At 38.5% G+C, this 119502-nt stretch overlaps 2 protein-coding genes across 5 annotated transcripts; one reads left to right on the forward strand and one right to left on the reverse strand.

Moving 5' to 3' along the window:
- Positions 1–8324: 8324 nt before the first annotated feature.
- On the reverse strand, positions 8325–54820 carry rho-5 (rhomboid-5). 3 transcript variants are annotated; one of them, XM_089234168.1, is made up of 19 exons: positions 54237–54820; positions 36389–36461; positions 35568–35868; positions 35212–35332; positions 33435–33692; positions 32929–33057; positions 30548–30705; positions 29868–29952; positions 29329–29468; positions 28845–28956; positions 27129–27203; positions 24754–24915; positions 24268–24291; positions 22590–22732; positions 22208–22271; positions 16880–17050; positions 15367–15467; positions 12437–12590; positions 8325–9260 (listed from the first exon to the last, which is right to left on the reverse strand). In XM_089234168.1, exons 1-19 carry the CDS (start codon positions 54297–54299, stop codon positions 8832–8834), a joined length of 2763 nt encoding a protein of 920 aa, XP_089090294.1. In that variant the 5' UTR covers positions 54300–54820; the 3' UTR covers positions 8325–8831. The 3 variants fall into 3 exon arrangements, with proteins under 3 accessions (XP_089090294.1, XP_089090296.1, XP_089090295.1); XM_089234170.1 differs by lacking the exon at positions 54237–54820 and adding an exon at positions 53939–54025; XM_089234169.1 differs by lacking the exon at positions 24268–24291.
- Positions 54821–67110: 12290 nt separating this feature from the next.
- mge (translocase of outer mitochondrial membrane 22 homolog mge) lies at positions 67111–75665 on the forward strand. 2 transcript variants are annotated; one of them, XM_089234171.1, is made up of 4 exons: positions 67111–67243; positions 69411–69561; positions 71137–71379; positions 75414–75665. In XM_089234171.1, exons 1-4 carry the CDS (start codon positions 67206–67208, stop codon positions 75516–75518), a joined length of 537 nt encoding a protein of 178 aa, XP_089090297.1. In that variant the 5' UTR covers positions 67111–67205; the 3' UTR covers positions 75519–75665. The 2 variants fall into 2 exon arrangements, with proteins under 2 accessions (XP_089090297.1, XP_089090298.1); XM_089234172.1 differs by having other exon boundaries at positions 67118–67248.
- The last annotated feature ends 43837 nt before the right edge of the window (positions 75666–119502 follow it).

Raw genomic sequence — 119502 nt, forward strand, 5'->3', positions numbered from 1 at the left:
TTTCGTTTACCCCTGCTGGAAATTTTGTGGGGAGACGCAATTTCTTTCTCTTTCGTTGTGCAGTAAAAAATAAAAATAATGGAGGAATCACCCTTGTGGTCACAAACTCACCCGAGCCTGGCGGGATCGTCTTCAAATTTTCTTTAGTATACATGTAAATTCATAGGCAGACCATTTTTAGTCAGGTAGGACCTCAGAAAAATCTTGGCCAGACATCCACCCGCGTCTCAGGTATGTAGCTGTTTAAGATCTGAAGTTCTCTTACATAGCCAGAAATTTTTTCTGCGGGGAGAGAGAAATCTACCCCCTTTCAATGACCTTGCTTTGACTACACCCAGCATAATGTTAATTCTTGAAGTGGTTTCCAATTGGGCTGTTGAACAGCACTCTTGGGTGCTAGCAAGCAATAGGCGAGATGAGTTTTAAATCACTAATCTATAGGGAGAAAAAAAAGGCATCTCGTTACAGCCTTCGCTCCTCTGGACCATTTCATTACCCCCTCAGAAGTTATTGGTTGACAAGGAGGAAAAAATTTAAAGTTTGGGAAACTGGGCTGATCACTTCTCCATGGTGTCAGGAGTGTTTGAATCATGTGGGTGATTGTCTTGAGCTTCACATAGGAAATTCTTTTATTTCTGAATCGATTCTGGAATTATTTATTCTAATAATTCAGGATTCTCATCAATTTTGGAATTATCTCTATCATTAATTCTGAATTTTCGATTAGTTTTAGAATAATTTCTTGACTAAATTTTAGATTTCTTTCATTCATTCCTAGAATTATTTCCTTCATTTATTTTAAAACTATTTCCTTCATTCATTCCAGAATTATTTCTTTTATAAATTCCGAAAAATTACAGTATTTATTTCTTCTTGCATAAATTCTGAAATTAATTTTTTCATTGATTTCGAATTTATTTCAATTAATTCTCTGGAATAAATCGTTTTTCAATGTTTTCAACTATTCTCAGAAAATGATCAGTGGGCCACACGTTTAAGACCCCTGGTATAACGGAAAAGCTATACAGTGTATTTACCATAGCGGTCTCTTTGTTTGTCGCATCCTTTACTCTAAAAACAACGGCTTTTCTCTCCTCGTCATTTCTGATTAACTTGCGGAGAAACCATGGCAATTTTTGACAGTACAACAAATTTGAGAGTATGTACTTCATTTCCCCTCTGAAATATTTTCAGAAACTTCAGTTGGCAACAGCATAGCAGTATTTACTTACCACCACTGAGCTATAAGGAAAGTTTACTTCTAGCTCAGTGCATTACACTAAGACGCCTTCATATTGGGCGGTATTAGGGGGGGGGGGGGTTCTACATTACACTGGTATAACCCTTGCGTCATCTGAGAGATATAAAATAAACTACGTATCGTGATATGTAGTTAATCTTGTCTCATAGATCGCAGCAGAGGTTCTAGTGATGAGATAAGTATAGGGTGGTCATAAAATAACTTTATTGAGTTGAAACACCACCACCTGAAGATAGAGGTGCTGGTTGAAATCGCCCTGATGGCAGAGCTCGGCATAAAATTTCTCGCATTCCGCGTAACTTCACTGATATGCGAACCATAGGAATTTTCTCAAGGGGGGGGGGGGGGGCGTGCCAAATTCTCTCTCTCTCTCTCTTTAACTGCTTCTTCTACATTACACGGGGACGCCAAAATGCGTGCTTGACCCGGGTGACAAAGTATCTAGTTGTCAGTGAGCAATCAAAAGAGTGGCCTAGAGCGTACAAGCATGGGAGTGACTAAAAAAATTTGCGAGCATGGGAGTGACCTAAAGAGTGATTTAGAAATATAGGTGTACTTGCAGGAGAGGAGGGAGTTCAAGCAATATCACACTAAATATTCTAATGTAGTATTGGTTCAAGCGGTTTATAGCACAGGGTTTCGAATTCGAAGGAGTACCTAGTCAAAAAAATTAGACTGGAATGAGAGAAGGGCGGCAAAATTCGTGTAGCCCATGGACGGAAAAATCATAAATGGGCCTCTGGGGCCGCCGGGGGGGGGGCGGTCATGCACGCAGGGCCGTAGTGTGCCTATTTGGGGGTTCCGGGGTAGACTTTTCCTTGGGGCCGTTCTTGAAAGGGTTATTCTTATGCAAAATAAGTGTAAACGTTTTCGGGGCTCTGGGGCAGTGCCCTGGTTGCTCCAGCCTAGTTACGGCCATGGAGTCACGGTAGAAAAAACACAACACAATAAATACCTTGGTTGACCATATTTCCTTCATAAAAATACAGGAAAAAGAAAATCGTGATTCATATGGGGGTATCACAAATTATCGCCAAAAAATTGTCAAATGGCAGTTAAGCTGATAATTGTAGCCAAAATAAATTCAATGTTAAGTAAAGTTGGCATTACAGCCAAAGAAATTGTTAAACGCAAACATAGCGGATAGACTTGAAATTCTGGGGGGGGGGGGGCACGGTCCCACTTGCTGGTTGAGGGAGGTCATTGCTGGGGGCATGATGATGATGCCGTGAATTAATATATACATATATACATTAGATCAGTCGACTCCACCTTTGACGCTGAGGGACCGACCCCCCCCCCCGTATCTTTGCCCATGGCCCCGACTGACTTTAATCCGCCACTGAATTCACCATATCTTCACAAATATGTGAGATGAATATATGACTATAAAATTAATGATGTTAATTATATATACAGTCGAATCCCGTTTTAACGAATACCGTTATATAGAAAATCTCGTTTTAACGAACATTTTTCGAATCCCCCAGATAAGTTTACATAGGAACAACGCAAAAAACTTGGAATTCCTTTACAACGAAACTTCGTTATAGCGAAGTGGTTTCTCTGGTCTCTTGGAGTTCGTACTAACAGGGTTTGGCTGTATATATATTGAAAATGAGAAAACGGGAAATTTTATTTAAGAAAAAGTTAGGCCGTCCAAAATCACGGAAATGTGCCGTAAAATACGTCATATGGTTCCACTATACATAGGCCTTCAAGTTTCTGGCATACAAGCGACAGCAATACCTCATATCTGGCCCTTGGACTGAAAAGTTTGCGTACTCCTGTACTAAGTGATCGGCGCGGTGAAAATTCATCAATGGCGTTTGAATGATACCTGTAGCATGATAAACGCCGGCGTTAGACGAAGAAACACGTGGGAATGACCAATGCAGATCCCAATGCTCCACAGGAAGTGCTCCCACACCGAGGGGTTAGCGCATCAACCCCTAGGTGAGATCTTTGTCTGCGTCCTACCCAGACGTTTATGCTGTTACACTGCGCCGATCACTTAGCAATAATTGCTTAAAAGTTAGTGTTGAAATCCAGATTTTTTTTTGTTGTTGTTGTTTCTGTGGCCATAATCGCGAGAGCTTGGTTTTGGTTTTTACTCTGTATTCACACACACGAGCGCATACCTTGAAAAACCTATATCTCGAACTGGATTCGCTGATTTTGCGGCGAGGCTCGTATATCCGCAGTTACTTTATGACCGCTTTGTACATGCTATATTCGATAAACTTTACAATACACCGCTTTTGGATAGCGGAGAGATGAGTAATTCACTAGTTTTGTGTGTTATATTCAGCAATGTTTCGGTCAAGACGTTTTTCAGTGGTAGTTGCCCCCCCCCCCATCCCCCGTACTACAATAATGAGAGATAAGTACATAGACATTTTCGACATCCGCGTTACTTCTGATGATTGTCTTTACTAAGATGACAATGCATTGTACAGAAATCAATTTATGAAGTGTTTGGAAGATGGGCTTGAAACGATTGTTGTGGCCCTGGCATGGCCCCCACAAGGGCGGGGCTGATGGCGCAAGCCCTGGGGAACGGGACAATAATCATATTTTTTTGTTTTTTGCACGTTATGAATTAACTGTAGAAGGGCCCGTGAAAAGTCTGACCGGGAGGGGGTCCCCGCAAAAGACCCTAGCCTAACGGCCAGGGCCGGATTAAGACGTTTGGAGGCCCTAAGCACGGGTGATTTTGGTGGCCTTCCCCTATCATAGGTATATATTAGTAAGAATATATATTTCACTCAATATTGGAGCTATCAATGAATAAAACCATGAAATATTTTTTTCCCAAAGTAATCAACATCTGAGACAAAATTTGTAATATGAATATTTCTAAATACGCACTATATGTTCATTGAAATATGTTTTCTTCTACTTTTCCTTGGCGCAAAATCCTTGATAAAGTCTTCGAAACCAATGCTCCGCAACACGCATCTGATTCTATACACAGTAAAGATAGAGCATCGAGCATACCTTGTTGCATAATTGTTCTGTTAAGGTTTTTTCATATGCTTTAATTGAGAAAATTAACGCTCAGCAGAGCAATTCGAAATCATCAATGTTAAAAATGTCGGAAAAGCTCACTCAAAGTTGTCTTCTACAATTATTTTAAATAGTTCCGATGTGTGAGTGAATTTTGTTTTTACAGTATTTGTTCCACTGAATTTATGCCGCACATAAGAATGGAACTAGTGTAGCTCAGCTGCTAAGTTATCGTTCAAGTCCTGTAGATAAGCATCAATCAGTTTTGATTTTCACATACAAAAATTTGTATGAAAATTAATCAAAAAACCATTTTAAACAAAGCGCAAATGATTAGTTCAAACAGTCAACGTCAGTCGAAAATGGGTTAACCCTTTATATCGGACATTATGAAAAGTGGAATGAGAAGCAAATTGTAATAAATTAAAATAAAAGTGACTAATTACAGACAACAAAACAATGTGTTTTTGAGACAATTAATTAGTTCAAAACAAATAATCGAACGTGATATTTTAAAGTATCGTCTTTATGTAAAGGGTTAAATTATGTTTCTGTACATATTATTTAAGATAAGTGACCACATGTTGAAAATTATTTTAACCAATATTTTGATACAATTTTTCATCTTGGGGGAATGAATACAAATCGATTGAACAGAAACAGATGATGAAATTTTCAAATCGGGAATCATTGAATCATTTTCAAATTGAGTCTGGTGGGCGTTTAGAAGAGAAGCCCGAAATTTACTACCTCCACGGTGAAAAGCAGTTTCCGCGTGTTCGGGAAATTCCCAGTAGGTCATCCAAACCCTTTTTTTTTTAGACAATTCCCTACAATTTGTAAAGGAAACAAGCAACACCATGGAAAGATTGAAAAAGTAGTTTCGGAATCATAACTAACAACCGATAAACTACGGTTAAAAAGAACTACAAGATCCAAGGGTTCATTCAAGTATTACGTCAGCATCGGGGGGGGGGGGGGGTTTGAAGGTTGCTTACGTCATCAACCACTTTTTTTGAAGATATGAAATATTCTAAGCAGCTGACGGGGGGGGGGGGGGTCAAAAATGGCTAAAAATCTGCTTATGTAATACTTGAATGGCCCCCAAGTGAATAATGATAATATGACGATGTCAATTTGTATGAATGCATTTACATTAGATCAGCCGGTTCCGTCATTGAAGCTGGAAGGTGGGGGGGGGGGGGTGTATCTCCACCCATAGATTTGACAAATTTGTTCAGCATATCAAATTTCTCTTTTAATGAGCGGCAAAAGAGTCGACTTCTTAATACTTAATCTATTCCTATATTTGTTTGTATACAGCTATGCAACGTGAAATGGATAAAATATTTCTTATAGCATCAATTAATATTACAAAGTTACAAATACTTAGTTTGTTACGAATGGTTAGAATTTCAAAACATTCCATTAAACATTTCTGATTAACTAGTCAAAAATGTTGATTTAACGTGTGTAATGTACATAGGAATGCGATGAACTGACATCATCATCATCGTGCCCCCCCCCCCCCCCCCTCCAGAGTTTCTACTTTATCTCTGCCAATGTTCATAGAGGATTCAACTGAGTTGTGGGTGAATGTCTCCTGAATATGAAAAATCAAGTATCCACTCTCAATGGTTTCAGTGAGCTCTATGATACCCCCCCCCCCCCCCACACACACTCATACAATGGTAGCATGGGCCCGGGACAAATATTATTGGTTTTTTTTTTTTACACTATAAGTTCGCCCACCAAAGTACTCGGTCTAAGGCGACATGACTCCAGGATGATGGGGGAGGGGCGCCATTCGTGATCATCGAGACGCTCTCGCAGAGAAAAGAAAAATTTTATTCTTACATGAAATGTGCTTTATCCCCCAGATGGGAAGAGGCTTGACACATTTTAATTTTTACACCTGCGCAGACTTGTTATTTCTTTGCGCACAGAATTTCGCTATCAATACTGAACGACAAAATAACACGCTACCTTATGCAATATAGGGAATTTTTAGAGTGGGGACCACAGACAGCCAGTGCCGTCTTAACGCATGGGCCCACCCGGGGGCCTCACAAAAATGAGCACAGGTTAAAATTTTCGAGAATTTGCCTGGTAGGGCCTCAGAAAAATCACTTGGCTAGGGGGCCCATGATGCTTTTAAGACGGCCCTGCAGACAGCACCTCCTAAAGATAGAAGGCCTCCGCACGCTGCTTGTGACGTCAGTAAGTAGTCCATTTTCCCTCAGAATATTCAGGGGAAACAATTCCCTGCTCGTGCCAGTATCATCGATGTGAGGAAATGAAATGATCGGGCTAAGAATTGGCGATTTCTATGCCACACATTCAATCACTATGCGGTATTTGTGAGCCAATCAGGAATATTCTACGCAAAAATAAAAAGAAACGAAATAGGATGCTGTGTTTCAAAATGTGGCAAACTTGCTGGGGGGGGGGGGGGGGTCATTCAAGTATTACCTCAGCATCGAGGGAGAAAGGGGGTTTCGGATTTGCTGACTTTTGATGACAAGGGGAGGGAAGGGGTTTGAAGGGTGCTTATACGTCATCAACCACCCCTTTTTGATATGAAATATTCTAAGCTGCTGACGGGGGTGGGTCAGTGTTTTGCTGTCTTTTGCTGACAGTGGGGGGGGGGGGGTCAAAAATGCCTTAAAATCTGCTTACGTAATAGTTGAATGGACCCTAGGTAGTCTGAATGACGTTTATATCGGCCCGTGCGGAGGCCTTCTATCTCTAGGAGGTGCTGGACCAGAGCAGTGAATGACCAAAACATTGATCTTGAAAGTTCGTAAGCATAGGAATGACCAGGTCAGTGAACGACCAAAAGATTGACCAAAAAAGTGTGGAAGCGAGTGAGTAGCCTACCAGGAGCCGCTAGTAGTCCTTCAAGCAAATTTACGTAAACATAAATTATGCGCATAAAAGATATTTAATTCAAGGAATGGGAAGGGGAAAGGAGTCCCAAAAATAATTTTCTTGCTTCCACATTAAACGACCCTGAACAGGGACGAAATTTGAAAATTTTCTGGTAATTAATTGAAAAATATAAATATATATGAGAACAGTACTTCGCAAACACTTGAGTGGTGAACCGGAGCAGGTGCCCCAAAAATTTCCTGAGGGCCCCACTTAAATAAGTTAAAAAAAAACTTGTGTTTATTAATTCAATAATTTTGGTGGCATTTGTTTGGTCCAGGCCCCATTATAGGAGACCTTGGCACGATACTACTGACTCCCGAGTTTCAGGGATTATAAAAATATATAAAAATGAGACAGTTGCGGAGGGGGCACATGATTTTTTTCTTGTTTCGATAATGTTTAGTTGTATCACACGAAATCAAATAGTGGAAATTCTTATTTCACCTGTCATCTGCTTCATTTCTAAGTTCTTTGATTTTGACGGCTCCTTACACTCCGAAGAAAAAACTGAACTTGCCATTCAGTTCAGTTTGTTTCTTTGCTCTTAAAGCTGGGTTTTCCTAGGAGAAGAATTTCTGCGCCGTGTGCAGCGTGAAAACTCTGATTGGTCAAAAAACCTGAATTTCAAGTTTTTAACCAAACAGCGTTTTCACGCTACACACTGTAGAAACCTGCTTCTAGGAAAATCTGGCTTAAGCCGGGTTTTCCTAGGAATACGTTTTTTGCGCAGCGTGAACCGAATTAGACCATTTCGCGCCCGCAGAAATGTGTTACATAATTAAGCCGGGTTTTTCTTGGAAAAGGTTTTCTACGGTGCGCTCAGCGTGAAATCGCTGATTGGTTAAAAATCTGAAATTCACGTTGTTCAACCAATCAGCGTTTTCACGCTGCAGGCAACCTGCTCCTAGGAAAACCCGGCTTTAAGCCAGATTTTCCTAGAAGCAGGTTTCTACAGTGCGTGCAGCTACCCTAGACAGAGTGAGGGCCGTATTCACTCTCTGGAGTTTTTCAACTTAATAGTAAATGTCCAGATTGTCCAGTAATGTCCTGGTCTAGACTTTGGACTGTAACATACATACACTGTATAACGAATGTGAAACAAACAACCCGAACACCTGGAACAAGTTTTTAACTAGCTTTTTATTAAAATATTACAATTGTGATTCTCGAAAATCAAGTATAAATAGACAAAATCGTCATTTTAAACACCTCTTGAGGTTTACATCACAGCTGTTAAAAAAGCTTTCGCCCCCTTTTTAGGAGGCTTATAGCTTTCGAGTCTGCATGCACAAGTTGCGGAAAAATTACAAAAACTTAGGAGCACTTGCACAACAAACACCATCTTGGCCACATGGAAGGGAAATCGCCTCCAGCAAAGACATCCACAAATTGTAACAGGTTTTTTTTTTTTTTTTTTTTTCTTTTTTTTTAAATTTGTTTCTCGTGCACTTTGCAACTTTATATATGTATAATATATATATTTATGTATTTTTTATATATAACCATTTTTTTGCATACAGCGAAAGAACAAAGCACACGTACAGATCGGAACATACATGCATACAGATATACACACACACATACTAACAGTTTCTGAGCGACAATATTGCAGTCGCTGTCACCAACATCAGAACTCTTGCCTTTTGAGACTGATGTCGTGGTTCTCGCAAAAGTCCCTCGTCAATGGTATGCAGTTCAGATATTTACAAAATGAACATTCGTAAATGGGGTGAACATAGAAGAATAACAGGAGTGCGACGAGTAACACAGTCACGATTATAAGACAGACCCAAATTAAGATTACTTTCGTAGCTCTGTCGTAGCTACCGAACGACACAAAAGGCAGTAGAGCGTAAGAAAATAAGAATCCGAACAAAAACCCAAATATGTGAGCGTAATTGTCAATCCAAGGCAAAAGGCCTACAAGGAATAAAACTAACGCTACACCACCAAGCCGAAGAAGTGCCATTCCCGGATGTTTCAACATCTTCCAGCAGTGGATGACCTCGACGAACAGACACGCTAGAAGCCCGAACTGCGACCCTGCAGGACCCACCTGCAATACACAAACAAAAATCACTAGGAATGAATGGAGAAGGAAATAAATTATATATATATATAGGACATAATTATAACACACATATTTTCTTGGCATAAATAATGCAAAATACAACAAACACTAAAAATCATAGATATAGATTTTTTGTGCTAAAAATTTAAAGTTTTAAATTGCTTTCTTTGCAGACACAGTAGAACCCCCTCTAAGACCGCCACTCAGCGTACCAGGAAAAAGTCAGAGGCGTTGACGGCCGAAAAGAGGTTGTATGACAGGAAAAACATGTTTTTGAGAGGGGGGGGGGGCATGTCAAAATAACCTTTTTCGATGTCACAGTAAAGTTTTACGATCAATTTATTTATGATGCCTCCCCCAAAAAACACACATATACAGTGAAACCCTCTACAATGGTATTTCTTCAAATCTTGTTTGGAATCAATGTAAAATGTAATGTTTAACTCCTCTCAATACAGCAATACCCTTTATTATGATAAACTCCTCTATAACGATATTCTTTGAGAAAGATTTTGAAACTGCTACAATGTTATTTTTTATTCCTTTTTCACTAGAAATATCCTTCAATATACTTTTAAACTCGTCAAATTTCAGTTCTTCCGAGAGCATCTAATAATATTGATTTGGCATCACATAATCACTGAAAGTGTGTGCTTGGCATTGGTTCTTTTTGTGTGATACACCAAAATATATTAAGATAGACCCCATTACAGGGGCAGTACATCTAACCATATTTCTTTTATCAGCTAATCAATTAAAATATTTTGCTGTGAAATGTGCTCAAAAGCACATTTTTTTTGGTGGTAATAACAACGTCAATTTAGAAAGGATGCCGACAGCAGCATAAATTTGATGGCACGTGATAATATTGCCACTTGATATAATGATAATTCCTCTACAACATTTTTTCTCGGTTCGATATCATTATGTGTATCAAGGTTTCACTGTACCTTATGCAGAACTTGAAACACCAGATCATCTGATCATATAGCAAGTACTGCTTACACATTTCTTTTACTGCCGCTCTCACTATTGTTCTACTGAATCTATGGGTGCTAAAAAGTGAAGAAAGTATCCGCGAAGCCAAAGCGTTCACCTATTCAGTAAAGATCATAGGTTATTTGTCTTGCTTATCCTGTCACTCCGAGAGAAAATTTTTAAATTGCCTTATCACCTATGAGTAACCTCATAGCATTATCCTTTTTCATCGTATTTACAAATTTTTTCCCATATGAACAAAAAATCTGATTGATCCGAAAAGGTATTTATGCTGATGTGTACACTCATGTTCAAAAGTTAATCATAGTTAAAAAAAAATGCAAAAAAAAAAAAAAAATTGAATTAAATATGGATTCAGTGATTCAAAATACTTGTGAAGAATCATGGGATATAGTTAAAACAGTTCTGTCAACGTTGACATGCGCAAAACATTGGTGCACGTCGAAATGAGCATAAAATGGCCTCGAGCGGCATAGCTGAATTTGGCAGAAATTTTGTAATCGCTGTGGTATGGAGCATTGTTAACAATCAATAAGGATAGAAAATACCACAAAGACACCAATTGAACATGTTTGTGAAGAGATGAATAATTGGAATGCTGAAATCTGGCGATTCCAAACAAAGCATCTCGAATTCTGAATGTGTCTCAGTGTGTGATCTCCAGACCATGGCAGAAGTTTCAAACCACAGGAAATGTTACCCGATGACCAGGTTGGCCAAGGATAACAACTGTTTGGCGAAAGCGATGTTTGGTGATAACTGCATCAGAGGAACTGTTCTGCCAGACAACTGTGCTCAACCCTGATAGCAGCCCCAGGAATCATAGCTTCAAGATAAACTGTTTACAGGAGGCTTAGGCACGTTGGTGTCTATGTGAGATGACCAACCATTTGAATCCCCTGACTTCTGCGCAGAACCGTGCATTTTTACAGTGGAGTTAGGACCATCGGCAGTGGAGTCAACAACAGTTGGGAAATGTCATGTGGACTGACGTCCAGATTTGCTCTGCGCAACAATTCTCATCATACCACAATCTGGAGAGAATGTGTAACAAGCTTTCACCTAGGTAACATCACGGAAAGACAGTTTTCCTGAAGGAGTACAGTTCTGGGAAGGCTTCACGTAGGACAGTCACACAAAACTCCACAGCCTTGACACCAGATCTGTTACTGGTCAAAGATATGAAAACAAAGTCTTTGAGCCTACCGTGTGCCTGTTTCCAGGTTCTGTCTGCCTTGGTTTTACGGATGGCAATGCACCTCATCAATATACAACCCTGATTGATGCTGTCCGTCAAAGTGAAGATATTCAGCGCATTAAGAGTCCTGCCAACTCTTCTGATCTGAATCCTATAGAGCAGGTGTTGCATATGTTTGAGAGAGATATTGTGCAGCCCCCCCCCCCCAAGCTCTGGAATCGAAAATTACTGTCCATGAGGCTTGAACCTCTGAGTGCACAACACATCAATAGCCTCATTGAAAGTATGGCAAATCATTGTGTAGCATGAGTGGCTACTGGGGGTTCCTACACACTACATTAAACTTTAGCATCACATCAATTTAATCATTCTGTTTCACTAAAGTTGGCTCTCATATTGGGAACCCTTTCTTTGGATAATAAAAGTCATTATTATCCTCGTTTTGCATTTTATTCTCTTTCTATAACCTTATTACACCAACATACCGTGTTTCCTTCCTTTCTGATTTAGACCTCCTGAAATATTCACAAAAAGAGCAATTATGCTTAACTTTTGGACATGAGTATATAAAGATTATAAGGTCGTATAAAGTAAACTAGCAGCGCTGAATGCATTGAAAAGGGGAAAAAAAACACAATTTTTTTTTTCCAATTCTTATTTGTAAAGAAGTGGTCACGGACGAATTGGCTGCTGACTGTATTCAGAGGTGGCAGTAGAATGGGGATGATTTTTGTATTATGTCTATGGAATGCATTGTCTTTTTCAAGAAAAACTGACCATGGAATGGATGTGCCCACTTATGGATCTTTTGGTGAAAAAAAATTAATCACAACTGGAAACAGAGTTTGCTAATAACATTGATGTCAGATGATAATAATTTTAGTTTGAAAAAAAAGACATTAATTTCGTCATTATTTTAGGAAATACCATAATTTACATATTATATCTGGCAAGTTTCACTAACCTCTGCTCTATATGGTACAAATATGGCACTTGCTAGGTTGCCACCAACACCAGACATGATGTAGATGATAGCTATCCTCACTGGACCCACCAATTTTTCTAAGTCGGCCATTATGAAGTACTGAATTATCACAGAGATGAGCAGGTGTAGGATGCTGTCATTGAAAAAATAAAAAAAATCAATGCACATAATAACAAAACAAGATCAGAAAATGATCATTCTCGAGTCATTTACAAATGTACTTTTTTATATAGTGTAAGAGCCCAATCATCCAAGCTGATGTGGACCGAGGCCTAAGTTGGATAACCAAAACCTCTGATAATATGAATGTTACAGAAATTTAGGATTAAACAACATTATAAAACAACAAATGGTAAAGATTACATTAAAAGTTATTTTTTAACCACAGTACAATGCTCGTGGAACAAATGCTCGCTTAAGAAGATCAAATGTTATGAAGTAGGTCTATTGCAACATATTTCAATTTACAGCATTTTGAACATCGCTTTTACATACAGTGTTTTAAAAATAGTGTTTCAATGTGTTCTGTCATCAAGCACTCTCTAGAGCTTCGGGGATCCCCATGGTGATCGCACAAGCAGCAGGTTTAAGATGTCGATCTCGCCCAGTCTTTATGTTGATCTTGTTGTCCAGTGAGACAAACTTATTTGTCTAAGTGTCCCTAATTTGAAAAAAAATCCTATTCCCCCCCCCCCATCATGTGCTAAGCATACATAGCCCACATAGGATATCATGTTGTATATGTATTTCTTACTGAATCTCTCCCTTGTCTAACAAAGTGCCCATTTTTTGAAAAACTAGCATAAATGTTTGGTAAATCAGTTGTCGCAATGCAAAGCATTATGCAAGTTATTTCACGCAACTTAATTTTTTAATCAATTGATGAGAAGTAGCTCAGATAACTTTAAACTCCGCCAATCAGATGGAGGTTAATCCTCCGATTTAGATAATCAGGGTCTTATTATATTTAACATATTTAACAGCTCACTTCAATTGCGGTTGAACCCTGATTTAATGAAATGGGTGAGATAAAAAGTTTTACTCATATAAAATTTTTATTTTACAAGCTTTTGCTAATACGGCAGACTATCGACTATCTGATCTCAGTAGTATCCAGCCTAGTTGAAAATTAATACAGCCAATGCTCGTTTTTATGAACCCATACAGATTTGATGATTAGTTCATAAAATCAAGAGTTTGTAAATGGGAGACGATGAAAAAGTACAGGAAATAAAAAATGAGTTAGTTTTCCACATTCATTGATGACTTAAAAAAAACCACTTATTTTTGTTCGCTTTATCATAAAATTTTAGTAAATAGAAGATTCCATAGAATTGATGTAAGATAAAATTTCGAGTGAATTTCGCTTCTCTGAAATATTTTTGGGATAGTGAAACGCTGCCGGAATCACTTGCAGCACTTTTTTTGCCAATTTCTGTCTTTGCAAGAGAGAGTTTGCACAATAATTTCTCTTTCAAAATATATTTTTTTCATCTAAAGTCAAGCACAATCTTTTCTATTTTGTTGGCATAGAGATTTGTGGAGAGGAAAGTAGACAAACACAGCAGTTGGGCAAAAAAGAGTTCGATCAACTCAGAAATGAGCTTATCAGCAAGCCTAATGCAACGATTCTCAAACTTTTTTGACTCGCAGAGTAACTTTCAGTCTATAATTTCTATGGCTAATTCCTGCAGGCCACTTTTTTAAAATTTACACATCAAATTTATTGATTTATTTTAACTTTCCTGGAGCGTCCATGGAGCCCCCAGGAAGGGTACACATATCCCTTAGAGCACTGTGGAGAAAAGGTTGAAGCCAGAAGTAATCTATCATACCATTTTCCAAACCACCAGTTCAACCAATCATAATGCAAGAACAGTGAATTACGTTGTCAACACATCTTCATTTCATCATGGTCACTCCCCCGCCAACAATCAAACCCTCTTCCTGGCACGTGTTTGCAAAACACCTGCATTTTGCTCATGGCAAATTAGTGAACACTTCTTTCTAACCCCCTTCTCTTCCTCTATTTTCTCTTAAAACATGTATAATGTCTGAATTGAAGTTTACTCTTTAGCACAACAAATTTAGAGGAGGCTAGAAGAATAAAATAACTTGAAATAAAATAGCAGGAAAAAAACAAAGTTTGTAAAATAGAGAGTTAATACAAATGAGAGTTCGTAAAATGGAGCAAATATTAACATTAGCTCTGGCATGCTGTTCAGAACGGAGAATTAGTTCATAAAAAAGCGTGTTCATAAAGTGGAGGTTCATAAAATTGATCGGCAACTGTATATAATAATTCTCTGTGATTCCAAGCTGCAAAAGACCAGTTGTAGGGCATGGATATGCAAAATTGACCCTTGAAATCGTCAGCGCTGTGCTCGCCACACCTCAAAACCGTACTGGTTTTTATGTGGGTTAGAGCCTAAGTGGAGGGACATTGCATTGCAGAAGAGGGCTAAAAGGGGAAGAAACCCTCATTCATCTACATCAAAGGAATTTTCGCACGTGCGCTCAGAGTTCAGCACACAACAAACATTTATTAAGTACTGGCCTGTACTTAGGGGTAAAAAAATATAAATAGGAACAGGTTTTGATATACAAAGATTTTTGATGGTGTTGGAGTATTTATAGTGAGTGAGTATTTATAGAACTCCGGCCTATCCAGCTTTTCTGTTATCCATCACACCCTTTCACCACATTAGGTTGGATAGTCCAGAGTCTACTGTATATTTATTTGGACCATGACAAAAATGTGTAGTTGCATGAGAAAGCTGCTTTGAAAGAAACACAGCATGGTATTATCAATCCTCATTCTTTCTTATTAAGTTCCGGTAAACTTTTTGAAGGTACTGGTATAAATTCATAAAAAAATTTTTTATACAAAATCCAATCAAATAACTCACCCTGCATGTAGGAAAAGGGAAGTCCAGAGTCTGTAGAACTGGTCAGGCACCTCAGGATTGTGAAAGGGGATCATACCACAGACATCATCCAAACATGACACCTAGAGGAGAGGAAACAAAGTTGTTTTAGCACCAAAATCTGATCAACATATAATAACCACATAGGCACACATGTGAGGAAATCATATGGCTCACACAAAATTTCAAAAGGAGATTCTCTCAGAATGCAAAACGACTTCTGAAATACTATGCTTCATGATAATCATTCGTTAACATTGTTTCTCTTAAACTGTGCAATACATTCACTCATTTAATAATATATTTCCATAGTCACTGAAGAGAATCTGTTTCTCTTAAAGAAATTGGTAAAAGGGAAAAGTGGAATACTAAAAGGGAGTACCAAAAAGTAACCGGAATTTCCTTTTTACACTTTGTTCATTCAATTGTTTCACAAACTCTTCAATTCCCTTGAAAGTACTCTTTATTAGAGCTAATACACTCGTCGAGTCTTTTCTTCCATTGTTGAAAATATTTTTGAAATTTATCTGTTGTGATGCCGGACAGCACCTTCAACGTTTCTGTCTGCACCTCATCTGTGTTGGCAAAATGCTTTCATTTCAGGTCCCTCTTCATCTGTAGGAATAAAGAAAAGTCACACGAAGCTAACAGGTGAATAGTCCAGGTGGAGAGCAGGAGTCATTACTGTTTCTTGTTAACAATTGCTGCACTGTGAAAGATGTGTGAAATGAAGCATTTTGCTGTGATGCAAAAATTAGCAGCCGATCTATCACAAATCAGGTAATTTCTTTGCACACTGTTGTGCAATTTTCTTAGCAACTAGTTTGTAAAAAGCATCCGTATACTTGAGTTTTACTATAGCAGCATTCCCGTAAGGTGTTTCTAACATCCCAACAGTTTCTGCTGGTTTTTTTTTTTCCAAGTAGGAAGCAAAACTCCACAGCTTCACACTATTCACGTAAGTCTGCCGTGACCAAAAACGAAGAACAAGTTAAACAGCTTCCACAGAAAAAATTCACGGATGACAAGCACAACCTTCTCAAGAAACGCCACTTGGCACATTAACTAAGGAGAAGTAGTTTTATGCTCCGCTTACTATAAGGAAATTCCGATTACTTTTGGATACCAACTCATAAATGCTCAAAGCTGCATTTAAGGTAGATACAATAAGAGATACTGTGATTCCCTGTGTATATAACCATGCTTCCGAAATGGGTCCGGAAGGAAAACTCAATTTATTTATATAAATTTTACTCGGTTCATTTACCTACAGCAAATCAGTGATAAATGCCACTTGGATATATAACTCAGTGAAATGGATGACACCAACTAATGCTGTGAATGTCATTTTCTACTTTGAAATATTCAAACTTTAGAAACACCCAATGTAATCTTTTAGAAGTTTTTTTTTGTATGTAAATGTGTAATATTTTATTTGATTTAATTTATATATTTTCATGTTCAGATTTTATGACACAAATAAAAGAAATGTTACCTGTGAGCAAAGAGCAGCTTCTTCATGGAAGAACCCTTTCACAAAATCACAGTATTCTCTGGTGGTGATTTGACACTGCCCATGAACACCTATACAGCAAGGCCTACCAATTATTTCACAGGCCATGTGTGGTTCAGCTGCTTTGTGGTCAGGGACCACTGCTTTACACACCTTTTTAAAGGAAAAAGAAAAGACATTTTTTTTTTTAAATCCACAGAATTCATGGAGCAACATGTTAAATTTCACAACTCTAATAATGTATGAGTGTATTCACTATATAGCACTGATTTTAATTTTCATGCATAACAAGTGCCAAAGAGACTAGAACTTGCAGTTTTTACAGCATGCAGTTATTTCTCAAGAAGATATGAGAATGATTAGAGATGGAAAGTGATCCAATGCAATGTAGATGCAACAATGCATAAGGCATAAAAATGCTTCTCTTGTTTAATCTATTGAAAGGCATGGGCGAGGTGTGCAGGTTTAAAGTAAACCTTATTGAAGACAGGTAAAATCACTACACGATAATAACACACCTATGGGGGGGGGGGGGAGAAGAGACAGAGATGGCACTGATTAACACATAAAATAACATTACAAAGAATGCTTAACAGAGTGCCATATATAGGCCATTATTTACTCAAACAAAAATGTTCCAAGAAGCTACTTGTTTGCATGTTTGCTTAAGGTGTTGGTGAGTGTTGTTTAATCACTAGGCCAGTCTTAAAAATGTATCAAAAAGAATTTGCTAAGCTTCAGAGGAAAAATGCTAAATTTTCCGAGAAGGCAAGACTATTAGAATAAGCAAAGCTGCCCCTGTATGAGACCTGCGTAGCTAATTTATTTCCCATTTATAGAACATGCATGGAACCATTCAGGATGCCAACTTGGACACCTTACCAGTTTTGCATGCTCCAGAGGTCCAGTTACACTGGTGAAATAAATTAAGAGAATTTGCATATTTCATCGAATTTAATGAAAAGAACTGAACTGAATGTAAAACCACTGCTTCTAGACAAAAATGCAAATCGTGTCAAATACATAAGCGTACACGTGTGTGCAGGCGGAGCCAGTAGAAAAACAGGCTTTATAAGCGTGCGTAAGTTAAGACGCATTTCGTTCACAAGCACACCTCTGTGAATTTCTTGGTGTTATTTTGCAGCAATCGGTTAATTTCAAATTGTAACAGTAAAAATGAGTAACCACCAACGTTTAGATGATGGAATGAGGTGGCGAATTGTGGGGAGGCTAGAAGCAGGCTAATCTCATGTCCAGATTTGTAGAGAGTTCAATTTAACGCCCAGCGTCGTGTGTAACTTATAGTAACAGTTCCAGGATACCGGATCCATCGAGAGAAAGCCCGGGCAAGGTCGTCCAAGAGCCACGACGGCCAGAGAAGATCGCCATTTGTCGATTATAGCAAGGCGTAACAGGAGTGCTACAGCTTCTCAGCTCTCTTGTGACTTGTATGCAGCCACAGGAACCCGTGTATCCAGGGTGACTGTTTCCAAAAGACTTCATGAGAGAGGGTTGTTTGAAAGAAGACCTACTGTTTGCATCCCGCTCACTTCTACGGACAGGAGAATCCTTTTATCATGGTGCAGAGAGCATAGAGATTGGAGTATGGATTAATGGGCGACCGTTCTCTTCACTGATGAGTCTCGGTTCAGCCTAAGCACCGACTCTCACCGTACGTTCATATGGAGAGAACCAGGGACCCCCTCCAATGTCAGCGAAATCGACCATTATGGCGGAGGAGGTTTAACGGTCTGGGCAGGCATCATGTTGGATGGCCGCACACCTCTCCATGTCTTTGAAAGAGGGACTGTGACTGGTGTGAGGTATAGGGATGAGGTCTTGGGGCCCTATGTTTGCCTTTTCAGGGGTGCAGTTGGCCCTGAGTTCATTTTAAGGGATGATAACGCGAGGCCACATAGAGCTCTTCTGCTCGACCATTTTCTAGAGAGTGAGGATATTCGCTGGATGGATTGGCCAGCCAGATCTCCAGACCTTAACCCTATAGAGCATGTCTGGGACGCTCTGGGGAGGGCAATGGCAACTCGCAACCCTCCTCCGGGAACCATCCAGGGAATGAAAACAGCGTTGCTGAACGAGTGGGACCAATTGCCACAGGAAATGATAAACTGCCTTATTTCAAGTATGAAATCATGCTGCGAGACCTGTATATTTGTAAGAGGGGACCATACCACCCTATTAACCCATCTATTAACAGATTTTTTTGTTTATTCTGCAACCGCTGTTTCATACCTTCCGACTCCAACGAGTGTTATGCACGATCATGCATGTGTATTACAATTATTGAATGGTTATTTGTTTTGTATTGTATCAATGTATGTACATATCAAATTTCATTAAAATTGGTACAGTAGTACTAGATATAATCGGCCAAGTCTGCAAATTCTCTTAATTTCTTACACCAGCGTAGAATATCATGTGGACAGATATTGCTGCAGTCAGTATACCATTACAAGCTCTGTGTGATTTGTTGGGCAAGATCTAACACAAACTGGAAAATCTGTGCAGTTTCACACAATCTGATATCCTTCAGCTCTGATACAGCAAGGTGTAGCTGGTAAGTAGGGCGAATCCCTCTTTTTTTTTAGGTGTAATCGATGGAGGGAAGGGGGGAAGGGATTCCAATTTGCTGACTTTTGATGATGACGGCGGGGGGGGGGGGGGGGTGAATGATGCTTACGTCATCAACCACCCTTTATGAAAATATGAAATATTCTTAATGGCATCTTACTCGGTGTGCCAAAAACGAGAAAAACTTTTCACTAGTTTGTGTGTGTGTGTGTGGTCTTTCTCTCTCTCATCTAAACTAAGATTCTCCCTATAATTCCTCTACAGAGCCACTTGAGTGATCTCTAAATGTTCTGTGACTCCTTCAAGTGATCTGGAAATATGTCCAGGTCACTCAAGTGCTCTAGAAATGTGTTGCGGGCTGCCTAAGTGCTCTGGAACTGTGCAGCGCATTACTCAAGTGATCTATAATTATGCTTCAGATCACTTAAGTAATTTAGGAATGTGCAGCAGCCAATTGAGTGATGTAGAACTGCACCGGGGGAACCACTTAAGCGCTCTAAAACTGTGCCACATATCACTCAAGGGATCTGTGAATGTGCCACGGGCTGCTTAAATGCTCGAGCATTGTGCCACAGGTCACTCAAACAATCTGTAAATATGCTGCTTAGTTTTAATTTACAAAAAAATTAGGTTTGAGGTGACAAGCTACATTTAGTCCAGGGATCATGGGGTTTAGCTTATATGGCTTAGAGCAGGCATCTTCAACCCAGTGCTCCCTGAACCACCCAGAGTGCTCAATGCTCGTAGCACTTGATAAACAATTGCAATTAAGCAACTTGTACTCATTGCATTCAAGGACTGAAATCATCATAATTTCATGCATTCATATGTAAAACTTGCTATAAAAGTGCTCTTCTTTTGATGATGAGTACAGACAGTGCTCATGACTCGAAAAAGGTTGAAGACCTCTGGTTTAGAAGATGGGTCGCGGTAAATTTCTTAAAAATAAATTTTGAGTTATAAGCATTCAAATAGCATTGAAATTAACAGAAATTGATTATAATAACATATATAAAGGTATTTTTTTTCTGAAATTTTAAAATTTTGATATTACTATTTTGCATCAAAAAAATAAATTTTTCATCATGGGGGGGGGGGGGGGTGTTATGTCTTTGATATGCGTTAGGAAATAGGGGAGAGGGCACACATTCTTCCTGGAATTCCTTCATTCTGGAATTTCTAATGAATCAGCACATGCCGGAATGCGTGTTCTGAGTGTATGCTTGGCCCTAATGTATTTATGTTGTCGAGTTGAGTTTGTTTCATGTTCATACTGCCATCTGGCTTCTATTTTCTGAAGTAAAGATGGAAATGCTTGAATTTTCATGTTTTGTCAGTATTGTGATGTAGGCCTGCCTGCTCTAATGGAGAGACTTTTTCAAATGGAAGACCGGCTCACACACATTCATGCCTCGAAGCTGAAAAACTGCAGAAAACCAACTTCAGTCAACCACCACTGTGCCGTCAACTGGGTTTGAACCTCGATCCTCAGCACGAGAGTCCAGCACAATGCCCACACAGCGGCAGTAATGATTGACTATTACTATTGAACCAAACATGCACCTCGTTAGTATTCCTCTGCAGAACTAACGAATTGGTGCATGTTGGAATGTGTGTGTATGCGTAGTGGACCTGACCTGAAGTTTGTTTCTGTGTAATACGTGTTGTGTGTAGTGCTTCCATCTACACACAACAAGCATTACACAGAAAAGTGGCATCATTATCTGCAGCATTAATTACATTGCAGCATGAATCCATTTGTTGCTGTTTTTGTTTGTTGCTTAGGTGATGAAGTAGAACGATTGCATTTTTCACCCAAATCCTCGATCACAGTGGTTCAAACAATATCATGCAGAAGGTTCAATTCTTCCCCCATAATTCAGATGGACAAATGATAATCTCGTAACAATAACCGCACAATTCTGTCAACATTTGTCACCATTCTGCTCATCACCAGCCCCCCACAACAATGCTCATTTTTGACGCTTTCAAGACCTTCACAGAAGCATGTGAACCACCGAAATATTGCCTTGCAAGATACAGTTTCATCTCCATATACATTTGGTAACATTTCGTGGGGTTTCCATTGCAATTTTACACAGTTTGAAACAAAATTTCATATTCATTCTCATCTATTACTCAATGCACTAAAACTCTTACATTACCGCTAACGCATGAACAAACACCCACAGAGAAATATCGAAAAACAAGCGCAGATGTTAGGTAACATATGGAGGAACGTAATGCTCATGTGCAGCATGTAATGCAGCACGTAATGCAGCATGTCGGGATGTTCACATTTTCAAAAGAAAGGGTAACTCACCCTACTTACCGTTGCACCTTGCATGAAACCCAAATAGGGTATTTTAGTATCAGTAGAAATGATTCTATAACACCCTAAAACTATCTAAATTTTGTGGGCACATGCATAAATTCTGTTCGATTCTGATAACTCTAAATTTTTTTTTAAAGTGCAATTGTGTATGTATGCATGTAATCTGTACACATGCTTGTAAACAATATGCAGACAAAACAGCAAAAAAAAAAAAAAAAAAAAAAGTGATTAAGAGATTTTTTTGAGCCTTTAAATATGTCAAAACCGTTTGGATATACTTAAAAAGCAATTTGAATGAATGAATTCATGTTGGGGATGGTCGCTATCAATGTAAAGTTATAAAATAAAAAACAGAAGATGAAAGTGGGTAAAAGAGCATAACTTACAGGCCATTTTGTTATGTCATCAGGCCACTCATAGGGATATACTGATGCAGGCTCATGGCAGTACCTGAGACATCAAAAGAATAAAGTTGTATGAACATGAAATGTTACTCAAAAGGCAAGCGTTAATGTAGCAAAATGCTGTAACAGTTTTCATCATTTTAGTTCGAAGGAAAGACATGAGAAATATAAAAGTTAGAAAAGCGAAACAGAGTGGTTACAGAGATTGGAAACCTCAAAGAGGTATTCATTCAAAGCCATTGTCAGAAAATAAATTACCTAAAATATGCCAATTTTTGGAAAAAAAATATTCTTAAATTTCCTATCCAATAAGTTAAAATAAAATACATGTCTGCATCGCAAACAAGAGGAAAAACAAAATCACCTTGGATCCTGACCACACACAGATCCTGAAAGTCTTCTATGGGTCCCTGATCGATGATCATTAACAATACGGTTGGGATCTGACATCCATCGAGGAGGACCTGGTTGCATAACGTCCCACTTCTTCCACGATGAGATGAGTTTCTGAAGAAGAAAGCAATAATGAAAAGTTAGAAGAATTCATACAAGATACGGTCATACATAGCTCAAAATTTATCACAAGAAGTAATTTCGAAGTCCTACAAAGAACATGTTTTGCAAAATGTTTGATCTTAATCATAATATATATAATACATGCAACATCAAGTAAATGCAATGACTTTACAACTAAAATTAGTTTTGTGTAATCTCTTAGTACAAAAATACATTTCTAATGGTTGCAGCATGTTTCATTTTAAGAATTTTGAAAACTATACTTGATTTGCAACATAAAGCTACATATGATGAACTCAACATATAGAGATCAAATATCAATATGTGCACTGAAGTATTAGTACATTTATAAGTGTGAGAGATAGAGTTGCAATGATATCTCTGAACTCTCATGAGATTTTTTCTGGAATTCATAATAAAATTGAAAAGTACAGAGAGAGAGAGAGAGAGAGAGAGCAAATATTTTTATATTATATATATACAGCTGATGCTTGTTACAACGACCACAGGGTTATAGCAGAACTTGACAAAACTCAGGTGTCAAGTTGCCATGGCGGCTAAAAAATTGGCATTGCCACCCAAAATTTATGTGTGTGATTATCAAATTGTGGTTTTAGGACAACAATTTTTTTTTTGAAATCATGTCAGTGTGTCTCCCAACACCTGTCTTTCAAACCGAGCACAGGGTCTCGGTCAGGTCTATCGCCATGGGAAATTTACTACCCAGTGAGTTGTGCCAAAAGTGCGAGCGTGTGTGCCTATCAACAGTCTGAGTGTGTATTTAGTGTTGTGTCTGATTTTTTTTAGTGCTGCCATCTATATTTCAGAAGTGAAGTGAGTGTAAAAATTGGATATTTGTACCGTTTGTAGGCCTGTTGCTCTCCGTGTGAAACTTTTTAACAGGGAGATCAGCTCACATTCATGCCTCGAAGTTGAGTTGTCTTCCAACACTGAAAATGGTTACCAAATCCCAGAAAAGTGAAGCAAAAATCATTAATTATACCATTTTTCTCAAAAACAAAAAATTTTAGCTCCAGAGAAATTCAGGGGATGCCTAAATTCTTTCCAGATTTGTCAAGCCCTAAATTATAACAACAGTTTCATCATGACAACAGGTACGAAAAGTCCCAAATGTTTTCATATGACTGTATCCTACACATTTTTCTCTTAATGTAATGTTCATTTTCGACGAAACTATGAGGGCTGTTATAATGAGGGTCAACTGTATAAAGAATAATGGAGTTAAGAAAGACCTGAACAGAAATTTTTGGCAATGACAACCAAAACTAATTCTACTTATTGAAATGCAACAAGTTCCGAAACAGTTGAGTATTGACGTATGACTAATTTTATACATACCTCTTAAAAGTAAAAAAAAAATTTTCTACCTCTGTTATCGCATTCAATCATGCAGAAATAATTTTAGTAGCAAGGATGTTAGTTAATGAATGAATACATTAATGAAAGAAAAAAGTGTGTTTATAAATATACATATGCATGCAAATAAGATTGGACATATATCCTACCCCTGCTTGAAGTCCTTGTGCCAACTTATTAGAGGAAAGAAAAGAAAATTAAACACACATGAAATTCTTATAACACAAAAATATTGAACTTCTTAACAAACAAACTCATTAACAGGACAGGGAAAAAAATTTAGAAACAATAATACACTTATACATAATCTCAACATTTTTATAGCATTTTGGCATCAGTAATGCTATTCGAGCAACTACCAAAATGTATACTTGAACAAATATGTCCATATTTGAGCCAGCACTGAAAACCAGTTCTATTTATGTTTAAGAATGGCAATCATTTTTTTTTATCTTGCAGCCAAATGACATGCTCTCAAGTCAATCTTATTGACAAGTTGCTTTTTTTATTGCATATCATGCTCATGATATTAATTATTTCCAAAGAAAAATATTTTACATATTTAGACTCATTTACAAAAATAATAAATAAACAAAAAATAATAATAGCTTTACTCAAACAAATTAATTACTTACGGAGCATTTGTCACGCGTTGTCTGAACACACCCAGACTGGTCATTGCGGACACAACATGCTGTATCCCTTTCTCTATTTCTATCTTTTTTAATTGAATCAAAAATATTTTTATCTTTACGCATGCATGGTGTAAATTTGGCCCCTAGGTGCACCAGATCAGCCTAAAAGTTTAGAAATAAAAATATACCAGTTAGGTAAATGTGAAAAGCCAAAATTCATTGTTCAAACATCAGGAATGAGAAAGGAGTTATAAATGTGCGAAAAAGTCTGCATCAAGAGTCATTCCTCAAACTGAAAATGTGTATATTGTTTCTTCTCATGTTTCTTTTAAACAAAAGTTTCACTTTGAAATTAAACGGTCACAAAACTGTTTATTAAAATGTGTACAAGGTGTGAATGAATGGTTGAGCAGTAGTCATAAAACTCATTTTGATATTTTCTGTGTTCGTTTTTATACCCAAAAAGCTACATATTAATACGGAAATCATCAGAAAGTTGATTTATGATTCACAAAGGAGTGAGTGAAGCTGATTTTGAACAATCTGATTTTATGGTTCCATGCTATTTAATTGTTGGTTTTAGTCCCAGTATAAGAATTAATTACAGTGGCAACCTAAATTTTGTCACAAGCTACCAGAGGGAACCACTATACAGCCAAAAGGCTGTCCCCACTTAGAAGTTTAGATATTTTCTCAAATTTCTAGAAAAATACTAAATGAATCACTTCGAAATTTTGGTCATATATACTCTATGTTGGTACTCACCATTTAGCAACAAATGCATTTAGGGGACTGTTAAAGACTGTTAAATAAAAAAAATAAATTTTCTACCAAAATCCAGAGAAATTTTAATAAATTTGGAGAGCAGGAGGAAAGATGAAAAATCCGGAGAGTTGTGTGTGTGTGTGGCAGGTCTGTAAAACATTTTTATTATGTAATTTTTATCTCCTGAATACACTAATGACTAAATTTTCATTGAAAATATTGAGTACCAACACAGGATATATATGACCAAAATTTCTAAATGATTCGTTCAATATTTTTCTGGAAATTTGAGAAAATACCCAAACTCAATCCTCAATATTTAAACTAAAGTGGGCACAGACTTTTGGTTATATAGTGTATATGTTACTGCCAAAGCTAGACAGGGCCGGCCACTGTGCAAATTGGCCAAGAGTTTTGGCAAAAGTCTGAATTGCAAAAATGATTCAGACTTTGGCTGGCCATTTTGCGAAGTGGCTGGAGATCCCAGACTAAAGCTTGATGTCCTGATGTAAAACAACCTGGAAGGAGCCAAATCAATTTTTTTAATTGCCAACATGTTATAAATGTCTCTGTATAGCAGCTGTTTAGCTCCATGTGACGAGGGAAAAAAATTTGAAATTTGAGAGGAAAACTATAAAAATAATTATATACACACAGTTTTCCCACCAAATTTTGGAGAAAAAAAAGATTACCGCAACATGACTGCGGTTTGATGGGTTGCCAAAATTAACATGGACATAATTATCACGGAAAAATACACTAGCTTGATGATGATCCAGAATCATGTCTTTTGCTATCAGATTTTGGCCAGAGATCACTGGCCACTTCACAAACTGGCCGGTCAATATTTAACAAAATTGGCCAATTTCGGGCTTTGGCCGTAACATATACAGTCGAACCCCAGTATAAAGAACCCCAAGAGACAGGAGAAATCACTTCGTTAAAACGAAAAATTTCGTTATAAAGGAATTCCAGATATTTGCATTGTTTCTATGCAAACTTATCTGGGGGATTAGAAAAGTGTTCATTAAAACAAGATTTTCGCTATAAAGATATTCGTTAAAACGGGATTCGACTGTATACATATTTCCTAACGGAAAGCCAATTCAACTAAACAGAGGAGTACACAATCTTTGGAAGAAGCACACTGGGTTTGAAAAAGGAGAGGGTGCACAATGAATTTTTTCCAGAGAATTTTCAGTTACTAACCTTCCAAAAAGCTTTTTCAATTGACAGAAATTAATTGAATTCGATTTGGAAAAGCACATATTGTTTTTTTTCTCAATATTTATTTTATGAAAATATTCATAAATATTTTTAATTCTCTTGGAGAGGGGGAGAAACATGACCCCAGTACCTCTCCCTACGTACGCCTCTGGCACTAAGTGTTACTTTATATGAAGTAGCTACATAGAAAATGATTAAAATTCCACCAAAATGTAATAATATATTTAATGAATAAATACTGAAAAATTTTGATACACAATACAAAGCTGATCTACTTATTCATTGCAATGCTACTTCTGCATAAAAAAATTAAGTATACAGTTAAATATATGAAATTAATTTATATCATGAATTAAAGTACATATAGAAAAAGCGATACTTACTGGTCTTGGACCAAACCAAAAATTATCTGGTTCTAAGTAATCAACTTCTTGTAGATGAAGGCTTGTCACCATTACCTGGAATTAGAGATGACAAATGGTTTTTAAAAAAGGGATTTCACTCCTTTAGCTTCCCTTATGGGGGAGGAACAAAAATCAATAAATAAACAGAAAAAACAATAAATATTTCTAAAATTATCTGTAACAACATAGAAAAAAAGAGCAAAATCTACCAACATTTTGCAGTTGTTAGATCGAAAGCATCCTCTTTAGACACAGAGCAATATTTAGTTTGTAAATATAAGTGCGCCATAAGAATGAAAAACATGAAACATCTTCAAGCCATTCACAAGCAAATGAGTTTTTTTTTGGGAGAGTGGGGGGGGGGGGGGGGGGAGCAAAGTAGTATAAGTTTATTGTCTTTACAGCATTTCCCCAATGTTAGTGATAAGTATCATCTCAGTACCTATTCTATGGATCAGAAGTCTTTAACTACTTAAGGGGGTTTCTGACTGGCCTTCAAAACATCTCAGCACCCAACTCATGTAGTGGTTATATATAATTTTAATTTAATAAAATATAGTCTCCATATTATTTTTTAGTTGCCTCAGCCATCAGCTGGTCTGCAAACTATCGATTCTAAAATGATAATAGATGTAGTAACAACATAAATACTGTTGAACTTAAAATTTTAATACAAAAAAGTGAAAAAGTCTAAAATTTGCTATTAGTTTTTACAAAACTCATTAAATCTGTGTAAATTATTAAGCAACATCATGTAAGTTGGAAACACATATTGAATGCAAGTATCAATTGTGCAAGAAACAATCTTGTCAATAGAATATGTTTGAAATATATGCAGAACCAGCACCATATGTGATAATGAGTCTCCATCAGGGATTTACTTTAAAAAAAGGAGGGGAGCTCCCTATGAATACACTCTACAAGAAAATCCATAAAGTTAATTCGGGCTCACTCACCTTTCACATTACATAAACACAGATTTTCGGTGTTTATATTTCTTGTTTGCATATGGTTTCTTATTGTTCTGTTGTTAGTTTATTCATTAATGCTGAATTAAATTCAGATTAGGTGAAAAAATATGCATTCTTGATGTGTAACAAGATTTTTTTTGAATTGATAAGCAGTCGGTTAATTTAAAAAAAAGAAAGCTGATTTAAATATTAAAAAAAACCACATGATCTTTTCATATCCTGTACTTAATATAAATGGGGTTTGGTCTTTTCAATGTATCATGATCCGCATACCGGACCAGACAACAACAGTGAAAAAGCTGGTGCCCTATTCCCCCAATTTTCTCAGTATGCTGTCTAATGCAAGGGGAATAAAGTATATACAAACTAACAAACCATTCTACAACTTGCATTAGAGGAAGAAAAACCTCATTATTCTTGATACAAATTAATCACCATAACTTACTCCTAATCTGCAAAAGCATAAGGAAGTGGAGAGAAAATACTATTACAAGAATTAAACACAAGTTATAGTGATAAAAGTTGAGTGAACTGAAATCTTTGTATCATTCTAGAGATTGAGCTTCATAAAAATAACTCAAAGCATGGAAACTAAAAATTAAAAATCATCCGGTTCTTTTCTCAAACATTTACAAAACCAAATGCATCAAAAGCACACTAAAGTGAAGTAAATTATAGGGAAAAAAATAGTCCCTACCACAGAAAAAAAGGCTTATTGCTTTACCTGTCCAGACCTCTGCGTTCTTCTGATGCCAACTGGACCAAAACCGTAGACTGCAAGGCATATTACAGTCACTAGAATTTGCACAGTTGTCACCCAATATGTAAAGAAAGGCCTGAAATAATGTACATAAAACTTATTTATTAACTATATAGTTAAAATTTTTTTTATATAATGGAAAAAACAGTGCATAGTGTTTGAAATGGAACTAAAGATCAAGTTCATTTGTACAATATAATCGCATACCATGATGGACCTGAAACAAAGAGCCCGACTCTTTGACTACAATTCCAGACCCCGCCCCACCTCCATCAAATTTACAATTCTAATGACATTATTTATCTCAGATAAGTTGAATTTATTTGAAATTAAATTTTTTTAAAGATGAAACATTTGTGACTGGGATTGTGCAACAACTTTTAGAGTTTCTGGGTCATCACAGGAGTTCAGTGTGGTGAACAATTTTTGAATGTGACTCAGAGCTTACCTATGATCATCAAGGTCATCAAGCTGCTGCTTCACGTCGGAAGTGATACGATCTTGTTTCATCTTCCTCTGAAAAAGCCTGCCAAGGACTCCCACACCATACTGTCTCCGATTAAAGTTACTAAATCCGTGATCTGGATACTGAAATGAAACATAAAAAAATATGAAACAAAAAGCCCCACCCCAAGCAGCAATGCATGTGTGTGGGTATTTCAACTAATGGAGAATATTATCTAAATGTGAAAGAAATCTTGAAATTGGATGATATGAAGTGAAAATATTACATATTAATATGGTTTTTAAGCTAAATTAAGAAAGGCTGTACAAAACATGGAAAAGTATTAAAAAAAATTGATAAAATAAATTATTGTAAATTACTCAAAAATGTTCTTACAAGAAAATAATTAAATTCTTGTTTTTATCTGAAAAAATAATTGTTTGATTAGCAGGTGTTTAGATATATGCAGATGAATAATCTAAAATTATTATTCATGCACCATATGACAAATATTATAATAACAACCACCAATAAAAACTCACCTTGTCCCATATCCTCTTCAAGCCGACATCAGAGCTAGGAAGTTCCCCTTGGGAGGGTGGACGGTGCCAAGCAGTACTTCCAGGTCTAATGGAAAAAATGATGAAATTCATATAAAAAAAATAAAGATATTCATTTCAAAAATTTTAACTTAACATTTAAGTTTAACCTCTGAATGTTCATGCCAGAGTGTTATACAGGGTGTACTTTAAAATTTTGTGCTGCTGTGCTCCGTAGATTGCTAAATTTATGTAAAAAATTGTCTAGACTTATGCTCATGAACAGATACTTCTGTTTCATAAATACTCTGTTCAGTCATTTAAAAATATTGCTGAAAACATGAGAAAGGGGAAAATACAGAAACATGATAAAATTTTTATGCATCAAAATTTATTACTAGAAGGCTCATATCTTTGTTATGATACACATTGAAAGTTTTTTATTCACCTTCAACCTTTATTATTATTTTGTATGAAAGAAAGCAGCTTCATTGAATGAAAACCTGGTTCTAAATGAAGACCATATAGAGTTATTGCTTTCAGAAAAAAGAAAGACTTTGAGGAGTTAACAATAGAATTTTTAACACAAATGTGATGTCTTTTGTATAAATATTTATTTTTAACAGTATTACAATAGTTTCATAAATTTTAGTACTACAATTATTATTTTATTTAAGATTTACCTAGATGAATCAGCAGCATCTGCAGCACCTTGAGATGTTGGCAGATACAATCGAGCTGCAGCTAAGAGCTTTTCGTTCTTTGTTACGTTCTCCGATGATGTGGTGGAAAATGACGAGTCAAAAAATACATCATCCACTATTTGGTTGGCATCTGGTAACTGAGATATGCGAAAAAATGGATAATATAAATTTCAAAATGGGCAAAGTACATGGACCGGGAATTAAATTCACATACACAAACTGCACATACTGTTTCTGAAAAACAACAAATTTTTGTCCGCTGGATACTATAGCAAGGTAACTCAATTCTAGACATTTTGCATAAAAATGTGTTTAAACATTGAACAAGAGTGCGTACATATCATCATCTACTATTGAAATAAAAATAAATCTGTTCAGACTTATGTTATAGCTCAGACTTATATATGCTCAACTGCGGCATATTGAAAATGTTTCATTTTTTGCAATTACCTAAAAAAATCACTAATTTTCGAGTTACCGAGTTGTAGTATTCACCCAATCATATGCAGTGACATAAAAAAGAGAGAAGGGAGAATGCTAGCTGCTGCTGGAGGTCTTGATGTACTCCCATCATTGGAATAAGCAAGACTGAGATTTATGTTCCTGATAATCTCCCATGACATGGTCCACACCCCATAAAGGTTTTTGGAATCAATGGTCAATGGCTGAAATTGCTTTTTTGTGATAGAGACTGGGTCACACACAGTTTGTTCTGTATAGGCCAACATTAATCAATATATATGTATGAATTTTCATGGGATTCATATGTGTTGTACCATTATTTGTACATCTTTGGTTACAAAATTTCAATATACCTATGCAATAAGAAGTAATCTTCACCGAACACCAAACTCCAGTCATCTATATCGCCATACGACAATTTCCAACTGGTGGAAAATGAAGGTACCACCTATTGGTGGTTGCTCCAGGTTCGGCAGGTAAAGAACTCGTTTATGATGTTCTTAGGCCAAATTTGAACCATGGACCTCGACAGTAACCTTCATAGTGGAAGACGAGCATCTTACCACTGTGCCACTCGGATGCTAATATACCTATGCTGTTGCCTATCACAATTTTTTTACATAGATGTAAAAATATTTTTCAATTTGTTTAACTAAATTCAGCTGCCTAAAATTATATTCAATCATACTTGAAAAAAAAAAGAAAAAGAAATTGTAAAAAAAAAAAAAAAAAAAAAAAAAATTGAATTTGTCCACAAATGAAGCAAATGTGTTTCTTTAAGGGCATATTTGTAATTGTAACAATTATTCATTTCTTTGAAGTTGGAAACAAACCACAAAATATTGCAAAACTATTCATATTTAATGTTTGTAAAAAAACTAAAATAGCAAAAATGAAGAAATTGTTAGAAGTCTTTATTTTTATTTTCAGGAAATCTATAAATTAAATTTTTAATTAGACAACCATAAATACATTATAGGCATTGTATAGTATATTATCATGTGTATATATTGTTTATAATTTTTGTGATTGTGTTTTTAATTGGGTTGCTGTATTTTTGAAATACAGTCAAACCTTGTTAATGAGTCACTCTTGGGAGAGCAAAAATATGACTTAGTAAGCGGAGTGACTTGTTAAACTGAGTTGGCCATAGCTGTGCCAATTCCTGCCTGAGGACAATTGGGACTTCCAGAAAGTGACCCGGTAACCGGGTGACGCACTAACGAGGTTTGACTGTATATGACATCCATATTTGTTATGGGCATCTTTTTCTCAGCCACCTCGTTGGGCATTTTGCCTGTTGTGGCATTGTATTTGTATTTGTATAAATTTTTAAACCAAATACAATTCAATATTTTTCTTTGATAAATAAAAATCTTGCAAAGTTGAAAGGAAAAAAAAATATAAACTAAAATTTTTTTTTCAACATTATTCACGTAAAAAAAAGCAATAGAAAGCCAAACAACTCATTGTAGCAGCAGATTTAATTTTAATGGTGAAAATTTGAATTTTCACTGAATGTACAGTAACCCCCCCCCCCCCGATGCTGTTACTCCTCTTTTATGGCCAAATAATGATTTTCCTTGCATAATAAAAGTATGCATTTCAAACCCCTAATTAACCGTCAGCTCTTTCACAGACAATTTTTTTTTGTCTCACTGGTGTCTGAAAAAGAGGGATTTTACTCTATACTATATAAATATGTAAAATTCCACAGGCTAACACATACAAACACAAAAAATTATGAGGTATAAAATATACTTTTTCACACACAAAAGCTCATAATATAATACCATTGAACTTACTTGATTCAAAGTTCTAAAACTTTGAACTACCCTTTACAATTCTGTCAAATATTTTTGTTTAATTTTGTGGAAATACAAAAGCTTATAACTCACTTGCATTGATGGAAGCCCAGTGTCACCTTCATCATGAAAGACACTATCATTTTCGGATGCATAGTTGTCGGATCTCTCACTAGATCGAAGCGGCCAAAAATTACGAGTAGAACATCGTCTGATAACAGTCTGTATTTAAAGAAAAAAAAGTAACGATTCAAGTATAGCAGAAAATTACAACTTACACAGTGTGTAAGTTCTTTGCTTGAACAACACTCAGGATGGACCAGAATGGCAGATCACACATGTAAAAATGTCAAATGGCAAGACACTGAACAATGTGAAAGATAACAGAATTTACACTTTATCACTGAATATGGGTGACAAAAGAATGTATTAAAACTATCAGCACTTTTAAGTGATGTTGGCTAGATAAAAGAGCAATGTATATGATGAAAAATTTAAACTCAGAGAAAGAAGCATTTGCCAACGCTACTCGTGCTAAAAATTCATACATTAAATTCAAACAAACATGCATCATAAATTTATAAAACCCAATGACTCACTGTAGTGATAAGGCCAACACTATCAACCATAATTCTATATACAGAGTCTTTTCTCCTATGCCTTTGGAACAAAGGAGCATTTTCAACTGATGATGTCGATACTGGTCGAGTACTACTGTCAACAGCATCTGATGATGCCACAACTGGTGGTTGCAACAAAGGCGACTGCATCTGAACGCTCGGAATGCCTCGTGCACTGGGTTGCACTGGTGGTGGAATGCTTATGGCAGCTTGCAAAGGCTGCTGATCTGTTTCTTCCTGCGAGAAAAAGAGGTAAAAAAACATATATTAATGAATTTCAATTTTTATATTATGTATTTATATTGAAAAGAAAAGAATACTCATTCCTTTCTAATATTTCCACAGCATTAAAAAAATCCTATTAATTTGAAGTACTGAATCAGCAGATAGCAAAAATCAGTCGATCAAGGCAAAAAAAAACTTGTTCATTCAAGTCGTGCACCTCGTGAAGTTGCCTCTTTCTATTTTGTCTCGCTCCTCGAGTATATGCTGTGTAGAACAAAACACTACAATTGTTTTTGTCTCCAATCTCTATTATATGTTCTTGTACCTTCTTCGTCCCCCCCCCCCACTATATGTGCAGCTGTAAAGCCCACCCATAATTGTATATACACTTTTTCTGGAAGTTTAAATTCTTTCTTGTGATAAAAAATTGTATCAAACAGACTGAGCCGATGTCAGCCTTCATGGTGGTCACATAGGCCCAGTGCGAATATCCTTGTTTCATGTTAGTGTATAATTGGGATTGTTGCTTGTGCAGTCAAAATGTCTCATAATTTAACTTATGATCAAGGAACCTGGCCCTTGCTAAAATATTAAATTCTGCATGATTATTAGGAAAAAATTATTTTAGTGCAAAACATTTACCTTACACAATCATATCAATTGAAAAAAAAAAAAAAAACGACAAAGAGCAATTGACAAATATTTTCATTGGATTTTACATAAGATTTCAATTTAATTTTAATCTTTTATTCTAAATATTTTAGTTTAACCTTTATTTATTTTAAGAATGCTTACATTATTGAAAAATGATTATAGTGTATGTAAATTATGCTTCATTTTCAAAACCGGTACAGATATAACGAAGTTTGCGTATAACAAATAATTTCACTGTTTTTTCCGACTTTGTTATACGCAGATCCAACTGTATTATATACAGTATAGTACCTATAGTGTATTTAAAATCTGCCATCTCTATAAATTCTATTGCAGCTCCAGCCTCGATCTCAATGTTCTTTGGAGAGATAAGGGAATCATGGTGATCCTTCTCATCACTGGTGTGGATGAGAAATTAAATTTTTTGAAGAGAGGAGGATAAAAACAAGTAATGGCATAATCGAAAGTGGTTTTGAAATCTGTGCGATTAACCTAAAATAACCAATTTAAAAAAAAGACAAGATCAAAGTGAAGACATTCTAGGATTTGACAAAGTATGTTAATCCTTAATTTAGCATATTAAATTTCTTCAAATGAGCAGCCTTAATTTCTTAATGTATTCCTATATTTGTTTACAATTGGCAAATAGATGCATTAAATGAATAAAATGTGTTCTTATACAATCAATCAATGGTTTTGAAAAATATATGATCAAAATTTGATTAGTCACTCAATGAATGCACTGAAAATTTTTCTTTAACCATTTAAAAATTGTAAAAGGTTCCCAGCTTCAGTGTTTACCGAACATCAAATACACAATTGAATTAATACACACAACAGAAACTTTTGAATCAATAGGAAAAATCAATCTACAAACCTTCAATTCTCCCCATCTTTTGCTTAATAATCTTCGTCTTCTTTCAGTCCACCTTTGATAACTACTATGTTCGGTCTCGTTATCAATACCAAAAAATGAAGCAGTGTTTTTGGCAATATATCTAGCATGAAAGAAAAGGATTTTTTTATTGGATAAATTTGCATTTGTAAGGTGTTACATACATAGAGAGGGTACTTTGCAATAATAATTCAATCCGAACAATTAAAAAGAATTATTAATGTAAAAACATCATAATGTTAAACTAATGTAAACAACCGCAGTCATGAAATACTTAACTTGAATTAGAAAATATTAAAACTGGAGAGTGGCAGAATAAAAAACACAAAGATACTAACTCTTTGACTGTTTTTGATCGTCGGAGACCGCTCTGAATTATACTCCGCCTCTGGCTGCCAGTGTTTTCCGACATTTCTCTCGATGCAGGGAATGAATGGCGGGCAGTCTGAACATTTCTCTCACTGCTGCGATCGAAAAGTGGATTTTCAATGACACCAAGAGGTTGAGATGATGATGGTATTGTTGTTGTCGATGATGATGATGATGTTGCTGTTGCTGCAGTATTTTCTGAAGAGTTCCCACTGTTTTTTGGCTTACGGAGACTAGTGGACTCCGTTTGCATTCTTACAATGGGAGTACCTGCATTAAAAAAAATAAAAAATTCACTATGCAGCAAATAGGAACAAACAGTTATCAGGCAGAAAAAAAAAATTAACAGTTGTGTCAATGACTTAAAAACTTTTTTTTAAAGACAAAACTGAGTTCGACTAACAACTGATTTGATAAATAAATTGAAATGCAATGAAAGGAAAATTTGTGCGCTATACATTTCAGTCATCTTATTTTTCCCAATTGAAATATGAGTACGCCCGAGTAGCGTGATGGTAAGATGCTTGTCTACCACCGTGAAGGTTTCTGTCACGGTCCCGGGTTTGAACCCAAGGAAAGATATAGATAAGACATCTTCCCTAACGAACTTGAGGCGACTACCGATAGACAGCGCCTTCATTTCCAACCCATCTCATTAATGGCAGTAAATTGCAATATGGCCAGAGTTGGTGTTTGGTGAAGTAGTAGTTGAGATATGAAAAAAGAAACCAACCTTTGCAAACAAGAAAGAAAACTCATATTCAGAAATCAGAGAACGTTAGTCACTTACATAAAGAATTAGGTGGGTCCACAGGGTTCCTTTGCATAAGATTTACATTGAATGCAGCGTATGCAGCTTCCACCTGAAAGTATAAAATTATAATATTAATTTTAAGCCAAGAAATAATTTTCATTTGAAGCAGGGTTGGGTCTTTGCCGAGACCGTGGAAAAAACCAGGTAAAAGTATTCTTTTTACTCAAGACATACCAAGCTTCGTTTTAAAAAAATTATGATTATTTATTTCTAGAATTCAAAGCAGATAAATCCTATTTTCAAATTCTATGAATTTTTGCCGCTGGCAAAAATGTGGCAAAAACTATTTTTGCCAGGGAGGTTTTTACTATGGTTTCTTCCACTGCAACAATAACTTGCCAACCCTGATTTGAGGGAACACATAGAGTGATTTATAAAGAAGTATACCATTGGCAGATACTATAAAATAGGTACTAGAGATGGGCAAATATTTGGTTACTATTTGGTATTCGGACCTTCAGTCAAATATTGGGTTCAGCTAAATTTTGCTAAGGTATTCGGCAAACAGTTGTGAAAATCTAAGTACAGTTGGCCCTCTGTATTCGCAATCTATTTCCCAGTATTTTTGGAAAACATTGTTGAGGTAATAATACTTTATCGGAACAAAATATGTCTTATGTGTTGAATAAACGTTTAAAAAATTCTTCCTCTTAAAGGTTTTTCTGGTGCTTCAGAAAATATTTAGTTAAACGTTCCTAAAGTCGAAAACCTTGAAAAGAAAATTCACAATATTTACAAAGGTTAGCTTCATTGCTGCTGGTTTTTCGTTATTAAGGCATCTAAGTGTACAGTCAAATATATCAAGAAATAAGAACATAAAATTTGATCAGCCATTGCTGTAGCTACACCCACTACTATATAGCCCTGGATCCACATGTCTCTCATGTAGAGAGTGCTGTTTTTCTGTGGGTGTGATAAGAAAAAGGTATGCAAGTTATGTATTGCATAACTTGGACACTATAGCCGTCATTATTTATGAATAATGGAAACCCCTATATTTTGTTCCTCAATGCCCTAATATTGATGTCAGGGTTGGCAGGTTTTTAATGTATGACAGTTCTTGACAGTTTAAACCATCAAAAACCCTCCACCACAAACCTCAAATATTGCTTTTCAATATAAAAATTCCTATTGAAAATACACATTGATTGTATGTAATGTTTAAAGCGATTACGTTAAAGGAAAAAATAAATACTTAATATGACTGTAAAATAAATTTCTACTCTTTACAGAATTAATTTTGACAACATATATGTTGTAGCATCATGAGAAGTTATCAGGGAAAAAAGAAGTTCTAATAGAGAAAATATCTATCTCATCCGTTGAGAGTAGTGTTACCGCAGACAATATTGTTGTGATGTTGTCGTCTGCTTTTTGTCAGTGTACAGTATTGCCGCCTGTTTTTCGTCAGTGTCAGTGTGAGAGCGCGACGAGATAGAGATAGACGTGTCTCGAGGAGTGTTAGTCCATAGTTTTTTTTCTTCAATGTTTTGTTTGTTAAAGTATGTATTGTTTTTTTGTAAAATATACAATTTGAATAGAGCATAGCATAAAAGCCAAAGGAAAAACTATGGAATGAATTGATATTCTTCAATTCAAGATGATTCTTAATCTTCCGAAATTTCTTTAACTGCTTATACAGGGTGCATAGCTAATATCTGGCACCACAAATTATTGGCAAACCATTGATCCTAGAAGTATACCTTCAGTTAGAAAAAGTATCTAAATAGCATGTAAACCTGACACAGCATTCATATTGCAAAGGGTTGTACAGTTATTGAAATAAAAAATTGACTTTTCATATAGACACCCTGTACTCAAGAACCCAATTACAACGTTTTTGCAAGTCTCTCCTGATGCCAATAAAAATATTATAATAATCCCCCATTTCTAAGTGTAACATTTGATGAGATATCTGATTTCAAAAACCCAAGAGAAGAGTTGGGATGAAAATCCAATTCATATCACTCGTACTCACAAATCTTTTGTTGCACCCTTGGTCACAAAGATACAACAAAGTTGAAGTTAGTTCTTCATCTATGTCTGGTCATGTCAAAACCACCATTTTGCTTTCTCTCGGTTGCATCAGTTCAGTAGACCTACACATTTTGATTGTGAGCATAGAGATGTTTTTCATAAATTTCAAAGCGAAAGTTGAAAGTTTTCGATTTAAAAAAGGAAAAGAATAAATTATCGACAAAATGGGAAAAAATCCAAATCTCAAGAAGAGTTTGTAGCTCAGCTTAGCTTCAGCATTGCGGAACTAGTCATCTTATCAATCTCTTGGGATTGATCAGAATTATTGTAGGATCCCCTTTGCTCTCTTCATGTTCTTCTCTTTTAAATTATACTTTACTAGCAAGGAATCTTAGTACAAGGAGTAGATCTAGGTATTTTTCCTAATAAGAGTCTAATTGTCAAAATTGTTTTACCAAAAAACATTTATTGCCCACAATCACTTTTTTTTATAGACTTGCATGTTAGAAGTGGTGCTAAATGAATTCCAGAACTCGGCCACCAGACTTACCCCTTTGCAGAAACCCCTTCCAGCCTGGCTTGGTGGCAGATTGGTAGTGGTGCTGTGCAGAAGATACCTTTGTAAATGCCCAAGAATGAAAAATTATGCATTGCTTTTCAAAAACTGAAGCTATGTGTTAACACAATGTGAAATATCAAAGAAATTTGGTATCCTGCAGAGAGTTCATTTGCTTTGTGAAGGGAAAAAGAAACCCTGTGAGATAAGTACATCACTACATTTAGATGTGTGATGCAATCCTTATTCATGAATTTGCTTAAGATAGAGCATCAGAATGTAGCCAAAGGTTAGAAAATGTGGTAAGAATGAGAAATTTTGGCTTCTGTATATAACTTTAAATAACTAAGATATTTCATATGAAAAAAATATATATATTCAGGCCACTTTTATGAGACTTTTGAAAAAAAAAACAAAAAAACCACTTATACCATTTTATGCCATTTAAAGATATACCATCAGAATGCACCCCGAGAATATAAAATGTGGTAAAAATAAAAAATATTATATTTAGGCCACTTTTATTTGATTTTTTGAAAAAAACCACTTGGTTTAAACCAAACAACACTAGTGGCAACTCAATATCTCACATATGGAGCAGATATCTCAATTCACTCAATGTACAACCAAAGGGCCATTCAGCATCAACTAAATAGAACAACTCTATTTTGACAAGATTGTTTTTTGCAGAATTAATGGATGTGCTTCCAACTTGCATGATGTTGCTTAATTGTTTACACATTTTTATTCTTTCATAGATTTAATGATTTTTGGTTAAAAAAAAGAGCAAACTAAAAATTTTAATACAAAAAGTAAAGTTGAAAGCCCAATGATATTTATTGGCACATCACATCTATTATTATTTTGAATCATCAATTAGAACATAGAATTCAAGGCTTTATGCATAAAATTATTCCTATGGTTTTTAAACAAATAACCACATTGTAATGCATTGAAAATATTTAGTGCAATTTAGTTTAGTTCAATTCCCTATATTTTTCTGTAATTTTTTACACACGCAAAATCCAGAAATAGAGCAGTTTTCTTTCTGCACTGTATTGAGGGATTAGGTTCAAGTCTATATTTGCCCTTATGTAAAGAAAAAACAAAATTTAATTTTTTTTTGATTTAAATCAATAATTAAAAAAAATTCAAGTGATTTTAATCAGGTGTACCCTGAACAGGGTTTAAGCTATGGCCGCATTTTTTGCAAAATGCGAAAGAAAATCTTAGAATGCGAAAGAAGTGGTAGCCACTTTCACAAAAATGCATACAGGAGGTACAGAACGAGTAGACATCCAACCATCAATGATTACATTAGCATTGTAGCATTTTGCTAAAGCTTTTCTCCCCATTTTCGCTTTTTTGCGAAAGGAATTTTTTATCTAGCTTAAACCCTGACCCTGAATGGTCCAATAAATAAGGGTCCAAAAATAAAAGCCAAAAGGGATTATACTCAGCTCATGACTGCACAAATCTATTGTTTGACATGCCCGGACAAAAAAGTTAGTCTGGCTGTGTTTTTTCCTACCCACATACTCAATGCTAGCAAATAAAATATTGATACGGCATGTATTACTTTTAGTCAATTAAAAAAATAATGTGATCAGCACGTATTCCCAAGAGATCTTTACGATCTGTCCAGGGAATTTGTTAGTGTTAGTAGACATCCATGCCTGAACCGGGATTCGAACCCAGACCTGCGCAGTCAGAAGCTAGTTCCCTAACCACTGGACTACCAGGCAGCTAAATTTTTAAACATTTATATACTGTCGAATCCTGTTATAACGAACTCCAAGAGACCGGAGAAATCACTTCGTTATAACAAAATTTTGTTATAAAGGAATTCCAGATTTTTGCATAGTTCCTGAGTGAACTTATATGGAGAATTGGGGATGAAAAAAGTGTTTGTTGAAACGAGATTTTTGCTATAATGGTATTTGCTAAAATGGGACTCGACTTTACATATCCTGTGCTGTTCTCAAATTAATAATGATTATAGTGGATCCCATCATGCATAACGTTTTTTGAAAAAACTTTGTAAGCAGGAAAATGCTTTACAACAGAGAACCTCAATGAATAGGATATCAATAAGAATTGTGACCATAAAGATAGCAATACAGTCGATGCTTGTTATAATGACAATACGTTATAGCAGGGCTTAACAAATCCCAAGTGCCAGGTTGCTACAGCGACTAAAAAATTAGCATATGCTGCTAAAATGAGCAATGTATGATAAGTAAATTGAAGTGCAACACACAGCCCAGATTTTTCAGAAATTACGTCAGCATAACAGCTAATATAAGAAGGGGGGGTCACTAAGTCCCCGCCAAGTTGAAAGAAAACATTATTTAGACTGTTCTTTCGTGGGAAGGGAGAATGCTTGGCTCTCATAAAACTTTGCTGGTGCCTAAGTTTTTTCTTTGATTTGTCAAGCCCTGGTGCTAAGCAGGAAAACACTCTAAATGGGAATGTTATAGACAGGATCCACGTATGCAAGAAAAACCTCAGTAGGACATAATATCTGCATGGACAAGTGCAGGAACTGACAAAGTCCAAGAACTAGATTGCCATGGAAGAAGACTTGAAAAAATCTGTATTACTGCCTTAAATTTTTTGTACAGGCCATTCTTATGAAATTGGACAAAAAATGAAAAAATAATAATAATCTATACATATAAAATTGATTTTTTTTTGTTTGTGTATGTTCTCCATACAAATCTACAATTTTAGATCGATCGTCGCTGGATTTTGCATATAGTCGGCCCCCCGTATTCGTGGGGGTTACGTTCCAGGGGTGACCGCGAATACAGGAAATCTGCGAATAACCGAAACCATACTTTTTTCTTGTATATCTCGTTTATTGAACAGCATGAGAAGAGCAGGGTAACGCAGAGGTGTAAGGGAATGTAAAAGAGGGTGCAGAAATTGTTGGCGACACAAAGAACATTGTGATTTCTATTTGCAGTTTCTTCTTCATATCATCAAGTATGTTGGGATATGATGACAAGGCTTCCTCTACCAATTTTTCTACATGTGAAGAGTGTACCATAGAGGGATCTATGCCATGAAAACAATCTATTGCTGATTTGAGCGTGCGAAGCACTTCCGCTATGTTACTCATGGTGAACTTGTCTTCTACTTTTTATATTGATCTTCTTCATCTGATACCGCTTAAGTTTCAGGAGCAGTCAACTGCATTAATTGTTCTTCGATCAATACCTCTGAACTGCTATTAATTAGCTGTTCGAGACTTCTATATCTATATCATTGAACCATTCTCTACCCACTTGTTTCACTAACGTGAAATGTCTCTTTAAGTTGGCTCTGTAGAATTGGTTGTGTCCTTTAGCGCACATTATGGCCAAAGGGGTTAATCCAACCCGAGGTGACCGTTTCTCTCTTGGGAGTTGCCACGGTTCTAGTGATGACAGTAATGCCATTAGCAAGCCATTCTTAACATGCACAACTCAAGTTTTGTAAACAAAACACATCAATGACGATTTCTGAGTGTTGCAAAAAAAATTTCCAGAAAGGAAAAAACCCCACAAATACGGAAACCGCGAATATGGAAACTGCGAATACGGGGGGGGGGGGGGCTGACTGTATACCAAACAGGGCCTGGATTGAACGATAGGCTACTTTCAGAGCAGGACAGATGCCCAAAATGGGCAAAAAACCGTAGGGCAACAATGGTTTCTCAGTCTCAACAATCACTAGAATGTTTACTTTGGTTACCTACCAATGTGTTTAAGACATGTACAATGAATTTACTAATGTATGCCTTTACAATGGTTTGCCACTTCTTTAATCCTGTCAGTATATGTATAATAGTTTATTCATTTATAATGGTTTGTCACTTTTTCAATCCTCCCAGTAATTGAAGAAAACCTGGGCAGCGCAGGGTATATAGCTAGTCAAAAATAAATGTCAAAAAAAAATCCAAAAAAAAAAAAATCTTAGGGACACTTCTTTACCTGCTAAAAAATTAAATATAGTCAGCAGTGAATTTTGTTCAAAATTTATGGTGAAAAAAATTCATTTAAGTTTAACCATGTTAAGAGATTGGCAAATCAAAAGAGGTATTTTGCCCATTTCAGCACTTAACTTAATATATACGCTTGACACTTACAACATATTCCATCTATTTCGGCAGCTAATTTTGAACTTGGACAAGCACTAATACTCTGAATAATTTTTTTTTGTCAATTGCATTTTTATTTGTTTTTTTCATTTGTGTTTCTCGCTCCTTTTTTGCGCCAATTTTTATGGAGAGAACAAATTTCTAATTTATGTTGATCTTGCTGCAGCACAAGAGGCATTCTTAAAGCAGTCTTTGGATGAAACATTACTGCAGCTTGATGTTGCAACCAAGAAATTTAGATTTATTTTATTTTTTCTCCCCCTTAACTTATGATCAAACCTTCCTTCTGGTTACTTAACGCCAGGAGAAAGACCCTTTTACATGTTTTTCCAACACCGATTAAAAACTAAGCATGTTGAAAACATGTGCTTTTCAGAAATAATAGAAGTCTCTAAATTCTCTCTCATGAGGTAAATTGAAAATAATTTTCTAATTACGCTATATATCTCACAAAAAAAGAAGACAGAAGGATATTTAATATAAAAACGCTGGCCTCTTTTTTTCCCTAAATAAACCTAATTTGTGAAGTAATTCACAATTCTAATTGATTTGAAACTAGGTTCAAGTGATGGTTACTTTCTTCTTAACCTTTTGAACATAAAATCTGATTTATTTCAGGGGGGGGGGGGCTAAACAAAGTGATAGAACGATAGATTTGGCCATCTTTTTCTGTCATTTTCTTACATTTCACAGGGAGGCACCAGACCTCCCAAACCCCCCCCCCCTCTACGGCCTTGCTTGAACCAGTGTTTCCCAAAAAAGCTGGGGAATTTTTTTTCATTTTTGGCTATAAACTATCGACATGGTACTCTTTGAAAATGAAAAAAAAATTCAAGGACTATTCAAGCACTTTTCCAGGCAAAATTTAAAAATTCAAGGACATTCATATTGCAACTAGCTATAATACCCAGCGTTGCCCAGGTTTTCTTCAATCAGGCTTCTTTGGATCGCGTGATATCTCCCTCTTTCTTTGAGGGATATGCAAACCGTGTCTAAGTTCACCAATATGGAGACTTCCTGCGTGACTCATGAAAGAAACAAATCTAGATTTAAAGAAACGTAAATAAATAAATAAATAAATATATATATATATATATATATATTTTAAAGGGTGCTTAGGTATTTTGATCCCCCCCCCCCTTTTGAACTTCAAGTTATTGATCTGCCTCTTTCAGCTTCCAAAAATGCTTAATAAAAGCTGTGGAATTTTTTCGATGTACTTTTTACGGGCCCATAATTCATTTTAAAACAACCTAAACTATATGAATTTATGCAGTTGAATATTAAAAGCCAATACGGAGACATTAATTTTCATGATTGAGAAGATATAAATAAAAAGTTGAAATCAATGTTATTGCATGGATATCCAACTCAAAAGTAGGTCCGGCAATTACTTCATATTTAATCTCTTGGGCTTCGTATTTCTCTCAGCGAACTCAATATTTCAAAAATCAAGTTTTAATACAATTTTTACAATTATTGATGCGACAGAAAACCCCACCAAATTTCCGCATTTCTACATTAAAATCGGCAATTTTAAGACTGATTTCTATGAGAATCACCCTTTTCCTGACCATCAAAGCGATGCTGATGATGATTACAACGTCATTCAAAAAACCTCATTACTGGGAGTATTGAAAATGTGGCCAACCATTATAAAGGCATAAATATTATACATATACTGACAGCATTGAAGAAATGACAAACCATTGTAAAGGCATATACACGTCTTAAACGCATTGCTGGGAACCACGGTAACCAAAGTAAGCGTTCGGAAAGTGATTGTTGAGGCCCAAAAACCATTTTTGCCCGACAGTTTTTTGCCCATTTGGGCCATTTGCCCTACTCTGACGAAATTTTAAAGTAGCCTATCGTTCAAGTCGGGTCCCATTTGGTATTTATGCAAAATTTTGCGACGATCGATCTAAAATTGTAGATTTGTATAGAGAACACACACACGCGCACACGTTTTACACAGACAGAAAATCAATTTTATATATATATATATGGATTGATAAGAATCCAGATTTTTTAATCAGGATTATTATCAATTAAAATGAAATTAATTTGATTTTTTTAAATTTATGTTACACATTTACTCATTTTAATTGTTAGTTTGAAATTCTAATTTATTAGAGATAAGTAATAGATAATAAGATAAGTAAATTAAAGATAAGTAATTTTTAAAAATATTAGGCCTATAGTTCTAATTTCAGCTTGTAGACAATATTAAGTTCTAAAGGTCATGCTTTAAAAAAAAATATAAAAAAATTGCAGTTGTATCAAAAGACATTCAGCAAAAATCATTTTGTTTGAAACGGTATTAAAATGTGTTTTTGTTAAAAATATCAGAAAGCACTCTTAGTCATATTATGTAGGGTGATCACATGAACCACATATCCCAGGACATATCCGTATTTCCATGTAAAAAAGTTCCATCCGGACTTTTTTCATAAAAATGTATAGTTTTTTCCCGAATTATCAACACAAAGCCATTTAAATTTTTATTTTTTTACTCAAATTAAGTATAACAATTATTTCTCCAACTTTATAAATTATATTATGATAATTATGACTTTAAAGCTGTATTTTCATTTCACACATTTGTCACGTTAACGCTATTTTTCCCCCCATAGAATTCATTTAAATCTATACTGCTTCAATGAAATGGTGCTTTATTTTCTGCCAACTTTGGCATCATTTTTGGTGGCAATTGGCGGTTTTGCCATATTTCTATCAAGGAAATACAATCAGCTTACATTTAAGCAACAGAAATTCATTAATATATTTTAATTCAATAGTTCAAAATATTTTGAAGCAATATCTTAAGCGCAGCGTTTTGCAGCCAGATTTCATGCAACATCTTTTTAAGCACAGAAATACCTCAGGTATACGTGACTATATTGTGCTGTCTTAAACATTGTCTTGTAACTCATCGTTGTTGCTCCACTCATTTTCATACCAGTGGAATATGGTTGGGGGGGGGGGGGGGGGGAGAAACAAAAACTGATGGAGGAATTTCAGGCAAAAAATATTTTCAAGCACTTATAAACACTTGAAAATGGTTATTATTTTTTTCAAGGGCTGTAGCGATTTTTTAAGGACTTTTAAAAGACTTGAAAATTAACTTTATTTGTTTCAAGGATTTTCAAGGACTGTACGAACCCTGATAGATAAAAAATATTTAAAATTATAAAAAAGATGAAATATGAAAGTATACTGGTCTTAAAAATATATATTATTGAAAAAAAATGTATTTTTGTTTTAAGGTAAGAAAGTTGTTTTAAAATTTGAAAAATGAAATTGGTACAGCCATAACAAGGATATTTCCTTAAGAAAATTAAAATTTGTTCGAGTAAATTCAAAAAAAATCTATTGCTGAATTATAGAGTGGCAACTTGTCAGAAACTGGAAGACAAATAAAAAGTGCTGAAAAATTTCTATGGCAAACATATTAAACGTAAATTGCAGTGGGACATGATTTAGGCTGATTTTTGAGTCACCCATATATACAACTAGCTGTAATAACCGGCGCTGCCCGGTTTTTCTTCAGTTACTGAAAGGATCGAAAAAGTGACAAAACATTATAAATGAAAAAAAATATTATACATAATACTGGCAGCATTAAAGAAGTGACAAACCATTTGAAAGGCATGTACATGTCTGAAACACATTGTTAGGGAACCACGGTAACCAAAGTAAACATTTCAAAAGTGATTGTTGAGGCAGAGAAACCATTGTTCCTCAACAGTTCTTTTGCCCATTTCGTGCATTTGCCCAGCTCTGACAAACTTTTAAAGTAGCCTATCAGTCAAGCCGGGTCCCGTTTGGTATATATATGCAAAATTTAGAGACGATCGATCTAAAATTGTAGATTTGTATAGAGAACACACACACAGAAAATCAATTTTATATATATAGATGTTGACAATTTTAGGTACTTAAAGTAATATTCTTACTGGAAATAACATTGCAACCAAATATAAATTGAAGGCCTCAGCAACATGAAAAATGATATGGCTCTGAATTGGGCAGCATAACAAAAGTAGCGAATAGATGGCTTTTTCTCAGCCCAAGATATCAAGAAAAAATATTTTCTGGATATTATGCCGAGGTGAACTCGGAAAGAAAAGTCATCTTGTCTCCGCCGGGACTTGAACTCTTTTTTTATTTCATGCAGTGTGGTGTGAGGCGCTGAAATAGAGACACATTAGTAGCCTCTCTTAACTTCAGGAAATGCCCCCCAGGTGGGACTCTTCCAGAGCTCATCTCAGCATAATATCTAGAAAATATTTGTTTCTTTGATATCTTGAGCTGAGAAAAAGCCACCTATCTCTCTTTCTAAACCGTCCCACCTGGTGGCCATTTCCTGAAGTTGAGAGAGGCTACTAATGTCTCTACTCAAGTGCCTCATGTCACAGTGCATGAAATAAGAAAGGCAGGTCGTATCTCAAGTGGTGTAGATGGTAGGATGCTTGCTCAGTATGCAAGAGGGTCTGGGTTTGAGTTCCGCCAGAGACAAGATTATTTCTCTTTCCAAGTTCACCGCAGCATAATATCCAGAAAATATGTGTTTCCCCAAAATTAGCAAATGCTCATTATCAGTGCTGATTGGATATGAAAGCTGATGAAACTAGTTTCCCCCATCACTCCTTAAGGCTCATTTACATGCGTTAAATATGATTAAATAGTTAACTAAATTTCAAGTTGTCAAGTACTTCCCAACGTATGCAGATGATAAGGGCTGTTTATATGGGTTTAGTTAATAAGTGATTTAGTGGTTAAGTAGAATAGTCTGATATTTTTTTTGATTAAGTAGACGTGATGCACATGCACTAGTGGCTATGGTCTAGTATTATTTAATGAGCATTTACCAGGACTGGGTTTTTGCCGGAAAAATTGAATTTTTGCCAGAACAGTGGCAAAAAGTGGAAAAAACGGGAAAAAAATTGGTAAAAATGGAGAAACTGCAAAAATAGAAGAAAAGTGAAAACAGAAATTTAAACCATAAATATAATGGATGTTATGTAATTATCGTTGGAACTACAATTTTTATGGATACAGTTTTCCACTATTTGTATTTTCTTCCATATCTCTATCAATATTGTTGAAGTCAATAATATTAATAGTATCAATTGGGGAACTTTTTTGTGTAAGTGGTGTGTATTTCGAGCAAAACTGTTTGAACATGGTTTTAACAACAATAATGGAAATTAGTATTAACCCCCCCTTAACAATAATGGAAAAATGCTCTACACGCCAAAAAAAACCAACTTCGATTTTCATTTTCAGTTGTCCTTTTAGAGCGCTTTTACATGCTTTCACCCTGGCTGTAATAGCTTCCTTACCTTGCATATAGCAAAATTTTCAACATTTTGCCACCTCTTTTTATATAATTCTTGGAAATAGTTTTTACATAATCTAATATTAATATAGCAAGCTATTGTAACGTTTGCTTTTTAATTTAAGAGATGTCAAACGGGAAAAAAAGTTTTTGACAAAAATCTTAGCATGATAGTTGAAAATTAAAATACAGTGGGCTTTGCCGAACGATGGTGACCTATTACCAATTTAATACTTCAGAATGCAACTTAATAGCACTAACTACACTGACCCTTATCAAAACTAATGAAATGAAAAGGAATTTTCTACACTCTGACTTCCGTGTTACAATTCATGTTTGGTTTCATCAGGAAAAGACATGGGCTTTATTAAGAACTTCTTTTCCTTGGCAAAAACATGTCTTTCATTCTTATTTATCGCCAATATTTTCGTCTATTTGAAAGGAAAACAGCTGATTACAGAAGTAAAAAAAAAGTTCAAATTTTGAATTGTTTTAATTTTTTGCTACTGGAAAAAATATGGAAAAAAAAACCTATTTTTGCTATGATTTTTACAGCGATTTTTTTCACTGGCAAAAACTTGCCAACCCTGGCATTTACTAAATCACTTAAACATGAGGACACTTTTTTTGAGCACTTAAAAACTTACTACTTAATCACTTAACTCGTGTAAATGGGCCTTATGTGCAACAATGTCTAATACTATGATTCAGGCCATTTTATGAGAAATTCAAACTGGTGGGCCATAGCCTACGAGTGAATATTTTTCCTCTTCAATGGTGGGCCAAAAACCTCAACAGTTAACGTGTTAAAAAAATGGCTTGGTATGATTTAGTAGACAGGAATTAATAAATGCAATTAATTTTGCATTCACCTTCAATCGAGGGAGTGTTTTCAAACTTTGGATTTATACTAAGATATATTGCGAGTGTGAATAAATGAGTAAAATTACTTATACAGTTGAACCTCGCTATAGTAAACCCGGGATATAGTGAACTTTTTCAGTGGTCTGAACAGAACATCTATTTAAATAATATTATTTTAAACACTTATGCAAGGAAGAGACAGAATTGCAGACCACGAAGATGAAAACCTACCAATCGCTATATGGCTGGAAAAGCATGGTGTAAATCTTTTTCTTAGAGATGAAATCGAACACTTCGAATCTTGTGATAATGAGGTGTGTACTTCAGATATTCCTACCGATGATGACATCGTATCCAAAGTAAAGTAAAAGAATGATGCTGATGAAGAAGATTCCTTTCCCTCAGAAGAAGAAAGTGCATCTTCAATCTCTGAAGTAAAAGCGGCTGTAAGCATTCTGAATACATTTCTACGGAAAATGTGGACATGTAGGGTGCCACTGTGGTGGTCGAGTGGTTATAGTGACGGACTCGCGATGCGAGGATCCGGGTTCGAACCCCACAGTGGTGGTCGGCTGAAGTTGGTTTTCTGTGGTTTCCAACTTCAAGGCGCAAATGCGAGCCGATCTCCCCGTTAAAAAGTCTCGCCACAGAGAGCAACAGTCCTACAACGATAAATCATTCAATCATAACACTTCACTCATAGTTAGAAAAAAAAAAACTGGTGGCAGATGGCAGCACGACACATAACAAGCATTACACAGGAACAAACTTCACGTCAGGTTTCACTACACGTACACACACATTCCCGCATGTACCGATTCGTTGGGGGGTTCCGCGGGGGGTTGTGGGCGGGGTGCATGTGTGGTGTAGCAGTAGTAGGTAGGGCTCGTAGGTAGGGTAAAAAAGGGCTCGGGGATCCATGATGTTCTTAAGTCAGCCACCTCGTTGGGCAATTTGCCTGTTGTGGCGTTGTATTTGTATTTGTATTTGTATAAAAAACTTTGGACTCTTCTGTAATCATTCATAAGAAAATTGATGAACTTTGCTTAAAATTGAAATGTCAATTGGAAATAACAAATTTTTTCCATAGGATGTAAAAATAAAAGTAATACTACTTCAAAATTTTTCCTTTCTAATATGTCTATTTAAGTGATTAATAATTTATTAGTAAATTGTGTGTTATCGCAGTGAATGTTTCCAACAAAATCACCATCAAATGCTAAGAAATATCAATGTTTAAACAAGTTTGGATACAGTGAACTTTAAATTTGGTCAGCAAACAGTTCACTATAACAGGATTCGACTGTATATTGCTCTTATGAGATGCTAAGCAGTAATTTAGTTTTTCTACAGAATAAAATCTTCTGCAAACAAAAAAAAAATTAGAATACAAAAATTAATATTTTGTTCTTAATAATTATAATAAACTAATATTTCAAACTGCAGTCTGTATAAAAAAATGTTTATGGTTGTTCAACATTTCTACTCGACAAAAAAAATTATTTTAACACATTGATCATAGGTTTTTGATGGTTTGAGCCAGTTTTTGACACTTGTCACAGTCCTGGTTCCCAGCAAAATCAACTCGATCATTTCCCTTACCAAAACTCGGGAAGCCAGAAATATAATACAAAATCTTTACATTCAATCAAAATTTTTAATTTTTTTTAACGTCCACAAAACATTTCCCTGACCATTTTTCATTTCCTTGACTTTCTAGGTAGAAGGGAACCTTGTTTTATTATTTTGCCAGGAGGCAAAAGAGTCTTGGAGCAAAGATGTTTTCTTTCTCTACCCTCAGTTTTTTTTTTCTTTCAGGAGCATTCATTGCAAACAATTAAAATGGAGACCCAAAATGGAATAAACAATCAATAACAATGGAGCAAACAATTCCTAAAATAGATGTTGCTCTTTTTTTCTTCCAGAACGGTTTTTCAGACTGTCTTTTTCTATCTTCCCTGATTGGAGGCAAATTGGGTTTTGATATTCTGGGAATTTCAACATAGATTTGTCAAAGAGCTTAAATGTGTGAAAGAAAAAAAAAAGACACAAACGTCTTATATCCATGTTTCACAGTGAAAAAAATTTTCCCAGAAAAAAAATAAAAATAATTCCAGAAACCTGAAAAGGAGGACAAATGGGTGAATTTTCAAAAATAAAGGAGGACTCTTGAAATGACATTAAAAAAAAAAAGAGGATGACTGGTAACCTTATCCATGACCCTTGCTGCAAGGCCCCCACCTCAAAGTTTGACCCTGCATCTCAGCACCAATTAATGAGGAATAAATAGGCCTATGATCATATTTTTTCCCATGATTTTGGCAGCCAAAAGAAATTTAAACAAAAACAGTGAAACCGTGCTACAACCCCCAAAGCAGAATGTGACAAAATCTGTGACGTACGTTGCAGAACAATTAGCGCTACTGCAGAACAATTCGGAAGAATTTTAAGAAAAAGTGCAAAAAACATTATTACATGTATGGGGATTTTTACCGCAGAACATTTCCAGTCAGCCGAGGGCTCGTCGCAGAACAGTGCTAAACATTCTGCTTTGGGGGCTACAACGATACTCAATATAATGATAAATCCCTTTACAACAATATTTTTTCAAATCGTTTTGTTTGGATTTGCCAGTCTGGTTTTCCTGGCCAGTCAACTTTTTGGATGTTACAGTCTAATGTTAAACTCCTCTCGATGCAATGATATTCTTTACTCACCCCCCTTCCCCTATAACAATATTATTTACATTTCACTCAAAATCACCTTAGATATGTTTTTAAAAATTCCTCCTCAGTGTTTGTTTTTCGAGGGTGTTTAACCACTTAACAGTTTCGTTTTTTGACATATTGTCAAAAAATAAGCACATTTTTGATAAACAATTTTGTATTTAAATCGATTGCATAACTTTAAATCCTTAGTTAAAGCTGTTCCAAATATTGTATTTATTAATTTATGCTAATTTTTAATTACAGCAAAAAAATACAGCATTTTTACTTAAAGTTGGCTCTTTTCTGACATAAATTTACAGAAATTTATGTCAGAAAAGAGCATGAATTTTTTAATACTTGCATTTATATTTCATTTAAAAACTCGGCTTTTGTATAGTAAATTTTAAAATATAGAGATAAGTAGAGTCCTATATCACAATCGGGACAAAAATATCTGGTTTACACTAGTTTTACGATCCAAACTTTATGACTATAGCCATCTATTAGAGAAATATAATCTATTATCTAAAAAAGACAAAACAGGATTGGCGTAGAAAAATATGCTGCCCGAGTGGTGTACAGGCAAATCAGAAAAAGATTCTTTCGCAGCACCCAAAGGTGTTCGGGCAAAACTGTTAAGTGGTTAATAACATCAGTATCTTATACCATCTACTGTCTGAAAGTGCTAATGGAGTTTATCATGAAACTACTTTCGGTGCAGTACAAAAAAGTGCTGTGCAATAAACAGCTCTACAGTGTGGAACAACTAACTGAATTTCATTAACCCTAGACTGTACAGGTCAGGGTTAAGTAATCTTGAACTTCATTAACTGTTACCTGCATGTCTAAGAGACAGTTTTGTTTAGGTATCACAAGCTTAGATTTTCTTTTAGGTATAATTCTAGGGTTAATCAATTACAACTTTTTTGTTGTGAATAAATGTTTACAAATGCATTTTATGGTGGGTGCCAATAATGCCAATTTAGAAGAGATGCCAACAACAGCATAAATTTGGCGAGGACTAATGATAATGCTACCCCCTCAATATAACGATAACCTCTCTATACCAATACTTTTTCTTGGACAGCAGGGTGTCATTATATTCACAGACTAATCAATCTTTGACTGTAGTCGTAATTTCCCTCCCCACCTAATTCATGCTTTGTCTAGAGGTCTCTCGTGCCCAAGTCAGGATAGTGACGGATTAATGTAATTTTGTGCGTGGGCAGGGATGGTTGATTGGAAGATGCCACAAACTGGGAGCGGGTCCTGGGGGTATGGGACACCCCCCATGACCCCCACAAAGGTGGAACTGGCAGGGCTCTAGTCCTGTGGCCTGGGATGAACCTCGTCATTTCTGTTTTTCACACTATAAATTAACTATACAGGGGACCGTAAAAAGTCTGATCAGAAGCCCACCAGAGGATCTGATCTAGGGGCCCCACTCTAGGATATGGGGGCCATACCCCCCCCCCCAGAGAACATTTTATTATTTTTACTCTCAGGAGAGGGTTTTAATGTCAATGAATCAGGACGAATCAAAAAGAATAGGCCTATGACCATAATTTTATCAGTGTTTTTCATACATGGCCCTTAAAGTCATTCAGATCTTTACACAGCCAGTAAGATCATAAGCGAAAAATATGCTCTTTCCCCCCCCCCCTCCCCGCCCACAAGCAAATTTTCTCATCATCAACAATGAATAAATTCTTCTTATTTCTTTTAAAAAGCAATATCTTAATTTATCTTGAAACTATAATTTAAAAAAAAAAAAACCACAATCTTAGAAACCACAATAACATCAAATTAATAGACACGAAAATTCAAAACACAGCGACTGTAATATCAAAAACATCAAATTGTTTTGAAATAATTACTTCACAGAACAACAATAACGAAACGCCAAATTATAAATAATAATAATAATAATAACCCTAAAACTAATAATCGCCACTAATAATTACGGGTGCAATGTTTACATTCAACACAAAAACACGGACTTGAATCGATACCCAGCTCCGGAATGAGTGGAGGGAGGGGAAAAAAAATGAACGCGTAATCCACCAAATACGTCATCGATATTATATCCCTCCACCCACGGAGGTAAAAAAAAAAAAATAACGATAACAGATAACCGTACGGATAATATATAAACAAATATCCAATCAACGCACGAAAAAAAAAGCAGACGACAGCTAAGCCTAAAAATAAGCGGACGACATTATACTCACAGCATGATCGAAATATCCACATGCAGTCTCGAAAACGTTTCTGAATGGGAGTGCATCAAACATAAAGTAATCTTAAAATTCATCTTAAAACACACACATTTGGAAATGAATTCAACTCCCCTCCCGACTGATGAATGCAAACCATCGAGCACAGCACACACAAATGATGTAATTATATATTATTTTCTTCTCAAAAACAAAAAAATAACAACAAAAAAAATTGAGGGGGGGAAAAAAAAAACCACCACACAAGTTGGCTTCACTGTTGTACACACACACACAATCTCTCCAAAGGTGTTTACAACGCAGTGATTCGTCAGTTCCCCTGTTACTAATGCTTCTCTCTCTCTCGCTGGGTCTCTTTTTTTTTCTTCTTATTCTGCTGTCACTGGTTTAGTTCCCTCGAAAGAATCAACCGCATCACAATCCTCCATTGAAGTGAATCCAGAAAAGAATTTCCATTTATTGAAGCGGTCGTCTGGTGTTTTTTTTTCCCCCTTCTTTCAAAATCGGATATTCCTGGATAAAAAACCACAACACAATAACAAGAAGGAAGAGGATGTGGCCATCTATCTCCAGCTCTCTCTTCTCTACTGTAGTAATATAGGGCAGACACTGCATTAACTGGAAAGCAAACACGGATGTGCCATAAATATCGACTGGCTCTTTGTGGGAAAAGGGTATGCCAGCCCACATCCCCCCTTTTTTCCTACTTCCGCTTTTCCTGTTTCTCCTGGAATGACCATATGACCCGTACTTTACGGGACAGTCTCGTTGTGACCATATGAACAGGGACGACACTGGAAATTTTTATAAGGGGGGGGGGGACAAACTTTGTTTTGAAGTTCCCTCCCCTATAACATTTTATAACATTTGATAATTTTGCAAAATAATGTACTCGTTTTTTCCCTAAAATTTGCCGCCCCCCCCATAACTTGCACCCGAGACGATTGCCCATTTTCCCCCTATCGAGTTTCCGGCTCCGCCTATGACCATGTTCGCGATTCCAGTGGTCTTTCCAGAACAGAGGTCTCAACCTTTTTCCCGTCAAGACGATTTCCTGTGCCCATCATCAAAAGAAGAGCACCCTTACAGCAAGTTTGACATGCGAACAGAGGCGTATTTATGGTTTTCTGCCTACGGATCACGCGAATTTTGCCGCCCTTCTCCTATTCTAGGTATTCTAGGTATTTTCTTGACTATACTTTTCTCCCTCGAATTCGACGCACTGTGCTATACCCGCTTGGCCTCCATCCACTCCTGCAAGGACACCGTCCCAAGTTGTCGCCTGACGTCAATAAAAACTTTTTTGGAAGTCATAAAATGTCTCAAACATGACGTGATAAAATGGTCCTTATGTCCATTTTGGAAACGTCAAAAATTACGTCAAAAAATAACCATTTGCAAATAGTTAGACTTTCAGAAGTTAGATGGCGCTATTCGGAGAGACGGGGGGGGGAAGTATCACTTTCTGAGGCAGGTCGGATTGTCCCTATGTATCTCACGCCATGCCTTTACCGATCGCGCTATCATAGCAGTAACCAGCTGGTGTTATTTAATGAGGACTTTAAAAGTATTGATTAATTATATTACAATTACCGTTTAATCTCTTGCTGAGTTTAGCCGATGGCAGTTATTTTTTTCGTTTTATTTTATTTTTTTATCCATGAAAAATATAGTAATATAATTATAAATATAATTATTTGCGTTATTTATTATTATCGAAAAAAAAAGTTTTTAAAAAATTCATTTTTTTTAGCTCAATGAATTCGTTGCATCTTTTTGAATTTTTGACAGATTTCACAGATCTTCTGATCGTCCGTAAAAAACATGATATGGATGCAATTATAATTTATATAACGTACGTTGATAAATTTATATGAACAATTGCTCATTGAAAAATTTTGCATTTCCATTCAAAACAAAATCGCAATTAAAAGTACTTCATTTATCTTGTGACAACCAGTAACGAATAGGCCTAGGGTAATTTTGAAACGCCCTCTGAAGGTTCATTAACAAACATTTTGGATAATTTTGATATTTTCATCCGGAACAGAATTTTTCAGTTGGAAAGAAATTCGTGATTTTTATGACGCAAAATCGTTTACGCCATAAAAAATCACGTCATTTCATGACCTTCATGGCTAATAAGGTCATGAAATGACCTGATATTTCATTTGGGTCATCAAGAATCACGTTATTTCCTGACCTTTATTGTTCGTGGTCTTTAAATGACTTTGAAATGGCGTGATTTTTTTTTTGACTGACGTCATTCAGAGAAAATGACCAAATTTTCACGTCATATTTGACGTCAGGCGACTACTTGGGGTGTTTCCAAGTCATTCTTTTGATCACTCCAACGCTCAAACTCTCTTTAAGTCATTCACATGCTTGCAGCTTGCACACTGTGTTGGTCACTTGCACACATTTTAGTTTAAGTCACTCTTTTGATTGCTTCACTATCATGGTTCTTTGCCGGGTAACTCTTTTGATCATTTACACGTTCACACGTGCTCTAAGTCATTCTTTAGTTCATTCACATGCTTGCATGCACTGTAGGTCACTCTTTTGGTCATGGACATGCTTGCATGCACTGTAGGTCACTCTTTTGGTCATGGACATGCTTGCATATGCTCTAGGTCACTGACCTGGTCTCTCGTTCTGTAGGTCATTTCTTGGTCATTTAAATGGTTGCACGCACTGTAGGTCACGCTTTTGGTAATTCACATGCTTGCATACGATCTAGGTCACTCCACTGACCTGGTTCCTCACTCTATAGTCATTATTTTGGTCATTTACATGTAAATGCATGCAAAACTATGATCTAGCACATAGTTTCCCAACCTTTTTTGTTCCGTCGCCTAATTCTTCAGAAATTTTTTTCTGCCATCGCCCTCCAACGCAATCTAACCTATAGAATCCTATGTTATCCTCGTAGCTTCTACTGCCCCCTGGAACATTCGATCGCCCCCTAGGGGGCGTTAACGCCCACGTTGGGAATAACTGGTATTTTGTGCATTTCTGAAAAACGTTTTCGCGATTCCTGTGGTTTTCCTATTACAATTTTTATATTCTCGTCTACTTCCTAGGATAGGATTTTTTTAATAATAAAAGAAAAAGAGTGTCCTAGATATAGGCAGTGTCCATCCCAGAAGGGGCAGAGCCCGGGTCGTGTCTGGTTTGACAGATAGGCAGTGTCCCACATTGCTTATTCTGATTATTTTCGTGAAAACGACACTCGTGCATAATAAATTGAAATTAAATTTTTCGTACTATAAAATGCTGTGATGGGGATCATGGGAACAAAATTGCACGTAAGTGAATGTTTGGAATCCATATCAAAATGAAGATCGATCTGAAGTTGGCTTCTTGGCTACTAAGGAGGGGGAAAATGGTGGAGGACAGACGGAGAATAAGAACGGATGAGTATACGAACTTTGAAACTAGCTTTGGGGTGGAATGTACAGGGTGGTCAAAAAGTCCGTAAAAATTTCAAAAATTCATGAAAACCGGAAAAATAACCGAAATAAAAAACGGTTTGCAGGGTTAGCATCGCTAAGTCACGGGAATTTGTTTGATAGGAAAAAAAAAACACAAACAGCTGATAGGTGGCACTGACGTACACAAGTCAAAGAAAAGATACGCAAATAACGAACAGAATGCCTCTAAATCGTTTATTACAGCCGTATGTGTTCCACATGACCACCACCACAGGGCATAACACATTGCAGGTGAGTCACAAATCCAGCAACGGCAGAATGCAGCAGGTCCACATACACGGTTTACAACGTTGAACTGGTTGGGGATTAGGAGCACAAGTTCATTAGCATATTTCCACCGAAGTCGCTCGTTCCAGCGCCACCTATCGGATGTGTAAACCCTGCAAACCGTTTTTTATTTCGGTTATTTTTCCAGTTTTTATTTATTTTTAAGTTTCCACTGACCTTTTGCCAACCCTGTATTTTAGAAGTGGTGCGAGAGCTCATGAAATGTCGCTGAGCGGTTCGAAATTGTCGTTGATAGACAAGCGGTAACAAAGTGTATGCTGAAGTTGAAGCGCGAGCCCATCATTTCTAATCGGAACGAATGCGAATTTATCACAAAATGACCTACAAAAATGACCGTCTATGGGGTTCGGTTTATTGTAAAATTTAAACGAACGTTTTTCCAATTTTTAAATCATGTGCTTTCCATTGGTTTCCATGGGGCTCGAATTCTTGTGAAATTTGAGCGAACGTTCTCCAACAAATGTAGTCGGTCGGTGCAAGTTCAATTTTGGGCGCCCGCCGCAACATTGGGAATGGGTGGGTACAATATGTCTGGGTAGCCCCGGCAGATGCCGCCAGAGTTGCCCGAGTGTGCTTGCGTTGCCTATATTTGCGGCAGTACTACGCGTTGGTTTTGGGTTCGGGCACGATGTATTTGATGTCATACTCTTTGTCATTTTCTGTTCTACGTATTCGTGCCAAATTTTTCTTATTCTGGATGTACTTTGCACTCATATATCGCGACGATTTACAAAAATCTAGAAATGTTCACACTTTTTAAATTTACAGCCTTGTATATTTTTAAGTGTTTAAAATATAAACTCAAACCTCAGTGAATCAAGTGCTGCGTGGAAGAGTATATGTGCTATAACTCATTTTGAGGTTAGAGCAATAATAATAAAAATGAATAAAAAAATTCGGGCAAGAATGCGTAGAACAGAAAATGACGAAGAGTATGACATCAAAAACACTGGACCTTAACACCAAACATAGCTCCCGCTCTGTCCCTTGCAAAAAAAACACTGGGCCCGAACTCAAAACCAACGCGCAGTACTGCCGCTAATACGACGTACAGGCAACACAAGACACGCTCGGGAAACTCTGGTGACATCTGACGGGGCTGTATCAAGTGGATTTCGTCCAATGAAAATTTTTTTTTTAATTATAGGAAGTCCGTTCAAATACAAGTAGCCGAGCCCCACGGAAAAAAAATTTTAAAGTTGGAAAACGTTCGCTCAACTTTTACAAGAAATCGAGCCTAACGGAAACCAATGGAAGAATAATTAAAAATTGGAAAACGTTCGCTCAAATTTCAAAAGAAACTGATTAACCAATGGAAAGATTAAAATTTTGAAAAGGCTCGCCCAATTTTCACAAGAAACCGAGCCCCACGGAAACCAATGGAAATGGGATTCAAAAGTTGGAGAACGTTCGGCCAAATTTCACGAGAGCCGAGCCCCTCGGAGACCAATGGAAATGGGATACAGAAGTTGGAAAACGTTCGCTCAAATTTCACTGGAAACTGAGCCCCACGGAAACCAATGGAAAATAATTCAAAAGTTTGAAAAGGTTCACTCAAATTTTACGAGACCCGAGCCCCACGGAGACCAATGGAAATGGGATTCGAAAGTTGGAGAACGTTCTGTCAAATTTCACGAGAAACCGAGCCTCAGGGAATCCAATGGAAAAGGGATTGAGAAGTTTGAAAAAGTTCGCTCAAATTTCACAAGAAACCGAGCCCCACGAAGACCAATGGAAATCTATACAAAAGTTTGAAAAGGTTCACTCAAATTTCACAAGAAACCGAGCCCCACGGAAACCAATGGAAAGTATTGAAAATTTGAAAACGTTCGCTCACATTTCGCAATCTCCAATGAAGTGCAATTATAATTAGGAAGCCGAGCCTCATCAAAATCTCTGCACAAACGTACTTTCTCGGACCTTTATTCTCCTTTGCATCTCTGGACAGTCACTTTCATGCCTTCGTTACTGTTTTTCCGTTACCGACTTTTGTAAACCTGTTAAAAAAATGCGCATTCGTTCCGATTATTATGAATGACGGGTCGCACTTCGTTAGCGCTTGTCTAACACCGGCAACTTCAAATCGCTCGGCACCATTTCACGAGCGCACACTCCTTTTCAAGTACAATCTATTGCCTACCCCAGTATTAGTTTCAAAGTTCGTATCCTCATCCATTCTTATTCTCTGTCTCTCCTCCACCATTCTCCCCTCCTTAGTAGCCGAGAAGCCAACTTCAGACCGATCTTCATTTTGATATGGATTCTAAACTTACGTGAAATTTTGTTCCGATGATTCCCATCACAGCATTCTATAGTACGAAAAATTTCATTTAAATTTATTATGCACGATTGACGTTTTCTCGGAAATAACCAGACTGGGCAGTGTGCCACTCTCCCCCCCCCCAAAAAAAAGTTTCCGTTATTACTGTGGTCTTCCTGATACGATCTTTGTAATTCTTGTGAAAACCAAATAGTATAAAATTTGTACCTTTCTAAAAATTGTTTTCGCGATTAACGTGGTCTCTGTGGAACATTTTTTAAATTTTCGTGTACCATCTAGAATATGTCGTTATGTAGAGCTAAGCCCTGCGGTTGAAGGCTATAGAACTATCTTTAGCCAAAACCACACGATGGACATTAAGAGGGATAGCACTTCCCCTCCCCTCCTCCCAGACCAAGTATCATACTGAGCAGGACTGCAGCGCATGATTTACAAAATAATCCACTTTTCGAGTAGGTCAGGGGTGCACCAATGAGGTACTATCTAGAACATGGCATTGTATACCCCTTAGCGGTGGCCCAGGGGTGCACCAGACGTACCATTCTAGAATATAGGACCTTTTCCTTTCCAAATAAAGTTTTCGCGATTCCTGTGGTCTTCCTAGAACATGAGTATAGTAATTTTCGTGGATCGCCTGGATTAGATTTTTACCTTTACACATTCATTCATTGCCTTTACATAAACATTTTCGTGATTTCCGTTGTCTTCCTAGAACGTAATTCTCGTCAACCGACTAGGATAAGATTTGCACCCTGGGCCGCAACTACATGCTTGGTCAGCCGGAGCAAGCACGCATTTTGGTGCCCCTCGTAATGTTGAAGGAGAGGTTAAAGGTAAAATTTACACCCCTCTAGTCCAACCGTCGCGTTGTGAGACAGGTTAGTTTTACCCTACTGTTGACAGGCCGGGGTTCTCCGGATCGATACAGTGGGGTGAGGTTTCAGCTTGGTGCACGCAGCACTAAGCCCTGGGGTCAGCGACTTTAGCTCTATAGCTATAGCCAAAAACCATGCGACGCACATTAAGAGGGTTGGCACCCCCCCCCCTCGAATCAGAGTCTTGCCGACTCTCGATTCGGGGAATTATTTCCCGTCTTGCCCGCCAGTCTAAATGAGTGCTGAGCGGGATGACGACGTCCGATTTACTAATTATCCTGTATGGCGAAAAGGCTGGGTCAGGGGTGTGTGAAGCCCCCTTTAGTCCGGCGTCCAGAGCACCAGACTTGCCTGCACCCCCCCCCCACCTCCACTTGCGGCCCTGTTTGCACCTCTATAAAAAATCGTTTTCGCGATTACCGTGATCTTCCTGTTTTTACTTATGTACAGTGCAATCCGACAGAACTTTTTTTTTTCTTTACAAATAAAGTTTTCGTGATTTTTGTGGTCTTCCTAGAACAATATTCAAAATTTTTGTGGACCTTAGAATGTGACTTCTGCCTTCCCAAAAACATTTTCGTCATTCCCTAGGTCTTCATAGAACTTAATTCCTCGTGAATCGTGAACTGCCAAGGAGATTGATTTGCACCTTTCTAGAAAAAAAAAAATTTCGCGATTCCCGTGGTCTTCCTAGAACACGATAATCGTAAACTCGTGAACCTCCGAGGATGAGATATTTGTGTTCCCGCGACGATTCCCGTTGACTTCCTAGAGCATTTTTTTCATTGTGTACCCTCCCGGATAGAATTTTTTTCCTTTCAAAAAAAGCTTTCGCGATTATCATGGTCTTCCTAGAACAATTTTAGTAATTCTCGTGGACCACCTAGTATGATATTTGTGCCTTTCTAAAAAAACGCTTTCGGGATTTTCGTGGTATTCCGGAATATATTTAATTTTGAATCCTGTGTACGTTCTAGGAAATTTTTTTGCCTTTCTAGACTTTTTCACGATTCCTGTGGTCTTTCTATCAGAATTTTTTTATATTCTCGTGCACCTTTTTAGGATAGGATTTTTTAATTAAAAAAATTTTCGCGATGCCCGTTGTCTTGTTAGAACAATTGTTTTTACTTCACGTTGACCACGTGGGATAAGATTTTTGCCTTTCCAAAAAAAAAAGCTTGCGATTCGTGTGGTCTTCCTAGAATACATCGTAATTTTTGTATACTGCCTATTACAAGATTTTTTGCCTTTTGAGAAAAAAAAAAAAAAGTGATCGTGATTACCGTGGTCTTCCGAACACAATTTTTTTCATTCTCGTGTACGTTTTGGATGCGGTTTTTTCTATCCAAAAAAACGCGATTCCCATGGTGTCACTAGAACAATCTTCGTAATTCTTGTGACCCCCGCGCTCACCTGAGTTTGAGATTTGTGGCCTTCTACAAAAATTGTTTTCGTGATTACCGTGGTCTTCCCGGAACTTCTTTTTATTTTCGTTTGTACCATTCTAGAATGTGGGACCTTTTGCCTTTCCAAATAGTTTTCGTTATTCCCGGAGTCTCCCTGGAACATAATTCTCGTGTGGCATCTATGATAGATTTTTCTTTCCAAATAAAGTTTTCGTAATTACCGTGATCTTCGTAGGATGTCATTCTCGTGAACCGACTAAGATAAGATTCGCACCTGTTACTGTGGTCACCCGCATGTAACTCCAAGTTAAAAGGACAGGAGACCAGACAGTTCGGAGGTGCAGGAAATAAGAACAAGATTGCATGTCGACAAATCAAATAACTTCATACGTAGTCAAGAATAACGCGCCGATTGAAGCCCTTGTCGCGAGGCGTTCCATGTTTTCCTTGATGAGGGGCGATGTTCCCGCCTTGTAAAATTGTTCTCTCATATCCACAATAGAGGTTCTTAGGAGGGGGGGGGTGTCTCGGGGCACCGTGCAACGGCGCCGGCAGAGCCTTGTCGCGGGTGCCGCCCTGACTTTGTCGAGCGGCGATGTGCCCGGGGAATGGGGGTTTGGGGTATGGGATGTGGTTATGCTGCTTGGGGGTTGGTGGGGAGGGGGGGCCCGTAACTAGATGTACCCGGGGCAAGCGCGCATTTTGACGCCCCCCTTGTAGGAGAGGTTTCAGAATGAAATTTTCGCCCTCTCGGGTCCAGCGTCCGGGGCACGAGACCCGTCTGCTTTCCTCTAGTTGCGGCTGTGGGCGGGGTTGTCCCAGGGGCTGTTGGTTGGGTGTGCTTTCCCGGCCGGCTTGCCGGTTTGTGTTTTCTCCGGCACTCCCACGATCTCACGATCAATGAGCTTATATCGCAAAAGCGACAAAGCCTGGTCGTGCTCGATTTCAAACTAAACTAAACTGTGGTGTTTCTAAACAATTTTTTTTGTTAGAACATAATTTTCGTAATTCTCGTGGATCACGTAGAACATTTTTGTCTTTGGGGTCATTCAAGTATTACGTCAGCATCGATGGGGTGGGGGGGGGGTTTCCGATTTGCTGACTTTTGATGACAGGGGGGTGGGGGTGGATAATGCTTACATCATCAACCACCGTTTATGAAAATATGTAATATTCTTTATGGCATCTTACTCGGTACGCCAAAAACGAGAAAAATCTTTCGCTAGTTTGTGGGCACGTGAACTAACATTCTTCCTATTGATAAGTCCCGAACAGAGCCACTTTAATGATCTCTAAATGTTTCATGGATCCTTCAAGTGCTCTGAAAATGTTTCCAGGCCGCTTAAGTGTTCTGGAACTGTGCAACGCATCATCCAAGTAATCCGTAACTATGCCGGGGATCACTTAAGTAATCTGGGAATGTTCCGCGGGTAACTTGAGTGATGTAGAACCCCACCGAGGGTCCGCTTAAGTGCTCTAAATTTGTGCCACATGTCACTCAAGGGATCTCTAAATGTGCCACGGATCGTTTAAGTGTTCTGGAACTGTGTCGCGGGTTACTTAAGTGATCTTTGAATATGTCACGGACCTACTTCAGTGATCTTTGAATGTGCCACGGACCTACTTGAATGATCTTTGAATGTGCCACGGACCTACTTGAGTGATCTTTGAATGTGCCACGGACCTACTTGAGTGATCTTTGAATGTGCCATGGACCTACTTGAGTGATCTGAAAATGTGCCACGGGCCACTTAAATGCTCTGGAATTGTGCCACGGGTCACTTAAGCGATCTGTAAGTGTGCCGCTTAGTTCGTTTTTACAAAATCAGTTTGAAATGACGGGCCACATCAAGGGCTAGATTTGGTCCACGGGTCATGGGTTTAGCATATATGCCTTAGAGGAAATTTGGAGGTCTTTTAACCTTCAAATAGCATTGACATTAACAGAAATTAATTATAATAACATATAAAGGCATTTTATTGAGAAATTTTAATTTGTTTTTAAATATTTTTAGCATTAAAATTTTTTTTTTTATCGTCTGGCGTTGGGGTCAAAAATATGGCTAAAAATCTGCTGACGTAATACTTGAATCAAGGAAACATTTTATGTTCTGGATATTATGCTGAGGTGAACTCTGAAAGAAATGTCATCTTGTCTCCGCCGGGACTCGAACCCAGGCCCTCCTGCATACCGGGCAAGCATGCTACCATCTACACCACTGGAGACACGACCCTGACTTCCTTATTTCGCGCACTGTGGCGTGAGGCACTGAAGTAGAGACATTAGTAGCCTCTCACTCACTGTATACTAGGTACGACCCCCCCCCCCCCATCTCAAAAGCCAATGCGAATCAAGTTAGGATCGTGATTCATATAGCTCAGGAATATCTAGCTGTAAGAGGATTTTCACGACCCATTTCGGAAGCCCTGCGAATCAAATTATTGCAGTGACCCATAGCTTAGGAATCTCTGGCTGTAAGTGGATTCATTTGAGTCTTCTCGGAAGACCCTGCGAATCAAGTTTGGGTCATGACCCACAGCTCAAAAACCCTGCCGCTGTGGTGGTCGAGTGGGTCACAGTGACAGACTCTCATCGCGGAGACCCGGGTTCGAGCCCCACCGTCGCCACAGTGGTTCCCAAATTTAAGGCGTGAATGCGAACCGATCTCCCCGTTAAAAAGTCTCGCCACACAGAGCAACAGGCCTACAAACAGTACAAATATTCAATCATTACACTTCACTCACTTCACTTCTGAAATATAGATAGCAGAACTGGAAAATCAGGCACAACACTAGATACGTACTCTGACTGTAAGGTACACACACTTAGACTTCCGGCGCAACGCACTAGGTAGTAAATTGCCCATGGCGATAGACCTGAGTTGTGCTCGGTTTGAAAAAAAAGAAAAAAGAAAAGCTCAAAAAAACCCTGTCTGTAAGTGGATTTGTATGACCCATCTCGGAAGCCTTTGAGAATTAAAATTAAGGGGTGACCCGTGGATCGAAAATCCCCAGCTGTGAATAGATTCATACAACCCTTCTTGGAAGGCCTCCGCGAATCAAGAGTGGGTCGTAGCACAAGATCCCCTGACTGTAAGTGTATATTTGTACGACCTATCTCCAAAGCCTTTGGGAATTAAACTTGCATAGTAACAAATAGATCATGAATCTCTGACTGTAAGTGGATTTGTACGACCCATGTCGGAAGCCTATACGATCAAAGTTTGGGATTTGTACGACCCTTCTCGGAAGACCTGGCGCATATCAAGTTTGGGTCGTACACAAGGGACATTGGGTGTTGGTGGATTTGAACGACCCATATCGGAAGACCATATGATTCAAGTGTGGGTCGCAACGCATAGGTTAAGAACCCCTGCTTTAACCTCCGCTTCAACATTATAAATGGGTGCCAAAATGCGTGCTTGACAAAGCATCTAGTTGTGGCCCTGATCCTATTACCAAAAATAATCAAAAAACCTCCTTCATAATGGGAGCTTCCTTCTAAACCGAGCACACCTCCGATCTAGCGCCGTGGGCAATTTACTACCAATTGAGTCGTGCCGGAGTGAGTGTATACCTAACAGTCTGAGTGCGTATATATAATGTTACATGTGAATTTTAGTGCTGCCATCTATATTTCAAGTTGTGAATGAAGTGTAATGATTGAATAGTTGTACTGTTGTAGGCCTGTTGCTCTCTGTGGCGGCACCTTTTAACGGGGAGATCGGATCGTATTCCCATTTCGAAATTGGGAATCACCATTGGGCTATAAGGAAAGTTTCCTTATAGCTCAGCGGGAATCACAGACAAAATGGGACTTCTGAGTCACGGCTGACTCAATTCAAGGCCAACGAAGCAAAAGATCACGTGACTTTATTCGTCCAATTGTCGGGGATGGCCGACTCGATGTGTTTGGCCACATGACATATTCTATTTGACGTGCTGGGGACACTGAGTTATAATGAAAGTTTTTCTATATCTCAGTGGCCTAGGATGAACGTAGGGAATAGACTCATATTCGTAATATATTAAATCGTAGTGAATATATTCCCTGTGTCGGACGGATAAAGTTACGTGAAAGGCTTCGTTGGCCTTTTACTGAGTCTGCCATTCTAGCCCCGTTCACATGGGAAATAGAAAAAGCTGGCTTAAAACCCTCTTCAAGAATTTTCGCCAATGACTGCTCTCCATTTCTTTCCTTACAAAGGAGAAAAGTCGTCAACCGATTGCTAGAACTCCCAATGCTATCGCAATATTTGCACATGTGAACGGAGCTTCTGAGTAGTGTCAGTTTATTTATAATCACCCTGTATTTATCTTAACATCCCTTTTTTTCCTAAATCAAATATGGTCAGAAAAAATAACTTCAATGAAATAAAAAAAATAATATAATTTTTTCACGTACGACATTGAATTTTATTCCTAAAAAAGAATAATTTAAATAATTTCTTAGATTTCAGATCCTTTTCTTAGTTTTAGTGCCCCCTCCTGTGGTTGAAGAAGTAAACAATTATCGAAGGAGAACTAAACCAACGAATCCGAGCGATCAAGCACAGCAGTGTGTTGTGAAAGAAAAAATATCCCCGAGTGGAAGAATTTACCTTATTATTGGAGATTGAATGACTGATTGGTCGAAATCGTGCCCAGATATTGCAGTGTAAGGCATGTGTATACGAATTATTTCAAATTTATATTCACTTGTTTTATCAATATTTTCGTACCTAGAGGGCGTTTGTGGTGAAATGGACATGGAGGTCACACCGATCGTGCGCGTGTTGAAATGTTTTCATTCAGTCTACTGGTGGTGATACAGTCGAATCCCGTGTTAACGAATACCGTTGTAGCGAAAATTTCGTTGTAACGAACTCTTTTATAATCCCCCCCAGATAAGTTTGCGTAGGAACAATGGAATTCCTTTATAACGAAGTGATTTCTCGGGTCTCTTGGCGTTCGTTGTAACGGGATTCGACTGTACTAATTTTTATTTAGTTTAGGCACTGGGCAACACGAAGTATTGATGACTTTCGTTGAACTCAATTTTGATTATTTATTCAATCCCTAAGCCAGTGTTTCACGACCTGTGGTAAGCATACCTGTGAGGGCTATCAATTTTATCATATTTATAGGGGCCAGTGGCGTATTTACGGGGAAGTGGCTTAGAGAGCTATAGCCCAGGGCGGTGAGTTTGACAAATGAGCGGTCAAGATATGTATGCAAAGGTTTTTGAACAGCTGGCTAATGCGAAGATGAATTTAGGAAGGCAAGAATATTCAACTGCCCTTGCGCGGAATCGAACCCCTCCCCCCAATCCTTGGATAAGTCGCCATCTGCCGGCAGTGTCAGCAATTATGAGCTTTGTACAGAAATGTACGGTCTCGTTCAGTGTTCACGAGCGCTAAGGAAAGATTGAGATATTTGTTGCCTTCATAGTTTAGTGACCTAGGGTGCTCACCTGGCAAGTGAGAGGACGTGGGCTCGATTCCCTGCATGGGTAATCAAATTTTATCTTTCCTAAACACATCTTCGCATCAGAAAGCTGTTAAAAAACCTTTGTATGGATAGCAGAGAGTGGCATCCTTGGAAAAATTTGCATAGCCCACCAGAGATCCGCCTCTGCTTAGAGAGCGAGAAACTAGGTCAGTGAAGTCTTCTGAATTTTAGCTTCATTCCTCGACCTCCTGAAAAGTTCTTAAATCTCCTGAATTTTTACAAAAATCTCAAACTATCCCTAACTGTCCCTAAAAATTCCCTACTTCATTAAAAAAAATACCCACTTCTGAAAACAAGCCCGAAGGAATTTCTTGTGGGACATGGTCTTTTGCCTCTGTTTTTTTCTCCTTTCGAAATGACGTCACATGTCGTAAATAGGGAAATCCTTTTTTTAAGGGAGTTTTACAAACCCTCTGATGGTAACAAGAAAGTTGTTTGTCTTATCGTGCAGGGAAATAGCTGAGCAGCCAATAGTCCTTGATAATAATTGAAGATTATAATGACGCGCCAGATGGTTAAAATTCCTCTTTTGTTGAAGTTACGTGCGATATAACGAAACATGAATACTGATAAGCAAAAACATATTTAATCAATTTTAGAGATACTTTTCCGGTGAATTTCCTTTCATCAAACGTTCCAGAAAAGGGTTGAATTTTCCTTTTTATACAAGTTGTGTGATGGACATAAACATAGGACGGAACAGGTGGTGTATAATCCAGAGATTGGCGATTTCTGGCGACTTTTTTTTTCGGCGCCAAACGTGTCCGACGACCCGATCAAAAGTCGCCAAGGCCGTTAGACACTGCGGACGCCGGAAAAAAATCTCCAGCATGGAAAACAATAATAAAAACCCATTCAAATATGAAACATAAAATATAATAGTATATTTAAATAAACAACTGTCATGCATGTTGTAATAAGTATATTCTAGGTATAAAAAAATTAAAAACCGGACTTTTTCCGGGTATCCAGATTCTTTTAAATAAATAACGAAAGTTAAATAAAATGACGAATATTAGTAAGAAAAATAAATAAAAAGGATACAGCCTTACCGGTCAACGAAAATGTGATCCGGTTCGTGTAATCCTAACGCTCGGAACGAAAAAAACTAAATGGCAGTTCAAACGTTTGAAAAGACATGCTAAAAACAACTAGCGAAAGGTAATTGGGAATAATCCAAGACAACAACGTTACTGCACAAAGGGGAAAAAATGCTGTTATCCGTTTGAATCGCCCGCGCTTTAAGCGCCATCTATAATGGATGGGTAATGGAAGCTTCTAGAAAGAACAATGACAACCCTCTTAATCATTAATATTTTTCTTTTGCATTTCAGTATTCCAGTTATGCCAATAATTGAGGAGGTGGATAGTGGTATAGAAGCTATGAGCGCTCCAACAAGTAGAGAAAATTCGCCTACCCTGAAGAAAGATATCGTCGAGCCATCCGGCAGTGGAGATGTTCCCAGAACCGTTGAGGATGATGAGGTTGTTGTTGCAAGTTTCTTTTCCTCTCTTTAATTTAATCACTTTAAAATTCTTTTTACACATGCATTTTTTCCCTCAACTCTCTCGCCAGTAATTGAATATAGCTGGAGCTGCTAAGTCTACTACAACTACTAAACAATGCATGCACCTCGTCCACATTCCTCTGAAAAATTTCTTACTAATTGGTGCATGTTATGAACCTAATATGAAGTTTGTTGCTACGCTGTGCTTGTTGTGCATAGTGATGCCATCTGCCGTAATTTTTTTTTTACTATGAGTGGAGTGCTGTGATTAAATAAATTTTGGCCGTGATTAAAAATAAATCCCTACTTTTATTTTTAATCACGGCTGAACCACAGACGTCACAAGTGGAGTTCCTCAAGGAAGTGTCCTTGGCCCCATACTTTTTTTTTCACTTTTTATCGATAAACTCGATCAGGATATCGATGGGATTACTAGCAAATTTGCAGATGATGTGAAGCTAATGGGAGGTAATCGAGAAACAAAGCGATAGGGAGTTGTTCCAGACCACCAACTTAAACAGGATTGCAGCATGGGCAAATGAATTGAGCATGACGGTTAGCATTGATAAGTGCATGGTTGCTCATTTTGGTTCGAACAACCCACAGTTCTCTTACGAGTTGAATGGTGTCACTATCCAGGATGCAACGAGGGTCACCGATTTGGGAATTCTCATTGAGGAGCGGCTTAGGTTTTCTGAACATTGTTCAACGGTGGTCAAAAAAACGAATAGAATGCTTGAACTCATTTTCAAAAAGGTCTCTTCGCGTTCTCTTAAAGTAATTCTTCCTCTTTTTCGAGGCTTAGTTCGTCCTGGACTGTAGTATGCTGTAAGGTTTTGGAGAACATACCTACAGAGGGACATAGACTTGGTTGAAGGGGTGCAGAGAAGAGCTACGTGTGTCCTTATTGGCACACAGGACTTGAGTTATGAAGAAAGACTTCATTTTTTGAATATGTTTACATTGGATGAGCGCAGGTGTCGAGGAGATATGATCGAAGTGTTCAAAATTTTCAATGGGATGGATAGGATGGACCATGAACTTTTAGTACACCGCCAATCGACTGCTTTTATAAGGAGACACCAGTATTGATTGGTGAGGGACAATACAAGGTTATGGTGTCGCAGGGAATTTTTCTCTAATAGGGTTGTCAGTAAATGGAATAGCTTACCCCCGGAGGTAGTAAATTACAACAATTTACATGTTTAAAAAGAAATACGATAAACATGTTGGGGTAAATCGAGAAGCTATCCATACTTAGAATAAGACAACCATAAGTATTCTTTATGGGCATTGTATAATATTTTATCACGTATATATATTGTTTATAATTTTTATTAATTGCATTTTTAATTGGGTTGCTGTATTTCTGAAATATATGACATCCATATTTTTATGGGCATCTTTTTCTCAACCACCTCGTTGGGTATTTTGCCTGTTGTGGCGTTGTATTTGTATTTTGTAGGGTAAAAATTATTCCCAAAGAATTTACCTCTGAATTGTCATTTATTTACGGAAATTATATTGATTGGTTTTCTTAATATATATATAGGATTTCATCGACGAGTCGTTAGCTGAAAGACTGTGGGGCCTCACAGAGATGTTTCCAGAAAGCGTCCGCAATCTCACCTATTCTGTGGCCAAAGGATCGGTAAACAGCATCAAGTCTGTGTATAGTTTCAGCCGCTCGGCTATGTGGATTTTTTTCTCATCATCTGCGATCCTCATTGCACCAGTCATCTTTGAAGCGGAACGCATGCAGATGGAGGAAGTAGCACGTCAACAGCAGAGACAGGTAATAAGGCTTTTCAAAATATGTCCCTCCCCATGTACAGTAATGGTCACTTTGCTTAGGGGAATTAGCATTATAAAACAAGATTGCACTCGTGTCCATGAGAGTAATGTCTGGCTTATACGGAATGAGTGCCATTATATGCTATATTAGAACAAGACGTTTGCATATCCTTTTTATATTGCATCGTATTTTTTTAGGGAAGAAAATTTTTTTTCTCCCCTCTTAGGATTCGGTAGTTTTTGGTTGGATGGATATCAAAGGGCCTCCTCACATGGGGATACTCAGATCAAACTCAATTAGCCCTAACTGGAGAGTTGAGTTGACTTGAACGAGTTGAGTTGCCCTTACTCCCTCACTTGGTGCAGAAAATCGCAGTGCCCGGGAAAATTAGTGAAACGATGCAGCTTTTAGTTCTTACCTCTGCATTATGAACCGGGGTAGGAAAAAATCAAATTTTTAGTGGTTTTAGCAGCAATGAAGTTGATATTTTATTATAATTATCATCCTACACTAAAAAAGGACAGGGATGGAAATTATGGGTACATCCTTGAACAGCCCCCCCCCCCCCTGGCTGAAATCTTTAGTGAGCCCCCTCCAAACCAAACTTTTCACACGCTATAGTGAATTTATAGCATGGAAAAACAAAGAATGATAGTGATTGTCCCGGGCCTCAGGACTGGGACTGAGCCCTGTCAATCCCCCCCACAAGAGTGGGTGCATCCACATATATTGAAAATACTATTCATCATACACTTCATTACTGCCAATGGGAATCAGATTCCTTGCATTCTACAGAATTAGAAAAGAGTGATTCTCTAAGAATTAATAGATCATCTGATGCCTGTGAGTCCTGATGAGTGACTGCTCCCCATCCGTAAGGTAAGTCAAATTTACACACATGCCACATGTTGTAAATATCCATTATTTTTAGCGAATGGTAGTTTTATAAGATGAAAGAACTTTATTTCGATAAGAACAGACCACTTTGTTAACTGTAATGAGAGGAAAAAATATAACCGTTTATTAAGGGGAACAGAGTTTTTTTGTTGCATATCCTCCCACTCACACGTGCTTGACCTATATTTATATTACATGCATTCTCTCCAGTGGAGGAAGATTATTGGGTATTGCACCAGAGAGCATTTATTTTAAAAATACAAGCTAAATGCAATGCGTGGTCACCCCATCGTACAAACTAGACAGATGGGAGCACGAAGAAATACTATGGAGTCGCACTACAAATATTTCTTTTGACTGGCATGTCAAGTCGCCAGTGACTCCATCCTGTCGGATGTCATATTGGAAATATCCTGGTGTGAGGAGCTCCATAAAAATATATATGTTTGATTCGGAGAATACAGAGTTGGAGGATACCGTGTTTCTGGATACAGAGTCTTTTTTCAGTCGCCAGACTTTAGTGTCCTCATGTGAGGAGGCCTAACAATACTGCATAAATTCATTTTAAATTTCTCTGAGGAATGTTTAAAAGGTGAATTTACGATTTAGTAGAAGAAGTGCAGTCAAACTTGGTTAATTCAAAGTCGAAAGTCACTGGAAAAAAGTTAGAATTATCCAATTAATCTATTCTGGATCTGCAAAATGACTACAAATTGCGACTCAATCATCAACATTCACATAGGATAATATAATTATCAATTATTAAAATTTTATCAGTTGTCAAACTGTTTCCCAAATTTTAATAATTTATTAATTATAATAATTGATCTTAGCTGCTACATGATTCCACTGTTCTGGCATCACTAGAATTTCGTGACCATGTTCAAAGCCTGATTTACGGAAACACTTCATCCCATTACGAAAAACTGTTTCCCCAATTTTGTTTATCATTCTTATGCTATCAATGAAATATACTTTCATTAACGTATTACAATTTGTACTTTCCACACTCAAGGACGACAAAAAGATTCAGATTTTGAACGGTACTTTTTGATCCATAGGTTGAGCAACATAATCTATGTCAAGTGGTACACATTCCCGAGGCATTAAATTGTCGAAAAAAAAAGGGAATAGAGGGAAAAATATAATTTTAAAAATTTTATTTCTATTTAAGGATTTGTTCATTAACTGGATCGAGAAAAGTAAAGTGTGGCTTTTTGTGGAATTTTTCCAAACTAAACTGGCTCATAGAAAAAAAATCATGACTTTTTTCCCCTTCGAATTATCCAAAAAAATTGAAAAAAAAAAATTTGATTCAAACAAGAAATTTTAACATTAAATTTGATAGAAAACTAAAAGGGAAGTTTGAATTTTTACCCAGTTCTACTGTAGTAGTTAAAATGTGGACTGTAAGGAGAAGCGTTTCAATTTGTTCTAGTAAAGATTCTTTGCTTTGAGCCTGTCTTCCATTTGAAAAAGTCTCTCTGCAAGATGAAAGCAGACCTTTAACACAATACTTATATAACATGAAAATTTGGGTGTTCACAATTTTCACTTCATAATATGGAAGACAGATGGCAGCACCAAGAGACAACCATGATTCTGACAGCACAAGTGCATTAGGACCGCACCTAAAATTCTACACCAGGGGTCTTCAATGCATGACCCATGGACCACTGGAGCTTTTGGTCGTAGCCTGTTGGCCATACCTAAAAACGTTGAAAGGCAATTAATTGAAGATTAAAATAATTCAATAAAACCAATGGTCAGAGTTTCATTGTGGTATTCAAAATAGTGGTATGTTTTCCAGAAACGCTCTGCCATTGATGCGTTAATAAAGTAGTTTGGGGAGTATACAAATTGGGATCCGGGGGGGGGGGGGCCTAAACATTTCTTGGGGATGATTTTATATTTTTCAGAAGGGAAAAGTGGGCGTCCATAAAAGCATTCATAATTAAAGCGTGCACTGATGATCTGAAAAATATGATTCATGGATGTGATAATTTTGGAATTTTAAAAAGAAATTTCTGAATTTTAGAAAGAAGTTGCAGAGATTTTTCGAAAGAAATAATTTCAGAAAAGTTACAAAATTGTAGAAAAAAATAATTTCGTAATTTCTCAGAAAGAAAATGCGTAATTGTGGAAAGAAATAATTTCAGAACGTTAGAAAAAAAAATTTGGAATTGATGAAAATACATTCATGTGAATGTGATAACGTCAGTTTTAGAAGAAGAAAATTTCAGAATTTTAGAAAGAAATGATTTCAGAGTTTTAAAAATAAATAATTTTTTACAGAAGTTGTGCAGAATTTTAGAAACAAATTGCAGAATTTAAAAATAATCATTTTGGAATTTTTTTTTATAAAGAAATAGTTTCAGAAAGAAATTTTGAAATTTCAGAAATAAAAAAGTTTGCAGAATTTCAAAAAGAAATAACTTCCGGAAAAAATAATTTCAGAATTTTAGGTAAAAAGAAATTGCAGAATTTTAGGAAGAAAAATTTCGTAATTGATGAAAGGCACACATTCATGAATGTGATAATTTCAAAGTTTTAGAAAGAAATAATTTCAGAAAGAAATTTTGGAATTTTAGGAAGGAAGAAATTACAAAATTTTCAAAAGAAATTCTGAATTTTTCATTCAGAATTTTTTATTATTTCAAAATTGATGAAAATTTATAATGAAATAGTAATTTCAGAATTAAACATAATGTAACTAATCAAAAACTTTTCAGATGATTTAAAAATTTATAAAAATTGATAATTAAAGGGAAAGAATGATTTCAAAATAAATAAAATGTCTACAATGGTTTAGGGTCGCTGTATAGTTCGGGGCCAGTTGGTTCATCCATTAAGATACCTCTGAACATTGCATTCACAGTATTTATGGATCTGGATGCTCTTGCAATTCTAAATGCAGTAAAATGGGTCTAGATTATTATGTGCTGCCATCTTTCTTGCAAAGTCGGAAGCCGACAACAACTTGGCAGGTTATTTTTTGCTTGTCGTGTTGCGCGTGAATATTATAGTGAAATATTGTAGGCTTGTAGGCTTGTTTTTTAATTTTTCTCTAACTGTAAGGAAAATGCAGTATTTTAATATGAGATGAAAGAATAAAATTTTATTTTTTCTTCCCACAGATTTTATTAGGGCCGAGTGCAGCAGTGTCCGGGAGCGGCGCTCCCAGTTTAGGAATGCCAATGCCCGTGCCCGTGCCACAGCAAGTGATGCCGCCACAGCGGTAATATTTGTACATAGTTTTAGATGCGAAAGATAAATTGTGTGACTAGTGTGAATTGTGACGCCCTTCGTGAAACAGTAAAAATTTGAATATTGTGCAAGATAACCTTTGTAGATGTGTTTCGAAATATTAAACATTTTCAAGATCCACATTTGTTCTCTCTCTCTCTCTATATATATATATATATGTATACATATTTTTTTTTCATGATTATCTTTAATTTACTGGTGCATAACTTATATAGCTTGTTAACTGAATGTTCCAGACTCTACTATGAAGCTGGACTGGAAGAGGGCCTATGGCAGTGGAATAAGTCCGGTGGCAGAGTTCTGGCGTTCATTCAGGTGCACAACCTACGAGTAATTTTCCAGCCATTTAGGCATGGCTGTGTCAGCTGTGGATTATTTTCGTTTCAGTAATGCTATCGAGCAATTTGCACTACCATGATTTGCACTTGCTTTGCAGGAACATGAACAGTTCTGAAGATAATTGATATTTCTCTTAAAATGAGCATCATCATGATCCATAAGCATTGAACCTGTGTGCTCAGAGCAGGACCAGAACTGAATTTCGGGAATACTCAGACCCGTGCCACAAATTACTGTGGTCGATCAAACACTCCTAGCTACGATGCCTCTGGCCCTGGGTGACGAATGATCCATAGTTGCTAGGGTCAGTAGAGGTGCATTTGTTGTTGCGCCACCTGTGGGCTACATGGATTTCAGCGCTCTTCGCTCATTTCAGTCTGATTATCTGATAACTTATTCCTTGAATTTGCCTCCCTATGCAAAAACATGCATGACCAATCCCCACCACCCATTATTGTGCCTATATCTCTAAGTCACTCTTTTGGTCACTCATATGCTTGCATGATCTCCACGGGCTCCAAGTTGGGATTTTAGGCGAACCCCTGTGTACTGTTTTGGGCTCTCGCATTGACTCCCACAAAAGTGGGGCTGACCGGGCTGAGGAAAATTATATATTTTTTTTTATTCTATAAATTCACCATAGAAGGGCCAGTGAAAAGTCTGGCTTGAGACCCACCAAAGATCCCAGCCTAGGGGCACTGCTTGAAGATGTGGAGCATATGCACACACTATACTATAGGTCTGCCACTCTTTTGTTTCTTCATTAACCTGATCCCTCTAGTCATTCTTTTGATCACTCATATGCTCTCACACACTATAGGCCACTCTTTCGGTTCTTCACTGACCTGGTCACTTGCCCTCCAAGCCACTTTCTCATCATGGACTTGTACACACTGTAGGTTACTCACTGATGAGGCTTCTCTGTCTCTAGGTCACTATTGTGGTCATGCACATGCTTACACACGCCCTAGGTCACTTTTTTGATCACTCCCATGCCTCCAAACTCTAGATCACCTGTTTTGTCTCTCACTGACCCAGTCCATCACTCTATACACTCTATAGGCAGAGATGGATTTAAGGTTTTTACTGCTCGTGACAAATTTCGCCGCCCTTCTCCCATCCTCCTAATTTTCTTGACCACTCATTCCTCAAATTTGCCACCTTGAGCTAGAGGCTGCTAAGCCTCCATTGTTAATACGCCACTGGGAAGTCAGGGCTTTAACTAGAGAGAGGCCAAAATCTTGCAGGGATGGCAAATTTGATGGAAAAATAGAAATATTCATTCTCTCGCACACACATACATTATGGCTTCTGCAGCACTACACAGGTTTTAGGAAACGATTCAGTTGCATCTAAACCAAGTGTCCATGGACCCTTGGTTTAGATGGCTTAATAAGGTCTCCCCCCCCCAAGTAAACTTAGGTTGGTGGGGGGCATTACATGCAACTTTGACCGATTGTCCCTTTCCTAGAATGATTCTTACTCTGAGTCTGGGTGCCCTAAAAATCCTGCGTATTTCCACGGACCCTTGGTTATTACAAAGGGTCAGTGAGCTCGAATTAGAAAACTAACTTATTTACATTGTAATGTACTGCTGAGCAATATCATGTAAAGGGATCTGTGGCCTTTATTTTGTTGGCATGTGTGGGGACCTCTGACTTCATCTTGATCATGATTGGTCTGTGAGGCAAAAGTTTAACTTCTGATTTAAACGTTCCTCCTAAAGCAGTGTTTCTCAGCCCCTCCACCGGGCCCTGTCATCAATTTAGCACAAGTCATGAATGATTCACATTTTTCCTAATTAGTGGTGTGCATGGCTGAGCCTTCCACATGCAAGGAGAATTCAACCCAATCACAGGGTTCCAAACTTTGGGAATCATTTCCCTAGAAAATGGGGTCTCTTAATTTTACAGGGCTTAATAAGCCCGCCCCCCCAAGTAAACTTAGGTCGGCGGGGGGCACATCTGACCGACTGTCCCTTTCCGAGAATGATTCTTACTCTGAATCTGGGTGTACTAAAAATCCTGCGAATTTTTTTTTTACTTATATAGGGCTCCGTTGACCGTATCGATTAGGATAGCATTGGTAAATACTTCTTTTAAAGCATCATATTTAAGTGACCGACCAATTTACTTCCAATATGGCCCGACTGGAAGTCTCCATGCGAGTCATGCAAGGCCAAGATTTTCCGCATTGCAAGACAAATTTTCCCGTTGTCGCATGGTTTCAGGAGCCCCAAAATTTAAAAACATTCGTTGAATAACTAAACATCTTTGGTACTAGTAACAAGATGACCCCTAGTTTCCGTTTTGCCCAGGGGGCCCCCCCCCTTCCTACATGTGACCTACTAAACAGTTCCAGATCACTTAAGTGTTACGCCCGAGTGGCGTAGTGGTAAGATGCTCGTCTTCTACTGTGAAGGTTGCCATCAGGTCCATGGGTTCGAATCCAGCCAAGAGAACATCAGAAAAAGTTCTTTACCTGTCGAGCCTGGAGAGATTCATATATTGTCATACGGCGATATATGACTCGAATTGGCGGGCGGTAAAGTAGATCACTTAAGTGACCCGACGGCACAGTTCCACATTAATTAAGTGTCCCCCCGATTACTTAAGCGGCCTGTGACATATTTTCAGATTTCTCAACAAACCTGTGTGCAAGAGAATGTTTTTCTATTTTTTCATCAAATTTGCCATCCCTGCAAGATTTTGGCCTCTCTCTAGTTAAAGCCCAGACTTCCCAGTGGCGTATTAACAATGGAGGCTTAGCAGGCTCTAGCCTGAACAGCTCCAGATCACTTAACTCCAAGTCGTATTTACAGATCACTGAAGTGACTCGCATTAGTTGAGTGTCCCGTGGTACATTCCTATATCACTTGAGCCGCTGGCGACACATTCCAAGATGACTTACAAATACAACCCCACAACAGGCAAAATGCTCAACGAGGTGGTTAAGTGCAATCCCATCTTAGCATATGGGCCTCCCGGCACAGTCCAAAAGGTTGAGCTATCTTGCAGTACAGTACAGTATTATATTACATGTAGGAAACACATCATTGAACTGAAATCTCTGCTGCCACCTATCGTGTAAAAGGCACAACTGTTATAATTCTATGATTAAAATTTGTGATCGGTTTCGATTTATGTGTTGTACAAAAAAAGCAAATAGGGTGTTATATTACTAACTATTTTATAAGCAATAACATATTATTTCTTCTTTAGTAAGAAGGAAAAGAATCACGAAACGAAGCCCCGATATGATTGACTGACTTAAAACGAGCTTGTTGGAGGTGACGAGAGTATATCTCTCTTATTCTCCATAACGCTTCCTACGAGCTTGGTAAAGGAGATATGGAGGGTGACAGACATCATCATCCTGTCCCCCAGCAATCATCATCGTGCCCCTCCCAGACTTTCAAGTCTATCTTCGCCTATGAGGAGAGGTATATGTTTCCTATTTTTTTCGCTTAGACGAAGAGCCAAGGAGGGTGCACTTTGTTTTACTAACGTTATTTTACAACACACAAACAGCAACTGTTAAAATTTCGAATCTTCAAACATCGTATATATATATATTTTTTTGAGAGGCACGCCAATCAAAAAACGATAACCAATTGTAATCGTAGAGTTGCAGAATTATAACAGTTTAGCTGTATATTCAGTGAGTGCTTGACGGGGAGGGGGATTACTCGTCGGCTGGAATTTTCCCCAATACAACCACAACCTTCGGGAACAAGGAGGGAAAAGGCTAATGACCCACTAACTGAAACAACGCAAAAAGAAGCTGATAGCCCACCAGTTAGCCGAGCTAGAAAAGAAAAGAGGCAGAGAGAGCCCAATAACTCGATCAAGAAAAAAAAAACTGAGAGCCCACTAACTGAATGAAGGGGGGGGGGGGAAAGAGGGAGAGAGAGAGAAAGAGAGCTCAATTAGTTGGAATTTTCTCCGGCATTATCATGCCCTCCGGGGAACTGAGCTTATATCGCAATAGCGAAAGAGCCTGGTTGTGCTTGGTTCGACATCAACAACATCTTTCGGGGCACTGTACTAAAATCACTTCGTTGTTACAGACGCACACACACACAGATTCTCTAAATTTCGAATTTCACCACTAGAGCTGCACCATATCGTTTTTAAATTCTAAATAATTTGATGTGTGGCATTTCCCTTGCAGTAAAAAGGAGTTGATATGGACTTAATTTTGGCCAAACTATCAGTAGAGAAAACGTTTTCTGCGCATGCTCATCATTCAACTGACTTCACAGCAGATTTTTTTTCTTCATTGGAAATTGCAATTTATTTTGCCAAATGTTAAACAGAATCATATTTACGAAGAGCAGATAAATAGGAGAAATAACAAAAAAATTATAAGATGTCTAAATTCGAACTCTTTCATCAAGGTAATTCATGATCAGCTCCAGTGTCCCGAAATCAGCGACGCTGTTGAAAAAGATGAGAAGAATGACCGCATGATATCATTTAACAGTCATCATTCAATACTTGTAATATAATTCTTATAAAAATCACGGAAACTTTCTTTTCTTTCTTTCAAACCGAACACGGCCCAGGCTCTACCAATTTCAGCCAATTTCCCAGTGAAGGGGTGGGGACCGTGTCGGAGAAAACTTTATTATACATTAATCAAATGTGCATAGACAGAATCTCGTACACAAAATATTACAGGATAAAAATGAGAAAGTTAAAAAAAACACAATGAATAAAAACACAAAACAATGCAAATGCACAAAAACAATGAAGAATGCAAAAACACAAAAACAGTGCGAAAAGTATAAAAGCGATACAAAAATACAATATACATTCACACATGTACATGCGTTTATATACATACATGTAGATTGAACGCCTAAAATATCTAGCATAAATTGAGAAAAACAAAAGAGGGAGAAGTACAAAAAGCAATAAATACAGTATATATACATAGAAATAGAATTTGCCATTGAGAGGGAAGCAAATTTGACAAGGGACGAGACAGCGCTGCAACGACTAATTCCAAAATTGAAGCATCATTCACTCAAAAGTACCTCGCCCTCAGACACCTCAGCATAAATAAGAACCGCTCGTCTAATTCTTGAGGATCTTCGGGGACTTATCATGATTGTGCTTGATTTGACTGTTATGGTCGATAGGTCTCTTCGTACCAGATTTGGATTTGCTTCCATAAATTTCACCAAGTTTGAATCACGGAAACCGAATAATCAATGCTACATCAGTATTTATCACTATAGCCCAGGGGTTCTTAACCTATAGGTCGCAAAGGCCTCCGAGATCGGTCGTACGAATCAGTTTGCGGCAGAGATCGTTGAGTTGAGCTATGGGTCATAACCCAAAATTAATACGCAAGGGATTCCGAGATCGGTCGTACGAATCAGTTTGCGGCAGAGACTGTTGAACAATGGGCCAGGACCCAAAATTAGTTCGCAAGGAATTCAGAGATAGGTCGTATGAATCGGTTTGCGGCAGAGATTGTTGAGTTGAGCTATGGGTCATGACCCAAAATTAATACGCAAGGGATACCGAGATCGGTCGTACGAATCAGTTTGCGGCAGAGACTGTTGAGTTGAGCTATGGGTCATAACCCAAAATTAATACGCAAGGGATTCCGAGATCGGTCGTACGAATCAGTTTGCGGCAGAGACTGTTGAACAATGGGGCAGGACCCAAAATTAGTTCGCATGAAATTCAGAGATAGGTCGTATGAATCGGTTTGCGGCAGGGATTGTTGAGCTATGGGTCACGACCCAAAGTTAATTCGCAGGGGGCTTCAGAGATGGGTCTTCCAAATCCACTTACAGCCGAGTTATAAATGCTCTTATTGCATCAGTGGCTTCACTAATTTCGAAAAACAAACGCTCCCATGAGTCGTGAGGCTTATCTTGTTGATTTTGGGTCACGGCTGAAAAAGGTTGAAAACCTCTCCTATATCCAGTTGTTGTTCCCTATCCTGCTTCATTCAGCGATTAGACGTCACTTGGAGCGTTTTCTTTTTTTTTTGTTCAAAGATGGAGGATGATGAGTCCGCCCTCCTTTTTAGGCATCTTGGTGCTATGAGTGCTCAATATCTTGTTGATTGAGCGCGGGCTTTTTTTGTTTTGAGAAACAAAGAAGAAATTTTTTTGGCACTTTGGGAGAGCGTGACATCACCAATTGGCACAAAATCCAAAATTCTGGCTTAATAGCCGACCTACCATTACATTCAACAAGTCTACCTGCCATTATCACACTCAAATTGAGATTAGGCCTAAAAAATCATCACTGGGCTCCAAAAACGAAATACTAATTTCATGGGACGAATGAACATCAAATATATATACATGTTATTCTGCCGATCCGCTAATATCGAATTGAGAAGCAGCTTTCTTTTGGCGAAATTTGTCTTTTCTTTGCCAAAATGAAGTATTTTTTCGTGATTTGGCGCAACGGCAATTTACATTCCCACGTGACATTTTAGAGGATGGAAAACATTTTCAACGTACTTTTTCTCGAGCCCCTGGAAACCTATAGCCACCTTATGGAAATCATGTACGTTAATATTTTTGCTGTAACCAATAGCTTTTCCCTAGTTTTAACGATTAACCGTTTTGCGAGGCAAATATTTTTTTAGCTGCGAATGGAGTGGAGGCAGGCGAATCCACACACCGGTTCTCCGACACATACCTCTGTGAGGATCCGCCTGCTTCCACCCTATTCGCAGCTGAAGATGCCTGCCACCGCTCCATTCGCGACCAAAGATGTCTACCTTCTCTCCATTCGCAGCTGAACATGCCTGCCTCAGCTTCATCTTGCAGCTGAAGATGTCTGCCTTCGCTCCATTCGTAGTAGATGTCTGTCTTCGCTCAGGTGCGGATCCAGAGGGTGGCGATGGGAACCACAGCCCCCCCCCCTCCAAGAGCCGAATAATATGGGAAAATTTGTCTGTCCCTTAAAATGTGGGACGATCAAACGAGCTTACACATTTCGCCCCCTCCCGACACATTTACGCCTGGCCTTAGCTGGTCAACCTGTCATGATCGTGGCATGACAAAAATTACTAATAAGAATTTCATGGGAAAATAATTGTTGTTTTTGGCTTACCTGGTGTCGGTTTGCACGCCTTTCTGTTTCATGATCTTCATTCTCATCGCTTGAGTCTCAGTAGATTTGTTGACACGATCATGCTTGACGTCGGGTTTCTTGCTAATCCTATCATTAGAGGAAAACAAATAGTTGATGGTAAGTACACACAGTATGAGCACCAAATACAGGATCACCACATTCAGGGCAGAACGTGACCTGTTCTGCTGAACGAAAGGAGGCGATAGACGAGCACACGCAGTGCCGTCTTAACGCATAGGCCCAAGAGAAGTCGGGCATCGCAAAAATGAGAGCTGTTGGAAAATTTTGGAGAATTTGCCTGATAAGGGTTCTCAGGAAAATCACTTGCCCCCCCCCCCCCCACCCCGATGCTTTTAAGACGGCTCTGAGCCAAACTGGAACATGAAACACCTTACCAACCCTGTCTTATTTCGAATCGTTTCCGAGTTATGGCGGATAATAATCAATTATGGAAAAAAAATGCGTCGGCTTAAAAAACCAAAACTTGTAAAATTTCTGAGACAAGCCTACACGCTCAAACTAGGCACATATTTGGAAAGAGTAGAAAAAAAATTCTACAATATATATCCACCGATTTCATCTAAATCGGGTTCAGTGGCGAGTTACAAGTGCTGAAAGAATGGCGAACTTTAAAATCTAATTGTCGCCAAAATTTTTAATTGCCAATTCCAAGTACCCTTCCAGCTTCAACCAGTCAAATTTACCCAAAAAAAAACTTGTCCGTTGCACTATCTTCCGAAAGAGCCAACCATATCTGTGGCCTGGTTCAGGAGAAATTTAGTCTTTTGTTTGCAATACATCACTGAAATCTGCGTTCGTCGAAGGAATTTTAGTAGGTTTGGCGACAATTCGCTTTTTCACTCCACAAATCTCTCAGCGCTTGTATAGCTCACCATTAAATACAGATATCCCTCAGATAGAGATAGCGTCACTTTATAGGGTTTTTCGTGATAAATCAAATTGTCGCCAAAATCTGTAACCACCAATTACGAATTTTCGTCGAATATCAACTTCCACAAACGCTGATTTTAGTGATTTATTATGAACAGAAAACTAAATTTCTCATGAACCGGTCGACCGATATGGTTCATTGTAGGCTCTTTCGGAATCTGGTGGAATGGACAAGTTTTTGAAAAATTTGATCGATTGCAGCTGAAAGGGTGCTTGCACAAGAATTGGCGATTAAAAATTTTGGCGACAATGCGGTTTTGAATTTCTCCAGTCTTTCAAGGGCTTGTAGCTCACCATTCAATCCCGATATGTCGATGAAATTGGTGTTTTTTATGAATTTTTTCTGTTCTGTTGCACATATTTAATACGTGCTGAGTTTGTGTGAAGTTTCTCAAGAACTTCAAAAATTTGGGTTTTCCCCAGACTAGGCGCATTTTTTACTTAATCGATCATCATCCATCATAACTCGAAAATGGTTTGAGATAAGGCAGGGTTGGTGCGATGTTTCATATTCCACTTGGGATCGTCTATTAACCGCCCCCCCCCCGCTCGTTCCAGAACTTTACCGCCGGTATGAGAGGGATGACAGAACCAACAATTTCTGGGGTGAAACCTGGAATCGCAAATGACCTTTTTGTTCAGCACATGCTAATATTGAATTTGAGCCAAAAAAAGTAACCTTGGTAGTGACAGGAAAAAGTATTTCCCCCACACATGCATAATACCGTTGGAGAGAAAGAAAGTAAGGTATTCTTCACACCCCTCATTTTGTTTGGTTATAACTGGAAGGAACAAATTTCCCTGCAGCTCCTCTTGATGTAAGCAAGGTTGCCATATTTTGGCGACTTCTGAAGTAGGGCAGTAGCGGTACACATATCCCCCCCTCCATATAAGTGGGTTGATCTCTGGTTAAGAAGCACTGGTGTAATCGAACTTGCCATTGAAACCATTCATAAACGAGGGTTCAACCAACGCCCCTAAAAGAAAGGGCTTCTTTTGGGGGTGCTGGTTGAACGTGAATTGAAAGTAACACGCCGACTATATTTCTTGGAGAAAAATGGGAGACTGGTTTTAAAATTGACAGTAAGCGGGAAATAAAGGGCTACTGCAGATCTACAGTGAATTTAAAAGTAGGAGGCTCGCTGAATGTTGAACATGTGGTGATGCGTGTGCTCGCGACTATCAACACTAGGTTGCTACTGTCAATCGGCGCCAACTGGCGACTATCAGATGCATATAAGTTTTGTTTTATATACTTTACTATACGACTCTACACGCTACCCGACGATGATACAGTCGGTAACGTAATAGTCTGTGGTGTGTCCCGGGTTCGGATCTAGAACCACTACCTGCTGAGAGGGCACTCGCATGATTAATGTGTCAGCACAACGAATATTTCTATACTTATTCAATGAAAAATGATGATCATGATCTCACTTGATGATCATCGATGCGATGAGTAGGAACGTGAAGCACACCAGCGAGTGCAACAAGCCCAGCGAGATCTTGGCGCAGTACACGTAGAAGACCAACCCCACCAGGGTCCAGGCGGTCTCGATCGTGACATGAAGCTTCTCCTTGGGAGCTTTTCTGTTCGACCTTGACAGCGTCGTCGCCGACGATGGCGACGAGCTCAACCTCTCGCTTCCGGACGATTGGACCGAGTGATTCGAGGACGAAAACCTGCGTTTAAAAAAAAGGTGGGGGGGGGGGAACAATTCGATTTACACAATATTGAAAAAATCATGTCCATAAGGCCGGTCGTCCACTGGAAGCTACTACGAGCGATAACAAGTCGTGTGTATGCGCAACATTGCCATTGCAGTCTTGCGAATACACGCGACTCATCGTTATTAATTGGTAGTTGCAACTTCCAGTGAACGACTAGCCCAATAATGATTTCCATTAAGCTTACAAAACGGGTGACTTCCTTGGCCATTTCTGAATGTCCACTCCCTTCATTCCTACTTTGCCAGCTCCTCTCTGAATTTATGCCCATTTCTTAATTCCTGGTTCCTTTGCACATTTCTTAATTCCTGGTTCCTTTGCCCATTTCTTAATTCCTGGCTCCCTTGCCCATATCTTAATTTTTGACTTCATTTTTCAATTCTGACTCTCTTTGCCCTCTTCTGAATTTCTGCCCATTGTTTAATTCACTTTTTCCCCCTCGCTCGTTTCAGAATCTCTGCATCCTGAGTATGCTTAATTCTAATAAACAAACAATAATAACCTTAAAATAATAACCAAAAAAAAAACGCCAAATTTCTGAATTTTCGCCACCATACAATTTTTCGACAAAAATATTCGGAATTTTCATACGGATAATACAAATACAGAGTAATGCTCATATATTCACTCACCCGAAAGCCGTTTGCGTGCTTTTATTCGCCATAATTATCGAACCGTATGTAGTTTGAATACCCTTGTCGCTAGTCCACATAAATCTATACACTCTGAAATATTTAATGGTATACATCAGATGTATTGAGCACTGAAATGCACACTTCCCCATAATACGAGTACCATAAAATTCTATACAATAATTACAGTAGTATAATATAACACAATTAGGAGTGACCATATGACCAGGAAATTCAAACGAAAATTCATCTAAACTCCGTTATGAAGGGCAATAGCATTACGTCATTTGGGTCAATTATGCCGAGAAATCTGTATATCCACTAGAAATAATGGCCACGGATCGTATGGTCAGTTTCTCACCCTAGTTTTTTCTTTCGGAAAATTCAAACAAAATGTAACCAAATTTCAAGGCCATTATGACCTCATAAGCTTCGTCGACGAGTATGGCGTCACAATGACGCAATTTTTGTCGACAGTAGCGAAAAAACTGCATAACCACTTAAAATAATGGCTATAAGTCACTTGTAAATTGAAGTGAAAATTGTCCAAAATTTTAACGTCATAAATGTCATCTACCTATAGTATTACGATCGCAGTGATGCCATTCGGGTCAACTACGGTAAGAAATCTTTACATCCACTTGAAGCAATAGCTACGAGTCATATCACCACCCTAATTCAAAAGAAAACTCACCGAAATTCAACATCATTAAGACATCATCAAGCATTGACGATGTCATTTGGGTCAACTATGGCGAGAAATCTGTACTCCCACGCCAAATAATAACTAATAATAATAACTTCTGTAGCCGAGAAATTCAAACAAAAATAAACCGAATTTCAACGTCATTATGACGTCATTTGGGTCAACTATGGTGAGAAATCTGTAAACCACCAAAAAATAATAGCTCAAAATAATAGCAACGGGTTTTAACGTCATTAAAACCGTTGATAAACGACTTGAACAAGTAGGGGACTCTGATCCCACGAAGTTAGGAGGTAGGGGGCAGAGATGACGAAAGTTTGCTGACAAGGGGGGGGGGGGTTAGAGTTTCGCTGACTTTTGCTAACAAGAGGGGGGATGGGGGTCAAGACTGGCTAAAAATTTGCTGACGTAATACTTGAACGGCCCCAAAGACAGAACACTCTACAACGCAGGTTCTTTGAATACAAGGAGAAAAAAATAATGAGGGATTTCCTGCTGTATAGGATGAGTAGACAGGACAATAAAAAGAATCTTCTACAACAAAGATTCTCTTATTGGCGCCGGTCGGGGCTTTGGTGGAAGTCTCTTTGGACTATGGTTGACCATCTGAAGAAACAGGATAGAGGTAAAAATAGATAGAAATAGTGTTAAGTGGTTATAAATCGAATGTGGATGAATTCGATTGCAATACGATTTTTTTAAAACTTGTTTGGGAACCGAACTGGGATGAAGCTGGTCAATCCAGAACAACATCTGTTTGCAGTCCCTAATTGGAATATAAAGAAATCATGGTACAGAATGGTGAGCAGGGTCACGCGATTCCGTTTACTGGTCTTATAAGGACAGCTCTCCTCATGTGACGTTATCCTGGAACCAAAAAAGAGGAACAAATGTGGAGTGGCAGAACCCACATTTTTATGAATTGTATACAGTATTACAAAACACTACATTCGGTTATAAACGCAGGATTACCAACAAGAAAAACGGAAAAAAAAAGCTCCCTTCATTCTACACTTTCCTGACGAAAACAAAATAAGCAAATATCAAATATAGCTATTCATTTCTGATAAGCAAGGACGGGCTTAACTATTTTACGGCCCGGTGCGAAAACAGCTGCTCCGCGGCCCTCCCGAAATAATTTTTTCCGATTCTTCAGGGGGCTGAAATAAAGATTCGGCCCCCAGGTTCCGATGTGTGTTCTTATTTTGTTTTCGTCAGGAAAGTGTAGAATGAAGAGGAGCTTTTTTTCCGTTTTTCTTGTTGGTAATCCTGCGTTTATAACCGAATATAGTCTATGCTATTCTCTGACATAGGCATCGGACCCATTCTGCTGCAAAATGTGGTAGCCATCTCTGCAACATCTGTACGCACAATGGAAAGGCTGTCAGGGCTAGACGATGGATTATCTTCCCCAGAGTTACAACTAAATACTCTTTCAGCTGTGACAAGCACGCATTTCGCCACAACCCCCCTCCCCAGTAATTTTAAATAAGTACGTCGTTAGAGTGAGAATTCGGCACTCTTTCTTGTCCGGCACCCCTGAGTAAATAGGGCACGTTCCCACAAATTTACAGGGCGCAGAATTCGGCTGCTTTTTGCATTGCAGTCAAATCCCTCCACACGCCTCTGCTTCAAAGAAAACTGTACAAGAGCCGCCCAAAAATAGTATTCCCCAAAACGCGAACTTATGAGATGTAGGCCGTGGGTTCCGGAGGGGGTTGTCAAAATCCTAAATCTCGAGGGTCCCTTGTCTTGGGCAGAATCTTAAGATATTGCTTTGATAAGAAGTCAAAATGTAACTCAATCTACTAATCAACGTAACTCTCTCAATTTAAACAAAGTATTTTTAATTCGTTTTGCGGCCCCTAAAATTTAGCGGCCCGGTGCGGCTGCACCCTTCGCACCTGCTCAAGTCCGGCCCTGCTGATAAGTTCACACATTTTGTATTTTGTGAGAGTTTTCTTTAATGATAATTTATGAACGATCACCACAGTTCAATCTTAGACAATTTGTAATACTTGTGTCCAATAAGGCGTATATAACACGCATATTTTTTTACACGACACATCGATAAATTGAAAAAAGTTTGAGCCAGAGCTCATTTATAAGAAATTAAAGTAAAAAAGGAATATTTATTGCATTTTAGTTTTATTTTGGTTGCAAAGCTACATGAAGTTCACTCACATCATGGTATTAATACAGGGACAACAATTAAATCGTGTTTTCTCTGCAATCTACTATATTAGGGGGGAGGAGGGGAGGCTTCTGACCCATGGACCCTGTATAAATTTTTGCCTATGGTAATTCGTAGTATAAATACCGTGAGTCCTATTGGCTCGATAAAACACTTGATAATTTTTTGTCTCGTCTTAATCTTTTGGTTGTATTCCGTGTAATGCAATATTTTTCGATGAATCGGGAAAGAGGCAAAGGGCGCTAACCAAAGCCGCTTGAAAGATTCAACGCAGCTTTGGCGCTAACCTAGTGTTTCGGAAGGTACCAAAGACTCTTAATGTTAACCTAGTGTTTCGGAAGGTACCAAAGACTCTTAATGTTAACCTAGTGTTTCGGAAGGTACCAAAGACTCTTAATGTTAACCTAGTGTTTCGGAAGGTACCAAAGACTCTTAATGTTAACCTAGTGTTTCGGAAGGTACCAAAGACTCTTAATGTTAACCTAGTGTTTCGGAAGGTACCAAAGACTCTGAATGTTAACCTAGTGTTTCGGAAGGTACCAAACTGACAGTAACTTGCTGAAATGCTAAATGCTAGGTGGTGACGGTAGCGCGATTGCATCTGACTCCATATGAATGAGACGTACTTGTAGATACATTATCTTTAATTATGATGCTATATAGAAGATATTATTTACATGGTACATATATTAAGAGAGAGAAAGACGACGTTGGTGCATCTCGTGTGAGAGCTGGAGCTGAACTGATGTTCTCACACAGATTGCCCTTTGGACCCTCCCCTCACTCGATATTGAGAGGACAGTTTGGATTTGAGTGGGAAGACGTTGCAGCCACAATGTCTTTAAGAAATCATCGGTTAGTCGAGATCCCGAGAGTTGGCGCATTTTTCGTAGCAGCTGTGATGGTTTATCATCTCCGAGTTGAATTTCTGTGAGCAACTTCTTGATTTTGGCAGATTCAGTTTCGGCAAATTCCTGTATCAGCCGGTCCGAAAGAGCCCGGAATTTTCCGGTCTCAGGAGGATTGACGACAATATCAGCAACCGCATGTAGTGTTTCTGAGTCGATATTAGCGACGAGAGCGGCGAATTTGGTATCATCACTTGTAATGCGGCTGAGGAGGAAAGCTTGCTCGTATTGCTTCACCCAGAGAGAAACGTTTGTCTTCCAAAATGGGGGAAGGCGGAGAGCGACACTGGAAACTTGGGGAACGGTATTGTCCCCTTCTGCTGCCATCATCCTGTTGCTTGAGAGAGAAGAGAGCCAAGAGGTCAAGCGGAAGTGACCTTACGAGGGAGGATGCTCCGTGGTCCACTGTTGCTGGGAGAAAAATCCTCTGCTGCTGCTCTCACCGTAATGGCGTCTTTTGAAGAATATTCAGAAGACATCATTATTTGCGTTTAAACGTCTGTGGTCACCAATGCTGAAATGCTAAGTGGGTGACGGTAGCGCAATTGCATCTGACTCCATATGAATGAGACGTACTTGTAGATACATTATCTTTAATTATGATGCTATATAGAAGATATTATTTACATGGTACATATATTAAGAGAGAGAAAGACGACGTTGGTGCATCTGCTGAACTGATGTTCTCACACAGATGGCCCTTCGGACCCTCCGAAGGGGCATCCGGTCACGTGATCATCTCGTGTTTCAGTACAGAATGTATTGAGATTCTTTCACGTGACCAGAGCGTGCTTGTTAAGAGAGAGCCAATGTACAAAGTAAAGTAATAATAATAATAATACATATAAGAATATATATATTGAGGCTCTACAGTACCCCCTCCCCAGTGTCAATGTTGGACACGATAAAAATCCGTGAACTGGACTCGACGTCCAGATCGTGTGGTCACTGGTGGTTTCGATTTCGTGGTCGAGTTCTCTGACGTAGAGTCGTTAGTTTGCGTTTTCGCCACCAGCGGCGTTGTATCTTCCGAGAGGGAGAATGCTGGTTTTAAGCGGTCGATGGAAACCGAAACTGTTTTGCCATTGATGTCAAGTTTGAACACTTTTTCATTTTTGTTAATGACGAGAAAGGGGCCATCATATGGTCTCTGGAGGGGTCGACGGACACTATCACGACGTAGTAATACGCGAGTAGCATTCATCAGTTCTGGATACACAAATGTAGCACGTTTTCCATGATGTTTTGTTGGCGTTGGACGGAGCTGCTGCATGTGGCCCCGTAACTTATTTACGTAGTCACAAGGGTCAATATTGACATTCGTTGAGTCGAAAAATTGGCCGGGAAGACGCAAGGGTGCACCAAACACGAGTTCGGCTGGCGCACACTGCAGGTCGGCTTTTAGAGCGGCTCGGTAGCCCAGAAGTATAGTTGGTAATACCTCGGTCCAACGTTCGGTGTTATGGCATTTAATGGCCGTTTTTAGTGGTCGATGAAATTCCTCAATCAAACCATTCGCTTGAGGATGGAAAGCGGTAGTTCTAGCTCGTTCGGTGCCTAGAAGTTGTAGGAGAGAGCGGAAAAGGTGGGACTCAAATTGTCGACCTTGATCAGTTGTTATAACTGATGGAGCACCATAACGGGATACCCAACAGTTATAAAAGGCTTCCGCTACAGTTGGAGCTGTGATGTCTTTTATTGGTTGTGCTTCTGGCCAGCGGGAAAAACGATCGATCATGGTCAAACAGTAAGAATAACCATTTGATGGAGTTAATGGACCCACTATGTCCAGATGAATGTGGTCAAATCTTGCAGATGGCATAGGAAATTCTTCCAAAGGAGATTTGACATGTCTGTGAATTTTACTTGTTTGACAAGCCATGCAAGTCTTTCCCCATTTTGTTATTTCGTTATTGATACCAGGCCAAACAAAGCGAGAACGGATTTGGTGGATCGTTCTTCTGATGCCTGGGTGCGCTAAGTTATGAACGTGATCAAACACCGTTTTCCTATACTGCACAGGAATGTAAGGACGCGCACTTCCAGTGGAGATATCACAAATTAAATCTATGTCAGATTCGGGAAGTTTAATTTTTTTCAATTGTAAGCCACAATTTGAATCACCCATCAATTTTGATAATTCATCATCTGTTGCTTGAGCTTCAGCGATTTCATTATAATTAATTGGGCTTGGCATTGAAATAGCACATATGCGGGACATTATATCGGCAGCTATGTTTTCTGAGCCAGGAATATGACAAATATCACTCGTGAATTGGGAAATGAAATCCAAATGTCTGGTTTGGCGAGGCGAGCATTTGTCATGCTTCTGCCGAAAAGCATAGACCAAAGGTTTTTGATCTGTAAATAGAGTGAACTGACGTGCTTCGAGCATGTGTCGAAAATATTTGATAGAAGAATATGCAGCCAATAGTTCTCTGTCATATGCGCTATAGCGGGTTTCCGCTAGAGTGAGTCTGCGAGAGAAAAATCCTAGCGGTTGCAAAGAATTGTCCACTACCTGGTGTAATGCACCACCAATTGAAAAATCAGATGCATCAACATGAAGTGCAAGTTTTGCAGATGTGGAAGGGTGAGCTAATAGAGTGACATTAGCTAGTTGCTCTTTGCATTGACTGAATGCTGCGAGTGCAGAATCGGTCCATTCAATTTTACGATTATCTTTTTTACGGCGGGAGCCCTTTAGAAAATCGTGTAAGAGTATTTGTGACTCAGCAGCATGTTTTATGAACCTTCTATAGAAATTTATGAGACCAAGAAATTTTCTCAACTCAGAAATTGTGTCAGGTCTCTTGAAATCTAATATTACTTGCACTTTGCTAGGTAATGGTTTAATGCCAAGAGGAGTGATTAAATGACCTAAAAATTCCAAATTATCTACACCTAATACACATTTAGAAATATTAAGTTTCAAGCCATACTTGTGCAAACGCTCAAATATTTGCCTCAGGTGATTTTCGTGCTCTTCAACAGATGATGAATATACGAGGATATCATCTAAATATGCATAACAGAAAGATAAACCTCTTAACACCTCGTGCATGAAACGCATAAATGTTTGAGACGCATTTACTAAACCAAAACAAAGCCTAGTATATTCGAACAGACCCCAAGGTGTTGTCACCGCTGTTTTAGGAATATCAGGTTCAAAAATAGGGATCTGATGGTATGCTTTGAAAATATCTAATTTTGAAAAAATTGACTTACCATGAAGTGCATTGCTGAAATCACTTAGGTATGGGATGGGATAGGAATCGAATTCTGTGACAGAATTTAATTTTCGATAATCTCCCACTGGTCGTATAGATGTTTCCGACTTCGGAACAATATGCAATGGTGAAGACCATGAACTTTTTGAAGGACGAATTATTCCTTGTTGTAACAAAAAATCGAATTCAGTCTTCACCTTCTCAAAGTGTTGAGGGTGAAGCCGTCTCGGTCGAGAACATATTGAAGGACCTTTAGTCACTATGTGGTGAACTGTGTCGTGCGATGCAGGTTCGCCTATTAAGCACGGATTTGTGATGTCTGGGAATTCAGAAAGAATTTTCTCGTACTGAGATGGGCCCACTGTGGAAATTGAGACATGAGCCGTTTGATGCACTGATCCCAGGGAATGAAGTGATGTGCTAGAGCTAATGAGACGACGCTTTTTCAAATCTACCATGAGATTGAAATTGCGCAGAAAATCTGCTCCGATGATAGGGCACGAAACCTTGGCGACGACGAATGTCCATGGAAAATTTTGTCGCAAACCCAGATCGAGAACAATATTTTTGGTACCGTAGGCCGGTATTGACGTCTGGTTTGCTGCGTAGAGACGAAATGTAGAGCAGGGAGTTGTGGAAGCAATCGCTGACGGCGGAACGACACTAATTTCACTGCCCGTGTCAACGAGATATTTTATTCCCGTTTTACGATCATGGATGAACAACCTGCTGGTCTCTGAGCACATGTTCGCCATGCCAGCTATGACGGAGCTCCTTCGTTTTTTGGTGCGCTGAAGTTGCACGGTGTAGTACAGCGCCGAGCATTTTTACCGAAACGATGATGGTAGTAGCACATTCCGGAAGAATTTTTCCTGTTTCTGGAACTCGAATGCTTCTTGAAGAAGTTGTTTCGCCCGTGATGTGGTGAACGTCCACGTTGTTGAGAGGAAAGTTCATCCAATTTTTTGGTGAGCATTGGGATTTGTTCACGCAAGTCATCTTGATCCGGCGGTGGAGAAACAGCACGAACGGATGCATTTTGGCTTATTTCCGCGATTTTGTCAGCCAGTTCCGCGAGTTTATCCAGTCCATCACTCGATATTGAGAGGACAGTTTGGATTTGAGTGGGAAGACGTTGCAGCCACAATGTCTTTAAGAAATCATCGGTTAGTCGAGATCCCGAGAGTTGGCGCATTTTTCGTAGCAGCTGTGATGGTTTATCATCTCCGAGTTGAATTTCTGTGAGCAACTTCTTGATTTTGGCAGATTCAGTTTCGGCAAATTCCTGTATCAGCCGGTCCGAAAGAGCCCGGAATTTTCCGGTCTCAGGAGGATTGACGACAATATCAGCAACCGCATGTAGTGTTTCTGAGTCGATATTAGCGACGAGAGCGGCGAATTTGGTATCATCACTTGTAATGCGGCTGAGGAGGAAAGCTTGCTCGTATTGCTTCACCCAGAGAGAAACGTTTGTCTTCCAAAATGGGGGAAGGCGGAGAGCGACACTGGAAACTTGGGGAACGGTATTGTCCCCTTCTGCTGCCATCATCCTGTTGCTTGAGAGAGAAGAGAGCCAAGAGGTCAAGCGGAAGTGACCTTACGAGGGAGGATGCTCCGTGGTCCACTGTTGCTGGGAGAAAAATCCTCTGCTGCTGCTCTCACCGTAATGGCGTCTTTTGAAGAATATTCAGAAGACATCATTATTTGCGTTTAAACGTCTGTGGTCACCAATGCTGAAATGCTAAGTGGGTGACGGTAGCGCAATTGCATCTGACTCCATATGAATGAGACGTACTTGTAGATACATTATCTTTAATTATGATGCTATATAGAAGATATTATTTACATGGTACATATATTAAGAGAGAGAAAGACGACGTTGGTGCATCTGCTGAACTGATGTTCTCACACAGATGGCCCTTCGGACCCTCCGAAGGGGCATCCGGTCACGTGATCATCTCGTGTTTCAGTACAGAATGTATTGAGATTCTTTCACGTGACCAGAGCGTGCTTGTTAAGAGAGAGCCAATGTACAAAGTAAAGTAATAATAATAATAATACATATAAGAATATATATTGAGGCCCTACAAACTATTACTGTCAGCCAGCTACAGAATTCTTAATAATGTTATTCCATGTAAGAGTACATCAGTATTTTGGTAAACGTGGGGGAGAGAGGCTAGGTCCCTCTCCCTTGGCTACTTAATTTTTACACATGCATATTTTAATATTGATACATGCGGAGAGAATGCACTTGATGTTAATGACGAAAAGAATAGTAAAAATAATTTATGATCTAATTTTCGGTAGAGCTATATATACTTAAATTGTATAAATAAAACTTCCACGACATTTTTCCATTTAATGCCCTCAAAACCCTTTATGATAGCTCTTCTAGGGCTCTACGGAGGTCATGACCTCCTCATGTTATATAGCAGGGGTGCACAAACCTTTCAAGTTCGCGGGCCAGATAGGCGGCGACATGATTTTCCACTCGTAAGCAAGAAACTGGTATAGCTATCGTGTTGTGCGTATTTACAACTTTCTTCAGGAACCCCTTGGCGGGCCACATTTGGCTTGCGGCAGGAGGATGAGCACTCTTATGAATCGGAATAGGATACGAATACAGGACAGAAAAAGTGAAATTTAGGCACAACAATATACAGTACACATTTTTTGTCTTTTGTTTGTTTATGATTTATTAGTAATGGCATGGGAGGGGTGGAGTTGGGGGGTTAAAAAACGTTACACTGAAATGGGAGGGGCCGGAAAAATATGTATAGCCCACAGGCGGCAAAAACATAAATACGGATCATCATTGGTAGGGTGTTTCGTGGTTGCACTCGGGCTCGTCTATCACCCCTTTTCGTTTGGCAGAACACGTTACGTTCACCCTGTATAGCTATATAAGCAGTGTGGGGGGAGGGGAGGGGGGCGTTAATTAATAACAAAATAATAAAATACCTCGAGTCCATCACGCTGAGTAAGACGAGGATAGAGTTGATGGAGAAGGTAACGGCCGCAATGATTTGTATACTGCCCGACATGCAAGAGAACACGACCGAACCGAATATGCCGACTTGATCGAAAACGTCGTTCAGGACTCGTTGAGTCTCTTCCTCTTCGTTCCCGTGCTCTTCTGGGGAAAACAAACAACAAGAGTATGAATCAGTATCCGTCACAAGACATAATGAATCCACGTGACCATTGCATACTCAACAAGGCTTTTTGGATCACGTGATATTTCCTCTTTCTTTGCGGGACAAACAAACCGTAGACAAGGTAACCAATATGGCGACTTCCTGCGTGACTAATGAAAGACACAAATCTAAATGAAAGAAACGTTGAAATGAATCGTTCAAACTAAAAAGTAGGTTTGGTTAACTATTTCATATTTTATTTCCTGCGCTTCGTATCTTTAAGCGAACTTCATGTTTCGAAAATCAAGAATTCAATTTAATTTTCAAAATTATTGATGTGGCGGAAAACCCCCCACTAAATTTCCGCATTTCTACAGTAAAATCGGCAATTTTAACATTGATTTTTATGGGGCTCATCCAGCAGCTACTAGAGATAGAAGACCTCTGCATTCTACTTGTGACGTCAGTAAGTAGTTCATTTTCCCTCAGAATATTCAGGGGAAAAAATTCTCTGCTCGTGCCAGTATCATCGTTGTGAGGGAAAAGAAATGATCGGGCTGAGAATTAGTGATTTCTATGCCCCACATCCAATCACTATGCCGTATATGTGAGCCAATCAGGAAGATTCTACGCCAAAATAACTAGAAACGAAATAGGACGCTGTGTTTCAAAATGTGGCAAACTTGCTAGGTAGGCTGAATGACGTTTATGGCCAACAGTGCAGAGGCCTTCTATCTCTAGGAGGTGTTGGCTCATCCTGTGCTTATCCCTCAAAGTGATGCTGATGATGATTACGACGTCTATTCAAAAAGTCTCATACAGGGTACAGCCACTTTAAACATCAAGGCGCCTTAATACAGGGTATCCCATCCGCAGGGCCGGAACTAGATGTCTGGGTCAGCCGGGCCAAACACATACAGGGATGATTATAGTTAATCGCGTACAAGGTTTTGGGAAAAAAGTTTAGTTACCACAATTTAACAAATCAGCGATAAATCTGGTAACCTTGTCCTAACCTATCCACACGTTAAAAAAAGGAAGGGGGGGGGGGCAGAAAAAACATAAGAAGAAAAAGTATAATAGATAATAGAGTTTTTTTAGAGTCCTCTTTTTACCCTCACCTTACATGTGTTCTCTTTCTCTCTTACATGCATATAGTATGCATAAAAAGACACATTATAAGGAAAGGAGAGAAAGAAAAAGCCTTCCGTACATAATAGGGCTGCTATAAAGCTTCACGATGGTGAAGCGAGAGGAGAGAAAACGCAAAGGACATGTTTGAATTTATTCCACCGGTGTTTGGACGTAATATTACGCCCGTGATCGTAAAGAGGTTAAAATTCCCATGTACTCTGAGTAGTTTTTCTCAAAAACTGCTTATCCGAATGCAGTCAAATTATTAGGATATCTTAACGAGACCATGGAAGGGAGAGATTTATGAAATAAATAAAAAAAAGTTCGATTTTCGACCACCAGGTGAAAAAGTGTCGCTTTTTGTATTGAATTTTTCTCCCCCCCCCCTACCCCCATAGACCACATAATGTATATTACCAAGTTTCAATGGAATACTTCTACCACAACGAGCACTACATAGGTCTGAATAGGGTCGGTATACTGACGGTTGCACGGTATACATTGCTTTGAGCGGTGTCAGTGTACTGAGAAACTACCCATACCTAAGTTGCACCCGTTCTGGTAGACGTATCCCATTCAAACTTAGTATATACGCTGTATGGACCGTGGGAAAATGTAAAATGCAATCAAAAAAGCGCCAGTTAATCACCTGGTGGTCGAGAATTTAACTTTTTTAAAAAAAATTTCATAAATCTCTCTCTCTCTTGGGTCTCATTGAAATATCCTAAAAATTTGGCTGTATTCGGATAAGCAGTTTTTGAGAAAAAACTACTCAGAGTACGGAAACTTCAATTATAATCACCTTGTATTTTGGCGCCCCCTCCCCCCTGTAATGTTAGAGAAGTTAATGAAGGAGAGGTCGATGTTGAAGGAAAGTGAGTGTCATTTCATTAATTTAAAAACGTGTCGTGGGCCATTTTATTAGGGGATTTGTAACAGCGCTTCAAGCCACTTAAGTGATGTTCAAATGTGCTGCAAGCCAATATAGAAACCAATTACGACCGAAGCCAAACGCCGTATAAATGTAAAAGTCCTATAAACGAGGTTCCGTTGTATATCGTTCCTCCCCATTAGCAGGCAAAATGTTTTGTCCTATGGGTGTCCGTTATCGAGCGGACTGTAATTGTACGGCGGACTACTGTAATTGCGACTAGTATTGTACACACACACACACACACAATAAAAAATACTGAAAACTCACCGACGGGTTCTGATGAGAAATAATAACTGGTATCGTGCGCATGTTCATTCAACGTCGGTGACCAGTAGATATTACGAGACATTTGAGGATACTCTGTGCACAAAAACAGAAAATACTCATGAATGAAATCACTCATTATAAAAATCATCGTTCATTATTACATTTTAAACACAAATTACATCATTTTTTTTAGCCTGTATTATAGTAGTCCTCCAAGGAGAAGAATAGCCATCAGAATGCCCTCCCTCAGAGACGGAGGCCCGTGTGGGCTAGCAAATTTCGCCACTCTTCTCCCCTTCTGGCCTAATTTCCTCGACCACTTGCTCCTGAAATTTGCCGCCCTATGCTGTAACCCGCTTAGCGCCCTCTATCCCTCCCCGAACTTGTAATACACCTGGGTCACTCACTCTATTTTTTGGACACTCCCATATGATTGAACACTTACTTGGCCGTTCACTGACCTTGTCCCTCGCTCTCTCGGTGTCGATCAGCAGGGCCGCAAAAGGGGGAGGCGGGGGGGGGAGAGTCTGGTGCCCAGACCGGAGAAGGTGCAGATTTCATTCTCCTTAAACCAGGTGCGGATCCAGGATGAGATGATGTCGGGAGGGGCGAATTTTGTAAGTTCGTTTGATCCCGTATTTTACAGGGCAGACAAATTTTTCATATTATTTGGCTCTCAGGGACGGGGGTCATTCAAATTGCCCCCCCCCCCCCGCCGGATCCGCACCTGAGCGAAGGCAGACATCTTCAGCTGTGAATGAGGCTGAGGCAGACATCTGCGATCGCTCCTTCTCAGCCCCCGAATCCGCGCTTGCCCTCTACATTACAGGGGGGGGGGGGGTCACGTACATGTTTGCCTTGCTCCAATGCTTACACACCCTCTAGGTTGCTCTCTTGATCTCTCCCATGTTCACACACACACTCTCCAGGTTCACTCTTTTGGTTGCTCGCGAATCCGGTATTTCATACTGCAAAGCACTTTTTTTAGTTTCCGCATGCTTATACACTAGTTAGGTTGCTCATATGCTTGCATACGCTCTAGGTCAGTGGTTCTCAACCTTTGGAAGCCCCGCGGCCCGGTTAATTAAACTTTTTTTTGTAAGTGAAAGGCCCGGCTAGACGATGAGCTAATGTGGGGGGGGGGGGGGTAGATACAGTGGATCCTCTGTATAACAGAGAACACAAACACATGGGACCAAAAATTTTGTCCGCTAAAGGGAGAGGTACGATATACAGTGGTACCTCGTTTATACAACGACTTTCACATTTATACGACGTTTGGCTTCGGTCGCATATTGATCCCCATACATTTGATTAAATTTCACTGTATCAGTCACTTTTACCGGCGATTATAGTCACTGTTTTGGTTCTTCACATGCTTGCACACGCTCTAGATCAGTGTTTCCCAAAGTGGGCAATATCGCCCCCTGGTGGGCGATGGAATAGTCCAGAGGGGGCGATAGAAGCTACGGATATAGCATAGGATCCTATGCGCTTGCTTGAGTTGGGGGGCGATGAGAGAAAACAGTTTCTGAAGAAGGGGGCGATGGAACAAAAAAGTTTGGGAAACTATGCTCTAGATGAATCTTTCGATCATTCACTGACCTGGTCCCTCGCTATCTATGTTACTCTTTTAGTCATTCCCATGCTCACACACTCTCTAGGTCACATTTTTGGTCCCTAACTGATCTGGTTGTCCCTACTCCAAGTCACTCTTTTGGCTATTCACGTGCTTGCACACGCTCTAGATCGTTCTTTCGATCATTCACTGACCTTGTCCCTCGCTACCTCGGTTACTTTTTTTAGTCATTTCTGTCCTCGCAATCTCTCTAGGTTCGTACTCCAAGTCCTTCTTTCGGTTATTTGCTTGCACACAGTTTTTGTCGCTCGCATGCTTGTCTTTGGGTTGTCTGTCACTGACCTGGTTCCTTGCCCTGTGGGTCACTCTTCTGATCCTCTTCGACCGAAGTGCGGGTTTTTACAGAGTTACTTTACAGCAATCAAACAACAACTGTTAAAATTTCGAAGCCTGAAAATATCAATTTGAAGCCTGTCACCAATTTTAATCGAAGAATTATAACGATCAATACTATAATTACTTACGATTAATATTATAAATTATAGAGCGACGGCCACCACGGCCGTTACGCTGACGGTTGCCCGGGCAAATGCAATATCTTGTAGGAGGGGGGGGGGGAACTAGACCGAAAATACCAACCGACCACAATTTTTCATACTTTCCCTCGAAAATTAGAGCATTACCTGATATCATTATCTTAGGCACTTCTTTCCCCGGGCTGTGACCGGATGGTGGGACCATGAGTTTAGACAGCTTTTCCTACTATAGCAGGAGTTCTTAACACATGGGTCGTGACCCAAACTTGGGTAGCAAAGGCTTACGAGAGAGATGGGCCGTACAAATCCACTTCCAGCCGGGGATTCTTGAATTATGGGCCACGACCCAAACTTGATTCGCAGGTTCTTCCGAGACGAGTTGTGCAAATCCACTTATAGTGTGCTATTCTAGAGCTACGGGTCACGAACCAAACTTGATTAGCTGGGGCTTCCGAGATGGGTCCATTAACAGCCAGGGATTTTCGAGCTATGGGTCACAAATTAAGCGCCTGATTCGCAGGTGCTTCCGAGATGGGCCGTGCAAATCCAGTCTTGTTATAAATGCACTTATTGCGCATCTGGTTTCACTAATTTCGAAGAACAAACGGTCCCCATGGGTTACAAAGTTAATCTTGTTGTTGATTCTGGGTCGCGGCCGGAAAAAGGTTAAGAACCCCCCTGCCCTTCAGTGACATTTAATGACATTTCTTCTCTTCGATAAACACTAGATTTAAGAAAGTGTGATTTCAATGATAGCTCACTCATTATAAAAGAAATGACCATGGTGACACAGCAGATGGTCAACCCAGCTACACGTATTGAACGACGAGCCAACGTCCGTTCCATGAGAGACACCTACGAGACACAAAATGCATAGACATCAACGTTCTACAAACGACTCATTTAGTCTGACTTGAATAGATAAAAATCGACATTTTGAGGGTGTCTTCCGTACGAGAGATATTCTTTTTCCAATGGCCTCCTATAACCATATAGCCTACAGACAGGGCTGCAACTGGTTGGGAAGGGGGGGGGTATGGTGCTTCGGGCGTCTGATCAGAGAGGGTGCACAAATTTCATCCTTTAACCTATCCCTCAACAATACAGGGGGGGGGGAAGGCCGCTTAAATGCGTACTTTGCTCCATCTGACCAAGCATCTAGCGTCGACCCAGGCGATAGGGATGAGCATCCCGTCCCCGTCCAGTGAAATGCCAATTACATTGGCATAGGTGGGATGGCGGAGGTAGACATTCGCCCCCCACCCCTACTTATAGTGTTTTTTGAGGCAGAGGAGGGGAAGAGGAAACGTGCCTATATAACACAAAGACACTCAATTTCGGGTCCCTAAGCACGTGTGCCCCATTTGCCCATGCGAGAAACAGGCCTTGAGCCTGCAACCACTTATGCCCATAACCATGCCCCCCCCCACATCCTGTAGCAGGGCCCCTAGGCTGGGATCTTTTGCGGGCCCCTCGGTCAGACTTTTAACGGGCCCCTTCTGTAGCTAATTTATAGCGTGAAAAAGCAAAAAAAAAAAATGATGATAATCGTCCCGGGCCCCAGGGCTAGAGCCCTGTCAGCCCCCCCCCCTATGTGGGAGCCATGTCCATAACGGACACTTTTGGTCCCATTCGGTCCCATTTGGTGGCAGTCATCTGCAAGAAGTAGCTGGCTGTAAGTCCTGTCAGGATGATACGCCGGGGCTGCGATCCGTCATTAGTTGATTAGTTGGTCCCCATGGGGTGTCCGTTATCGAGAAGTATCCCCAGAGCCGCAACCAAAATTTGCTCTGTCGCCCCGGGTCCAGCTTCCAACAGCCAACAAGAAACAGCGCTGGTGGCACCATCGGTGCCAAACAGCGCATCGGAAGGGACTTCGTAACATTACCCTCGTGGTCCGGCTCGATGGCACCACTGGTGAGGATGACTTACCAACGAACAATACCCTCGGCACGACCATGCTCTCTGGGGCACTGACTGAGCTTATATCGCAATAGCGACAGAGCCTGGTCATGATCGGCTCGCCCCCCCCCCCCCTTTCCCATAACTTTGGACTGGAAAACAGTAAACTCTAGAGCCCTTCCTCATCCAGTGCTCGGGGTCACACCGGACTCCCCACCCCCCTGTCCTTCCCTAGTTGTGGCCCTGTGTATCCGCTGTACTCATGAAAATGCCAGTATAAAAGCTATATGACGTACCCGCGTAATGATCAAGATGATTCGCAGAGATCTTTGCGAAGTCGTCGTCGTCGTCCAATCTTTAACATCGATATTAATAACTAGATGGCATTAAAATTGATCTATAGGTACCCCTTTTTTCAGTTTTATTTTTTTCCATCCCCGCCATTTCATAAGTTGTTTTCACTTGGAATAATCGACGGGATGAATTTATAAATAAAAAAATGATAATAAGATAGGCCTTTACATCGGCTGAATTCGATTTCTTCAGATTTTCTAATGCGGTGGGAAAAAAAACTGATAACGATAGAAGAAATAATGGTTGAAGGAAAAATATTGTGGGAAAATTTTTGTTTTTTGAATTTCTCGTTCCTTGATTTCCTTGAACCTTGAGATTCCATTAATTAATAGGATGACCATACGTCCCGCATTTAACGGGACATTTCGGTATTTTCACGTGCTTCAGGTCATCCAAAAGTTTATCTCAAAACTTTTTCGCCTATTTCCAACGAGGCCAACTTGAATTTTTATTATCATTTATTGAAATCAAGGTTCGAAATTATTTCTTGACTCATAAGTCAGGGCCGCCTTGAGAGCATCATGGGGCCACCGGGCCAAGTGATCTTTTTAAGGCCTTACCTGGTAAATTCTAGAAAAGTTTTACCAGATCTCACATTTTTTGTGAGGTTCCTTTTCTCTTGAGGCCCCCCACCAGGCCGCGCCCGGGTGAGCCCATGCGTTAAGATGGCACTGTCATAAGCACCTTGATGCAACTGAAATACTCAGAGGCGGATATAAGGTTATGCCGCTTACGGGCTGCACAGATTTTGCCGCGCCCTTTTACATGGTGCTATAACCCGCTTGGTCCTCACTCCTGTAAATACGCATGTGTCTTTTGGTCACTCTTTCTGTCACTCACATGTTTGCGTACTCTCTTGGCCCCTCTTAAGCTCACACACTCTATACGTCACTGTTTTGGTCACTCACGTTTCCACAATCCCTGGGTCACTCTTCCGATCACTCACTGACGTAGTCCCTTGCTCTCTAGGTCACTCATTGACCTGGTTCTTTGCTCTCTAGGTCACTCTTTTGGTCACTTCCATGCTCATACATATTCTATAGTTCACTCTTTTTCGGTCATTCACATGCTTATTCACTTCCTAGGTCGCTCTTTTGCTAACGGACGTACTCACATATTCTTTAGGTCAGTCTTATGGTCATACGCAGACCTGTGATCCCTGATTTCAAGGTCACTCTTTGGACATTCATATACTTTCACACTCTCACTGACCAGGGTCCTCACTCTCAAGGTCACCCTGTTGGTCATTCACGCGCTTGTACACGCTCCAGGTCACTCTTTCGGTCATCCACGTGCTTGCCCACACTCTAAGTCACTCACTGACCTGGTCCCTTACTAGGCAGAGGTGAATTCATGGTTTCGCCGACCTTTTCGCATTCTACCAATTTTCCCGGCCACGTGTTTCTCAAATTTGAGGCCCCCTCAGAACTAAGCGCACCCCCCCCCCCCGTAAATATGCCACTGGAAATACTAATTGTGATAAATGTGTAATAAATGGTTGTTAATTAAGTTTAATGTTATTTTTATTCTAGTAGTCCCTTATTGTAAATGCTTAACATCCTGGTGGGTTGCTCTTGAAACCGATGGGGATTCCAACTCGATAATTTAAATTCACAACGAGTGATGTAGGCCTACCTACGATCAAAGTAAAAGAATTTTGAGTGATGTAATGGGGTTATACCTTAGAGCAGTGATTCTCAACCTTTTCAAGCCCGCGGCCCGTTTTCATTCATTGTTGTGAGTCGAAGACCCGGTCAAACACACGACCAACGGAAAATGAATGAGGAAAAAAGAAACGTCAAATTACTCGCGGCCCGATATGAATGATATCAGGGCCCTGCGGTGGAGAAACACTGCCTTATAGAGGCGACCTCATATTTCTCTTCGATGGGTTATACATAGGCTGACCATATTTTCTCGAGAGAAATACGGGACACCGGGATTCCAAATACGGGAAAATACGGAACATCGCCAAAAACGACGCCAAAACCAAACACAGTTGCCAAATATTGTTGAAATTACGGAAAAATCACAATGGCGGGAAATGATGCATTACTGCAAATTGCAGTGGATTAAAATGTATTCCACGAAAAAAAAAAGTTTACCAAGGCAAATATGGGAGATTAATATTCCCATATATAGTTGTAATTATCATAAAATAATTTATGAGTTGAAAAATAATTTCAATCTCTGACTTCAATAAGGAATAAAAATTCAAGTAGATTTCGTGTGAAATACGGGAAAAACCGGGACACTTTTGCCAAAAAGTCGGGACGGCCAAAAAAACAGAAAATACCGGGACTGTCCCGGGAAATACGGGACGTATGGTCACCCTAGTTATACAATTTTTGATATAGCAGTAGTCCCGAGGCAGGTCTGTCTTAAGAGCATTATGGGCCCCCAGGCCAAATGATTTTTCTGAGGCCCTACCAGGCAAATTTTCGAAAATCTCAACTAGATCCCATTTTTGTGACGTACGCGGTAGGGAAGGGGGGGGGGCATAGGGGGCTCATGCGCCTCCACCCCAGACAAAAAAAAATATTTTTTGAAAAATTAAAATTTCGAAGGAAAATACTTTTATATGTTATTTTATAATAGATTTCCGTCAATTTCAGTGCCATTTAAAGGGTAAGAACTCAAAATTTCTTTTTAAAAATTTCATTTTGACCCAACCTTTAAACCATATATGGTACACTCTTGACCCGCGGACCAAATATGGCCCTGAAGCAAGGGCGTAGCCAGGGGGGGGGGGGACTTGGGGGTATGTGAAACATGTCACCCGAAATGTGAGAAAATGACCGAAAAAAGGGAGAAAGATGGCCAAATCCATTGTTCTGTCACTTTCGCTTAAATGTCCCGCGGCACAATTCCAGAGCATTTAAGCGGCCCGTGGCACATTTCCGGATCACTGAAGTAGGCCTCGAAGATCACTTTCACATTCAAAGATCACCTAAGTAACCCGCGACACAGTCACAGAAAACTTAAATGATCCGTAGCACATTTAGAGATCCCTTGAGTGGCATGTGGCACAGTTTTAAAGCACTTAAGCGGCCGTCCCAATGCGGTTGTACATATCATTCAAGTTACCCGCGGAACATTCCCAGATTACTAAAGCGATCCGTGGCATGATTACGGATCACTTGAGTGATGCGTGGCACAGTTCCAGAGCACTTGAAGGAAGGATCTGTGAAATATTTAGAGAACATTAAAGTGGCTCTGTAGGGGACTTATCAATAGGTAGAACGTCAGGTGACCAATAACTATCGAAAGGTGTTTTTTTTCCGTTTTTGGCGCACCGAATAAGATGCCATTAAGAATTATTTCATATCTTCATAAAGGGTGGTTGATGACGTAAGAATCATCCAAACCCCCCCCCCCCCTGTCATCAAAAGTCAGCAAATCGGAAACCCCCTCCCCCTATCGATGCTGACGTAATACTTGAATGATCCCTTCTCTATAGGAAATAATAGAAACTCGGATAATTCGTTCCACAATTATTCATTCACAGAAAAATGACTAATAAAAATGGCATTCACTATCGTTTTGACCTCAGACTTTAGAGATAGATAGATTTACAGACTCCTTGCTGATTTTGCAAACTTGTTATTTTTTTTGCATGACTTTCAAAAAGAGCCTTATCCAATGACACTTGTTTTTGCCAATTTTTTAGGATTTCTAGACAGTGGGAAATTTCAGTGTTCGTTGGGAAGATTCATTGCTACAGCTTTATTTGGGTGGCTCTTTTCGACAGAGTTTTGCATAGATTCCCACATTCTACACCTCTCTCTCTAATCTCATTTTATGTGTGAGGGACTCCTCCTTGCTTCTCTATTTTTCAGATGAGATACCGTCCATGAACTCTTGCTCGTGCGTGCAAAAGAGATCCTTCATCTATCGTCAAGTTCTAGACATTTTTCACCACTAGTTCTTGAATGCAATCTTCATGCACCTCCAAGAAGTCCATGGTCTTCCCCAATCAAACAATCTCTTCGACAAGTAGTGGCTCCTGTTCATGAGCTAGCCCTTCAGAGTCACGTTCAATAATTCAATTGGCCCACAGTTTTCTTCAAGCAGAATTTGAATAATAATAATAAAAAAAAATTCAAGCTCACAAACATATGGCTACAATGCTGCATCTAGTTTCGTATCGTTCACACTCGCACGTGTGTTAATTTCCCGAGTGAGGCACGCTTACCGGAGACTTTAGGGGAGAATATTATCCGCAATTCCATAACGTGTGTGGGCGGAAGCAAAAAAAAATCATCAGCTCAATTGTGGTAACGTGAAAATAAATGAACAAAGCGTAAAATGTTTGATCGTAATGCGAATCATCGCTCGCTCGTTAACCGCGTCAAAATTTGTTCAAAATTTTTGTTCGTTAACCGAAGTTCCACTGTATTTATTTTTCTTAGGCCGGTATTACACTATAAAAGTTTGATAAAATCCCTTTTATAAAACTTGAAAAATCTAACCTACAGACAGGTAACTAACCTACCAGGTAACAGGTAATCTAACCTACAGGCCTACAAACAGTACAAATATTCAGTCACTACACATCACTCACTTCACTTCTGAGATATAGATGGCAGCACTGAAAAATCATACACAACACTAGATACGAACTCATACTGTTAGGTACACACACTTACAATTCCGGCACAACTCCCTAGGTAGTAAATTGCCTATGGCAATAGACGTGAATTGCGCTCGGTTTGAAAAAAAAAAATCTAACTAATAAGGCTATTAGTTACATTCTAGAAAATGCAACCGGTGGCCTTATTGCCTGCATTTTTCAAGTTTTTTAAAAGGACTTTTACCAAACTTTTATAGTGTAATACCGGCCTTACACAAAATTGGGGGTTAGACGAATATGAGGTGGAACAATACATAAAATTTAAGCACGCAGCGGTTTTTTTTCAATTATACTTTCAATATTTATATTCTAGTTAAAAAAAAAAAATCAGATTCTTATTAATTCTGAAAATTATTGATTTCACTTATTCTGAAAAAAAAATTTTGGACTCTCAAAATCCTTGTTTCTTTCACTTATGCTGAAAAAGTTTTCGATTCTATTATTACACTCATTGCCATAAAAATTTGCGCACCCAGAAGAAGTCGTCAAAATGAAACGAAATTTTACACATGTAAGTACTACGTTGACATAAGTAAGTGATTAGAAAATCCAAGGAAAAGGATCATTTATTGCAGAAAAAAGTACAGATGAACAGAAGTTTTAGTACTCTGTTGGACCCCCCCTAGCGCGAATGCACGATGCGATACGAGCGGGCATTGAGGCATACAAGTTCCGTATGATGTCCCGAGACTTCTCGTTCCACAATTGCTGTGAATGCGCCTCTAGTTCGACCAACCACGTAGGGTGTCCAACTTGACGTCCCAAATGATCCCAGATATGCTCGATTGGTGATAAATCTGGGGATAGAGCAGGCCAGGGAAGGGTGGTAATGTGGCGGAGGCAGTCTTGTGACATCCTTGCTGTGTGTGGCCTAGCATTGTCTTGTTGAAAAATGGCTCCTGGGAGCCCTGCCATGAGTGGCAACACATGTGGTTGAAGGATGTTATGGACGTACCGCTGGGCTGTCATTGTGCCATGGATCAATATTAGGGGTGACCGTGTATCGTAAGCAATGGCACCCCGTACCATGACACCAGCTGTGGGAGCGGTGTGTCGCTGTAAGGCGAAGGCAGGATTGAAGCGTTCACCACGGGGCCTCCACACACGAACACGATTGTCATCACTGCTCAAGTTGAATCTCGATTCGTCGCTGAAGACGACCTGGTTCCATTCCGTTGCAGTCCAATCCCGTCGTGCTCGACACCACTCCAAACGGAGGCGTTGGTGGGTGGGTGTCATTGGCAGCACACGTAATGGGCGCCGCGATACCAGATGTCCTTCTGCCAGGCGCCTTGCGATGGTTCGGGAAGACACAGGGGCCCGTAGTGAAGCTGCTGCCTGTGTCTGGATAGCGGCCAATGAGGCAGTTGGCTCTACGCGTGCGTTTCGGATGATGTGACGGTCTTCTCGACGACTGGTCTGTCGAGGGCGTCCTGAACCTGGTCACCGTTTAAATGACGTCTCTTCTGTCCACTGGTCCCAACACCTCCTCACAGTAAAATCAGAACGGCCTAGTTGACGAGCTACTCGCCGAGCTGACCACCCAGCTTCCATCATCCCGATGATTCTTCCCCTATCGAACTCTGACAACTGCTCATATGGTCTTCGACGGCGGCGTAACGGCATGTCTACCTCAGCATTTCCTTTGCAAACGATTAAATACACTCCAGCAAGCTCTGCTTACCTGTTTTATACTCCAAGGAGAACCAAGTTCAACGCCCTCTAGTGGCATTACGCAATGCGCAATCACGCTGCATTTCTAATCATTTGCATATCTGCCCAACATGCACCTTCAGGCCAACTTTCGTTTCGATCCCACTATTATTTCTTGGTGCGCAAATTTTTATGGCAATGAGTGTATTTCTGAAACAATTTCTTTCACTTATTTTGAAAAAAATTGAATTCTATTATTATTTCTGAAACTATTTCTTTTATTTATTCTGCAATTTTTTTTTTTTATGATTCTTATTAATTCTGAAATTATTTATTTTACTTATTCTCAAAAAAAAAATTTGATTCTCAAATCCCAAACTTAATTCTTTCACTTGATGCTGAAATTGTTTGATTCTATTAATTCTGAAATAATTTCTTTCACTTATTCTGAAAATTTTTTGATTCCATTATTAATTTTGAAATTATTTTTCACTTTTATTCTGAAAAAAGATTTTGATTCTCAAATCCCAAACTTAATTCTTTAACTCGTGCTGAAAATTTCCTTTTTGATTCTCAAATCCTGAATGATTCCCTTACTAATTCTGAAATTATTTCTTTTACTTATTCTAAAATATGCTTTTCTGAATGCCATTCTAGTAACACATACAATCAGTGAGGGGGCGTTTTTACCTTGTCTCCCCCCCACCTTCCAAATTTTAGAGGAAATAAAATTGCTAAATCATATAAATTGGAAAAAACATATTTTACACAATCTTTATTTAAATTCCCAGAGATACAAACATGTTTCCTCATGATCATACAGTAAAAAGTACGTACATTGGAATACAAAAAAGGTGCTAAATCGGTAGTTCTTTGGAAGATACATATAAAGTACTCATTTTTCTTCCACAAAATCGGGGGGGGTCGGACAAATATGCGGTGGAACAACACATTATAAAATTTAGGCACGCAGCTTTTTTTCTCATCAATATGGTCCCAAAAAAGTATTCTTGTCATATAACAACATATTATTTTACCCCCCAGAGTAAAAATAAGAAAATTACATGCAAATGTCACAGGCACTGTGCGGATTTGAGCAACTATACTACTGAGCACATATTTCTTTTATACGTAATTACATATACAATATTTATATATATATTATTATATATTTATTCACTCATCCTATAGGAACTTTCCTTTGTATCATTTTTTTTTTTTTCTGTCGAAGATTCCGTTGAAATGTCCAAATCAGGGTGTCTTCAACCTTTCGGATATTGCGGGCCAAATAAAACTTTCCAAGAAGCTGCCCATGGGCTTACCAGATGTACTGCGGTATTATTCTCTGTTATTAAGCAGGGTTTCCTCAAATTGTTGGACGCTTTCATTTAGTCTGAATTTATTTCTTTCGTTAAATTTGAATTTTTATTTTTCAAATAACTTCCTTCTACTCATTAATTAATTTTTAATTAATTATTTTATTAAATCTGAAATTTGCCCGATAATTCTAAAGTTATTTTTGCATTAATTTCAAATTTTTATTAATTATGAAATTATTTCTTTTAAACATTCTTAATATTTTTCATGAATTATTACTTTTAACAATTCTGAAAACACTCTTAATAATTCTGAAATTATCTCCAGCGCTAGTGCTGCAATTATTTTTTTTTTCAGTAATTCTGTATAACTATTTTTTCCATTACTTATAGCTTTCATCAATTATGAAAGTATTTTTTCAATAATTCTAAAATTATTTCTTTCATTAAGGTGGTTTTTTTCAGCCTATATATCTGTAAATTTTGTAATCATGTATACCGAATTTGGCCTCTCGAACTATGTACCCCATATGAAATTGCATAGGTGTCAAAAACTGACAGCCCTTTTGATGCATGAAATGCACATCATTTCTATTGAATTTGTCAGACCAGACAAGACCCGGGATATAAGCCCTTTACCCATGTGGGTTGGGTCATGCTGGGGAGTGCTACTGAATCTGGAAAGTATCCCACAGTACAGATTTCAGTGGGCCAGAGCTCTTTAATGAGTTTTATTTTTGGAATTTGATCGTTTTTCTATGTATAAGTAGGTATTTTCTAAAACTGGTTGGCGGGCCACAGCAAACAGCTTGGAGGGCCAGATTTGGCTCGCGGGACATGGGTTGAAGACCCCCTGGTCCAAAAGCTCGAACATAAATTGCATTCGTAAAAACGACAAACCATGCTATTTGATCACGAGTATCTGGATCAACCTCAATGTTCTAAAGTTACTGGCTCATACACAGTGGTGTCTCAACATGTCTAGGAACCCAGAGTCAAACGAAGCCTTCCTACAAACTATTCAGACTTCGATTAATCCTGAACTTTTTCTTTTTCCTTTCTTCTGAATACGGAATGGACTCTCTCTGAATTTTTGTAATTTCTGAAATAATTTATAACACAAATTTTCATGTCTCATTAAATCTGAATTTTCATAAATTATGAAATTCTTTTTCCTAATTAATTCTGGATTTTAATTGATAATTTTTTCATTAAATTCTGAAATCATTCCTCTCATTGAATCTGAACTTCTATTATTACTGATCTTTCATAAATAAAATTATTTGGATAAAATCCCGAATTCTCCCGAATAATTTCACTAATTCTTTCTTCATTGAATTTTTGAATTATTTCTTTTAAAATTAGTTTCCAAAATAACTTTATGATAATTAAGCTAATGCCTTTTTTTCAAATTTTCTTGCAAATTTTTTCCTTCATCAATTCTGGAATTCCAATAATTCTGGAAATTTTTTTTTCTTATATTCTGAATTTTTCATAATTCTGAGATTCTCTCATTAAATTTGAATTTTAAATATTCCTGAATTTTACTGCATTCTGGAATTAGTTTTTTTTTATCTCTTTGATTCTGGATCATCAATTATTTTTCTCATTAAATCTGAATTTTTAATAATATATGAATTTTGTTGAAAAATCTGCGGTTTTAAAAAAAATATTTTTTACTTCAATTCTGGATTTTCAATAACTTTGAAATTATTTTTCTGTTTTCTATTCTGAAATCGTTTTTTTGCTTCAATTCTGAAATTATTTCTCTCATTTATTTTGAATTTTCAAAAAGTTATGTTTTTTCTTCAGTATCCAAAACCCCACAGGGCAGCCCTGCTCATACAGCACAAATTAATACAACAGGGTGGGCCAACCTTTTTTTACACTGACTACAGCTGCCACTGTCAGGAACTCTATCTACCAATTTTTGGAATTTTCTGATCAAAATGGCACAGCGCACACTATTTGTGCAAAAAGAACATCTATTTCTGGGGCACAGATTTTAGTCGTTGGGGCCCTGCCCGCAGTTTCAGTTTATACCAAAGGCGCTCAACAGGACTTGAGACATGGTTGTGCAATTCCTGAACAACCGTTGTAATATACCAGATGCATGAAACACCTTTTAAAATAGAAATGGGCCTCTAAAGAGCTGTTGCTGCCGTCAAAGAGCCATGCACAGAAACCAAACAGCTAAGTAGAAAAGCTGCACAATCACTTAATTTCAGTGGGGTTGTCCAGATACTCGTGGTCCGATGGTATAAGCAGCACATTTGAAACAAAATTTGATTTTACTGAAAAAATATTTGAATAACAACACATTGCACAAGCTAAAATTGCACAGAAATTGCAATGGGGGGGGGGGGGGAGAGAACACAAAACACCTGAGGATTGAAACTATTGATAACTCTGAAAAAGAGATTTCAAAAACCATGATGAATGATCACGATGTAAACTAATGTCCTTGTTAGGCAGCTGCGGCAGACATTTATTAATATACACACTAACATTGTGTTATACAATTCCTGGTCAACGAACGATGCATGTTGCAGCTACTGATAAAATGATTTGCTTAAACGTCTTCTCATACATAATATAATACCATTAGACATTGTTTAATCCTGATCAATAACATAGACGAACACAAGTTCACTCACAAAAATACTGGAAACAAAGGTGATTTTGAATGCAGTTTTTGAACAAACCTTACAACAAACCTAAGAGAAAAATTTTGATCAAACCTTCACATTATACATGTATATGCAGTTTTGCTGGAACATTGTCGAGGAGGACACAATGAATTATTAAAATATATATATAGGTATACAGTCAAACTTTGATATCTTGAAATTTTTCCTGCAGTCGACACATAAGAAAAGATCTTCAATTTATCGAAGTCTGATTGAATGTAAACTTAGTTTTGATTGAAAGATTTATGCAAGTGGGAAGAAAAATCCAATCGAGAGGATAAATAAATTTTCCACGCCAATTGAATTTCAGGACGCAGATGTCACAGTAACAAAGTCATTTTGTTTCATATTTATGCACGTAACTATAGACTCCCATATTGTGGGAGGATCAAACGTTTTCTTCTGTAGCGATTGAATACTTTCCCTTATGTTGCAGAATTTCATTGAATTGTGATTCGAGTAGTTTTCAAAATCATTATAGACTGTACACAACATATCTTCAAGTACTTGTTTGAGGAACAAAATACATGAAAGTCATGCTTTATCATATAACTCTATGAGGTCTAACCATGCACCTCCATTAACCAAGGTTCTACTGTATAAAAATTTGAGTCACTACCCCATATTGCCATAAAAACATACATAATTCTGCTAGTTAAGAGAAGCAAAATAATTTCAATCGTAAGCACCACACAAATTATGATAACACTGATGATTGAAAACTTCCTGCCGAGGTTTGTAGTTTCAAACGGAATTAACGACATTCACACTCAGAAACGCATTCTCGAAAAAAAAAAAAAAAAACCTATCTCAATTATGGAAATGCTTGGAAAAAAATACATGGAGGTTTTTCTATGAACACATTTCTGGAATGTTTCTTCCCGTTCTAATACATTTTTTAAGGCTCTAATAAGTACATGGTAAAATACAATATCACTCGTCATTGTATAATTACGTGCATCAAAGAACTAGATGATAAAAAAACTGGACGGACACAAACATCTCACACGCTATATGTATATACAATAAAATAAAAACACATGAAAAATATAGATGGATTCAAAGAAAAATGTGTGTATAAAAAAAAGAAATCAAATATATAGATATTACTGAATGCACGTGCATCTCGTTTTCCCTGACGTAAGCACCAGAATAAAAATTGATGGTCGCTAACAAACATTCTCACACTAACGATACAAAAATAAAGTACTTGTATTAATCACACATGCAATTTTTCTCTTGACCATTCTTTTTTAAACTAAATTTTCGTGAAATGTACTTCCAGGAATGACATGCCAAGTTTCAAGCAGTAAGTTTACACGAAACCTAACAAAAATACTCAGTACTTTCGAGACAACCCAATAATTTACGAGCTTGGTTTTCAATACAATCAATCCCACTTATAAAGTTTCTAAAAAAACTGTCAAAAAAAAGTAAGCAGAAACACTTTAAACAGGAAATCTTGATGAGTATTAGTAAGAGTTGGGACCATGAAAATGAGCTGCACTAAACAGTAAAACATTCGAAGTGGGAACGTTATAAGCAGGGTCCACTGTATATCTCGTAACTCGTTCCCAGTCAATAATTAGAAAAAAACCAAAACAATACAATGATCCCATACAAGTACATGCATCAGTGCATTGTGAGATGTTGCCCCAATAACACCTTGCGCTGATACTACTAAATTAAACACACATTCACATTTGTAAATAGAATGAATGAATTTTTCTAATGAAATGGAACATGTCGGAAAGAGTTGCATGTATGACAGTTCTGCGCTGATACATGATGAAACTTGAACACCAAAATTTAAACTAAAACAACAAAGTACTTTTGCGCAATCGAAAAGTTATAAACATATGATAGAAACTGGGAAACTCGGAAATAATGTGAATAAAAATATTATATTGAATTGTTCCTGACTTGTTGAAACTATGGTAGCTCAGAATATTTCATACACTGCCTGGCCAAAAAAAAAACCACACACACACTCGATCAGACTCCTTTAGCACGAATTACAACACACATTCAGCATGAATTTGTCGTTTTGTCGTGACACTTACTATTATTACATCATGAACTGCAACCAGAGGGGGTGATCACATCCCCCCCAAGCAAAATATGGTAATTCATGAAATTTTGGGAACTTCTATACGATAATATTGAGCAAAAAATTCAAGAAAACTTCGACTGAAAAACATGTAAAACATGAACATTTTTGAAAAAAGTCGGGATGGAGAAAAAAACAGAGAAACAGGACTGTCACGGAAAATGTGGGATATATGGTCACCCCATGCTGAAGCTTATTTTTTTTAGCAATTTGTAAAATCACCCCTCCCAACACAGTGGGCTCTAGATCCGCCCAAAACTTGATTGACTACTAGGAAACTCGTTTTCAGCATGGTCTGCATCATTCTTTTCCCATGATTCTTGATGGATTGAAGAGTAAACAAATGACTTCTCTGATGTCTTTTAATACGGTATTTTTGTTCTTGATGGCCAAAACAAATTATTTTTCGTCATAGATTCCTACAGACATCTAGTTTAATCTGATCTTCCTGCAGTGATCAGTAGACCATTGTGATTTTTGCTATGCATATTGACATTAACAGTTGAGTAGACAAGTTAGTGTCCGAGGAAGTACTTCCCATGTGGTCTCCTGAACTTGAGTCCCGTAATCAACATACTCTTTCTCCGTGTGACCGGTCGCTTTGTCAAGATTATTCTACATAGTGAGATCCACGATGAGTATTCTCAGATTTTCTTTGCTTCATCAAAACCGGCCATTTTTTGGAAAGTTCAATGATAGTTTTCTCTCCATTGCCTGTACCTCTGGGAATGATTGGTTCTAGGATTTCAAGTAAATAGATATTGAAGAAAACTGAATAAATCATAGAATTGTCTGATCTCATGAGCAACGTTCAAACACAGAAGCAATTGGAATGATTGATAGTGAGAAATTTTTGATTTAATCATGACCCGTATATTTTTCCTGATTTTTGAATGTTGAGAATGAAATAAAATGTGAAAAATCTGATGTTAAATTATTCCGTAAATTGGATAGAAAGGACTATAACAAATTTGATTAGTTTAGCATTAATGAATAATCCTTGGTGAAAAATTACAATCTGAGCATCAGATAATTATTAAGTTAATTAGATTGGGACCTATATTTCAATGTCAATTCCGCAAAGGCAGTGTTCAACTCTTTTTGTAATGTTTGTTTCCCCAGAAGATAGTGTGCTAATCTCTCAAAGTGAGGGAGGGGCAGAGAGACTTCTTGCAGCAGCAACATATATTGGGGTCATATTATCAGTGTCTCAGTTGTACCTCTGCATCAGACAAGATTCTAACAAGGACAAATCGAGTAGTGAACTCGTAACACCTCTGAACATTCTTTGGTACAGTAGATGCCTGGGGTTTCGGTTGCTGTACAGTAGATGCCTCATTGGCCTGGGCTGCCACCTCTTTGGGACGTAGGATTATCATTGCCATTAATGCAGCGGTTCTCAACTGGGGCTCCATGTGCACTTCCCAAGGGCTTTGCACCCGCTTGAAGACAATAAAATGAATCAGTAAATTTTATAAAAAAGCAAAGCCTACAGGGTACCATCATAGAAATTAAATACTAAGTTTTATGTTTCATTCTCGCTGAAACATTCGTCCGAGTGGAAGACGATAGAAGACGAAGTGAACTCTTTGACTTATTGCATTTAATACACATACACATGATATAGGATGAAGCACGAATAGAAATAGATGTTAACGCGTTGGCTACATGATTGCGAATGCTCGAGAGAGCGTGAGACACAGAAGCAGAACAGACAGCAATCTTAAATCACTTGAACATTATAAACAAAGCACAGAATAAGGTCTATTAGATGCTGCCATCTATATTAACGAAATAGATCACAGCACCCCTCCCTTCTTAGTTAGGAAAGTCGTCGATTCCCAGTCGTTTTGGGCGAATGATTGTTCGTTTCGGTCTCGGAGTCTTTGTTGCCACAGTTCCGTTATCGTTTGGTATCTGCTCGTTTGCAAACGTTGAACTTGAAGGTTCTGCACTAGTCTCTGTTGACACATCTGCAGGAATTGGACTCGATCCGGAAATCTCTGAACTTGTAGGATCTGTAGGATAACGGTTCATCATTTGGTCAGCGTGACGTCGGACAACATCTCCGGTATTGGTGATGGCTTTGTATGACACTGGTCCGGTTGGTTTCACAACAGTAGCCGGAATCCAGGATGCACCCTGGCTATAATTTCTGATGTAGACAGCATCTTTGGCATCGAATCGTCTCACTTTTCGTTGCTTTTGCTCTGTAGCTGCATCTTGCTCTTGTTTCCACCTTCTATCACCCACCAAGTCTGGATGAAGACGGTCCAAGACAGTAGTTAGCCTCCTTCCCATCAGTAGCTCAGCTGGACTGACCCCTGTTACTGAAGATGGCGTGATGTGTTGATGAAGTAGGAAATTGGAAAGACGCTTTCTCCAGGAACCTGAAACGATGCGTTTTAGAGAGTCCTTCACCGACTGGACAGTTCTCTCTGCTTGACCATTTGCACATGGTCTGTAAGGAGCAATCAGTGCTTGACGAATACCATTACTTTCCAGGAAACGGCGAAAATCGTTAGATGTGAACTGAGGTCCATTATCGGAAACTACAACATCCGGCAAACCATGAGTAGCGAAAATCTCGCGCAGCACATCGATGGTTTCGGTGGCAGTAGTTGACGTCATTCGTCGTACTTCAGTCCACTTGGAGTAAGAGTCAATCAGAATCAAGAAGTTTTGTCCTTGAAATGGTCCAGCGAAATCTATGTGAACTCGGGACCAAGGCTTTGTCGTTATTTCCCACGGATGGATTGGAACTTTGGGAGGTGCATGCCTTGTACGTTGACAGTTCGTACATCTTCTTACGTAGTTTTCAATATCAGCATCCATGCCTGGCCACCATACGAACGATCTTGCAAGAGCTTTCATGCGTTCAACGCCTGGATGCGCGACATGCAATTCACTTAAAACTCGAGATCGACCTGGCACTGGAATAATTACTCTATTTCCCCATAATAAGCAATTTTTATGCACTGATAGTTCATTCCTTTTTATGAAATAAGTTCGAAACTGTGAATTTTTCATCTCAACAGGCCAACCTTTTAGTACCCAGTTCAACACTCTAGAAAGTATTGGATCTCTAATAGTCATTTTTGAGATATCCACAGCATGAAGGGGTGGATTTTCTAATTCTTCTATGAATAGCACTTCTAATGGAGAAGTGACCATGGATTCGGGAGTTTTTGCATTCGGTAATCTGCTTAGGGCATCCGCATTACCAATTTTCTTTCCCGGCTTATGAATTAACAAAAAATCATATGCATTTAGAAGCAAACTCCACCTTAGCATTCGCGGAGATAAAATCTCTTTCGTGGGCTTATTTTTATTGAACATTCCCAACAGAGGTTGGTGGTCAGTAACTATAGTGAATGAGTGACCATACAGAAAATGATGAAACTTTTTTACTCCAAATACTATACCCAAAGCTTCCTTATCGATTTGAGCATAGTTCCGTTCTGTAGTAGTTAAAGTTCTCGAGGCATAAGCTATTGGTGCTTCTGAACCATCAGGAAGTACGTGACTCAAAACCGCACCAACTCCAAAAGGTGAAGCATCGCATGCCAACACAATGGGAAGCTTTTCATCGAAAGGAACTAACACACTATCCGAACTTAACAATTCCTTCAGAGAATTGAAGGCATCATCGTGGATCTTTGACCATTTGAATGGTGCATTTTGATCCAGTAATCTATGCAACACTTCCGCAACTGTAGCCTTATCCTTAAGAAAACTGTTATAGAAATTTATCAGTCCTAAAAATGCATGCAATTGTTGTTTGTTTTTTGGAATGGGAGTCGAACGTATTGCTTCAATTTTCGAATTGGAAGGGTGAATACCCGCAGCATCGATACGGTACCCCAAAAATTCAACTTCAGTGACTCCAAAAAGACATTTTTCTCTTTTAG

This window comes from Pholcus phalangioides, unplaced genomic scaffold (genome assembly GCF_987345545.1).
Source record: "Pholcus phalangioides strain wild (caught in Gottingen) unplaced genomic scaffold, Ppha-v1.0 ptg000008l_1, whole genome shotgun sequence".
NCBI classification, from domain to species: domain Eukaryota; kingdom Metazoa; phylum Arthropoda; class Arachnida; order Araneae; family Pholcidae; genus Pholcus; species Pholcus phalangioides.

What these genes read in the sequence shown, in the direction of transcription:
- rho-5 (XM_089234168.1), bottom strand. Translation starts at nt 54,299, where the DNA reads ATGTTTGATGCACTCCCATTCAGAAACGTTTTCGAGACTGCATGTGGA. An exon ending in CTGGGCTTCCATCAATGCAA is followed by an intron (nt 30,706 to 32,928) that starts GTGAGTTATAAG and finishes CGCATATCTCAG; the next exon opens with TTACCAGATGCCAACCAAAT. An exon ending in GAACGCAGAGGTCTGGACAG is followed by an intron (nt 27,204 to 28,844) that starts GTAAAGCAATAA and finishes CTCTAATTCCAG; the next exon opens with GTAATGGTGACAAGCCTTCA.
- mge (XM_089234171.1), top strand. Translation starts at nt 67,206, where the DNA reads ATGACTGATTGGTCGAAATCGTGCCCAGATATTGCAGT. An exon ending in TCGTGCCCAGATATTGCAGT is followed by an intron (nt 67,244 to 69,410) that starts GTAAGGCATGTG and finishes TTTGCATTTCAG; the next exon opens with TATTCCAGTTATGCCAATAA. An exon ending in CACGTCAACAGCAGAGACAG is followed by an intron (nt 71,380 to 75,413) that starts GTAATAAGGCTT and finishes TTCTTCCCACAG; the next exon opens with ATTTTATTAGGGCCGAGTGC.